The sequence below is a fragment of the Patiria miniata genome, unplaced genomic scaffold, assembly GCF_015706575.1.
Source record: "Patiria miniata isolate m_02_andy unplaced genomic scaffold, ASM1570657v1 HiC_scaffold_24, whole genome shotgun sequence".
Lineage (NCBI taxonomy): Eukaryota > Metazoa > Echinodermata > Asteroidea > Valvatida > Asterinidae > Patiria > Patiria miniata.
This window is the reverse complement of record NW_024037063.1, coordinates 10,474,889-10,581,589: the sequence shown is the minus strand read 5'-3', so window position 1 is coordinate 10,581,589 and position 106,701 is coordinate 10,474,889. Positions and strand designations below refer to the sequence as shown.

Below are 106,701 nucleotides of genomic sequence, written 5' to 3'. Positions count from 1 at the left end.
AATGCACATTAAAGAACCCAGTAACACTCATCACTAAGAGAAGGGGTTTGCCCCGGTATTTCTGGCAGTGGCTGCAATATGCTCCGCAGCACCTTGTAAACCCTTATCAGGTGCTACATAATGGGTCTCATATTTCTTAAAAACCTCATTTACTTGTCTTTAATAATAGACATAACTTCCAGCGCCTTGAGTACCTAATTGTTGGTAGATAACGTACGTGCGCAACTGTATATAAGACTCTGTTATTATATTATTATTAAAACTGACTAATGTAAAACTGAAACCGGCAACTTTTTTTCTGGGAAATGCAAGAGACGACTGATAATAAAACATGACAAACAGACACAGCCATACAGACTCAGTGTTTTTATCTGTTCATTTATTGGGACAACACATTTTTTACAAAACAAAAACAAAAATCAGAACCACCCTCCAGTGATATCTTGTTTTAAAAATGGAATACAACATATGTTAGTAACAGTGGGTTTGGTTTGATACTTTATATATAATGCATCCTCCGGGCTTGATGCTCCCATCCAAAATCTTACGTTTCATCTTGTTAATCAGTGGGAATGATTATAACAAATTACTGTTCCTAATATTTAAACAAGGCTAGCAGTGCCACTTTTTAGTCTGTACAATTTTGGGGCCTCTTTTTTTGTTTAACCAGTTCGCGCCCGATGACGTGTATACACGCACAAGTTTTGCGGTATTCGGAACGGATGACGGGTAAACACGCAGGGAGCGAGGCCGGAAATATCTGTGAGCGACCTGCTTGTAGCGAGCGAGGCCGGAAATATGAGTGTGTTGCCCGAGGGTGATGGCTTCAACCCGCCTGGCTTGAGGTCGAGTGAAAATTAATCCCGCGCCTCGTTTCATTCTTGTCAAAATAATCCCGGCGCGAACTGGTTAAAGCAGCGAATATGGTGATATTGCTGAATGGTAGAAACTAGTGGATAACCAGTCATCAATAAATTGATTGCATAACTTTCTTTAGCCATTAACAAGTCTTTCTTCAAGAACTCTTTACTTTGAGCCAGATCTTAAAACACCAGTTTCAGACTGACGTCCGGGAGTCACAACAAAGAAAATTATTTCCGAAGATAAGAATTGAAGTTCGACATTTTTTTAAACAATTCTGGGCGAGTAAATGTGAAAGACTGACTGCTGAAGTCATTTGAAAAAACACCAGTGTCCGCCAGTGTCCAAAGTTTGCGCGTCTGAAACCGAATTCGATTTGTGGCAACTTAAGTTGCTTTACATACATTTGGGTTTGGCAAGTTGGCGTAACTCTGGAACCCCAGTCTGTAACAGTTGTGCGACTCCCGTTGGCTCAGTGTAACAGATTAATGACAGCACAGTTTGCTTTTCCAATATTAAGAATGGGGGATCATACAAACTGGTCTCTTGAAAATTGGGAGAAAAGGTTGTTTCCATTGCCCTGGAGCTACTGTACAACAGATAATGTTTCAACACTGACGTCAACAAAATCTTTACAGAAGTTAACGGCAGTGAACAATACCATTAGGGTCGACACCGAGTGATACTTAATGTAGGCCACGTCCAAATTACGTGGCTATGACTAGCAGTAACACACGTGGCTATGGATAGACGCTTCCATAGACCCGTGTATAATGGCCAGCCGTGGCCAAGTGATTCGGACACTGCCTTGGTCAAGCACAGTATTGTGGAGCTCCAACCAGACTGCTTATCGTGGCCTATTACAAATATGGCACAAGTTTTTCCTTTTTTTTTACAAACAACACCTGTAAAATCACTGAAGTAATGCCTACTGCTTACTTCCAACATCACATCTCCCCGGGAATGGCATTACATGAATATTCATTAGGTCAGAATTATTAATTTACCTTAAGGAATTATTCTACAGAAAAAAAAAAGACGTTTATATCTGAAGTCACACACTTTTGGCAGTGTGTACAAAAAACAGTCCCGAAAATTAGATCTACAAGTGATTCAGGGATACCATTTAATCAGATCCAGTCATAGTTATTACTTCAAAACCTCGACAAGGAGGTTTGTAAGAACTATAACTGAACAGAGTTCCGCATCTCTGTATTACCATTGTTATCATCTTTAAAATGTTGTCACTACGTCTTCTACGTCACGTTCAATCTCAAATGTTAATTTATCTATGCACATCCAGACTCATTTTTATTCTCTAAAAACAGCTTGTCAAACCACAACTTTGAAATAATACTCTAAAAAAATGTTTTTTTGACACATTTCTTTTTTTTTTCTCTACATCAACTCTGCTAGGACATCACAAAAAGTTTTTTGAAAATCTAAGCCAAGTCAAAAAACGTACACACATGTAAGGGCTTCGCTAGGCATCTACTTGACAAGACAGCGCACAGAGCACATTCACATACAATATTTATAATTACAATTTTTTTTGTTTTTAAAGAATATTAACAACCAGGCTTTATCCGTCTACACACTTCAACTGTGGTCTCAAAAACCTGTTTTTTCTTATTTTCGTTTTTGTTATTTTTTTTTTTCCAAAAAGAATCCAAAACCACGCCTCCGTGATTCACAATAATACAGTTTCTAAAACAGCAAAAGCCTGTATTTTTTTTTTTTTTAAATTACAATACGTCATCAAATATTGTTTTACAAAATTCAGTCAAGGTAGATGATATTTAACGTGCTGTTTGTCTTCACTAAAACAGCATATTATCGTTATTATTTTATTTATTTTTTTACAAATTAAATGACATGATACAACGTGTGGGTGCATCAACCTAGAATCACGCTAAATCTAGAACTTCTTGCATGTGTTTATTGCTCCTCAAACAAAAAATTCCTAAAAAGAGTCAATTTATTTTTTTCACGACTTTTTGAGACCACATCTATTGTTCGAAAGGGAAGAAAGATACTAAGTTCATTAATTTGACACTTCGTTTTCCCTATAGGCATGATAGGCATTGTCTCACGTGCACATACATGTACAAAATCAACTCTGATATGTACATACAATGCACCAAAAACCACAATTTGTACTATAAACCTTTTTAAACAAAAACAACCTAAAAACTTCTCTAGTACCGAACTTTAATTGATAATAACAATACTCTTAAGTTAAAAAAAAAATTGTCTCTTGACTATGTTCTCCAAATAAAAAAAAAATGTTTTTGAGACTGCTACTTATTGCACTTGACATGCTCAATATTTGAATACTGTCAACCAGTGTTGTGGTTCAACATGTACAAATCAAGGCTCCCTTAAAATGCTGGATTCCTAAAAAATTAAACCGTTCGGGGCAAGTCCATATTTTCATTTATTATCAGCATTCTTTTTGGTTAACTCCTCAATCTTTAAACTGAAAGAATTCTCGGCATTCAACTTTACAACGTTGATCCATAATATATATTGCTTCTTTTTTTTGTTTTCATTCAATCTGTTAGCTTCACTAAAACAAAACATATTTGTTTGGTAAAATTACGCTACAACAAAAAATAATACATCTCAAACTTTAAAAATATGAATTTTTTTGGGGGGGGGGATTGAATGATATATTTGCGATTGTGGTAAACGGACCACTGTATTGCATTTTAATTACAGAAAGCAATTCATTTTAGTTTCAAACTTTACTTTTTAATAGCGATCCGCTAAAACCTGCTGCTCCTACCAAACCAAGCACTTAAATAAAAACAGATTTCATACAGTCGTTAAACAGACAACGCATGCAGCACTTGGTAGCAATCGGCAGTGAGGATATTTAACTGTCCATTCTAAAAAAAAAAAATTACATTAGACGTAAATTTGGCATCGATTGTAATCCACACAACACCTGATCACCTGGATCAAAGAAGGTTAAAAACAAAAAACAAAATAATTAAGTAGGTTAAGCCTTTCCATTCATGGTTCAAAATAAACCAATGAAATACACTTCATTCCTGCAAATTAAGCCAAAGTTTCTTCTAATTACAGTGCAACAGCGGAACACTAACTACCCCTGCCCCCCCCCCCCCCCCCCCAAAAGCTAATGAGTACGAAGGGTTGGAACAGACTACCCCATAACTGGTTTGCGCTGTGCAGGCAATGTATTTCATGCAGCTTGTCATCGCTGGTACCCTGAATTTGGTTTTACCATCAGCTATGGTTGGAGTTGAACCAGCAACCCCTGAATAATGAGTTCTACACATCACAATCTGTAATTGATGTCTCTGTGTTTCCAATCTGTTATGGTGCCGTGAATTTGTCCGCATGATCATTTTCTATGTGACAATATACGTGCTAACTCCCATTCGGGACTTCTCTTCGGCAAAACTAAAGGCGAAAGCAAATCGCTGTTACTGTTGATGAGATTCTCCGAAGCAACTCTTACAATTACAATTCCTCATGATTTTCGAAATTTCAGGATAAAGTAACTAACACTACCATAAAAAAAACTACAAACACTTATAACTATACTCATCTTGATATTAAGCATGTTAAGAGGACCTTCATGTCCTAGACACTTTCTGCTGATGTGGTGTTTTGAAAGTGATTAAAAATATTTGGCGTTCAAAAACAGAACAAGTCTAGTCAATTAAAAGTTTGTCCTAATTTCATTGAGCTATTTTGGGTCGTAAGACCTGTACGATCGACACAGGCCTGCAAAATGTGCAGTTGACGCATTTCATACATGTACATACAATTAATCAGTGGATATGATATGGGATTAAGAATTTCAACTCCCATAGGATTTTTGTCACAATACTGAGGAAATATTTCTGAAATAAAAAACTTAGGCAAGATATTGCTGAAATGGTCCCTACCAACAAGAAATTTGCAAGGGGGTACGTTAACTAGAACGGACTTGGGAATTATTGCATGTTCCGACAATCCAAAATCGGGATGACGTTAGAATGCTTTGTAGTATCTACAGCATCCATCGAACAAAAGTCAACCTATTTCAAAGGCCATCTAATTTTTGTTTTCTTTTCAGACAAGCTAAGCATGTTTTTGGCGTATAATAAATACACTGAGGTAGCACTACAAAGAATATCAACTTAATATTTTATGCTACATTTTGTCCAAAAAAAAAATAATATTGATAGGTTTATGATTTGAATTTCGTACAACTTTTCACCGCTGAATCTTAGTTCCACATGATCTGCTGGTATTAAATGAAACCAACTTGCTTAAGTAGTCAATCATTGGTTTTTCAACATCTTTTTAAACCTGCTGGGTTTTTTTTTTCTTTTTTAACACACACATCTCACAAACTGGAAAAAAAAAAGCACAAACTACGAAGCAAATAAGTTAACTATACAAACATAGAAAGCAGCATTTCAGCCGGAGCGTTTGGGGAAGTGAGTTCCAAAATAAAAATATATGAACGGGGTGGGTACCCAAAAAGTTATAACCTAATTTATGGACTTTCAAGCACGGTGGCAATAACTCTCGTGAATTCGGCACCAAACGCTTTGCATACGACAAAAGCAGCAACAAATTTTTAAATTTTAATTTGCGGCATTGGTTACCCTCAGTGGTATTTTGAACAAGGGAGACTTATAAACTTTCTCCAATAAATACAAGTAGATAATGGTTAAAAACAGTTTTCAAATCAGTTACTTGATTTTTCAACACACAAAAGGACAAAAAAATGAATACTTTTTCGAACAACGATTGTAGCGAGCACTGAAATATTAAACTCTTTGTTAAAATCACTTTCTGTGTGCCCTATGTCAGGAAAAGTGCACCCAGACGAGCCTAACAGAAAACTGCTGCACTTGCGTTAGTATTGGAAGAAAACCTCGTAACAATTTCATTAAACTTCAAAAAATTATATACATCTGTTAATTGTGGTAAATATTGCTTTCACTCACTGCAATTAGGGTTAGGATTAAAAGAGTAACAATCTTGGAATGCATGTCCTAAATTTCATTATACACATTCAATTGTGTACAAAATTGAAAAAAAAAAAGAAAAAAAAAATATTTTACAAATTTGGAAGAATTTGTATATCTAGTAAAATTGGACCGTTCTGCATGTAGCTTTTTAAAAAACAGTCAATCCTCCAGAAAGGGGTGTGCATAATCCCATTGGGACATTAAAAAAAACAAAATCATCCAACTAAAAACTGGTTAGTTTCACTCGACATGATGCTGCATCAAATACTCACTTATGAAACGAAACCAAACACAACGAATATTCACCTAATTCTATGTCTTGTGGAAACGTACATCCAATGTGTACGTTCGAGATTCGCTTCGGTTGACATACATGTACATGTATGACCAACAAAATAAAAATGGGTGATGTTTTTTTTTCTTCAAACGTTTACAAGTACTATGAGGAGTGAGTGCAGCATATTACTATACATGATGGCACACAGGAATGGAAGATATGAAGTATCGGACACAGAAGACAATCAAGACAACCCCACAGCTCACAATGGATATTTTTTTTTAAACCTGGAAGGCCAAACCGATACTCAAAATACTTCATTTCCGAAGGAATTGTTAAGTTCTTTTTAAAAACAAAAATCAGTGAAACTTGTACAATTCCACTTCTAAAACTCATCTTAAAAAAGTTATGGTTTAAATTCTTCACGGGATTTTTATATTGCATCTTTTGACAATTTTGAAATTTTCTGACTGAAAATGGCCAAGTATGTTTTTTGGGGGTATATTAGTCATACCTAACTTCCACTATTTAAAAAAGAATAATGCCCTTTGTCGTGGCTAAGATCCAGAATACAGTGGCATGTTTTAAAGTGATGACCACAAACCTGACAGTGTCTCGTACACTCTGCAGACGTCAGTCTTGCTACTGTGAGAAAAACGGAGTCTGTAGGTGAAAGTCTTAACACAAAGACACTGTCTGACCCTGATTATTAACATTCATCTGGGGAATAGGTTTGGGGGGTTTTGGTATCTTGTGGTATGATCCATTGACAGCAATGGGGTTTTGTTTTCGGTACAGGAACAAACAATCACTGAACAACGCTCAACTTCACTGGGAGTTGGTGAAGATGGCAGTGGACAAACGCACAACAGCGCCCCCTATCAAGCAGAGAGCTTGAAAACAGCGCCCTCTGCAGGAAGGGCATGCACCAGATAGGAGTTGGTTTCAGGTGATTTGACACTTGGCACCCAGGGTTTTAGAGAGGTTTGATCAGTGATGGTTGCGCTGTACATTGCTGGGTTATCAGGTATTACCGGCACCGGGATGTTGCTGTTGCTTGGGGGTTGGTTCAGGCTGTTGCGACATCTGTGGATATTGTGGCGGAGGAGGATGCTGCTGCTGCTGTTGCTGCTGTTGTTGCTGCATGTGCTGCTGTGGATACATCGGCTGGGGGTAGGTGTGCGGCGAGGCCCCCCTAGGGTCTGGGTATGAGTGACCGTAATTTGGCATAGCTGGGTCGAGGGGTGCAGGCGGCATTGGGATAGGTCCGTTACCGGATGCGTGGCTGTTGCCCATGGGCTGTTGCTGCTGTTGTTGCTGGGGCGGCAGGTGGTTTCTCATGATCATCGCACCATTTTCCCCCATCGCGATGGTGGGAATCTGGTCCATGAAATAGCCCGGGTGGAACTGATTGTGGGCCGTGGTCGGGGGCGCGCCGGGGACGTAGTGCCTCATCTGAGGATCGGGCATCTCCTGCTTGATGACTGGGTAACCCATGCCCGGCTCCTGTCTAGCGGAAGGCATCGGGGGTGGGGGGTTTGGGTACTGCCCCCCGCAGGTGTTAGGGTAGAAGCTGCCCGGCTCCTGCTTGATCAGCATGGGGCCGCCGTGGGGCGGCAAGGCCGGCAGGGATTGGTGGGGTACGGGGCCCTGTACCGTACCGTGATAAGCCGTGCTGCTGCTGCTGCTGCTGCAGGTTGTCGCACAGTCATTCTGATTCTCCATCTTGACACGGACAGGAGGTGTTTGACCCTGTTGTTGACCAGGACAGTTAGCTGGCTGGCCGGCTTCCTGTTTGACCTTTACCCCTTGCTGCTGCTGCTGCTGCTGCTGTTGCTGTTGATCCTGCTGCTGTGCCGACTGCTGTTTCTGTTGCTGCTGTGTCTGCTGCTGTTGTTGCGGCTGTGGTGGTTGTTGCTGCTGCTGTTGTTCTTGAGTTGTTGAGGGAGGGGGCGGGGGAAGGGCCGTGAGGGGCGTCGCTGGCTTTTTTATGGATTTGAGTTCGTCTCGGAGTTCCTTGAGTGTTGTATAGAAGTTGACTTTATCTGTGGCACGTGGGAATTGGGAGCATCGGGCACTTGATGACGGCATGACATAAATCACCTGGAAAACAATTACAAAATAGGGGGAAAAAATTAAAACCTTGATGTGCACGTACACATGGACTTCGATGTACATACACCAATACTGAAATTTGTATCCTTGTGGAGACATTTCTTTGGTCTCGTGTAGTAAAGTTTTCGAGTTTGAAAGTGTAGTTTCAAAATGCTCTTATTTCAACCCGAATTAATTTCCTGGGCTGAAATTCGGACTGAATATCCTTTTTTTAAAACTCTTCCATTTGCGACGGATCAACCCACCTTGGAAATTCCTAGTTTTTGAGTAAAATCCATATATCTATTTCGTGAAAACCTTGTGGAGATGTATTTATCTATAGGAATTGCCCTGTGGAGACGTATACAATCTTTTGTTCCCTATTGTGTGCATGTCTCCAGAGGGCACGGTATACCAGATCTCCAAACTGCACTTGTACACATTAACTTTTGATGATTTCAATTTCAGAAAAAACAAAGCAGACCAATGTACACCAGACTACTTGGCAAATGGTAACCGAATCTGCAATCAGCAATTGTTCATGCAATGAATTGTTTTGTAAAAGCTTAAAATTATATTTCACACTTAAGTTGTACCATTAGAAATATTGTAAAACAAGTTGTACTCCAAGCAATTTGAACATAACTTGATACAGAAATAAGTTGCGTTTTTGTGTAATATCTCAATGATCCGTGGACAGAACGGATATTACATGTAGTAGACTATAGAATCTTTTAAAAAACAGTTGTCTTCATTCCTCTACAGGTTAACTTAGTAGAAAAAAATCTTGGGGGGGGAAATGGCCCAGGTGCAACATCCCCCCCCCCCCCACTCCCTCAGATCTACCAGTGGGTGGCTTGGGGTCAGTGTTGCAGTTCAAGTCTATCACAAGTCCTTTCACAAGTCCAGTCACAAGTAAGGGGATGAACAATGACAAAGGAATGCCTTTGTAACAGTTCATTTGAATAACTAGTGACTTGACTTGAGACTGAAGGACTTGTGATGGACTTGTGATGGACTTGTGATGGACTTGTGATGGACTTGTGAGGGACTTGTGATGGACTTGTGATGGACTTGTGATGGACTTGTGATGGACTTGTAATGGACTTGTGATGGACTTGTGATGGACTTGTGATGAACTTGTGATGGACTTGTGATGGACTTGTGATGGACTTGTGATGGACTTGTGATGGACTTGTGATGGACTTGTGATAGACTTGTGATGGACTTGTGATGGACTTGTGATGGACTTGTGATGGACTTGTGATGGACTTGTGATGGACTTGTGATGGACTTGTGATGGACTTGTGATAGACTTGTGATAGACTTGTGATGAGCTTGTGATGGACTTGTGATGAGCTTGTGATGAGCTTGTGATGGACTTGTGATGGACTTGTGCTGGACTTGTGAGGGACTTGTGATGGACTTGTGATGGACTTGTGATGGACTTGTGATGGACTTGTGATGAGCTTGTGATGAGCTTGTGATGGACTTGTGATGGACTTGTGATGGACTTGTGATGAGCTTGTGATGGACTTGTGATGAACTTGTGATGGACTTGTGATGGACTTGTGATGGACTTGTGATGGACTTGTGATGGACTTGTGATGGACTTGTGATGGACTTGTAATGGACTTGTGATGGACTTGTGATGGACTTGTGATAGACTTGTGATGGACTTGTGACAGACTTGTGACGGACTTGTGACGGACTTGTGACGGACTTGCAGGGACTTGTGATGGACTCGACTTCAACACTGCTTGGTGTGATACAGACATGACACATGGTACAAGGACTAACAGGTTAATTGACAAGCCAAACTATACCGTTTCTGTGTCGGGCATGGTCTCGGGCTGTCGTCCGATCTCAAAATCTTTCTTGCCGCTGAAGATCTCATAGATACCCTTGCCGTTGAAGCAGGCAATCAGTGGTCTGTACTTCCTCATCTTGTCTGTCAAAATCCGCGCTCCGTCTTTGATTTCTTTCCTATAAAATTCAAGTGAGGAAGACATACATTTAACATGATGGGGACTTCGCAAAAATGACAGCTCCCCGAAATAAATTAATTTTCCTCATTAAACCAGAATTAGAACAATGCCAAATTTATTTTTAGCAAATATACATATCATCTGCAGCGGGCACCATTTTTTTAGCTGATATACAGGTGAGTCAAAAAAGAAGAAACCCAAATGGCGCCCCCTATTTTTCTTGAAAGAAATTCTGCATGTAGCACTTTTCAGATCTAGGATGTGAAAACCAATTAATAAGCTTTCCTTTAGTAAAAGAATCAGTCAAATCATTCTTGTACTTTTCCAGTTACGGAATTTTTGTCCACTGCATCAACCCTAAGGTTCGTGATATTTTAGTAAAATGTTGTATAATGAAAACGATATCAGAATAATCCCATTAGTCTCTGGGTTAGCCAAGTAGAAGGCAGGGCAAGACTATAAACTCTTGACATTGTAAAGCATGTCGTTTTAACACTGGAAGCAAGGTGTTTCAATTAAGGTTATGATAAGAGCCAATTCGTTTGATTATGAGAGTGTTCTGATGTGGGTTTTTTTTTATCTGTGAATTGTTTTTGTTTTGCTGAAATATCACTTACCTTTATTGTTACCCGTGGACAAAATTTTTAAAATGGTTTTTGTGTTTAAAAGTCCATAACAGGAAAACTACATGATTGATATGAATGATTTTTTTACTAAAAGAAATCTTCTTAATTGGGCTTTCATATCCTAGATCTGAAAAGTGCTACATGTAGAACTTCTTAAAAAAAAAAAAAAATAGGGGCATCATTTGAGTTTCCTTTTTTTTTTCACTCACCCTGTATTGGTTAGCTGTATGCTGAGAATAATTAAACCTAACATTTTCTATTTTTGCATAGAAGAAAAGCCGTAAGCAGAAAAAGACAGCTCAGCAAATTTACATGCTTTTACAACTACAGATGGGAACCAGTCACAGTCACACGCAATACAGACTGCATGAAATTGTGGCTGGGCCACTGTTTTTTTTTTCTGATTTACTATTTCCGTGCTTAGCAAAGATCATTTTTAAGCAAATTTGGCAGTTTCATGAAATTTGGTCCCTGTTCCTTAATTTTTGTTTTAATTTCCCCCTAATTACATTGAATTTCCTCCTCCATAGGGAATGGATTTGGATTCTGCTCCAAACATGCAGCCAGTCCAGATCCCCGGTAAGCGTGGTCAAACCACCACGGCTGTAGAGGGCGCCTTCAACAAGCATGAATCAAATCCAATCTTGGGAACTTTGGCACTCAGACCTGCAAAATTCTGAGCTCACCACAGGTGTGCACATTAAGGAGAACTTAATGAGCTATCCAGAATTTCTTGGGTCCCAGCGCCAAAGTTCTCAAACTTGATTGATTCATGTTGTTGACAGTAGCCTCTTCCACTGCTGCAGCTTGGCAGCATCTGTATAAGGGACAAGCTGCATGAGGGGAACAAAAATCCAGATCCAGCCTTGGACAAAGACTAACTTTTGTGGATACCTTGTGAGGTCAGAGCTTCCCCTGGTGGTCCTGGACACGATGTTGGTGAATCCGATGTTGAACTGTAAGAGGCGATGGTCATCCATGCAGGTCATGGGTTCGTCCACCAGACCGGAGAGGTACAGACACTTCCCTGTGGGTGCACAAACATACAAGACTCAGTCAGTCACCCTCTTGCTGTCTGCATGGGTGTCGATCGGCGGGGTACGGGGGGACATGTTCCCCACTCCCCCCTTTTTCAAGTGGGAGGGATATCATATCGTTTGTTCCCCCCCCCCCCCCCCACACACACACACACTTTTTTCGTACTGAATAACAATTATAGACAATAGTTTATTCTATAGCTCAGAATAGTTGATTCAATGACTATGAACTTGAAAATCATTTTTAAATGATCATTTGCTCAAAAAGAAAATGGTTAGAGTGGTCAGAAACTGCCTCAGATCGCACCACAGAGCGTCTCAAATCCAAAATTGTTCGGACCCTTAAGCGGGCCCCGGACCCCACGCCGTTATGGCTTCGCACTTCCACTCGCATTATTTTATGCCCTCCCCCCAACTTTTGAGAAGCGATTGACCCCTTGGCTGTCTGAACAGTCACAGACAGTCACACAGTCGATCCACTTTCCCTGATATACACACTTAACCCCATGAGCTCGGGAATCCTCATTGGAATGCAGTTGCCAGCTGTGGTATGCCGTGGCACGCGGCTAGTGGGTAGTTCCACAGCTGCTGCTTTTGTGCAGTCCCGCTACCACACAAAGGCTGTGCAGTCATGCGGGCCACTTGCTCTATGTGTGGAGGAATGTCCCCATTATAACCCGTGCTTAAGGGGTTAACACACCAGTGTACACAGGCTAGTCACTAACGGTCAGATCACATTTCTGATTTAAGCACTGTGACTAGTCAAATTCAATCAAGAGACAAAAGCAAATAACTGGTATGTACAGCTGGCTTATCAATCACCTACACTCTGCCAGCTATGAACTTGCACCTGTTCCAACAAGGCCCATTGGCCCTCCTTCTTGGAAGGCATAACAAGTGCTAAAGTAACCGTTTCGTACAGGTGTCACTGCACACAACATAGCATGATAGAGAGCAGTGAAGCGTGACAGCATCCACCCACTTGGCATGAGCTCAATCACACGACAGAATTGTGGAGTATTTTGAAGTGTTATCCATACTCCACAGACGGCTTCAATGGGTACTGAAGTATGGTGCTCACTTTTGGCCAGGAGTGTGGAGACAAATGACTGGGTGTGGGAGGGTTGTGGCTTTCCAGTTCTACAAAAAGCTGTCGTTAATCGCCAGCTTATCTTCTGTTGTGTAATGCACACTTCATAAACCCCAACCCCTCGCATGATTTACTGGGAACCTTCCTCACTCTTGCGGGGGAGTGTGTGGCCTAGTGGTTAGGGTTCGTGACTCATGATCAGAGGGTCCCGGGTTCGAATCAAGCCGCTGGTCATATATTGTGTCCTTGGGCAAGGCACTTCACCCCCACTTGCCCCTCTCCACCCAGGAGTATAAATGGGTACCGGCATTAGCTGGGGAGTAACCTGCGATGGACTAGCATCCCATAGTAGAAATATTCTCAGTCGTTTCATGCTACTGAAACCGGAGATAAACACCGGCCTGATGAGCCACATTGGCTCGGGACAGACTTTACTTTTTACTCCTCACTCTTGCAAATTCCAACACCATATGCGATGCGATGTAAATGAGTTGTTTTTCGACCCTGGTCATTTTTTTTTATTTGAAAAGAGCACAATCTCAGCATTTCTGCTGTGAAAACCGCATGATGATACCATCTTTAGTTCAGAAATTATGGAAGTCGGAACACCAAGAGATGTGATGAAGTGATGTGATGAAGTGGCCCTATTTTGGCCTGAATCTCCAAATAAAAATTCCCGACAAACAACTTATTTAGTTTATCGCATCACATATGGTAAACTCTCCACCCAAAATGTTGGACTCTGATTATGGTGGCAGATATATGCCTGACCCCATGTAAAGCATAATCAGTGCAGTACTCACTCCAACAGATTCCAACAAACCCTGGTGTTGGAGTTTGACTGGATGGGGGGGACTGTCCGGGTTAATAATGGTTCAACTACATGTACTTACAGAAGTGGTTTCCTGGTCCTGCGTAGTGGTGGCCCTTGTATGCAGCCATCAACCCAGGATTGATACCAATCTATCCACAACAAAGGCAATAATTACCAATTAGAATAAACATTTGAGGACAAAAATCTTCATAGACACAGTTCAAGCATATCATTTTTTTTCAGTGATAAGTGAAGCTCAAATTGAAATGCTCATTTTGACATTGATCAATGGTACTCTGTAATTTCAAAACTTCTTAAACCCTAATTCCCTAGGTATTTTTGCTAGGAGGCAACCTCAATCCTGCAAAATCCTCCAACTATCTCTGTGTAAAAATTGCATACAGCCTCAATCCTCCAAAATCATCCGTTATTTCTTGAATGTGGTCCTTGGAGGGGTGACCGCTGCCTCAATCTACATCAATGGACTCAATGAACATCAATGGACAACAAGACAGCTGTAGTAATTTGTATGACAATAATCTGTCATAAATGTAACAGTACTGACATTTCTAAATAGCTATTTTCTTCTATATGGGGTGCTTGAGAATAAAGAAAGGAACTTACAATGACAATATCCAGATTAGGTATGAGGATGTCCGGCAGCGTTCTCTTGGCAACCTCCTCCTCCGGGGTACCATGGAAACGATCCACTTTCCTCCTGGGCTTCTTCTCCTTGAAGTTATCCGTGATCTTCTCCTGCTTGATCTTGGACTTCTTGCCCGGCTTGCGCTCCGGTTGCGTCAGCGCCGCGTTGTGCTGGCCTGGGTGCTGCTGCTGCTGCTGCTGCTGCTGCTGCTGTTGCTGCTGCTGCTGCTGCAGCTGGTGATGCTGGGGCGGCAGCTGGGGCAGACTGTGCATCATGGGGTGGGGGTAGTTCGTCATGTGGTACATGTGAGAGTTCATGGTCATGCTGGCCATGTGGTTGTAGTCCAGCATTTGCTGGGGCTCGGTCTTGATGAATTCCAGCTGGCTCATGCCCATCATGTCGTGGGGCTCTCGTTTGATGGCATGTGGGGGCATCATGGCTGCCATCTCTATGGGTTCAGTCTTGACAACAGGCATGGTCAGACTCGGCATACTGTAAGTGGATTTCAAAAAAAAAGGCTTGTTATTTCAAAACCTTCTGAAGTTTTTTCAGGATGCGGAGTCAGAGTCTGTGCTCAACTAATAAGCCTCTGTACTGATGACGTCACACTTTGTTTACATGTGCACTTTCCTATGGAGCCAGTGGGGGCCCACGGTCCACTGAGCACCATGGGAAAGCACACATGTAAACAAAGTGTGACGTCATCAGTACAGAGGCTTATTGAGTTAGGGAAGTGCAACCAATGTGTACCTAATTTGTCAGTTGAGCTGCCAAAGCTCTAGACTTTAAAAGTCATATACAAACATGTATTCTGTGCCAAACTGTCCTTTCAGTCAAAATCAATCAAGTAACTGACATGTGTTCAACAGTTAAGAGTTCCCAGCCTACAATAATGCACGAGTGACTGGCTGTGATTGTTTATGTAGCTTGATACTGCTATGCTTTGACTGTATGTGATTGATAAGCCAGCTGTGCCTACTTTGAAACGCTGAGTTTCCTTGGTTCTTTTCAGCACCTCACAGACTCACAAAAGAGACTTGTCACATGGCAATGCATGGTGCTACCGTAAACCTTTCTTATTAAAATCAATATGGTTTAATAATCCTGAATCTAAAACGAAACACAATGGAACAAAGGGGGACTCATGGTGCTCAAGATAAGAGTTCAAGTACAAACATGACAAAGAAGATGTCTTTGTTTCCTGCATAAAAGATTTTTCATAGAGTAAGCCTGGTGTGCTGCAAAAACGTATACACCGCACTGGTGCATGACATTGACAATACTAGAAGAAATTTATTTCGACAATTTTGCGAGATATAAAAAGTACATACATGTATGCTATTTATCATTATAATATCACATATTGGTTTGCCTGTCATGCCTGTGTGAGAGCACAGTATTATTGGAGAATCTGTCAACAAGCTGTTGATAATGTGATTTGGTGTATGTGGATGAGGTGAATTACACACTGCACTCTCACATCTGGACATAAATACATTGTACTTGTACAGTCGACTCTCCAAATACAAACACTGTATACAAATTCTGTTTCTAGCAAACAAAAAGCCTTGGTCTGACTGTGCATTTACAATGTGCACAATGAAAGGGACTACCAGTAGCACTCCAAGTAATACAAAATTCTGATACATAATAAACATTTTGGCTTGGTATTGGTTGAACGACAGTCGACTGTACATGTAAAAGGCCAAGTTTCAGTGAACCATTCCTAACAATATAGTAATACTACTTGACAATTTTGTCATATGTGACCGGCTCCACAAAAAAGGGTATTACAACAAGTCGCACTGAGCATTATTGTGTAATGGTCCACTCAACGTTGAGAGGGTGAAAATTTTGTCAAAATGTGATTTTCATTTTTTGTCTTGAATGACATCTTTGATACCTACAGTTTCAGGTTTCATTCACAGAAATGTTGATTTTGATGAACAAACTGGAAAAAAAACAACCATTTTGTGTGCATCGTTCACTTGTTCTACACAAAGCCAGCTATTTCAATGCCTGTTTTCTCGATCAGTTGTGTAATTTCAACTCAAAGGAAATAATTAATATGCAAATACCGGTACGTCATATCTCCTGAACGGGAGGGGCTATGGAATATACCAAATGAAAGCTTACATTGTGGGCTTTCCAACCATGTACCAGTATATAACTCAATTTCACTTTTTGCGACATAATACCCTTTTTTGTGGAGCCGGTCACATATGCCTGTTCAGCTACATGTGTCATTGTACATCAAGTGTGTGTACAATGACAGCCTTGACAGATTTGAGATAGGCTACAGTTTTGTACAAAATATACCAGGTACATCATGTACATGTACCAGTCCTTCTGATTTGAAAATCACAGGTGTGTGGAAAAAGCACACCTGGATTTTTCTAGGCGTGTGGTTTCTCTGGGTGTGTGATTTTCTAGGTGTGTGATTTTGTGGTCCAGGAAAACTCAGGCGTGTAATTATTCACACTTCTCGGGGAGCTTTTTTCGGCATGCGATCAGAAGGACTGATGTACCGGTGTATAGCGTGAATATCCGACTCCATGAAATGTGGACTCATTGGTAGTACTGCGCACGCGTGAGTACGACACTATGTTATTTTTAGGATCGTTTCGGGAGAGTGACCTGTCACGTGCAAGGGATCAACCTATAATAGGGAAATAGGGGTCCGATTTTCATAGGAGTCCGATTTTCATGTGGAAGGTAACATACTGTACATGTACATGAAACTAAGGTTCTAATGATATTCCAATTTATAATAAAGTTTCGGGTTTTTTTAAGAAGCAGCAGACAGTAAAAGGGCAAACTTCTTCATCCATTTTTATTAAGCATGAACATGATGAAGGTAATGTTGGTACAAATACATGTACATAAAATTATTGGTAACAACAGTATTACAATGTATCTCTCTATATTTTTTTTTTAATTACTTTAATTAATATGGTTCAGCTTGTTTTTAAAAGCTAACAAAACGTTTTTATTGATTTTTTTTTTTTACCTGAACTAACGAATTTTGCCAAGGTCAGGTCCCTGTTACACAAACCAGCAAAAAAAAATGAGTCATAACGCACCGGTATGTCGTGGTGCGTGTACACGTTCCTTGTTAGCCTGTTGTTTAAATTGAGTGACTGTCTTATGACAGGTATGAGTGTGAGTCACAAAACAAGAAATGATAGAAATTTAGAATACATATTTACTGTGCTTGTATTTTGCATAAACTGAGCATAACTCACTTATTTCCTTAAAAATCTATTGGAGGACTTTTCAGTATTTCTTGTAATATTCACACAAAAATTAATTTCATGGCAGGAAATTCTAAAACCAGAACTGCTCGAAAATTTTTTTATAAATATTAAAATTCTTTTCGTAGTGAGAGCGTTTTTTTTAATTTTTTTATTGTAATTGAAGGATAAATGTGCATTTTTAGGTTAGATACATGTACGGTAATCTCAAATGACATGATCTGAGATGCGGTACAAATATAAAACATGCCCTATTTTTTTATTATTTATTTGTTAAACCCTGACAAATGCATGCGTACTGTCTGGCAATAAAAGTCCCATATTATTTCCTCTTTGAGCCGTGAAACTCACTTTCCAAACAAATACTGTATTGAGTAAGTGATTGGATTTTGTTACACTCAGCTGTACGTGAGCTGTACGTACCGGTAGTGTACATCGATACTTGTACATTACGACAGAAAGCAATTGACCTAAAAGTAACTAACTGTTCTTTATGCATTATTTCAAATGGTGTTTAATTTGTACACATTTTAAGTGACTTTAATAGGAGGTGTAGAATGTACAAAAATTGTACATTGTATTTTTGCCTATGTTTGTGTGTACAGGCCTCCATAGTCCATGTACATGTACGGCTGTTTGCTGAATCAGCAATCATACATTTTTTTTTGTACATGTACATGTACACACGTATGCTATACGTACAGTTTAGACTACACATTTTGCATCTGAAAACAAGATGCCAAAATAACTACCGGTGCCTAAAATCCATAATTTTAGTCCAAACAACATTGTTTTGATAGGGAAAACAATTTATTTCACCACACTCCATCTACCTGGCACACCACTCGAATGAAAGGTCTTCTTGTCCTCTTTAATTTGATACCACATTTGAGGCTGTGATGCCTGTAGTTCTCAAGATACAAAGTGTCCACTTTTCAGCCGTGCCCACTTTTGCGCGAAAGTGCTCCTACATTTGTACCATACATGCTTTAATAAATAATGCCTATAAACATGTACACGTGTACATGTATAACTGCATGCATACCTGCATGCGAAGATTACAAACGAAAATGCGATACATGTATGTTTACTGCAGTGATTTTCCCCACAAAAACTGGAGCTTAATTGTACAGTTTCTTTTATCCTCGGCCATAATTTGCCTGGTTTTTTTTTTTCAAAAACAATAAAACAATGTTGTTTACAAAATTGGTCAGTTGTAGATCAGCATTCAGATCAGAAGGCAGTAGATGATTGTTAGTAGGGTATGAAGTCTGAATTAGCCTAACACACAAATCGGTCAGGTTGGCAAGTTACAACATGTACAAATTGCCTTTACTGTAAACAGAATATTCAGCATATGTACATGTACATGTGTACATGTACGTATACGTGTACATGTAAGATGTACGTGTTCAATCACCACACACCTTACAACAGGTGCAGTGATGTATGTTTACATACATTGTATGTGATACATGTACTGTAATATGCACTGCAGACATGTACAGTGTGTACATGTACATGTACATTGTATTGTGTACTGTATGAAACATGTACAGCACGTACCAGTAGGCCTACTATTCTATTGACCTACACTAGCCATGGTAAACACTCAGTGTAAACAGTGATAATAATTTCCCTTTTTCGGGCACAATGACAAGAATTCCCTCTTCAGAATGTCTCAAACTGAATAGAAACGTAATCCATGATTGGCCACAGTGGTCAGAGCAGATGTCTAGTGTGTGTATATTTCAGGGAGCAAATAATACAAATTGGCAAGGAGATGTTGACATCTGTGAATAATAAACATCACATGTTTTATTTTATCAGCTGTGTCAGAGTATTGATGGTTGCCCCTGGTCTCCATTCATTGTTTCTGTTGTGTCTACATGTAGCTCTTTGTGGTTGAATACAGCATGATGAAGAGTCCAAAAGAATTTAGGCTAATTTTGTGAAGTGTGTTCATTTTGAAATAACCCTTACAGTTTTTGTAATAAACTTCTCAGTTAAAAAAGACAATGTACAATTTACCTTGGCAATAATTGCAAAGAATTGCTGGTCATTTAATTACTACCGGTATGATGGTGATTATCCTTCACGAAACCTTTCAAACAATACCATAATTGGTTTTTAAGTAGTTCACAGATGAAAATTCCCTATTTTACAAACTGTTGTGATGTATCTCTTTTGACTTGAGACCCACATGTGCAATGTATAAAACATTTTCTTGGCATCAGTTATTCGTGATTACAAAACCATCACAACTTACATACTTAGCACTTCCCATAAATAAATCAAAAGGTGTCTTAAAAACAAACAAACAAACATGACAGGGAAACCAATTTAAAAAAATCATATTTTTGTGAGTTAATCTCCTGTTTTCAGGCATGCAACTGGGAATTTAGGAAAAACGAAGAAACTCTGAACCATTAGGACTTGTACAGTGTTTTTCAATTTGTAATGGCATTCATGAGAAGTAAAAACGAGGAAATCAGAGGATCCGTTGCAAAAAGTTGCATGCCTGTGTTTTGTACATAATTTGTTAATATCACTTGATTTTTTTAGCATGCCAAATATTGTTAAATAATATAAACTTCAAATGTGCAAGCCAGTTGATCAGTAGATTTAAATCATTGATTTAAACAAACATAAAAATCAGATATTTAGGCCAAAAAAAAAAAATAGTCGGTCTCCGGTCAGACCGAAGTTCTGGAATTGATGCGGAGACGCGGTTTTTTTTGGGGGGGTGGCTTTTTTTTTTTCAAGCTTGTATTGTACAGACAAGGTGGGTACTATTTTGCTTTTTTGTGTCCTCATTATACATTGGTGTCCGCCATAATTTGCCTTGGTGCCCTTTATCGTTTGCCTTGGTGCAATTTCCCCATTCCTTGGTGCTCCTTGGTACAAACATTTGAGGAGGCCAACAATAGAGGGCGCTGTTGTAGCTTCCGTGTTAATTTGAAGAAGAAAAAAAAGTTGATGCGCATGATAAAAATCGACGCACGCGCTGACCACAGACCGAGTATTTTTTTGGGGGGGGGAAGGGGGCCTTACATATTGTTTTTTTATATAAGTGTGATTTTTAACAACCTTGGTGCAAGCAGTATAATTTAAGGCCAATTTACTTCAATGTACATGTATACCTTTGGTGCACAGGCATGGTCTGAATGTCACTCAAAAAATGTTGTCGCAAAATTCTGTCTATGGACTCGGTGCACAAGTACCCCCTCAACTGTTTTCAAAGGGAGAGTTAGGGGAGACCACTGGGAGAGACAATTGAATGCATTGCTGACGACACCTGACGCTCATGCCAAGACGTTATCGGTTTGTGCAGTTTTAAAACAAACGTCGTGCGAACTTTGCGCGATAGCGTGCGAACCAGTACGTATGTATGTACATGCGATGTGTCCCTCCCATTGGAGCCCTCGACAGTGGTCAGAGCGCCCCCTACTGTTTGCGAACGGAGTCCATATTGTGCTGCTAGGGTATAACAAAAAAGGAAGGGTTGATAGACATACATGTACCTGTTCGACGGCGTACACAGATTCTGCGAGTCCATGTCCAACAATGTTGGCACTTCGTCTGGCTGATCGTACATATACATGGTGATCTGAGCAAAAAACAAAGAATTAGAAATGATCAGATCTACAATTCATTCCATCGTGTTTGCAGTAGCCTACAGGGCAATGTGTGATGAAGTCCTATACACAAATACTTTAAAGAAGAAAAAACAGGCAAATTAACCAACAAAATCAATTTAGCTATGCACAAAATCAGGTTTTAACACTAGGGTCATTCAATAACTTTCGGGTCCAATTTTGTTCGTGTCCCTGTTACATCCGACATAAGATTTTGTAAATTCAGGACACGTTCTTCAATACCTTCTATCTCCGAGAGTGATTATAAATGTAAAGCACAGTACCCGCCAAACAAATAAACAATAGTTTGAAGTAAATTTAATGATACTTGCATGGCAAATTACACGTTAGGTGTAACAGGGACACACAAAAAAGGTCTCACTTTTGGACCCAACATTCATGGAATGGCCCACTGGAAAGTATTTGGAATTTTCTGCATTCAAAACTGCCACTGTACATATTGGCAAAGTCTAGGTAAACATAAAATTCTGTGTAAACATGTCAGCTGAATTTTAGAAATTGTAACCTTTCAACAAACATGTGTAAACACTGTCTCTCCAGCAACCTGCAGGTTGTAAAATACATTACTGTGTCTGTATTGTGTAAACTTTCACTTTGTACTGTCACTGAGATCAACAGGTGCAGATAAATATAATCAATGACGACAACAATGCGAATACGATTGCGCTGTTAGCACAATATATCCAACAGAGTCCAACCGGACTTTCCTGCTCAATCCACTGTGCCTCATTTTCAATTGTCTGCTGAATCCAACAGAGTCCAACAATGCGTTATAATGCGGTTCAGTTGCCTGCTGAATCCAACATTTTGCATGAGGAATGTACACAAGGGGTTAACTGCTCAATCCAACAGGTTCCATCGGGTATGTGACATAGTTGGATCCTGTTGGATTCAGCAGGGTTTGGGTTTTAAAAAAGTATTATTTGGTACAGTAAGTGCCACATGCACAGTATTACAAAATGATTATTGATCAGTCTGTGCTAGTTTTATACTGCATAAAGGCTAACTCCCTAGCATAATTTACTAGGAACCATACCCATCTTGGCAAACTCCAACACCATAAGGGAAACTGTGCACACATATTTCTGACTTAGTTTCTGGAGGTGTGCCAACCCAATGTAAAAGACTGTCAGTTTAGGGGTACTGTACCCATTCAGACAGATTCCAACAATACATGCTGTTGGGGTTTGATGGGTTGAGTTCTGTTAGGGTTAATAGTTGTATCAAGTTGGTACTACTAGTGACGAATACTGATTAAAAAAAGTAGTTGTGTATGTTGGGCGGGATCAGTCGATGTGTGGGATTGGTCGATCGCTTGTGCTATCGGTCAATCGCGCTGCCACCGGTCGAACACCTTTTCTTTCTAATTCACGGCTCTGGAGGATATTTCTAAAAAGGTAAGTAAAGTCCGAGAAATACTACAGACCAACGACCAACCCATCGCGCAACGCGATCGACCGATATCGCAGATCGACTGATCGCGCCCAACATGCATGTATTGTAGCAACCAGAATTCATACCACTTTGGATATATAGGATCAGTCACTATGCTTTTTCCTTTCTTTGCAAAAACAAACAGTTATAACAATGGGCAAAATGGGAATGCAATCCCCCATTCTGAAGAAAAAAAAATATGATGTTGAACTTGAAATTGAATTTTTTAATTTGGTTTTGCCAAATGTTGTTGAATATATTCTCATCAAAATGTGACCGATTTAGCCAATTTAGTCCCCTTTATGATGCACTGCATAATGCTGGTCATATCAGCGTTTCAGAGGCTTACATGGCTTATGCACACTTTCGCATGTTCTGTAACATCATTACACATGATGTACATGTACATGTACTTCTAGAATTAGAAGGCATCTGTGTGCCTTCTACTTTCTAGTACTATCATTTTTTGGGAGGGCAGCACGCTATGGGATTGGGACTGGAGCTTTGATAGACGAATAACTTACAAAAAATAACATCTAGCATTCCACCTTTTCAAACAAAAATCTCCCCAAATAGCTGCCCTGGTTGATCCATAACTATTTAAAATTTGGAACAATGTTTTTTGACCATCGGTCAATTTTTGACAAAAACTGAAAAATTTTAGAAAAATCAGACGTTTTACTCACCACCGTCTGTATTTCAACATCGCGAACGTTGCATACACACTTGTTGCAACAGGATTGCAGCCAATTCGACCGTTTGCCAACTCGACTGTTTACCAAGTCAACCGTCGTACCAACTCAACCGTTGAACCAACTCGTCCCTTGACAAACCCGACTTCACTTTCCAGTCAACTCGACCGTTTGCCAACTCGGCCGTATACATGTACAACTCGACATAAACATTGGGTTGCGTGAATTGATTTTTAGTGTGCATACTAAAAAATAAAAAGATGGAATCTGAAGCTGTGTTTTCAAGTTGAACACACAACGGTCGAGATGGACAAGGGACGAGTTGGTAAACGGTCGAGTTGACTTTTCCAGTTGAACACACAACGGTCGAGTTGGACAACGGACGAGTTGGTAAACAGTCAAGTTGACTTTTCCAGTTGAACGCACAACGGTCGGGTTGGCAAATGGTCGAGTTGGTAAACGGTCGAGTTGGTAAACGGTCGAGTTGGTAAACGGTCGAGTTGGTCCGAGTTGAGTTGGCAAACAGTCGAGTTGACCTGACACCGTTGCAATTAACCATTGCGTGCATGCAGTATCCATTGTTTCGTGGATCATTTCGCTTTATACACAGAGGGGGGAGATTTTTTTCAGAGCGCGCGCAACATTGACTTGGCTGGCGCGCACTGCAAAAAATATCCCCCTTTCTGAAGCGATCCACGAAATGAGGAATACTGCACGAGTGCATGAAGCAATCAGCGACGGTTTACATCAAGTGTGTGTGCAACGTTCGCAATGTTGAAATACAGATGGTGGTTAGTAAAAAGTCTGATTTTTCAAAAAAGATAATTGTTTGCAAGTACTTTGTCTATCAAATCTCCAATCCAAATCCCATAGCGTGCAGCCCTCCCAAAAAACCTGCTAGAAGGTACATGGTACCTTCTTATTCTAGAAGTAATTTACGTACAAATGAACCTACTTCTTTGTACTTCCAGCAAATGTTACGTAAAAATTACTTTAAGTTATTTTTGTTGAACACAAAAGTATTAATTAAACACTAAAAACAGGAAATGATTACAGGGAGGGCAGGACCTACCTAATCATAAAACAAGTTCATTATGTTAAAAAAAAAATTAAATGTAATTCATCATTCAACTTGTTCAAAATTTTCATTTTCACGCTCTCTGACAAGTCTGAGTCTCTCTTCTTGATTTTTAATTTTTCAAATATTCAAAATTCTACTTTCTAGATTCCTGTTTAATTTAAACAACTGACTGATGTAAAATTCATTTTATAACGTATTCTATTTTATCAGATACAAAAAGTCAAAATATAAACATACACCCACGGCAAATCACACATTACACGCTAGTCATCAGGCACCACTGCGCTACCGTTGCGTGCACACTGCGCGCCTGACAGAAGCATGTCAATGAACAGCATATTCCCCGTTGAAGTGAAACAAAGACATGAATGAACGGATTGAAACTTCTTCCCTTCAACACTTTTCCCCCTTACCTCATGCAAATGTTCACGAAACAATTTCAAGATTTCTGGTTCTAGACATCACTGGACTCAAAATATGACGACAAAAATTAATGAATCTCATGAAAAATGATGATTTTCTCCTCCCTTCGGGCAATCTAGCGTCCTTTCATTCAGCCATGTTTAAAGCTCCTTGCATTGTAAATTACAACTGCGACAGCGCTCACTATTGGATAATGTGATAAGAATTTCTAATTATCTCCCAGGCTTGGCCAATCAGCGCTTCCGTTTCATGTGTCCGCATGCGCTTTACTGGAATGAGAAAAGCAAACAAACAAGTCGAGTCGGCAAACGTGAACGCGTTGCGCACAAACCAGACACAAAATGCAATGCGAATGTGCAGCTTGTGGGTGAGGTTAGCCGCGTATTTCAGGCCAAATACGAAACTATTTTTTAAAATTAAGTGTGCCCATAACTTGCTTGAAGGATCTGCTTATCGTGATTGGATCAGATTCGCCAATATGTATCGGTCAAAAGTAAGAAGCTTTCCGTCATTTGTGCCATTTCATTTGTTGATTTGTCATGTTTGTAATTTGTTCTTCACTTTTCTTGAAACTAGTAAAAGTTGAAATCGAAAGTCAACCGACTTATGTACGGTGGGGTGGGCGTGGTGGATGGAGGGGGTGGGCTTGGGAATTAAATGGGAATGAAGGATTATAACACTTTTCACAGCTTTATGGGAGAGAAAATGAAACTAACAGGGATTATTAAATGTTCTGAATTTCCCTCCCATTTTATTTGTAACCATATTTTGAGCTACATTAACAAAGTAACAGAAAAATAAGGAAATTTGAAACTGAATGATCGACCCTTGCCCTGTTGCCATTTAACTTGTCAGGTTTTTGTTCACATGGTCATACTGATCTTAAACATTTAAATTTATTTGTTTATTTATTTGTTTCCTTTTTGTTCAAAATAGAGTTCACATCACGAACAGCAAAATGTTCACAGTTTGGTAGGTTGAATTTAAACCCATTTTATCTGCAAATTAATTCCACCACTTTTCAGCTACATCCAAGATCATTCCTTGCTCTATGATCATGCATACTAACCGAATTGAGCTGCAAAGTTATCCTGCTGTGCCAAAATGACTCGGGGGGGGGGGGGAGTACATGTATCATGATAAAGTATCCTCGAGTCACCATAATCGGCGCAGGTAACGCTTGCAAAGCGCGCGCGTTGCCCGATGCAAATTGAATGCGAGTGCGTCGAAATAGATCCTCGTCATTTTAGGTGCATGACGATACATGAAACTACCGGAACATGCGGAATGGGCTAATTTTGATCATTGGGAATTCTATTGAGAGTCAAAGACCAAAGATATTCATAATGCTGTGGATCTTAAAGTTCAAGCAGTTAACTTACATTTATTCAGTACACAGAATTAGTACTGATAAATTTGATTTTGAATGCAAGTTGATATTTGTTGTAGTAATTGCCCTGCATAATTAACTTGACAATGTTGATGTTACACCCCAAGTATGTCAATGGTCCCAACCAACTAGGTATATTGTGATCGTCCCAACTATTGTTTCGGTCCTAAAGTTGGTATATTGTGCTCTCTCAAAATTTCGATTTTCCTTTCTAAACGAAACTTAAAGGAATATAATGTCCTGTAACAAATAAATTTGCTTGTTTGTTTTTGCAGACCTTTGTACAGTTTTAAAAAGTGGTTTTAAATGGCGCGCACCAATTCAGAAAATGCGCATATTAAATTCAGAACAAATTAGGAGCGTCCCGTTCTTAATTCAAAAGTTGAAATTAATTAATTGATTACTTGTCGTGGGCCAGTTTTTTTTCGTATGATGTCTCATTGACAGGTTATGGCTGCATTGTGCAAATCCTTCCTTGAAATTGAATGACTCATGGTGTTTTTATGTATTAACTATACATGTAGATAGAGCAGTATTAATTACTAAATTGCTAATCCAATTTTGGACCCACCCTAAACACACACATTTTGAATATTGAAATGAAATGGCATAGAATTTTGCATGGTGAGCTCAAAATACAACACAACAGAGAGCCATATCAAAACTACAAGTATACAACTTTTAGAGTTGTTTGCAGGTTGGTAACTAAAAGTTGTATACATGTGCCTAGTCCGAAAATTTGGGACTCTCAATACTGTGTATGAGAGTCCCAAAACTTTAAGGTATTGAAAACATGCAAAACAAGAAAATAGACTGGCACCTAAAACAACCAGTCCAACACAGCTTCAGTACTGCATCAATCAACCATGCCAAAAGATTTTAAGAAACATGTGGCATGAAGCGGGAACTAGTCTCAATTTACTACACATTTCTCCATAGTCAAGCCACCAGTCTATTGACACTGAATTAAGAGGTCAGACTTTTCAAATAGTTGGACCATGATTGGACATGTGCCAGTCTAGTCTTTAGCCCCATTTTGAAATCACTTGACTTCACTCTCATGTGCAAAATATTGAAGAAAAGTCTCCTTTAAAAATTGAATTGAGTCTGCAAACTTGGTTGGTGAAATACTGAGGACATTTTCTTTGCCCCAGTGGAATTTTTGGAGAAAATTGCTGGCTAAACTGTGAGTAAAGTGGGCCTGATTTAGTTTTGCACGTTTCAGAGCACTCCAGAGCCCTGTCTGACATGTGCCTAGCCCCATTCTATGGCCACACACTCCGTGCTACATCACAGAGTTTAGTCCATTGTGCGGCCACATGTAATGGGGCTAGGATATGCCCAGCAGGCTATACAATGTGTACAGCAACTTTGCTCAAGCAGTAATTTCATATAATCTATGGTATTAATCCAAATAATGTATTCCAAACATAAAATTATTCAAACATAAAATTAAAGGTCCGTGGGTCCTTAACATCGGGTTTGATGTCCTGTAATAATATTATTAACAGTTTCTACAAACTATTAGATTGACCTTCCATTCAGGACTCTTTGTAGCAAACAGCAAAGGTGCAAGGGTAGAATTAACAGCTTTATAACTCTAAATTGCCACCTCCTCTGTTGCTTACAATGAAATGTTAAAGATTGACAACACAACAAGATTTTACAAAAAATTTTTACAACACATCCAGTAACAACAGTGTGAATTTTCAGGAATCTACATGTTACGTTGCGGGCATTCTGTTGGTAAATACAACCATTTGCTCCAGGAAACTCCGGAGGACATAAATATGTCCCAAAGACTTCAGAAAAGTTTTGGAAATTATGGAAAGAATGCTGCCCGTTGTGGTCACAAGATATTGGCGCCTACCTGACCTGATCAGAAATCTGTGATCTTGAAACCAAAATGCACACAGAAGTTTTTTGACATGCTGTTCTGTTCCCTCAGTATCCAGATGATCCCGGAATGCACAACACTGGTGCCCAGCAGAGTGGTGACCGGCACACAACCGTCGGCTACAAATCTCAGAGCACGTTGTTGGAGCGTATGTCACAGAGTTTCACCGGAGCCATGCTCGGCATCGGCATGTTTGTTGTGTCTTTCTTCATCCTTTTCCTGAATGAGGTGAGTCTTCAAATGCAAGGTTTTATTTAGCCGGGGGGGGGGGGGGGGGGGGGGTCCTTTCACAAGTCCTTTCACTGTTCACAAGTCCAGTCACAAGTCCCTCACAAGTCCAGTCACAAGTCCATCACAAATTCTTTCACAAGTCCATCACAAGTCCAGTCACAAGTCCAGTCACAAGTCCAGTCACAAGTCCAGTCACAAGTCCAGTCACAAGTCCATCACAAGTCCAGTCATAAGGGGCCGTTCACAATTATCAACATTTTCACGAGCGTACAAACCGTACGCTGGGGGGAGGGGGTTAATGGCCGTCGTACGCTTTTTTTTTTTTTTTTTTTTTTTAATGTCGATATGTTTTCTCGACCGTTAATGCCCGCCTAACGCTTTTTTTTTTTTTTAAATGTCGATCTGTTTTCTCGCCCGTCGCCACAGCCGACAGCCGCAACCGATGCCGATCGAGCACTTGCCGAGCCGGTCTCGCCCCGTGCCAGGCCCCGCATTGCATCCAATGAACGTATTGTGTACAGCATGCGCGGCATTGTCCTACACACGTACATGAAAATGTACTGTATGTACGTATGTACATGTATAGTCCGTATCCACTGCGTGTTTTTAACGGCCGGTGTCACATGTCATGGCCAAAAACTTGATCTACAAAAGTTACAAAAACCCTTTAAATCACATGCAAGTGTCTATATATAGACTTGTGTGAAAAAAAAATCAACATTTTTTTCGTACACTTTTAGGGGGGAGGGGGGGTCTTGAAAAAGTGTACTCTTTGTACACTTGTGAAAATGTTGATAATTGTGAACGGCCCCTAAGTCCAGTCACAAGTCCAGTCACAAGTCCAGTCACAAGTCCAATCACAAGTCCAATCACAAGTCCTGGGGGGGGGCAAGTCCAGTCACAAGTCCATCACAAGTCCAGTCATAAGTCCAATCACAAGTCCATCACAAGTCCAGTCACAAGTCCAGTCACAAGTCCATCACAAGTCCAGTCATAAGTCCAATCACAAGTCCATCACAAGTCCAGTCACAAGTCCATCACAAGTCCATCACAAGTCCAATCACAAGTCCAGTCAAAAGTCCTGTGGGGGGGGGGGGGGGGCAAGTCCAGTCACAAGTCCATCACAAGTCCATCACAAGTCCAATCACAAGTCCTGTGGGGGGGGGGGGGCAAGTCCAGTCACAAGTCCATCACAAGTCCATCACAAGTCTATCACAAGTCCAGTCACAAGTCCAGTCACAAGTCCATCACAAGTCCAGTCATAAGTCCAATCACAAGTCCTGTGGGGGGGGGGGGCAAGTCCAGTCACAAGTCCATCACAAGTCCAATCACAAGTCTATCACAAGTCCATATAGTCATAAGTAACAGGATGAACAATGGCAAAGTAATGCTTTTGTCACAGTTCATTTAAATAGCTAGTGACTTGACTTGAGACTGATGGACTTGTGATGGACTTGTGATGGACTTGTGATGGACTTGTGATGGACTTGTGATGGACTTGTGATGGACTTGTGATGGACTTGTGATGGACCTGTAATGGACCTGTGATGGACTTGTGATGGACTTGTGATGGACTTGTGATGGACTTGTGATGGACTTGTGATGGACTTGTGATGGACTTGTGATGGACTTGTGATGGACTTGTGATGGACTTGTGAGGGACTTGTGAGGGACTTGTGATGGACTTGTGATGGACTTGTGATGGACTTGTGATGGACCTGTAATGGACCTGTGATGGACTTGTGATGGACTTGTGATTGGACTTGTGATGGACTTGTGATGGACTTGTGATGGACTTGTGATGGACTTGTGATGGACTTGTGATGGACTTGTGAGGGACTTGTGAGGGACTTGTGATGGACTTGTAATGGACTTGTGATGGACTTGTGATGGACCTGTAATGGACCTGTGATGGACTTGTGATGGACTTGTGATGGACTTGTGATGGACTTGTGATGGACTTGTGATGGACTTGTGATGGACTTGTGATGGACTTGTGATGGACTTGTGATGGACTTGTGATGGACTTGTGATGGACTTGTGATGGACTTGTGATGGACTTGTGATGGACTTGTGAAGGACTTGTGATGGACTTGTGATGGACTTGTGATGGACTCGACTAGTCACACTGCATGCAGCCAATCATCAGTCCCTCATATGTGGTGAAGCTGTTGCGTTGGTAGAGGGCACTATCGACAAGATGAATCAAATCCAGTCTAGGTAACTTTGGCACTCTAACCCAAGACATTCAGTGAGGCATACTCAGAATTTCTCGGGTCAAGGTGCCAAAGTTCTCAACGTTGGATTTGATTTATCCTGTTAATACATGTAGCATCCTCCACCACCACATCCTGTCCAGGATATGGACTGGCTATATTATTGTGAACAGAGTCCAAATCCAGCCTTGAAACCAAGACCACCTAGAGGTGAGTTTGGACACCCCATTATGTCATTCCAGTGAGTGTGGCACGTAAAATTTCAACAACTTGGACGCACTGATCTTCAATAGGAGGCTTTTAAGACAAACACACCGGTCCTTTTCAATTGTTTACCTCATGTTTAAGCTAAAGTATGCATGCTCAATATAACGCAAACAATGGAAAAGGACCTATGTGTTTGCTGCTATCAACGTCTCAAAAGTCTCTCGTTGATGGAATGTTGGGCAACTAATAGTTAGGCAACCAATTTTCAGACTAAGGCTTAAGAAAGCCTTGCCTTAATTAAATGATTGTTTATTTTGAGAAAAAAAATCATTATGTACGCAAGATTATACAAACTTATTTTGTCTGAAATGTTGTGATATACTACTGAAGACAGGAAATGCTTATATGATTGTTAAAAAACTCATGTAGATAGATTCCCATATTCATCACTGGTATTTTTTCGAAATGAAGAGCAACCCTCATTTTCAATGACAACCAACTCTCCTTGGCACCACAGCACATCCCAGCTATATGGTATATTGAAACGTGTAATAGCATCATCAATCAGCTAAGCGAAGCTTAATGTGGACGTGTGGCTATTCAATTCCAATGTATTGCCCAATGAAGCGGATGTAATAAATGTATTGGTTTCAAGATACTTGCGAGAAAGTGTAAGGTCCTGTATCAGACTGGGACCTGGAGGGTTCTTAAACGTGCAAAACATATCAGGCTAACTTTACTCACTCTTTAGCCAGCAAATTTCTCTAAAAAATCCATTGGGCAAAGAAAAGGTCCTCAGTATTTCACCATCCAAAATTGAAGACTCAATTGAGACATTTCTTCAATATTTTGCACATGATAGGGAAGTCAAGTGATTTCAAAATGAGGCTAAAGACAAGACTGGTACATGTGCAGCCATGGTCCAACTGTTTGAATAGACTGACCTCTTCATTCAATGTCATTTAGTCTGGTGGCTGACTATGGAGAAATGTGTAGTAATAGAGACTAGTTCCGAACTTGCCACATGTTTCTTTTGGCACAGTTGATTGATGCAGTACTGAAGCAGTGCTGGACTGGTTGTTTCATGTGCCAGTCTATTTTTTTGTATTGCATGTTTTCAATACCTTAAGTTTTGGGACTCTCATACACAATTTTGAGAGTCCCAAATTTTCGGACTAGGTCCTGTACGTGGCATGCACTGGCAGATCCATAACCTGTGTAATGTTGATTTTTGATATCAATACAGTAAATGTTTGTGCTTTCTTTCCAGGGCAAAGCAGTACAGACAGCGTACTCTTTAGACGAAGGTCTACGCCTTGTCGTACCCATCACCAACAACAAAGTCATCTTCCAGGAAAACAACTACAAACTTGTGCATTTGACGGGGAATCTGAGAACAGATCAGGTTTGTTTGGATTATAAAGTTGAACAAAGGAAAGTTTCTGGAGCGGGATTTGAACCTGTGACCTCCTGAACACTGGTCCGGTTTTCTTGGAGATTGCAGGTTTAATCCTAGTCCGAAAATTTGGGACTCTCCATACAGTGTATGAGATATAGAGTCCCAAAACTTAAAGTATTGAAAACATGCAATACAAGAAAATAGTTTGGCACCTGAAACAACCAGTCCAACACTGCTTCAGTACAGCATCAATCAACTGTGCCAAAAGAAACATGTGGCATGAACCGGGAACTAATCTCTATTTCTACACATTTCTCCAAAGTCAGCCACCAGACTAATGACACTGAATGAAGAGGTCAGTCTTTTCAAATAGTTGGACCATGGTTGGACATGTACCAGTCTGGTCTTTAGCCTCATTTTGAAATCACTTGACTTCCCTCTCATGTGCAAAATATTGAAGAATTGTCTCCATTAAAAATTTGAATTGAGTCTGCAAACTTGGTTGGTGAAATACTGAGGACTATTTCTTTGCCCAATGGAATTTTTGGAGAAATACGCTGGCTAAAGAGTGAGTAAAAGTTGGCCTGATTTTTTTTTTTGCACGTTTCAGAGCACTCCAGGTCCCAGTCTGGTTTAAACCCTGCTCCAGTCAATTTTTTTGTTCAACTGTATAATTGTTTTATTGTTGATGTACGGTACCCTAATGTGGCGCTGCCCCCAACATGGCGCACTTTGATTTTTCGCCTGTAGCGCCTACCTAGAGCAAAAGTTTTAACTAAAATATCACAGAAAGTAAAATTTCATCAAGTTCTAAACACTCCTGTTCATAAATCACGAGTTTATTTCCCCGTAACAAAGTTAGAAGAAAAAATAATTTTGGCGTGATTTTCCGATTTTATTTTCAAGTGCAAAGTGAACCCTTTGAAAATGCCCCAAGAAATAAGAAAATAATTTTCTGACAAACATCTGGCTGGGTATGTAAGTATAGATAATAATTATTTATCAAAATTTATCAAGTTTACAGAAATTCTTAAATGTTAATTTGGAATTTTCCAAGATTTATTCAAGTGCGTCACGTTAGGGAACACTCCGCCAATTTGTGCCCAATTTCCGGACGCCACCGTTTTTGAATTTCGGATTGAATGTTATGAAACCGAAATTGTTCACAGAGGTTAAATAGCAAGCATTAATAAGGTAAAAGTACTAGTATTTTACTGCATGAATTTGAGGCTTGTCAACAAAGAAGTTTGGCAACACTAGACGAGGAAAGTCGGGTAAGCTTCGAAGTGCGCCACGTTAGGGAACACGACTATATATGCACCTAGTCAGTTTCCCATTGTGGTTTGTGATTTCAGGTTTGTTGTTGCAAATTTGTTAACAGATTGATCATATGTTGGAGTCTGCTTGATTTTATCCAAATATGTTTTGTGTTTTTGATAGCCGCTTGTAGATGTGCTGTTTGATGTGAGTGTGCAGGCTGTCAAGCTGAGACGAGATGTGGCTATGTACCAATGGGTGGAACACCAGAAGAAACGAGAAATCGATGAAGGATCAGAGATAAGGATAGAAACAGATTATATGTACAGTAAGTTTAGTGCTTTTCTTTTTCTTTTCTGAAAATCGCTATCCATTATCAGCAACCAACATCCAAGACAGAGTTTGCTAGAGGTGACGGCTAGAAAAAGAATGTAGAGCAATCTTAATCAATTCAGGCGATTCACAATGCAGTGCGCCACCAAGCGTTTGCCATGGAGAGTTTATATTTTAAGTTTACGGTTGGCAAAATATGGCCCATTTGAATGAGTGTCAGTAGACAACTTGAGCTAATTTGTTACAGATTGGGGCATAGCGTTCTGCCGCCTTACTAAAAAACACCTTTTTTTTTTTTTTTAAAGGGCAAACATATACTCAAATCATACGCTTACGAAACTACTGACCGGAAACGCTAACAATTTCAAATGTTCCGTGCTGCGAATTTGTCAACCATCTCCCACAATGCACTGGGAAAAATTAGCTCTTAGTGGCAAAATCTTGGTGGCGCACTGCATTGTGAATCGCCCGAATTTGACAGGGTTTCCACAGTCAGGAAAACTCATGGAAAGTCCGGGAAAAAAGTTGTTCTGGGAAATTATGGAAAAGTCATGGACATCAAGATCATGTAAGGGTTATTTTTGACGGGGGTTTAAGGATGGCTGTAAGGGGAGGAGGAGGCCATTATTAATTAAAATTTATTTTCAAAAGCTAACAAATGGTTAGCCTAACATCAGCGGTTCATCGGTATCATAATAACAAACGACTTTTCTCTGCAAAATGGCCTTAAATGTCATGGAAATTGTCATATTTTAGTCCTGGAAAGTCCTGGAAAGTCCTGGAAAAGTCATAGAATTTGGTTTCAGATTTCTGTGGGAACCGTGATTTGAATAAGATAAAGATTTACGGTAGCACCATGTGACAAACCTCTTTTGTGAGTTTGCTAGGTTCTGAGAAGAACCGTGGAAAACTGAACATTTTGGACAGTATACTCTGCCCGTCGTCAGGAGACTGATGACGTCTTCTGATGACAGGCAGAGTATACTGTCCAAAATGTTTAGTTTCCCCCCAGTTCTTCTCAGAACCAAGCAAACTCACAAAAGAGATTTGTCACACGGTGCTACCGTAAATCTTGATCTTATTGATATCTTTACCATGTGAACCTTTAAATCTTATCCAAGCAGTTTGAAGTTCATATTATTTTAATCAGATTTCAGGACTCTAATCAAGAATCAGTACTTGGAGAAATCTTCACATCCATTTGAAAAAAAGTGAAGTTAGTAATTTTGGCTTTGGATTTTTGTTACCACTATCACCTTTTGTTTCACCAGTAATTCTTGTAACAAAAAATACAGTTTTGTATGCTGAAAGCTTTTGCAGTTCCAGACAGTAAGAACTGGTGTAAATTCTGCAGCTCTGTGCATTGCAAATTTACCAGTTAAAAAAAAATTAATCGGACATTTTTTTATATGTTGGTTCTAAAATATGATAACATGTATACCAACATTTTAGCTTCACTTTTCTTTTCCTTTTGTGCCCACACAGCCAAAGAATGGAAACCGTACGTTGTAGACGCCAATGGCTTCAACAATCCCGCCCACCATCAGAATCCAAAGTGAGTCCACCAGACACCTCAGCTGACCAAATCACGGACCAACATTTTAAGAGGAAACGTTTGCTAAAGCCCTAGTCACACATTCACGGTTTGTAGCTCGGGATATGCTAGGGTTCTGCTAAGGTTGTACTAAGGTTGTACAAATGTACGAACGCTTTGTTCGAAGGAGAACCTTGGTCATCTGTGGCCCAATCGCAGACTGCCGTGTTGTTAACGTCATTATTCTTAGTAATACCCTCAATATTCTTCACCAATCCATCCATATTCTTGACAAACCGTGGTGTGTTCGTAGAGAAACCGAAGGACAGTCGTGGCTAAGAGTCCTGAAACTGTTGTGCATTCTTAGAAAGTTGATTTCTCCACGAATCTCGATGTTTCATTATTCTTAGTTATACCGTCAATATTCTTCACCAATCCATTCATATTCTTGACAAACCGTGGTGTATTCATAGATAAACCGAAGGACAGTCGTGGCCAAGAGTCCTGAAACTGTAGTGCATTCTTAGAAAGTTGATTTCTCCACGAATCTCGATGTTTCATTGTTCTTAGTTATACCGTCGATATTCTTCACCAATCCTTCCACATTCTTGACAAACCGTGGTGTATTCGTAGAGAAACCGAAGGACAGTCGTGACTAAGAGTCCTGAAACTGTTGTGCATTCTTAGAAAGTTGATTTCTCCACGAATCTCGATGTTTCATTATTCTTAGTTATACCGTCGATATTCTTCACCAATCCATCCATATTTTTGACAAACCGTGGTGTGTTCGTAGAGAAACCGAAGGACAGTCGTGGCTAAGAGTCCTGAAACTGTTGTGCATTCTTAGAAAGTTGATTTCTCCACGAATCTCGATGTTTCATTATTCTTAGTTATACCATCGAAGTTCACCAATACATCCATATTCTTGACAAACTGTGGTGTCTTCGTAGAGAAACCGAAGGACAGTCATGGCTAAGAGTCCTGAAACTGTTGTGCATTCTTAGAAAGTTGATTTCTCCACGAATCTCGATGTTTCATTATTCTTAGTTATACCGTCGATATTCTTCACCAATCCATCCATATTCTTGACAAACCGTGGTGTATTCGTAGAGAAACCGAAGGACAGTCGTGACTAAGAGTCCTGAAACTGTTGTGCATTCTTAGAAAGTTGATTTCTCCACGAATCTCGATGTTTCATTATTCTTAGTTATACCGTCAATATTCGTCACCAATCCATCCATATTCTTGACAAACCGTGGTGTATTCGTAGAGAAACCGAAGGACAGTCGTGGCTAAGAGTCCTGAAACTGTAGTGCATTCTTAGAAAGTTGATTTCTCCACGAATCTCAATGTTTCATTATTCTTAGTTATACCGTCGATATTCTTCACCAATCCATCCATATTCTTGACAAACGGTGGTGTGCTCGTAGAGAAACCGAAGGACAGTCATGGCTAAGAGTCCTGAAACTGTTGTGCATTCTTAGAAAGTTGATTTCTCCACAAATCTCGATGTTTCATTATTCTTAGTTATACCGTCGATATTCTTCACCAATCCATCCATATTTTTGACAAACTGTGATGTATTCGTAGAGAAACCGAAGGACAGTCGTGGCTAAGAGTCCTGAAACTGTTGTGCATTCTTAGAAAGTTGATTTCTCCACGAATCTCGATGTTTCATTATTCTTAGTTGTACCGTCGATATTCTTCACCAATCCATCCATATTTTTGACAAACTGTGATGTATTCGTAGAGAAACCGAAGGACAGTCGTGGCTAAGAGTCCTGAAACTGTTGTGCATTCTTAGAAAGTTGATTTCTCCACGAACCTCGATGTTTCATTATTCTTAGTTATACCGTCGATATTCTTCACCAATCCATCGATATTTTTGACAAACTGTGGTGTATATTTGTAGAGAAACCGAAGGACAGTCGTGGCTAAGACTAGTCCTGAAACTGTAGTGAATTCTTAGAAAGTTGATGTCTCCATGAATCTCGATGTTTCATTATTCTTAGTTATACCATCGATATTCTTCACCAATCCATTCATATTCTTGACAAACTGTGGTGTATTCGTAGAGAAACCGAAGGACAGTCGTGGCTAAGAGTCCTGAAACTGTTGTGCATTCTTAGAAAGTTGATTTCTCCACGAATCTCGATGTTTCATTATTCTTAGTTATACCGTCGATATTCGTCACCAATCCATCTATATTCTTGACAAACTGTGGTGTATTCGTAGAGAAACCGAATGACAGTCGTGGCTAAGAGTCCTGAAACTGTTGTGCATTCTTAGAAAGTTGATTTCTCCGCGAATCTCGATGTTTCATTATTCTTAGTTATACCGTCGATATTCTTCACCAATCCATCCATATTCTTGACAAACCGTGGTGTATTCGTAGAGAAACCAAAGGGCAGTCGTGGCTAAGAGTCCTGAAACTGTTGTGCATTCTTAGAAAGTTGATTTCTCCGCGAATCTCGATGTTTCATTATTCTTAGTTATACCGTCGATATTCTTCACCAATCCATCCATATTCTTGACAAACCGTGGTGTATTCGTAGAGAAACCAAAGGGCAGTCGTGGCTAAGAGTGCTGAAACTGTTGTGCATTCTTAGAAAGTTGATTTCTCCACGAACCTCGATGTTTCATTATTCTTAGTTATTCCGTCGATATTCTTCACCAATCCATCCATATTCTTGACAAACCGTGGTGTATTCGTAGAGAAACCGAAGGACAGTCGTGGCTAAGAGTCCTGAAACTGTAGTGCATTCGTAGAAAGTTGATTTCTCCACGAATCTCGACGTTTCATTATTCTTAGTTATACCGTCGATATTCTTCACCGATCCATCCATAATCTTGACAAACCGTGGTGTATTTGAAGAGAAACCGAAGGACAGTCGTGGCTAAGACTAGTCCTGAAACTGTAGTGAATTCTTAGAAAGTTGATTTCTCCACGAATCTCCACAGTTCATCATGATCAATTGAAATTCTTTGTTAGCTGTGGATATTATTAGTAGCTCCAAACCGTGAATGTGTGACTGGGGCTTAAGCATAAATTATGTGCTAAGCACAGATTGGCTAGGAACTAGTCACAAGCATATTTACAAGCTGGCTGCTTAGAATTTTTGCTAAGAAAAATATCTGTAGCAGGTTAATTTCTGTGCTTAGTAGCTCACAAAGCTCGCATCGTTCATAAATATTTGCTTTTACACAATGCCTGAATAGATCCTCGTCCATTTTCTACACAGAGAAATGCTAGTGCGCCCAATGACCTTTGTAGCCATACATACCTACGTAGGCAACTACATGCTGAAAGACAGTCTAAAGGAGAAAATTGACGCATTCCAGCCCTACGTTCCCAGCACACAGCCAACCAACCCAAATGTCAAGCTCATGGACGGGATATTTTACCAGGCAGAGAATCCTCACCGGCCCAAGGTAATTACTTGAAACTCACCCACTCACTAAGTCGGCCAGAGCCAAGCCCTGGCACGGAGCCTCCATTCGTCACGATTCCTCATGCATGCATCTAGCTCATTTGTCTCTTCCACCCCTTTGTCTCTCTTCAATACAGGGCGAGTAAAAAAAAACAAATGTCGGGACTTCTGTTTTATTGAAGTTCTGCATGTAGGGCGAGTAAAAAAAACCCAAATGTCGGGACTACTGTTTTATTGAAGTTCTGCATATAGCACTTTCAAAATCTAGGATGTAAAAGCCCAATTCATCAGCTTCCTTTTAGTACAAAAATCATTCAAATCACTCATGTACTTTTCAAGTTACGGAATTTTAAACACAACCACCGTTTTAAGGTTCTGTCCACGGATCACTAAAAAGGTGTGCGTTCTTTCAACAAAACGAAAACAAATCACACACATCCCTATGTGATTTCTTTTCGTTTTTTTATGAAAGAACACTGGTCTTTTTTTGGGATCCGTGGACGGAACCTTAAAACGGTGGTTGTGTTTAAAATTCTGTAACTTGAAAAGTACATTAGTGATTTGAATGATTCTTGTACTAAAAGAAAGCTTATGAATTGGGATTTCATATCCTACATTTTGAAAATGCTGCATGCAGAACTTCCCTTAAACAATGGTCCCAACATTTTTTTTTTTTTTTTTTTTTACTCACCCTGTACATTTATGTATGATGCCTTTGGTCTGCCTCTGTGTTTTCTTCCATGTGTCGGCCCCCAGAGTATTAGCTGACTCGTGGGTAGCTCAGCATGACGGTGGCAATGTCTTGCTAATTTCATCCTTCTGAAGGCAATTTTGTCCCCAACCTTAAGAAGCTCCCCATACAGATCAGTGTTAGTAATATGATCTCTCCAGCTGATGTTGAGTACAGCTCTCAGCATATGAGTATACATAGGTGCTGTTACATGTTACATGAGTACACATAACAGTGGAGCTATTTTTCTGCTCCTGTAGTCCATACCAATATTGTGATCAGATTTACTTGAATAGGATTATTAGTGGAAAATCCTGTGTTTTACACCTGAAGAATTAACTTGCAAAAACGGGGATTAGTGCCAGTATTAAACTTTCATGGAACTTTGGGAGATGTTTCCACAGTTTTAGTGCATGATGTAAACAAGGAACAACTACATGTATTGTGTGTCTGTTAGTTAACTGTTTGTTCATTTATTTGTTTGTCTGTAGGTTGGGGACATGAGAGTGACCTTCAGCTATTCCGGGGTGAGCGGCGACAAAGATTCTCCCCTCGGTCCTCCTGATAAAGTAAGTCATGTTTGTTACACCTTATCTTCAACCAAACTTGAATCCTCAATCCTGATTGGTTGATTCATGGCAACTTCAGCGTGATATTATCCTATACGCTAAGGTCTACATGCGACCGTGTGTATTGCAATATTCTCAGATGTCCGCGCTATTCCTACTCCAGGCATGTGAAATGTGATACAAAGTGACCACCGTGCGCGCATGGCATCTTTACTGTGCGTCAAGTTTGCATGCAGATAAAATCATCACCCACTCGCGCTCATGGAACAAAAAAGATGTGCGTCTGTATAGAGTACCGAAGCGAATACATCACGCGCACAAAATGTGTGTAATAGACATTAGCGCATGATTCAGCCCGTGAACCAACACGCGCGCATACTCCATTTGTTTGCAGGACACTTTCTGGTTCTAAATGACGTCACACTTCGGCACTCCATTCCACATACCACTTGGGCTTTCAGGTCAACTCGGTCCGTGACCAACTCGGTCCGAGTCAACTCGGTCCGTGACCGACTCGGTCCGTGACCGACTCGGTCAGTGACCAACCGAGTTGACCGGCACCCCCACTTGGGCTTGTGGCATATGGGACACAGATGCACTACATCTTTGTGAGGTAACTAATATCGTCCCGGCTGTACCTGTTTTCGAGGCATCAAGTTTGCGAGGTTTGACCTTGTAGCGACGCACAGGCACAGATTCATACCGCACATGATTTGTTGTGTGTGCGGTACGTGTTCCACCGCCAGCCCCCAAAATTTGGAAACCGAAGGCTATGTCGGTGTTTTTCTCTTGCTTGAAATAAATCCTTACACCCTCGAAAACCCGTACATCAAGGATATTATATACATATATTAATGAGCAAATGCGCCTCGACCAATCCCTCGTGCCTGCTGATACAGTAAGTTCAGTTTTTTACACCTTATACATATTCATGAGCAATTGCACCTCTTCAATTGTGGCTCTGGGAAGTAAAAGTATAGTGTCTCAGACACCTAGGCGCTCTCTTGTGTAGTACACAGCGCCATCTACAGCCTGTCTCCAAAAAAATGGTACAATCGAAAACAATTTTTTTTTTTCAATATTAAATCTCAACATAAGTAAGTCGTTTTGAGCATCACATTAAAAAAAAAAGACCAGGCTTTCCAATACTTTTTGTTTCATCTCATTTGCTTTTGTCAATCCAGAGATAACTCCAGTTTACTGCGGAGCACAAAAATCGAGTTTGTTTCTTTTGCCAAGTTGCAATCTTTTGTGAGCTTCAAGACAGCATGGCGGAGTACTCGAAGAAACTACTCTGCCCGTGCATAAAAGTGGCACAAAATCGATTTTGGTGTTTCGCACTAAAATTGATTATATCTCTGAATTGACAAAAGCAAATAAGATCAAACAAACACTATTGGAAAGCCCAGTCTTTGTCAAGTAAGAATGACTTATTTTGAAATTTCATATTTAACCAATTTTTTTCGGATTGTACCATTTTTTTTTAGACAGGCTGTATGTACAGTTCATGCGCCGACTCAATATGGCTTTTATATAAATTGGCGAATTCTTGATGTTGATTTTAACCAGGTTAGCATAATAGCCAAGCAGTCTGGGAACCAGCTAACAAAGTACCAGACAGAGGCAGGGGACCCTCTGGAACTAGTTCACTTCGGAGAAAAAACTGCAGAGGTAAAGACCATTTTTGTTTTACAAATTTGCTTAGGGGATCCCATGAAATGATTTCTAAATTGTATTACTTGCTTTTGCTGTATCCAATCAGGATACAGAAAGAAAGTTCCCATCCAGGGGTTACTATATTAGAGGTTGAAATTAAAGTAACCATGGGGACGAGGTTGGGTTTCCAGAGTTATGGCTGTTGTGTCTATTGTCAGCCTGCACCCATGTAGTTTTTATGAGCAAAGACCTTGACAATGGGCCTTATGCACGAGTCCGCCATATTGAAGTGAAAGTGAGGTAAAATCTTAATTTTTGGTACTTGCGAAGAGAAATGAAAGCAAGCTAATTACTAATTAATTCCAGTCTGCTTCAATGAATAATTTAGAATTTGTATTCATAAATACCTCAGACAGTTTAGCCATTTCTATTGGTCGAGAGCCTGTCACGTGGCCGGTCTTAAACGGATGATAAAGACATGGCTAGCTGGTCTTAAACACTTTTCCAGTGTCACATAAAATGTGGACTCCTAAAAATCCAGTGCCTCTTACCGTTTCATTGGTTGAACGTTCACAATCCTCACGTAGGCATGCGCAACACTACCAGTGAGTCAGAATTTTATAGTTCTAAATTCAAAACGCAACGCGCCAGGTGCGTTCTGCGCGACATCGCGCAGAACGTGCTACGCGCGCGTCAATCTCAATAAAAGGGTTGTTTACATCTTACTCGCCAGCTGAACACTCCATTATTTTGATAGAGAGATGTTTCAAAAAGCTGGAGTGAACTTGTTGATCAAAATCGGGATTTTTTGAACGAATTCCTCGATTTTTTTTTACCGAAAAGGTATTTATGAATGGGAATAAATATGTGCTCGGTCGGTATTAATCACTCTGTTTAAGACTGCTTAGAGTCTGGGTGCTGATAATTACCCTCGCCTCCGGCTCGGGTAATTATCAGCACCCAGACTCTAAGCAGTCTTAAACAGAGTGATTAAAACCTCTCGAGCACACATTTATTCCCTTAATTAAACATTCCCTAATGTTTAAAGCAAAGCAAGATTAAAAAAAAAAATGACAGTAAAATAAAGCTGCATTATGCCTGCATAAAAAGTCTGGCGCCATCCCATTCAACTGTTAACAATGAATGAAACACATTCAGGGAACTCGACAAAAATGGCCAACTTGTGCATAAGGCCGCAAAGTTCAAGACAAGAGATTCACATGCGGCCTACTGAAGCTAATCGATTTAGTTTTTCCTGTCCCCTTTTTCCAGGAGATGATTTTAGATGAGTTATATTCTAGCAACGTGCTGACCTGGACATTACGAGCCGGTGGCTGGCTGCTCATGTTCCTGGGTTTGAACTTCATGACCAACATTATATACACCATAGGTGAGTAAGAAGTCATTTTCATCTGACATAATCTATGCATAGACCTTCTCTGATGTACGTGAACTGTGATGTTTTGTGTGAGTGGGTTTTATGTTGCAGCCTTGCATTGCTTTGCAGTTTGTGACTTTTGGGCACAATTTGATATCGATATAGTAAAGTGCACCTTTTGGTGTTAAGGCGCTACATCATTATTGCTCATTGGGCCAATGAAACATTCCAAAGACAATCTCAGCTCCCTGAATCTCAACTTCATGAATGTGCTAAAGCTATTTTTTTTTTTTTTAGCCACAACATCTTCGCGTGAGCGTCAGGCGTCGTTGGTGCTAGAATACGTTCAAATTTAATTTGTGATGGTCTCCCAGACTACCCCCCCCCCATAACTTGGGATCATTCAAAAATACGCTGTGGATGGACCAGGAACCAGTCTAGGCCTCCCCCAACTCTCCTTTTCTGGCCGTTGAAGAAGTACTTGTGCAAGGAGCCCATATACATGTACAGCTCACCGCCTCAATGCTGCCATTTCAGCGCCAAGCAGCTAAAATCAACCACAATAACCATCTCGACCCTCACAGGTACCCAGTTATTCTCCTCTGAGGAATAGCAATGAGTGACAAAGTGCCTTGACCAAGTTTCCCTGCGCCCGTCTCTTTGCGCGTTCATGCGCATTCGATGCACCTTCGATTATCCCGAATGACCCGTGACCCATATCACTGTGTGCATGCGCAGTTGGAATACCGAACTGGCTTATTAGAGGCATTACTGGGAGTGAAACTTTAGGAGAACTTTGCGGTTACATCATGTGAAGTGAGTCACTCTTGAAAGGGAAGTTCTCCTAAGAAGCTACAAACTTGGGGTTCTTCTCACAACCACCCGTTTTTAAGAGATCGTCATTTCACATGGTAAATCCACAAATTTTTCTTGCGACATTATACTGAAAGCTTGACTTTGTTTATCATATCTCCACAGTTGACTGGGTCCCATTGCTCCGCACCTTGGTACGCATCGGCCTGACAGCATTCAACATCTGCGTCTCGCTCTCGCTAACCACCATGACCATTGCCTTGGGATGGCTATGGTATCGCCCTCTATTGTCCCTCGCATTGTTAGCCCTCGGCCTTCTGCCTGTAGCTTACTCGTACATCAAGGGGACAAACGTCAAGCATGATTCCCACGTTTAGTGGATGGAGACTTGTATAATTTAGTTTGAACTATATCTCCTGTACAGCATGAAGGCTGAACCTGATTTCACGAAGCACTGCGTCGCGTCGCAACTCGAGTTACGACGTGTAACACGTCGCAACTCGCGACGCGTCGTATCATCCATTTCACGAAAGTTGCGATGTGTTGAACGCGTCGTAAGTTCCTTGACAACGGCTTAAAACACGTGTTACGACGTGTCTAGTGGTCATCGCAAAATAAGAAGAGTCATTATCTAAGCCAGTTTAATGCCATAAACATTACATTAACGAGATTATAATACCAAGGCAATGTGTGTAAAGTTGTCAATAGAAAATTCATTAAATAATTATGAATTAGACTGGAATATTGCAGTTGAAAATTTCAAAGTAGCTATACAGTCCACTGAGAGCTTGTTTTCCTTCAAAATTGCATCGCACGACCGCCATTTTGTTTTACGTTTTAACAAATTTCGAGCTGAGATCCGACGACTGTTTGTTGAATATCAGACGACTATTTACTGTACGCTGACTAAATACATAAAACAGTCACCGAGTCGTGCTATAAATACACCTACGACGCGTCGCACTTACGACGTGTTTCGTGAAATGGATCGCAGGAAGCGTCGCAGCTGCGACGCATCGTAGGGATGCGATGCGTCGCAGCGATGCGATGCATCGTAAGTTGATGAAATCGGGTGCTGGTCAGTTCACATTTACTCTTTACGTGAGAGTCTTGGTACCAAACACTGACTAGGCTCGTCATGTTTTTCTTTACTAACATATGTAGTAATTAACACGATTGATTGACCAGCAGTTTTTAACTATTTTTCATTTTATTGTGGTAATAAATTTGCAATATTTTCAATAATGTATTGTAATATTATGCTGCAATATCATATTGTAATGCTTTGGTTTTTAAAGCGGTGGAAATGCAAAGCGTTGCTTTCAATGGTTTGCAGTGATGCTGAATTAGGGATAATGTTGCATGTGAACCGGTGTGGTGGGAACCGTCCCTTCTAGACTGGTTCCCCTTTCCTTTTGAAGTCTAGAACATGATGAGGGGACGTGACACCAGCCTACCCTGCTCTCAATGCCAGGAGAAACTTCTATCAATGTCACATTTGCTGCTGAAATGTAAATGAATAACACTTGAGGCACTCTGGCAAATGGGACAGAACTGGGAGGAGGTCGAAATGAGGTTTTCAGTTTTAGGAAAGAGAATCAAAGTCTCCTTACAGTACTGTTTGTTGTACTTCAAACGGACATTCCATGGACAATTTGTGACTGTTTAAAATTCCCACTTATTGACATATCAAGAAAGTAAAAAATCTGGAAAGATTTCCATAGAAGAAGTTTACTAATTTTCCTCTGTATTGACTAACAAGCCCCCAGATAGCAATTTCATGTCATCAAAGTCAATTTGAGCAGTGAGAAAATACAAGCATTTTCTTAGAAAACACTTAGAATTTTTCAGTCCACTCTCATAGGGTTTGTACACAGGGTGTTGAGTGAACTTCTTATATGGAAATCTTTCCAAAAGCCTTTGTGAAAATGAAAGATGCCACATGTTTTTTTTCAAAACAAAAAACAAACTTTTATTCCACAATTTTGTACTATTTCTTTAAAATAACTGTAGTAGACATATCAAAGATTACAAATATTAATATATAGATCAGCAAATGAAACAGAAATCACCACCATTTGGGGTTTTGTTTGCATTTTTCTCCACTACGGCCTGTATGTGCCCAGTTTCGTCTCATTTTGCCCAAACGTCTCACAAGTGTGCATATGGAACAGTATTGGAAGTTGACCGACTAGTTCCCTCTGCTTCGCTTCTTAACTAGTTTGTCAACTTCCAATACCTCGGGGAGCGAAATATCAACTGTCCACCCTCAAACCATGTTATAATTTGTTTTACTATACCTCATACATATTCAGTTGCCGATTTTTCCCGCAGTATGCATCCACAAAAATATCTTCGGAGAAACTTGTCCTGCTCACCAGAAGAATAATATTAGTCAAACTCGGAAAAGTTCAGTTCGTTTGCAATACAGTAACTACGGTTGTAAATACAATTGTTTTTGGACAACTTTTTTTAGTACAGGAGGCATCTTTATTGTCCACAATATTCTCCAATTCGGCATCATTCATGTCATTGAGGGCGGGAAAATGCTTATTATCATTTACGTGTGCAACCATCCTTTCATGTATAGCTATAGGGCGATGTTCGCGCGTGCGATCTTCACAAGTGTGACGATTGCTTCGTAAAGCGCATGCGTAGTAGACAGTCGCACAGGTAACCCATGCGACAGTCTACTATGCATGCGTACTTAGCCTGTGCGTGAATACTCGCGCGTGTTTGGTAAACAGCAAATATAGCATCTGGCATGTGATGGTGAATGGACCACTGAGAATTCGGCTCTTGGTCATGAATATGTATGAGGTATAGTAATGAAATACAGTTGCTGTAATTGTTCACTGGCGTCCATTGGTAGGTTACACAGGGCCCTGTGCATGCGCCCATAGTGTTGAAGTCAAGCTAAATGAAGGATCACGAGTACACCACAAATCCGGTCACAAGTAAATCACAAGTCTACTCACAAGCCAAGTCACAAGTAACAGCTAGGGCACTGAGTTGACTTAGGACGATCTGTGACTGACTTGTGATGGCCTTGTGACTTGTGATTGACTTGTGATCCAGCCCTGAGCATCATAGTACCAACTAGGGGGGCCCACTACCATCAAAAATACAAAATTCCAGGGGCGGATCCAGGATTTTCCAAAAGGGGGGGCGTGAAATTTTTCAAACCTGTGCGGGAAGTTTTATAGTGACACACCAACTCACAACAAAACTTTGAACTTTAGAAGCTCTCGGGTGCATTTTAGAGCAAATCTGGGGGTCTCTGCAGCAGATTTTTCCTCAAAATTCAGAGGAGATTTATAATATTTTTAAACACAAATATTGAATAATCATTTCACAAACGTTACAACTTCCTAAACAGGAAAAGTATATGGGACTAAAAGTAAGTTTTAAGTTGCGAAATAAGTCGGAAGAACATACAAAAATCTGATTCCTATCACATTCCTATCGCGCCATGCAAGTTATCGAGACTATCCATCAAAACTTTTTGATAAGAATTTGCCTTACCTAATAATATATGAAGATTTATTTAAGGTGGGTTATTCTTTAAATGATGGAGAATTCAAACAATGACAATGTTAGTTACCACCAGGCCCCCCCCCCCCCCCCCCCATCTTGGTGACGGCCTGTTGTGATCCATGACAAGGCCTTTACTGCAACACTAGCGTGCACCCTATGTGTCCTCTATGGGCTCAGGGTAGACTAAACACCACCAACTATTCTTTCAACTCAAAGAGTTCGTATAACCTCAGGCAACAAGTTAGTCTTAAATTCATGAAACCTTAGTAGGCTGTATCAGCTCGCATAAGCCTACACCGCTACTGTTTACACATACACAAGTCTAGGAGCTAGCTTTCTGAAATGTTACCCGAGACTGTCACACCTTACTAGGGGTATTGAAACCCAACCGCCGTGACAAAAAGACATTTTGTTTGTACCGGCAATGGGCTTACTGATGGTGTCTGAGTTTCTGCAAAAACCTCACGTACTCAATGTACTCAGTGGTAGAGTAAAATTAAACTGTTGAGCTGTTACTGTAAGCATTTTGGTACCTACAAATCGGGGCTCAATTTCTTGGAGTCGCTATGTAGAAAGTAACGCTTAGCAAATGTTTGTGCTAAGCACAAATGATCCAAGAATTAATACCAAACAGTACAATTATATCGCATGACATTTTCTGCTGTTAACCGCTTTTGGCCAAGTTGGTATTTCCGGTGCTTGACAAATTTGTGTGTTTAGCTGCACCATGAGATTGTCCACAGGTATCTATTAAAGTAGCCAACCATTTTTCATTCATCGTACTATAAAAAAACCTTCATTTTTCCCCATGGCATATGGAATGCTTTATTACTTAACCCTAACCTTCCCAAATCTGCCAAACTCCTCCTTGCAGAAATTGGAGGATTATACAGGATTGAGGATATACAAAAGTGTGTGGCTGATTTTAGAGGATGCACTTTGTCAAGGTCTTGGGCCGAACCTTGTGTTGTTTATGCTCAGCCATTCATAAATTAAGGCCTAGATTATACTTGAAATCCTCCATACTGCTCCAGGATGTCACTGGCTCTGCCTCAACATATTAACAGCGATTACTGGAGGATTTTGCAGGATTGAGGCAGTGGTCACCCCTCCAAGGACCATAGTTAAGCAATAAGTGATGAATTTTTTTTAGGATTGAGGCTGTATGCAATTTTTTCATTGCAGCAGTTGGAGGAGTTTGCAGGATTGAGGCTGCATCCTAGCAAAAAATGTCAAGGGAGTTAGGGTTGAGGAAGTTTTGTCTTTTATCTCAGTTTTGTCTATTTGAGGTTGGATTTATTTAAGGAGGAATTGTTGGTGCGTGTGGTATTGTTTATTTCTGAATCCTGCAAGCCTGAAATGATATACAGTTTTAAAACGGCTGTCTGAAAACTTCTGAAATAACCCCACCCACCATTATAAGAAACAAGGTTGGTATAATATTATGAACAGAACATTTGGGTGCTTTTACCTGTATTTACTAGATTTTCAATAATCATAATCATATTTGTCAAATCTGTACTTTCTCTACAGCAAATATACCATTGACAAGAGTGGTTGCACAGGATTATGAAAAAAAAACAGGATTCAGTAGTTGCTATACGTTATACAGTACTGTCATAAATTATTTTGGTTGATTTGTGTAGATTTTTCTTAGTTTCACATCTTCAAATTTTGCGAAGCAGCTATGGCCATGTTCATAAAAGCGAGCTGTATATTTTTGTACCATTTCATGCGTATGTATATTTTGTTACTGGATGTTTTTTTTATCAGCAATTCAAATCCACATTTTGGTTGCAAAAAAAGTGCTAAGGTGAACTTCATTCCAGTTTTATATTTTTAGTATATGAATTTTGTTCAATTTTGTTGTGTAAATTGTTAGTACTTCTTTGTTTTTAAACATTTTTTTTAGTGAATTAATGTACAATTTTATCAATGTGGCTGTGCTCTGGTATGAGAAATCTGCCTCAGATTAAAGAAATTAAAAAGCTTGATTTCAAAATTGGAGGGTGCAAACCACAAAAAAATTGTAAATTACTGTGCGCTAGCTCAAAAATATTTTGATATTATATGATCCCACAGGTAATTTTCAGGCATGCAACTTTTCCTCGGATCAGCTGATTTCCTCTTTTTTCACTTCCCATGTGTGCCATTGAAAATAGAATAACACTGTACAAAGTCTGGAAAAAATTTGAATTTCCTCTTTTTTTTTGTGATTTCCCAGTTGCATGCCTGAATTTTGATTAAGAGGTCCTTGCGACCTATACTTGGGACGGATTGTAGACATATTTATGGAAATCAAGCATTTTTAATTTGTTGCTTCCAACTCCGGGGATTTCGTTCACAAAAACCCTCAACTTGTGGGTCTATTTCACATACAGGCAGTGGGCTATATTTAGACCTGGGCCCATACATGTAGATTGGCAACCGTTTTAGGGGTGGTTTAGGGGAGAAAATATTATTTTTTAATATGATACAGCTATCTCTTGTAAAATTGAAAAGAAAATTGTCCTAGAGGTCATAATCTTTAATAACCAGTGAAAAACACATTGCCGCCTTGCTCCTGAGCGCCACCAGGCGGCACTTTTTCTTTCTGATTTTGTGGTGTTTTCTATGAGCGCATGTTTGTTGGAGTTGAACCTATGACCATGTATCCAATGTACCGGTACTGCTGTAGATGTACAGATTATCTATGGAGCTACAGTACACCGACCCATTAAGCCCCGCCCCCATGATGATTTGACCAATCATAGCCATGGTTAATGTCTGACAAGTCTGACATGCATGCACTAGTGTAGCACCCAGAGGTTTGATTATGCACATTGGCAAGAACAATGTTTTGTTACCCATGTGAGCGGGGCCTAAGACATGTGAATTGGATAGAACAATGTTTTGGTACGTACTCATGTGTGCAGTGGGAGGGGCCTATATTGTTGAAACGTGCACATTGGAAAGAACAATGTTTTGGTATGTACTCATGTGTGCAGTGGGAGGGGCCTATATTGTTGAAACGTGCACATTGGAAAGAATGTTTTGGTATGTACTCATGTGTGCAGTGGGAGGGGCCTATATGGTTGGAACGCGCACATTACAGAGAGCAATGTTTTGTTACCCATGTGCACAGTGGGCGGGGCCTAAGTTTGGAACATGTACATTGGAGAGAACAATGTTTGGTTACTCCTCTATGGTTACTCATATGTGCAGTGGGCGGGGTCTAATTGGCTGATTTTTTCTTTGTATTAGAAGAAAGAATTTGGAAGTTATAACTTACATCTAGCAATAAAAGATTATCAAGAACACAATCTGTCACTGACGTAACACACATTTTTATTGGCAAAACCACTGCACCCTTCTGTTACAATACTGATAATCTAGGCAAATACCATTTGCTTTAAGTTATGTATCTTATATACAGGCTATATGATAGGTCAAACTGCATACCTAATGTGGATGGAAGTAATGATATAGGTAGGAAAATATTTGTTCTTTAGATTAACCCTCATTAAACTACATTGATCTTTAAAATATGTAACGGACCTTTTTAGCTTTTAATTGGGAACTTGATTTAGTAACAGTTAACAAAAGTTAGGTAAATGTGGCAAATAGTAACATTATTTTTAGTGTACCAATAAATACCAAGCTTCTGACAACGGAGAAATAAATTGAAAACCCCAAACTCGTTAAATGAGGAATAATTTGTAAAATAAATATACCAACTGCAATGTTTTATGAAATCTGTCGATCAACTTCTGTATGATTGCAAGAAATGGGGTATTTTCGGTCTTGCACATTTCCAGCAACCAGGGGTGCGTTTTGGCGGTCATAACCAAGAATTGGTTCGGTTGTTTCTTGTCGGCGAATTTCTTTGGGAATTTTAAATGGATGAGAATTACTCACGACAATGCAATACTCAAACCCCCAAAGCAATTAACCAAAGAGAAACAACAGAACCAGTTTTTGGTTATGACCGCCAAAATGCACCCCAGACTTCAAATGTTGGCATTTTGGTTTTCTTAAAGCAATTGATACACACTGATGAATAATCTTTACAATGTAATAATGATCCTCTCTTGGGAAAACTGGGCCAAAAAAGATCAAATTTCTCATTTTCTAAAATTTTTCATGTTTAAGCACTCTTGCTGATTGACTGTTTGCTAGAGACCTTTTGACTCGGGGCCTTTTGGCAATGAACTGAAAACAATATTTAACAAATATTTAAAAAGCTCAATTGTGTCACTAGATCCACATAGCTTTTGTTTTGTTGGTACTCTAAGAATGTTTAAAGAGCTGAAATAATAGTTAAATAAAAGTGGAGTGTTTTACACTCACGACTTCTTCCTACAGCAATCTCTGCAAATGGTCTTGTGAACTGCACCATCCTTAAATACATGTATCTCAGAAGGTTTTCCCAAAACGAATTGGTTAAACAAAAAAGTAACTCCCATGACAAATGGCAGATCTAAAAAAGCAAATCTGAAATGAATTCACACATGCACACTAATGTCTAATAACCTACAATCCAATGCTGCGTTACTTTCATAGCAAATACTAAATTAGTATCTTCTTAATGATTCTCAATGTTCCTACTGGTAGTTGCAATATTCCATTAAAAAATTGTCAGAGAATATTTGTCTTCCAAGTAGTCAATTATTGTGCTGGTTAAGAAATACCCCCCCCCATAGAAAAAGCTACATTGTAAATTATTTTCCGAACATTGAAAATGTTAAGGATACTAACAAAGGATTAAGTGGACTTTATTTTGTGTAAGAACCAGCTAGTAATGCACATAATAGCAATGGAATAAAGTAGGTCCTTAGAAGAACAAAACACATGACAATAACGCAAATCCCATGTACACGTATATACAACCAATGAATGACTATTTACAGATAAACTACATGCTTGACATGTATACCTGAGGGTAAAAAATAGAACCATGTTCTCAATTCCTGCAACATCTGAAATGTGGGGATATAATCCAATAAAAAATATACAAAAATACAGGGGTCAGTTTATTATAAGCACAATCCCCCCAAAAGTTTGACAATAGTCAACATGAAGTTCTAAGCATTTGTAAACAATAAAATATATGTCAAGTCACAGCAGTTTGCATTGTCACATAAAAGCACATTGGAATGACTGTAAGCATTTTTGCACAATTTGCAACACACAAATAATTCATGCAAATGACTATAGCACTGCACAGTAAAACTGCAAAAAAATACATTTTGTTTTTACGCTGATCACAAAACACTGATTCAGAATCTGTGGGAAATTTGTCCAAACAGATACATGTACAAATTTTACTGATTTTTTGAAGCATTTGAATCACAGTTAAATTTAAAGATACTTTAAATTTTCGTTTTCTGCATGATTGTTCAACATTTTGTTCAGAGCCTATTAATTCGTTTTGTCCGAAAAATATTTTTCATTTCAGTAATTTTTGTTTACTTGCCTAGTCTTCACTGTTCATGAATCAATTGCACCATCAAGTATTTGGAAGAACAATAGGAATTCTTGGAAAATTAATTTACTTCAATTTACTTGGTTATTTGCATGATTTTTTACCACGTCACCACAAGTCAATCACATGTCATTCGAAAGTCAATGATGCGCTTTGAAAACTAAGCATTAATCCTTATCATTGTTCGTCCCCTGTTCCTCATGAACTGACTCGTGATTTAGCTGTGATTTAGTTGTGATGACTTATGATTTACTTTGTGACTGAATTATGATTCAGTTGTGACTGACTTGTGATTGACTTGTGACTGACTTGTGATTGACTTGTGATTGACTTGTGACTGACTTTGCGATTGACTTTGCGATTGACTTTGTGATTGACTTTGTGTTTAACTTGTGATTGACTTGTGATTGACTTTGTGATTTAGTTGTGACTGACTTATGATTTACTTTGTGACTGACTTGTGATTGACTTGTGATTGACTTTGTGATTGACTTGTGATTGACTTGCGATTGACTTGTGACTGACTTGTGGTTGACTTGTGATTGACTTGTGATTGACTTGTGATTGACTTGTGATTGACTTTGTGATTGACTTGTGATTGACTTGTGATTGACTTTGTGATTGACTTGTGATTGACTTGCGATTGACTTGTGACTGACTTGTGGTTGACTTGTGATTGACTTGTGATTGACTTGTGATTGACTTGTGACTGACTTGTGGTTGACTTGTGATTGACTTGTGACTGGTTGACTTTGTGATTGACTTGTGACTGACTTGTGATTGACTTGCGATTGATTTGTGACTGACTTGCAATTGACTGGCGATTGACTTGTGATGACTTTGTGATCCACTTGCGACTAACTTGTGATGGATTGACTTGTGATTGACTTGTTATTGACTTTGCAATTGACTTGTGATCGACTTGCAATTGACTGGTGATTGACTTGTGATGACTTTGTGATCAACTTGCGACTAACTTGTGATGGATTGACTTGTGATTGACTTGCGATTGACTTACGATTCACTTGTGATTGACTGGTGACTGACTAGCTCACAACTTTGGTAATTTGTGGTGGGCACCATGACGTGTTAGCGTAACGTCTGGCTCCAGTTGATGGGGTTATAGCGCAGCAACTCTCCCTCGCTCTGGTTCGTGTGGAGTCGACTCAGCTTCTTTTGTTGTTCTTTTAATTCCATTAACTGTTAAGGGAAAGCAGAAAACAAAACTGTCAGGGTCTGGGGCTTGAAATGCACACGTACTTCTTTGGTTAAATTGACACAGCTTCAGTCTAAAGTTAAAACAAGAAAATTGTTTTATAGGCTTCTTTTGTTTTTATAGAACTGGACTAAGCACAAATGGCAGGGACCAAATTAGCCAACATTCAAATTAGGGTATGATGTTTGAAGCAGTTGGGAGCGACTACATGTACCTTGAAATGTCAACATGTGAAAAAGTTGCGGACATTTGCTCAATCACGTTCATGACGCAGTAAATTCGCAATGAAAACTTTCTACAATTCCAAATTTTCAGTCAGATCATACCATACATTAAAGGGTGCTCAAAATCAAGTCCTTCAATATATACATGTACATTGTATTGCTGTTTATCATACAATCGATAAAAAAAAACTACATTTAAAATACTAGAACAATTTCAGTGCCAATATTTACTTATAAAATCAACATGTGAACTGTTTTGCAATTTTGTTACAATATCGCTGAAGTAACATGGACTACTCCACTCACGTCGTGTTGTACGTACCCATATTGTGTACATAGATTGCGTAATCATTTTTAATAATAATAATACTAATAATTTGGGAGGCTAATCATCCTTACTCTCAGCTGATATGCTGAATTGCGAAGGACGCGGCTACAACGTGGTCGGGCCGCTGGCACGTAAAGGCGCCTATGGCTGCCGGCCACATCGACCCATATATGACCACGGAGCACAGCCTGAGATCGAAAGTGTTTGATTTTTCCGGAGGGAGGAAAACCAGAGGGACCGGAGAAAAACCCTCGTGGCACAGGAGAGAACCAACGCACAACTGTACTCACATGTGATCCACAGCCAGGATTCGAACTGTGGTCACCTTGGTGAGAGGCGAGCGCTTTACGCACAAGCCACCCATGCCACATTGTCCGTTATCCGGTTAAAGTTTTCCATCATGCTTCGGAACCACTCCAGAGTATACTGAATGGAATATCATACGCAAAGTTGGCCTGTCTGTAACAAAAATCTGTACATGCAGTTTGGGTCGACCTGAGTCACTCTTGACGCTAAGGTTCAGCCGGACTTGGAAATACGTACCTGGCCTAAAATTTGTCAGCATAGTCGAAATCTAAAGTTCAGGAACCAGACTTGTACAATGGAAATTTAAACTCACCCTTTTGTTCTCATCTCTGAACTGTTGGAGGAAAGCTGACTTCTTCTGGAATGCTACATGGTCTTCCTCCAGGCACTTCCTATCGTAGCCGATAGCGCGATCGCTTTCCTCCATGCGTTCTAGCAGGTACCGCCTGTATGTTGATTCTCTGTCCGACATTTGACTCTTCAGTATTTCCCTTGTGTTTTTCCTACACAGAGAATACGAGAGAAACAATTCCAACAATGCCTTCAGTGACTCAATCTTTTTATGAGAAATGAATTTACAAGTTTCACCTGTAAAAATTATCACTTTTTAAACTGCTAACTTTTGAGCAACACAAAAATGACACACTTTTGAATGAGACATCGAACGAAGACCATTTAATAAGGGAACAATTTGTGATGCGATGAAGCTACATGAGTTGTTTGTCGGGAATTTTCATTTGGAGATACAGGCCAAAATCGGGCCACCTCATCACATCACCTCATCACATCTCTTGGTGTTCCGATTTCCATAATTTTTGAACTAAAGACGGTATCAGCATGCGGTTTTCACAGCGGTAATGCTGAGATTGTGCTCTCTTCAAATCTGTAATAAAAACATTTTTGAACTGGGTCGACAAACGACTCATTGAGCTTGATCGCATCACATTTCTTGTCAACTGTTTAATTATTTGCAGCCCGACAATAAATCAGTATACACAAGGAAAAACAGGTTAACCCCCCCCCCCAATATTGAGGGTGGCCATATACTGTACAGTCAACTAGCAGTAGCAAGGCAGAGCTGTTTGTGCCCAAAAGCACACTAAAATACAGTAAAAGCTTTTTTTTCAGAGGGTTGCATATGCCCAAAAATACAAAAACTAGTGTTTCTTTGCTCAACTAATGTAGTGTTTTTTATGTAGTGAATACCTATTTCTCCAACACTGTTGTGATACTTTTTAGTCATAGTACGTATGCAAATATCAACTAGATACGGTATACACATGGAGGAATAGGGTACACATGTACTAATGTTTGTCTGCAAATGTGCTCTTCATGTTGCAACTTTGTTGTTTGAAGGACCCTCAGCCATCACCATGACACAGGCTTGAACAGGATGGCAACGGAAGTATGGCAGCATGAGCATAATGGTCACGGATGATAAATGAGGTCTCTTAGGCCAAAAAAAAAAATAGTTCTGCTTCCGATTACATGTCTTTCAAAAATAGGGTCGGTCGGTCGGAATTTTTTTTTTTTTGCCAATTTTTTTTATGCAGATTGAATGGCGTATTCAATTATATGCGAAGTTTTAGCCTGAACTATTTCTATTGCACTACGAAAGCTATACACAAAATGGCCACAAAAAGTGAATAAAACCTACCTTAATTATTGTCAATATATTTAAGTTCGATAATTCGTAAAAAAAAATTGTGGGAAATTCAGGTCGTTCGCACCATAGGCACAACGCTAGTCAAGAACGGGAGCTGGCCAAAACTCCGAAGTGTGTGATGTACATGTGTACATGTGTGGCCCGCGGCCAACGGGTCGAACATTTCAGGAAACACGCTGCATTGTATCACTCCAAATACGAGTAGTGCGATCTCAAAATGAACTCTTGAACACGGAAAATATATACACAGACAAGCTAGATCAAATCTGTGAATTAACTTGCAAAAATGTTCTTTCTCCATCGGTGTTTTCTTGGCATTTTTACGATGTCTTTCTCAGCATTTTTACGATGTCGATTCCGACCAGTTGACAGAGCACGTGCCTGCGCCTGCATAGCCATGCTAGCGCTAACATCGCATAGCCGTGCACAGACTAGTTACCGCATTTTCATAATTGGCTCCTGCGTGGCGCGGCGGGAACCAGTCGTCGCCGCATTGTGCTTATTACGCACGTGATTATGGACATCGAATTGCGAAGTAGTTGAATCGCGCAGCGAATTTGTGAAAATAACGGAGGTTTCTTTTGAAAAAATAGCGAATGTAAGTAAGAAAACAATAAATACAAGCATTTTTTGATGCAAAAGGGTTGTTGAGAGGTATTTTGTGAAGACAGACAAGACATAAGGTTTTTATTTTTATTTATTCAATTTTTTTTTTTTTTTTTTTTTGGAATTGCCGATAAAATTTTTAGGGTCGCAGCCTAAAAATAGGGTCGGTCGGGTAACCGGAAGCAGAACTATTCTTTTTTTTGGCCTTATCACAGACATATATCAGAGTTTATTTGGGTATGTCAGAAATTAACCAGTCTTGATTCAGAGAAAAAGCAAGCAATGATATGTTTTTTTAATGAGTTTGCAAATAATGTGGAGAAGGAATCATAGATGAGTTTATATTCTGTGAACATGCACACACAACATCACGTCTTATATTTCCTTTCTACATGTTCTATGTGTGAAATAAATATTTCACAATTCATGGAAATAAATACACATCACAAAAATATGCTAAGTAGCCACTAAAATATTGTCAGTATTACGAAACTTTGCAAGCGTATATTTTTGGCTATGCAGGTGCATTCACAATGTAGTACGACTCTGAATATTTCAAGCCCTTGTAATTTTTTTTAAAAAGCAAGATTTCAAGAAAGGAAAAAAATCATGCAACAACTTATCATCAAATGATGAAGTACTGCAATTTCTCAATTAAAGGGCCCATGAAATAAATTTTGCACTAAATGTTCCCAATGAGCAAATGGTTAGGCCAAAAAAAATAATAGTTCTGCTTTCGGTTTCCCTACCTTCCCTATACTGACAGCCCCTACCCTAATTTTTTTTCATTGAAAAAATGAGGAAAAATTACCCAAAACCATCAATTTCTACCTTTTGCCCTTGACTACATGCAAACGCCTCCATATGATTGCACACACACAAAAATTGGCAAAAAAAAAAATTCCCCTACCTACCTACCCTATTTTCGAATGCCATGTAATCGGAAGCAGAACGATTCTTTTCTTTGGCCTTATGTTCAAAATTTGAACAGAAAACCCCTAAACTAAAGAGCATACATGTGCTTAAATGACATCACAGCAAGATTGCCGTCAGTTGTCAGAAAAGCATGGAACATTTAAAAAGTTTAAGAAAGTGCACTTTACAAAAATTAAACACAAAAGATGTCTAATACCAGGTAGTTTTCTTACATTTCAGAAGAATGGAAAATTGCACACATTGATGTTTTAGTAAAAATGTATTTCGTGTTCCTCTAAAGCTTTTCCCTTCTCAAAAACCCTTGTCTATGTTATGCACAATCCTATTACTGTTACAGTTTATTCTGGCGTTTACCTTTCAACTGATTGTGTTACTTATCAATAACTGGGTGTGAAAGAGATAATTGGGGCAAACACCTTGCTCTGAATGCCATCACTTGATTGTACAACAATGAGTATTATCTCATAACCAAAGGTATTTGGTGTGATTAACTTTAAGCCATTGGGAAAGACAAACAGACAGCTCTATTTTCTGTGGGTTGCTGGGCCTCTGTTCATGGCTAACATAATAAGTACATGCACCTCCATGTAGACAACACTTTTCAGGGGAAAATTGATGGAGACCTTCAAGAGAACGGTGCATGGGCTCAAAAAAGTGTCTACCACAAAATGCTAACATTTGTTTAAAGCTATAGTCCATCATTTGCAGCTATCCGAAGAGTAACTGGCGTAATTATTGTTGAAAAACATACTTGTTTGAAAGATAGTAAGGGAACTAAACTCCCTGTGAAATTATTCTTTCTGGCAAGCTGTCACTTTGAAGTAATCAACGAAAGAAAGCCTTACCAACGGTGCGACGTACCGTAGGAAAATTTATATCAGTAGTTCGTTTTGTTATTCGGCGCAGCGCGCGCAAGCATTGGCACAACGCATAGGCACGCGCGGTTGCTATAATTCGTCATATCAGTGCGTGACATCGCGTATAGCTACAATTCAAAACGAATTCAAAACATGATTCAGCAACTTTTGATTTGAAATTGAGATCCTAGAATGCTTTTTTTTCTCGGAATATACATGTACAGCTGAAGCTGAGCTGAAACTTCATCAGGTTAGTTGTTCAGTATCCTTCATTAGATTTTGAACGCTGTTGTTGCTTCAAACGAACAAAATGCACAAATTACAAATGATGGACTATATCTTTAAAAGTGGAACACAAACGTGTAATAGGCGGTCATGGACATCTAGGAATTTTTTACATCTAGCTCCTCGACGCATTTTCTTCAAACTCAATGGTTCTTGAGTCTGAGGTGCTAAATGGTAGCACAAAGCAACTGATGAAAACTGGTGTGCAAAATGAATACATGGTAGATTTTTTCACCGGATCGGCCGTATAAATCCCGCCCACGCCTATAGTATTAAAGCGCAAAGGAATTTCATGGTACACAATTTTGGACCTAAACAAAATCAAACCATTGGAGTTTTAGTCATCAATCCAGTATTAAACATGCTTCTTTTATAATGTTCTTCAAATGTATGGATGTGCTCTAGGATCACCATACATATAATTCTGAAGTGAATTGTCACATACATTTTGTGCACCCATTTTGTAAGGTGCCAGTCTTTTGCTGATAATTTGGACCAAACTTCGATGCTTGAAATATGTAGACAAGGCCAAAAAACAGCTACTGGTTCGGATGTTAACCAGGTTTCTCAATGTTTTCTCCGTAAATGTAAGACATTATAATGTGGATTTCCTGTGACACAGCTATACCTTCTAAATAGGGTAGTTACCAATCTTAAGAATGAAATTTTTGCAAAATCTAAATGAATTTGCACCTTTAACAGGACTGTGTAAAAAAACTATTTATGACAATCACAGATGCTCCCCTGTCTTCAATTTAAAATGAAAATAGAAAAATGCATCGAAATCTCATGGCCTCTAAATCAGGAACAATTCCAGACTGGTAGGGGGGGGATTTTTTTCTGAATAACAAATCAGAATTTTTAAATTTTGGAAAAGGTATGGAGTATTTTCAGAACAAAATGTAAACATTTTGCAAACTGAGACAACAGAATCCCTGGTAACATTCTTCAACGCCAAAAAAGACTTACAAGTTTTGCTTCATGTACACGTACATGTACCCTATTGCACAGTTTATCCAATATTCTTAAAGAGGTTGTGGAATGCTCGAAGACATTTCCGTCATTTTTTGGGTATATGTAGCCTAAGGTGTGATGAAATAAAAACGACTATTGTTTCTGTCATGAAATGAGTAGGCCTACAAAAGGTACTTTTGAGAGCTGTTTTTCAGGTCCTGTTTCGACCCGAACATGCAATTTGTGTAAAAGTCATCGTTGCGGGCAGCAAACAAAACACAGTAAATCGTGACGTATAAACAGGACTCGTATATGCTACTCTGCATCAGGAGTCCTGTTTATTACGTCACGATTTACTGCAATAACGACTTTTACACAAATTGCACGTTCGGGTCGAAACAGGCATAACAGGACTTGAAAAACAGCTCTCAAAAGTACCTTTTGTACTCATTTTATGACAGAAACAATAGTCGTTTTTATTTCATCACACCTTGGGCTACATATACCCGAAAAATGACAGAAATGTCTTCGAGCATTCCACAACCTCTTTAAAACCCAGCGCATGTCTTACCTATAGTCTTCTTGTTCCACCTTAGATCCATAGAACGGCTTCATCCACCTGTTATGAGATTTGTGGTATTGTTCTCTCTTCATCACTAGACTCCTCAGGTCATTCTGGTAATGTGTGTCCGTCGTCTCCAGAGTGACCGTCCTTCCCAGCCGCTGGGGCTGCAGGGGGTTGAGTCGGGGCAGAGGCCTGCCGCCGTTGGCCGTCCGGGTCAGCCTCTCGTCCCAAGACTTGGACAAGCCCTTGGGCTGACCGGCGCCCTCGTTGATGAAGGTCTTGGAGCTAGAGCGGCGGACCATAGAGGGCGCTGTTGAGGATGTTGGTATGACACTGACCCCGGTCTCCTGGGTGGTTAACCTGGGCAGGGTGGGCAGGGTGCTCACTGGGGCTGACATTGTGCTGGTAGGCTACTCCTTAAAGGGCACCAGGGCCTACAAAAACAAACAACCCATGGCTATTTGTACATGTCTATTTGGCTATTTGTCAGTTTGTGTGTTTACATGGATCGTAAAATAATAAATGAAATTAAATTGAATGAAATATGTTGTTTTGAACTGAATCAACATACATTAGGGGCCTATCAATCTTGAATCTTCCCTCCCATTTTTACCTCTTTACTAAAGTGTTCTTATTATTAGTATTACAAAATATTTGGCCTTATCTATATAGTGGCTATCTCTATGGGAGCTGTATTGCTGTGAAATGCATTTTTCAACGGCTATGATACAGTTTGCGGAGCCTCCTGGATTCATCTTTGAATGAAATCACAAGGTGAGGTGATCAGTGATTGATGTGTTTGGCGTAGTCCGAGTAACTAGCATGACTAGGAATCTACGAATTGCCTTTTTTAACATTTGGTTTGGAGATGGTCGCCCGTCGCCCGACTATGTTTGGCGGCAGATAAATTAAGGCAGTGTATATTTTGCCGGAGACGGCAAACCTTTAGTAAACGTTAGTTTGCCGGATATGCACTGAACATGCGCAGTTACTGTTTTTTTTTACTTAAACATTTTCCGGTGACAAGTTTAATCTGGCTCCATGCCAAAATTATCGTTGTTACCTCGTATTCACAAGATGGGATTCAGACCATTTTATAATTTCGGACTTTATTTCCCTTTTAAAAAAAATCCTCCAGAGCCACAAATCTGAAAAAGAAAATGTAATACTCTGCAAAAAATGTTTGAGACATGTTAAAATAATAAAAGAAGAATATTCTGATTTATTTGGGGATGAGAAAAAAAAACTTTAAAATGTGGTGCGGTCGGAATCGAACGCGAGTCATTCCGCTTACTAGAGCCTTTGCTTAACCATTACACCAAACGTGCTACACAACTTTTGGTGGGAATTTAATACATCTTATAATTCAGCCCTATTTTAAAGAGTACAGCGCCCTCTGTTGATATGGATTGCCGCCGGCAAACCTTTAGTAATCGTTAGTTTGCCGTCATTACCTCCGGCAAAATATCCACTATCATAAATTAAATACGGAATTCATTCCACCTCAGATTTCCTCAGATCTTGTGGACAGAACTTTAATCTCTAATTATGAGCAAAATTCATTAAAGGCCCTAAACTAGGGCCTTATTACTTTCGAAGTGGCTATCGTTACAGCATTCGTTGTTTAGCGCCCTCAACGACAACGATACTGTTTTGATACGCACGCAGGTATAATTATTTGTTTTCCCATGTTTTGGTGAGCAGTGCGACAGCTCAGTCGATAGTGGGTAGGATTTTGCACCGCGAAGTTGCGGGTTCGCATCTCAGTTTTGCACTCGAATTTTTTTCCTTTTCTAACATGAGCTGAGGCTTTGGAGGATTTTTTTTAAAAGGGAAATAAACTAAAGTCTAAAGTCCGAATTTCACAACGTTCAAATTCACTTTTTTCCTTCTAATTTATATTTTCTTCTCATGTTTTATAAAAGTTGCAGTACTACCGTAACGATAGAAAATGGGAAATGCGTTACGGCTGCCGTAACAATAGCCACTGCGTATTACTTTGAGTATGATGTGTATTGACATAAAATACGTCAATAGACAATGACACTGAAAGTGCACAGCATTTGGCTTTTTGTATACAAAGCTATCTGGGGCGAGTTGGTAATTACTCAGTCAAATTTGGATTCTGTTTTCAAAGACAAACAAACCAGATGACTTACCCGCTTGTCCTGTCTGTAACTCCCTCTTCCCTAGCTTAGGTCTGTGGAACTTTTGAAATTAAATTCGGAAATTTAGAAGTCCAAACTGAAGCTCGATATTTGACAACACGAACTTGCTAGCCGACCGCGGAGACTGCACACGCAATTTTGCTATGAGGGTGTTTCTAATCACGTGACAGCAACGTCGTCTAGACAACACTGTAGCCTCGTTCATCAAGATACCTTTAATACGATTTGAATATCCTATTATTAAAAACAAATTGCGGTAAAGACAAGCAAATCAGTTATATTTACAAACGAAATATTACCAAAAGTAGTCATTATTCTGACTAGTTGACAGCGTCGAAGTTTATTTCCAGACAAGTTGATCACAAAAATTCTTGAACACCCCTATAGCATAATCGATGAGTCCAACCCTTGGCAAAGGCGGGTTTATTTTCATAGCAGGTGTTTGATGTCACAATAAACCCAATCAATGAAATATAATCGTGTCCCACCCCACACGTGCTGTTTAAACAGTGTCTGCAAGTACATGTGTGACAATTTTTTTTGGGGGGGGGGGAGACGACCAGGAAGATAAAAATAATTTAATATATCTGTTAATTATTACCGTTTTACGGAAACAGTTAGGCCTACGTGTCTTGTCCTACATGCAAAGAGCACAATGAGAGCAACCAGCGTCGCGTTCGGGGACTGGGCCGGGCAATATTGGTTACAATTCCCTACAGAAAACAGGTAAAAAGGTGAAATAAATAAGAAAAATGCACTTTAATATTAATATTTTACTTTTATAAAAAAAAAAAAAACAAGTGAAAGATATAATTCGCACTACATCTGTGGGATAATTTTAGCCTGAAAGTATACGGTTGCAGACGCCCAAAATCGAATTTGATTTTAAACAAAACATACAAATTGGAAATTCGTTAGGATAAAATAATCATTTTTTTTAAGAGCACGGGGTATAAATACGAAAAAAAAATATATTTTACTGGGTGGGACTTTTATGTTAGCCATTAAATTAAATTTTGCATTTAAGAATGAAGAATAAGGTTCAGGAAAACAAGAAGAGAAGCAGACCCGTATACACAGGTAAAATAGAGGAATACTGTCCATCATCAAAGACCATCACTTTTTTATTTTCCCAATATTCAGAAACCAGTTTCACTCAGGAAATTACTCATTATACAGCAGTTAGTGTGCAGCAGTGGAATATGACATTGCTGGCTGTAATCGTGTTAGTTGGATTTGTTTTATTTGTTGTTGTTTTTTTACTGAGTTCTCGGATTATAAGCATGTAAGAAAATGGGGATAAATATCTGATAAATCTTTCTGGTAATAAAGTCCAAGCGGGATGCATTGTCCCTTCACTGACCCACAAAGGAAGAAATCCATGCATGATTTACTTACTCATTCAGATTGATGTGAACGATCTTGACAAATTGGACCGCAGCGCAGGGAGTTTGCTGGCCTCGTTAACCCGTGTTTACGGAGCATAAATAACTGGAAATTATGGCAAAGTTGGAGATTTATTCGCTGTGGTAGACGGATATCTTCATCATGTGAGGTTGTTTAAATAAACATTTCCCTCCATAAATCAACGCGAATATTTCTTTTCCAACCAAGGCGTATACTACAGATTTCATTTCGGTCTTGTGTACGTGTCGCAATTATAGCGTCGTGGGGGAGGGGGAGATTGGTGCCAGAAAGGGTGGGGGAACTTCCCCCCTGGTGAGATTTTCTCACCTTTTTTGCAAATAAAAAGCAAGCGAACTCACACAAAACACCATGAGCATTGCTGCATGCTGGCGCGGTTCTAGAGCATATTTTAGGGCGGGGGGGGGCTAGCAGGGGTGAATCTAGCCATTTTTGCAGGAAGGCGTGCTGAAATGTAGACCGTTTTTTTTTCACCGGACACTTAGGCCTCCGAAAATCCATAGGTGGGGTGGGGTGGGGTGGGGGGGGGGGGGCTCGTATCATATTTTGAATGTGGAGCGCTGATAACATCCTACAATCTTGTGCAATATTACCTAGAGTACAAAATAACACCCCCTTCTCACGACTATTTGTAGGGGGAGACCGTTCGCATGTGACGTCACTTTCTAGCATTTGCTACTGCCATTTTTTAGGGGGGGGGGGGCTAGACAAAAGTGAAAGTTAAAGCCTCCCCCCCCCCCCCCACGCCACATTTCCACAACTGTATCTCGACTTCCACTCCAAAAATCTTCGAACGATTTAATTCTGTTTGGTGCTATGTTGTTGTTTTTATATGTACTGATCCACAGAAGAAAAATATGAGACATATGCTTCGTAAGAGAAATTTAGAATTCTTCATGAATTACCGTCTGCCTGCCACACTCTTAACACAATAACAGGGCCCATGACATGAATCTCACTTCGGAACATATTTTGCGCAACTTTCTGCTCCTCTTAATGTATCCGATCTATTTGACACCCTTTTTTTATATACATTTATCGAAAAGTGTACTTTTTTAAACATTTAAAATTGTCCATGCTTTTTCTGACAAATGAGGGCGCTATTGATGTGATGTCATTTTCAGGAAGACATTTTTCTCTTTAGGGGTTTTCTGTTCAAGTTGTGAACCTGCTCATTGACAATATTTGTGAGAAAAGTTTGCTCATTGGCTTACTGCCATGCACCTAAACAACAACGAATCACCAAAGAAAAGAAAATGTACCACAGCATATAAATACTTGAAATTTTTGGTGCTGAAATGGCTATAACATTGAGGTTTCTGCCTGAAATGACATCACAATTTTTCTCATGAATATGTGGACATTTGCATTAGCATATAAACCAAAAAAGCACCAAAATGCCCTTAATGATGGCAAATGAAAATTGAAATTAGGGTTAAATGGGACCCAAATGTGCATCTTCGAGGTTGCATTAAAACGGTTCCAATGAAATGGAATGAATACAAGCGCAAGTTTACAAATGACCGGAATAGCTTATTAACGGTCCAATGAACTGGGGGAACAATTGGTCGGTTTAGGGACGATTGCGTGAATAGTTCGATGCATTGCTGGCACGATATAGATTTATGTACAGATTACTCAGTGGTTGTAAAGTCTATTGACAAATATAGTTTGAAACGAGTTCCTTTCATTTCTGACACCGTCGTTCATGTTGGTACAAGACTCCATTGTCGTGTACCTCGTCTCCCCAATCGGGTCCTCTCGGCTCATCATTGCACATATTGTTTTACCCTTTCGCTTGGTTATAATGTTAATGACCGTGACACGAGTTTTGGTCGTGGGTTGGCCTTGCCTGTTTACCAGCACAGAGCTGGAGACTAGTCCTGCAATACGACGATCGTTGAGGTTCTCGTTATCTACAGTCGTCACAAAAACTGCCGAGCCTGAACTTCCAGGGGAAGCGCGACAGTCAGCCAATAGGAGATTACCTCCCAGCACCACGTCAGAACTTCTGTCCAATGGGCAGCTGGTCTCCCACATCTGGTTCTGCTTGTCGGACGGGAAACCGGCGAATTTGGGGTTGGAGATGACGCTGTTGCCGGGGACGCCAAAGCGCGGGAAGTGTCGGTTTCCCGCCGTTTGGGTGAGCAACGTGACGATTGCGTAATCGTGCACGGCTCGCAAGGCATCGCCGTTGACACGGCGCGTTCTATCCGACTTGATCCAGCCTAACGGAACGTGGATCATGCTGATCCGATGTGAGATAAATCCGTACCAGGCAGGGACTTCCACATACGATCTGTGGGCGTGGCGCCGGAAAGTCACCCCGTTGTGTAGGCAGTGAGCCGCTGTTAGCACGTGTACTGGACTGATCAGGGTACCTGTGCAGCCCAATGACAACCGAACCACGTTTTTATAAGGGGCTTTGCGACGGGTTATGTGGTTGATAACACGCAGTTGGTCAGTTTGCTCTGAAAGTTGAACACTGGAACTGTTCACTGGCTGACCGTCATCGCCCCTCTTATTATTTCCATCCCTGTTGAAGTCCGAAGTGATGTCACCAGTTGTCGTTTGAATTTCGTGTTGCGGTTTGTCAGTAGGAGTTCGCACTTCAGCTGGCGCGATCTGTGTATCATCAGCAGAGAATCTTACGGTCCTTCGCGTTGTCCTCGTCGGCAACTGAACCTGTAACTCCCCAAGCACTTGCGGGGCCAACTGTCGCGTCTCTCTGCGCGCTTGAGTCGTTGATGCAGCCAGGATGTTGCTAAGAGCCCGCTGCATGTTGTGTGCGATAGCAGAAACGAGTTGTACGGCCTCAGACTGTGACTCAACCCCTCCACGCCTCGGATGCAACCCGTCAGAACCTCGGCGGGACTCGCCACCTGCACTGGATCGCTTCTGTTTCCTCTTCTCGCGTTTTCTTCTCCGACTCCGTGCGTCTTTGTTCAGCTTGTCTGCGCTTCGCACTGTTCTCCGAGTATTGTCTAATCTACGTTCCAATGATGAAACGTCACCAGTGCGTAAATATCTATCGGCATGTGTCGGCACCCGTTTCTTCAGCGAGCCATTACCGCTGTCATCCAAACTGAATGATGGAAAGGTCTCGATAAATTCTTGCATTTTGGAATGTAAGACATATGAAAATCTTCCTTTGGTCTTGGGTCTGTTCTCGCCCAAATCCTTCGTGTTGGGCGCTGCCTCTGCAAACCGCACTACGAGAAGAAGACAAACTGTGGTCGAGAAGAGAACTTCGATTTTCCAGTGAGACATTGTGATGCAGACAAGCAATTTGGCATTAATACACAGCAATGTAAACTCGCCTAATAACACGTATGCATACAACTGCACAGTGTGCAGTATTTCCGAGTATAGGCCTACCAATTTTTTTCTTCCAAACAATTCTTCCTAATTCCGTTTGGGCCAGTGACTTATAAGACACACAAGCATGCACTGCACTGACACAGTTGAAAATCACTGCACGGCGTTTTCGCCCCTGATTGGCTGAAAGGTTGCCACGTGACGCCATCCGCAAATCACAATCGTGCTGGTATTGGACACGGTGCGGTGTGCGCCACGCCTCTCCTCGGTTAGTTACTTAATGAACACACTTCGGCGGGTCGCAGAGGGTACGTCTTGCGTGATTGATGCGTTCTATATTACACACTTCGCGTGAAAAATCGTAAATAAAAGAAAACTCGGCAGGTCAGAGCGGTTTTTCTTTTCAGGGAATCAAGTCAAGTTACAGGAACTTGCGCGCATGTGGGTACCACACGTAGACCACGGCTCATTTATCTTCATAAATAAACTTTCAAGATTAACAAATAAATACTCCGATGACTGAAATATGGGCGCGTAGCAAGCCTCACACTCGAGCTTGTAGCCGGTGCAATGACAGTACGAAAATAATCTCTTATTCGACGGAAGTGAACTTGATTACAAAAACAAAATTATGATAGCTTGCGTCGATTATAATCAGCTAAAAGTCCTACAGTTTGCTTACTATTTCATTGGGTTTTTTTATCATTGTGCGTCCGCGACTTTATTTTGCCATTGTGTTTGTTCCTACAAAAATTACTCACTTAATATAACTGGAGGGCATCTACAACGAGAGATTTTGCAGAAAGAAATAGGATAGCCACAAAAATATATGTTGGACATGCAAGAAAATAACGGGCTCTCACTGTGAAGAAAATATTTTTGTTCAAAAATGTTATGCCAAGAAAAACATGGAACACTCATGGTAAACATCCTTTTATCACTTGTTTGAAAAAAATAAGCTACACTGTCATTAGAGGTTATTGCAAGCAACTTGGCTACGCTTTAATTGTTGTGACACACCATGCATGCATAACAAGAGAATGATTTTTGTGTGGTTCACGTCAAGCAGCCGGTCGATGTCATTCAACGTCAAAGCAGATTTCAAGAGGATTTCGTGGAAAACATTATTGGTAAGTGCCCTGACAAAACTGTTTGTTAAAGTTGCCTTTACTCGCTGTTCAGCAACTTCGATTATTATTTTTTCTCTCCGACGGATGTTCAAATGTTATGATTTTTTTTAACGAAAGAATTATTTGTGTTTATGCATTAGCGTCACTCGGCGTGACTTGGCGCGGGTCTCGGTATCGACCAGTGGAAGCCGGCAAAAAGGGTGATTTTTTTATCAATTAATAACTCGTGAAGGAGGCTTTTCTCCACATTTTTAGTGCACACCATAATGGATAGGAACCTAATCAATATTCGTGAGGCTTGAATAGATTGACAGATATTGCAAACGCCATGTGTTACACGTAGACATGCCTATTTTTCCAATTTCAACGCGAAAAGTAATGATCATATCACCACGATTTTAGCACATACTTGGATCATTATAAGGGACATAGACCCTGAAAGTTGCACGGAGATACGGTCTTTCAAACGGGAGAAATAAATTTTCAAAGATTTCGCCTGCCTGTGTGAACATGTCTGTGTGCATGTACTTTCATTCAAAATAAAGTGTTACGTAACATTTAGAAATCGCCCTTTGCAACCACACGTCTGCTTATGTACAGTGATTATTCCAGTGGGCGGATTTCTTTCCTTCGACGTCTTATTCAAAAGTGAAGAACTTTTGTCTTGCTTTGGAAGCAGTTTAGAAAATCCGGGGAGAAACTCCTGCATAAAGCACGGAAGAGCAACTTCGAGAAACTAAAATATACAGGGAGTCTCAAAACCAAATGAAGCAGTCAAACAACTTTTTTTTTCTGAGAAAACAAAATCGCTTTTTGTAAAACAAAATAATTACCAGAGATGATAGAGTGTTTCTTTTGTTCTGAAGCACGATGCCAACCATGGGCGTCGATCGGTAGGGAACGGGGGGGGGGGGGCTGATGTCGTTCTTCAACGTTTTTCGTCCCTGAATAAAAAATACGTCTCCTACATTTGATTTTATAGCTCAGAACAGCTGATTTAATTACTCCAAACTCGAAAAACAGTAAATGATGATCTTGTGCTAAAACTTTGGCAGTCGTAAAAATTGCCTCAGATCGCACCACAGGGCGCCTAGAATCCAATTTTTTCAGGGGCCCTAAAGCGGGCCCCGAACCCCGCGCCGTTTAGGCTTCGCACTCGCACAATTATAGTACTGATCAAGATACACGTGCACCACCCCCACTTTGAGAAGCGAATGACGCCCTTGAGAATTGGTGCCAACAGGCTGTTAGAGCTAGGACCTATACCAGTTTGGCCTGGCTTGATTTGTACAGCCCCCCCCCCCCCCACCCCCGACAAAAGTGTGTTTAAATTTGTTAAATGACACTCATTCAAATGGGCCTTGTTTTGTCGAACGTAATTTAAAAAACTGACTCTCCATTGCAAACTCTTGGTGGCGCACTGCATCATTGCGAATCCCGAATTTTATGATTTTGGTCATCCTCCATCCCCCCCACTCGCCAGCACATATTTACGCCACTGGCCGTCATTGCACTCGCGTGGTCACGATTCTAATTATGCCACAGGCTGACGTTAATGTGACATTGTATTATAATGGCATCATTCCTACTTAGCGTAAGTTAAGTACAAGAAAAGATGAAGTTTCCCCAGCTAGCTAAGGGAGCTGAATTAGAATTAGACAAACGAAATTCCCTCGTAAAAATTTGTAAACGGGTCAGTAGTTTGATATAAATATGATGAGGTGGGGAACTTGCTAGAATGTCTCTCAATCATAGCAACATGCCAGTGCCGGCCGAAAGACGCGTGACGCGAAACAATAATTGATGAGACGAGCTTGGTAAGGTTAATTGCTCGTAGTGACTCTAAATAGTCAACTGCTCCGTACATAAGAATGATTGTAGAAAAGAGTTACGTAACAGCATTCATGTAAATACCACGATGCTGATGCATCTTTCGTGCAGCTATGAAACACAAAGTAACTCTCACACTGCGGGAAATAAGGATTAAGTCTTAAACGCAAAGAGAAAAGCATCTACTGAAACAGCCTAGTTGTTAAGCTGTCTGACAGTGGACCCAGGGTTAGGGGTTCGAACCCGCTCAGGTGTCATTTTTTGGTTTTCGATGCCCGCGGTTCTGTCATTTAAGAGAAGTTAATTTCCCGTCGTCATTTACCAACAGCAGTTAGCTCGGTCGGTCGGTAAGCTGACTCACAAGTTGGGACTGTCTGCGAAGTCCAGGTTGGCATCTGCGTATAGGTACGGGGTTCTTTTGCTGACTCGGCAGCAAGGCCTTTGGGTGCCACCTCGTTTCCTCCCTTTATGGTGCCTGACTTTCGAGTTACATGGATGGACAGGGAAGGAGGTGTGGTGTACCGAGTCCCGGAAGAGTTCTATATGGAAGTCGGTAAGGGGCTCATTGAGTTAGGGTCATAAGTCCGACTCCTGAAGACTTGGCCATCGCCACATAACTTTTTGTTTTATTTTCTTTCTTTTTTTCTATCGGAGGACAATTGCAAGAATGATTAATTTGTTATATTGAGAGCTTGGACTGTAATCGTTCGAAATTAATTTTAAAAATTGCTCGAAAATACAAAATTCAATCCAGATGATGTTTTTAATTCATTGTCGCCAAACTGCATGCACATGCTCAGCACCTTTGCACATACCTTGTTCAGGCCTGTTCCCTGATCCCAGACTGCAGGGGGGGTATTTAAATCCTATAGTTGATTTTTTTATATTTTTACATTTTTTTTTATATGCACAGCTGCAGCTGTCAACTTCCGTAAATGAAGCGACTTCGCGCGGCAGCAATCTTTTGACATGGGGTTTCAGAACCGGATTTTAGCTTCGCGGAGTAAGTTGGGCAGCGGTGTTAATTATTTACATTCTCCACTTTGTTCTTATTCCCTCTTCCTTTCCCCTACATTCTCTATTCTTCGGAACACTGGTGCCTAGGGCCTACGAAACACTTAATCCGGGCCTGCTGGTGGCGCTTCAGGGCCCCTCGAAAAGAATAATTAGGCCTAATGTATAAAAGTCAGAGTTTTTAAAATTAGTTTGGTATATTGGTGTTTAAAAAAAAAAAAAAAATCACCCGCGGAATTTTATGGAAACTGAAAAATCGCATGATGAGAAAGAGAAATATCTTGCAAAAAATGGACCTGTCACTTCCAAAAACTTCCGTGTTGATTCTTGGAACTCGATCACTCGTTTAAGCATGAATATTCGTGGAATAATTTTGTGGCAGACAATTTTTGTTGAACAAGCTTGAAGGATTTATTTTTATTTACTAACAAATCTCAAATGAACGTTGATAAGAACTGTATTAAAACGTGATCCAAAACGAAATCTAGAATCCATCAAATGTAGGTAGGTATTAAAATCTTCGCGTCGTTATCATTTTCGTTCTCACGCAAGTACGCGATGTGAAAACAGACGTGATCGAACAAGGAGACCTACAATCCTGGCCAAATCTCGCTAGGCCCCCAACCCCCCGGCCCCCTGTCAATGTTGTCTCTCATTGCGCGGTGTGTGCTCCATCAGCTGGAGAGAACAACATTGACCGGGGGAGCGGGGGAGTGGGTGACCATGAAAGGCTAAGGTTATATTTCCAAGCGTCCCAACCATTTGGCCGGGATTGTAGGTACGAAAATAGGTCGTAGGTAACCGACCTTTTTACCCATTTCCAACTGATTTCTCATCTATTCTGAGGCAATTTTGTCATTTTTTTTTAATAAACAGATCTTATAACTTCACCCGTTAAAACAGTTGATAAAATTATACACAAATTGATAGGTGTGATTTCTGAATTTCATGATTTATTTCTTCCTGTCCTTTCATCTTTGCCGTATCCCAATAATTTTGGACTCGCCAGCCGGGCTACTTAAGGAATAGTTTGACTAGCCCGCGGCTGTTTTGACTAGCATTTGGCTAGCGGGCTACCGCTAATTTCGAACCCTGAATTTACTACCATTCATCTTCATTTTGTAAACATGGTAACGGCATAAAGGAGAAGACTTCAGTTAAGGGCGCTCCAATTTTTGTTAAGTATCTACAGGCACATTAATATTCAAGGTCTTCTTAATCCAATCACTAATTTGGGTCCGGGACGATAAAGAAATCTCACAAGTACAAAATAAAAGAATCAGAGTTTCCTTTTCTACATGACAGAAGGAACACGAGTCGTTCTCCCCTTTACCAATCTTTACCAAATAAGAATTGACACAGGATTCGATGAACGACTAAACAGTATTACAATGTATTATGACAAATGATACCGGAAAACAAATTGCACTTTTGTATGCGTGCAAGTTGAGTGTGAACATTTCGTCTCTAACGCAATCTTCCAGCAAAAAAAAAATTACAAAATAACTTCAAGTTTTGCTGGTTTTTTTTACCCTTTCCTTTACTAAACCTCGAAGAACATGAAAAGTATGCAGTAAAGGAAAGGTTGAAAGATTTTTAGAAATCAATTTTAAGATTTTTTGTTGTTGGCAGATTGCGTTAGAGACGAAATGTTCACACTCAACTTGCACGTATACAAAAGTGCAACTTTTTCCGGTATCACTTGCCATAAATTGCATAATTTCGTACACATTATCACTGTTTTGGGTCAAATAAAAAGTATGGCTGGGTTGCTAAGGAATTAAGGAATTTCTGTACTGATTAGACGTTATTTGAGCGAGAGGTGCTCAGTAATTTTTGAGTTAGAGACAAAAATATTAGGGGGCTTTTCTGTTTTAGTTGAGTGCATCTTTTGCGTAATTTCTACTCGGAAGAAAAATTCCACATTGAATATAAAAAGTGCCCGTCTGAGGTTCAAACATCGCAAACAATTATTGTACCTCCTCTCTTTTTTTTTTATCGAAACGCCCCACGGGCTTACACGCAGGTAATGCAGGTTTATTTTGACATGAATGCATTTTGTCATCGTTGAATTGGCAGTTTGACTGACTGAAACGGACAGGTTGATGTTGACAGATACCTGCCGCGGGCAACGGGTTCATGGGTGGTTGTGTCGCTCTACATCGAACAAAACCACAGGACAAGAATTTTCTCAAAATAAATCTACAGTTCGTGTTTTTTCCGTGTTTATTTTTTCCACAGGGTCTCAAAAAAATTAATAAATAAATAAATACAAACAAGTTGACACCTTTCTCGGATTATTTGTATTTCACATATAAATTCGCTTGGGCATTTTTATACCCAAATTTCGATAGTTGATTGGTGCTCTGTGGTTTTATGTGCAAGTACGATTTTGTTACTGTTAGGTGAAATTAAGCGTATACATGACCTGTTCCACGTTTTAGCTATAACAGATGACATTTTGGCAGTGACTTCACACATTAGGAAATAGCAATCCATTCACCATCAGGCATAAATAGTCATCCAAAATGATTTAGTCCTCATCCTTTATTTAGATCCTGCTTGCTATAATTAGAAAGAACAACATGGATTCCTGCACTGTTTCTGAATATAGACGCATTCCAGAAATATTTTCCGCGGCTAATTTTTTTCACGAATGTCATGCATGGTTCTTCGAACATCGCTACGTAAAGCGGACCTTTGTGAAACTTCAACTTTTTCCAAAATTTCAAAATATTGCTGAGTACAGACTAACAGAGATAAGCCGATGAAAGGTTGATGAAGTTGGTGATGGAGGCGTGAGGATGGTGATAATAACCAGGGGTGAGTTTCTAACACTCTGAACATTCTCTCGAAACATTTCACCGGTCCCTTTTTTTTTAAATACATGGAGAGACACACAAAACAATCGATTTATATTGCAACCGTATAAGCATTTGTGATCCAAATCTTGAAAAGTTCAAGTCTGACGCACGTTACTGCACAGTGTTCTAGTTTACGGTCTTCCCGAAAAAAAAATCCGCCTAAGCCCTCAATCAGGCAGAACAAACAACAGACCGTTGTCAGATAATCGTTATAATGCTCCTGCCTCGCTCTCAGTCACACTCACACGCGTCCAGAGATACAAAAATAATTCTGAGAAGGAGTTCGATTTATTTTGTTCTTGTCCTATATGCAGTGACCATTTACAAGTCGCAGTTTTGCTTCGTGGTCTATAGTATGACGTCAGTAACGTGCAGTGATGACGTCATGCCAATTTCATCCAATGACGTGCGATGGTGTTTCTTGGGAATAATTTTGCGAGGAATGTCTCACGTCGTGCCAGCCGTAAATGTCGCAGACGATCGAATCAAGCCGTTCTGGCGGGATTGTTCTGTAAGACAGGAATATCCGGTGGTCGGCCACCACCGGCAGGACAATAATTGCCAACTCTAAAACGGGATGGGCCTAGTATTGACACAAACCGTTTTGTATCCTTCAGGTTATTTCAGAACCTCCAGGAATTCGGTGCTTCGTAGTTACCGTCTGTTTTTAATGAGATCACCCGGCCACATTTTAAACAAAGAGAAATGAAACGATATACCACACTGGAATGCTGAAGGTATATTGTTGGTCGGTTCGCACCATACTGGAGCGATATTAAATTAATATAACTCTATGGTAAGGTTCGCACTGACAATTGAACATTGGAATTGTTTGTGTGTGATAGTGGTTCGCCGTGATAACGCCCTCTCGCTGCAGCGGGTTATCGCGTGTCTATAGACCTTTCTGCCGTGCGCTTGGTTGGCAAACTGTACTTTTGCCAACCATGGCCTGCAAAAGTATGGAAGGTCCAACACTGCAAAAATGAAGAAAAGTTATTACAGATCACCAAAATATTATTTGATACTTGAAAATACAACATTTTCAACAAAGCTACAAAATAATTCCTACATATGCCTCTTTACTATGTGTTGATGGCGTTATGAGGACGTTTTTTGGAAAAATATGTTGCTAACCACGGCTTCAATTTATGCGCTTACGGCAGCCCATACAAAATGGCGCCAATGTTTACAAACAAAAGAAAGGCCTATACTTCAACAACGTCTCATGCCAAGCGGCGTAGCTACGGGGGTGGGGGTGGGGGGGGGGGCTAATCATTGCCCCTGCCCCCAGTTGCCTCCTCCCCACATCTGGAAATTTGCCAACCGGAGAAAAACACAGTTCTAAAGTTACCATGATTATAAGTGTCTTTTGTTCTCGTTGTTTGGCTGTTGTTCACGAATTCCTAGTTTTCACGATTGGCTGTTTATTTGAACGTCCTGTGGAAAGCGAATAGCGCCACCACATGTCTCACATTGACCATGATGTTAGTTTTGAACAGCGCCCCAAGATAACATAATATATGCCTACACAAATTTAAAAAAAAAAAAAAAAATTAGTTGAGAGCAATTTTAAAGTGCTCAAAAACTATAAACGCCCCTACTCCTTGTGCCAACCTTCCTACTCTGGGGAAGGCAAAATAGCGGGTGTGGACGGTAATTCTGTCCCCCGTTAAAAGTGTCCGGGGGGGGGGAAGAATTACCTAGGTAAAAGTGTCCTCCCCGGCCCGTTAATTCTGTCCCCCTTCAGGTAATTCTGTCCCCTCCAGGTTTTTTTGTCCCCCTAGTTTTGCAACGCAGAAGGCCAGTTCTATCTGTTGTTTTAATGAATTCACTCTTAGTACAAGGTATACGTTTTTTACTCTTTAGTCTGCCCTTCATGAATATGAACAAAATTAACTTTTTGGTCTCTTTCTTAGATGTGAAATGTGAACACAATGTTTCGATCGACTCGGAGTACGGTGTAGCCCTATTCTACGGTGGACGCCTCATTGATATAACGCCTACTTGGATTGGTCTGCGTTCCCATCGTAGAGCGTAACGAAATTTCCTATTGGATGAATTTCCTTTGTGTAGTGGGACACACATTATGTACACATATGCGATAAACGTTGCCACAAATCTTGCAGCATGTACTTGCGGCGATGCGCGCTCACGAACAAGACTCGTATAGCATGGGTGATACTTGCACGGGGACACATTTACCAGGGGGACACTTTCAACGTTGGGCAGGGGGACATATTTACCAGGGAGGGGGACAGATCTACCTAGGTAAATGTGTCCCCCCGGACAGATTTACCGGGTCACAAACCGGTAAATATGTTCAAGGGGACACATTTACCAGGGGGGACAGAATTACCTGCCACACCGCCAAGAAACACACCCGCACGCCGTAGAATATTTTAAGTTTTGTTCAACAGAGGGCGCGCCACACAAATAGTGGTCTCAACAACGCATCAACACGGATGCTGCACAAAAAGTGAACAAAAAGAACAAACTCGTTTCCGATGAACTACTCAGGAAATACAAAATGGATTAAATTGAAATTTCGTGCAATTAGTTTTCACGATGTGTAGCATAAGTAGTTTGAATGGCGTGAGAAACCGTGGAGCTATGAATACAATATGATCGTAACAATCTAGTGTTTTAAACGTTAAAAATCCATGTTGACTTCCATTAGTATTGTATTTGTTGCAAATAAAATCCTGTATTGTTACGGTCATAATAGCTTGATTAATTGACGTTTTTTTATGAAATGAAATCTGATGATGCCAAACATCATGACAAATGAGTGTGCGAAAATTCATTTTAATGTAAAGTGTATTTCTTGAGTTGTTGGCCCCAAATCGGGTTTGGTGGTGGAGATCGAGACCACAATAATAGAGGGCGCGCCACATAAATAGTGGTCTAAACAACGCATCAATAAGGATGCTGCACAAGTGAAGAAAAAGAACAACCTCGTTCCGATGAACTACTCAAGAAATACAAAATGGATCAAATTGAAATTTCGTGCAATTAGTTTTGATGATGTGTAGCATGAGTAGTTTGAATGGCGTGAGAAACCGTGGAGCTACAAATATAATATGATCGTAACAATCTAGTGTTTTAAACGTTAAAAATCCATGATGACCTCCATTAGGATTGCATTGGTTGCAAATAAAATCCTGTATTGTTACTTTCATAATAGCTTGATTATTTGACGTTTATTCTGAAATTAAATCTTTTGATGCCAAACATCATGACAAATGAGTGTACGACAATTCATTTTAATGTAACGTGTATTTCTTGAGTTGTTGGCCCGAAATCGGGTTTGGTGGTGGAGATCGAGATCACTATAATTGAGGGCGGGCCGCATAAATAGTGGTCTTAACAACGCATCCACACGGATGCTGCACAAGTGAAGAAAAAGAACATCCTCGTTTCCGATGAACTACTCAAGAAATACAAAATGGATTAAATTGAAATTTCGTGCAATTAGTTTTCACGATGTGTAGCATCAGTAGTTTGAATGGCGTGAGAAACCGTGGAGCTATAAATATAATATGATCGTAACAATCTAGTGTTTTAAACGTAAAAATCCATGTTGACTTCCATTAGGATTCTGTCCCCCGGTAAAACTGTCCGGGGGGACAGAATTACCTAGGTAAAAGTGTCCTCCCCGGCCCGTTAATTCTGTCCCCCTCCAGGTAATTCTGTCCCCCAGGGTTTTTTGTCCCCCTCTTTTGAAACCCGGAAGGCCAGTTCTCTTTATTGTTTTTATGAATTCACTCTACAAGGTATACATTTTGGACTTTTAGTCTGTCCTTCATGAAGATCCCTGTTCTAAAATTCTACCATTTTGCGACAGACCAACAGGCTTGGAAATTCCTAGTTTTTGAGTAAAAGCCAGATATCTATTTCATGATAACCTTATGGAGACGTATTCATCTATAGAAATTGCCCTGTGGAGTCGCACAATCTTTTGTTCCCTATTGTGTACATGTCTCCAGAGGGCACGGTGTGTCAGATCACACGTTTACGTTACACACATAGTGTGGACATTCCTTTGTTTTCGTGTAGTTAAGAAAAACCTGTGAAAAAAACTCATTTGCTCACACTGTGAAAACTCTTTCAACCCAATTTGTTTCTATGATTCCCTTTAGTTTTTATTCATTTTGCCACCATTCATAAACCTAACCCATGTTTTCCAGAGAAGGGGAAACACTGTGTGGACGTGGGTAGTCCACACAACGTCGCTGCTACCTGGTTTATGTGGACCTCTTTTGTTCGGAAGTCCACACAGTGAATGTAGTGCTTGTAGACCGTGAAATAATTTCTGCAGTTCTGAGAAACAAACAACCATGGCTGGGAGTTGAGGGACCAAAACCAAGACATTAAGATTGGCTGGGCTCCTTGAGGCTACCAACAGGACCAAGGATGGACTCAAGATGTTATTCTGAACAGGCCGTAGGACACCCGGACTCCGCGGTGTTTCCAAAGATCTTGCTAGGATACAGACAGTCCTCAGTATCCGTGATGTATCCGCGCCCAACTCCCGATACACTGGTACGTTAGACTAAAGTTAAATCTTAAAATTGTATAAAGAAACTGCTCCAGATTAATTGTTTGAGTGTGAGTTTAAGAATTGCTTGAATAATTTTGTGAGAAGATAATTAAGAAGTTGTAGATACCTGTATTTTCTAATTGATCAGCCAAAGAAATCATATTAAGGAATTTAGTTATAAATATTTGTAAATAATTTGATGCGAATAGATTAAGTTCAGAACAAGAGAGATGAACTGGTGTTTCTTTCGTTGTTGGGCTGTAAAGTATATGGTTGTAGACAGAAGGGACACATTATCCTGGGAAATCATTGTTCTAACAATCGGGCTTTTACATCCTAGATCTGGAAAGCGCTATACATGCAGATCTTCTTTACAAAATAGGGGCGTCATTTGGGTTTCCCCTTCGCTCGTACCCCCGCCCTGCAAACAGGACGCTGGGATACTCTGATGAGCTTCACAAAATCTTGTGAAGGAAGTGGCCTATGACCTATGTATAAAGCATCTGGCTGCAGCTGTTTAAGACCGCAGTTAGACAATGTGCGCAAATGCTATCCGAAAACTTCCCATGGAAATACACACGTTCCATGCCGGATGTGATTTCTGTTTCATTGCGGATCATGTGGACAAAATTTTGAGCGTCGCGTAATGCAATCCGACTGTTCGTGACTCGAAATGGAGCCTGAGCAAGTGACGGGAATTGTAAGTTTGCAACACAGATAAGTTTTACAGAATTTCCTAAATTATTACGCTTTCAAAAACCTCTCTAAACTGGAATAAAAGAGTAATGAATCAGTCTTAACGGCCGTTTCAAACCTTGCAGAGTCATGACCGTGATGACGCGCTGGTCACAGGTCTCGCAAAATCCAACCAATCAGAGCGTGAATTCATCAGAGTATCCCAGGCCAGCGTCTTGTTTGCAGGGCGGGGGTACGAGCGAAGGTTCCCCCTTTTTTTTTACTCACCTTGTATAAACCAATAACCCCAATAACAAAAGCTGGAAGAGATTTGTTTTTCTTTTATGTGAAAGCTGAATTTATTGCCGATCACAGAGGGCTTGCCTAGTGTCCTCATTTGTGCCTATCATCTGCTCGGCTGGCCGCGGCTGGCCGGCTCCCCGGCTGTCTGTCTGGCTGTCTGTCTGGCGATCCGTCGTTAATTAATCTAGATCAAAAAACGGGCACTCTCACCTGAGACCGCAATGTAATCACATGTGTCATGTAATAGCGACAGGAATCACGTTCTGGCAAAGATAGAATAGCATTGACTATGCAAGGACTGTGCGATGGGAGCTCGAAAAGTCATCAGGAACTTTCGTGCGAAATTTGCAGAAAACGTGTTCGTGTGGCCTTATGAATTTTTCTGCAGGAGGGTTTACAAGTGATGAATACTTCAAGATGAACCTCATTTCTAAATTAAGGTCATTGACAGTATATATTGGCATAGAGCAGGGAAGTTCCTATAGCTCTGTGGTCAAAAATCCCCCTACTTTGCTCCCACAAACTTTTTGCTTTGAAAAACACCAAGGACACTGATGAGGCCTAATGGCTGTAAAGTCTCTCATATTAATTTAATAGAACAGAAATCGTAAGGGGTAAGACCCAGTATCTTGAGGTCTATGCTTGCCCCCTCTCCCTCCGTCCCCTCGCCGTTCCCCCATCACGAATTTTGGGAAGGCCGTCCAGAGTTGTTCATCAGTTTAAATGTCCAGGAATTAAATTTTACACTGAAGAATATTTGTAGCAAATATCCATTCCTCTGAAATGTATAAAAACTATGAGACACCCTCTCTTTTTTGGTATTTGTTTTTGCAAAGTGCACGTTTTAGCATTTAAAATATTTCGTGCTTTTCCTGACAACAGGGCGCTGTTCTGTGATGTCAAGTAACACACTCTTCAGATTAGGAGTTTTCTCTTCAAATTGTAAACCCAAAATTGTCATTTTTGAAAACATCTGTGCAAAAACATTTGCTTAGCACAAAAAAAAGTCTGGCTTATAAAAGCAGGTTACCAGCCAAAACTCCATGTGATGTATATTGCTCGTGATTAGTATTCAGCTGTTGTTTGCTATAGCATGAAAATCACGTGGAAATTTGACTTGTAAACTGCTTTTATAAGCCAGGCTTTTTTTGTGCTAAGCAATTTTGTTTGCTTCGCAGCGCCTTGAAATTGGGCCCCGATGGGCCAGGGGTTAGTGAAGGAACGCGCACGCGCCCATGGGGTCGAGGCTGGCCATACACTGGAACATGATGAACCACTGAAAACGGCAAAATAACCACAGCAAACTCCTAAAATTCTGGTGACTTTTTATGTTGAAGCAGTTGTGAAAGTGAAGTATACGGTGAATGACGTCACAATTTTGCTCATAATTATGAATATGGAACTTTGCATTAACATAAAAACCAAGGCTATAACTATGAAGATAAAAAATAAAGTGTAATGGAACACAAAGGTACATTTCAAGTATTGCACTGAAAAAAAATAGGCCTATTAATGTTACGTGCATTTTGTTTACAATGGGGGAGAATACTCCGTGCTTACGATTTTCGAACGTTGTAACATAGGTTTTCCTGAAATGTTCATTCACTTCTGAAAATCGGTCATTCGTTTTCGTTTGAAATTGAATGCATGTCTTTAATCCCATTTCAATTCAAACAAAAAAGTTAAATCGTTTTCATTGTATGTGCATTCGGTTTTGAAAAACAGACGGCCAATTATGTTACATGTGCATTCATTTACGCAAGCATAGGCCTACCATTTCGCGCAGAGTTCTGGAATACAATTTCGTGAATGCGCAATCAAAAGTACGTTTTTCTCAGTCAAAATAGCAGATTACATCACAGAACATTAAACAAATAGTGAAATAGAATGGTCAATGTTTGAAATCACCCTGTAAAAGCGAAAAAGAAGCCCTGTAAACAAATCTGAATGAACATAAACGAAAGGTGCTGCTCAATCACTTAATTATTGATTGATCTGAAATGGAATTAAATGCTCTGTTAGCGAAAATATGAACGCGTGTTCAGAGCAATTCTCAAATTCAGACGTAAATGAACGAACATTTTCAGAAGTGAATGAACATTTGAGAAAATTGGCCGGGAAAACCTATATTATCTTCTTTATCAAATTATCTCAACACAGTTTACTTCCAACAAACCTATGCAAACTCTACTCTTTTACGTATTTAATGAACAATCCATACACCATTTCACGCAAATTACAGTATACTGTGCAAATGGTATAACGCAATATCATAGTGCATATTTCACAGATGCACACATTATACTTTTAAATATAACATACATTAAACATTTTGTGTGTATATTATGTAATATAAACCACGAAGTGGGTGTAATATAATTATCGCAATATTCGCTTTTTCTGGTGTACTGTAAAATTGCGACTCTATGAAATAACGTCTCATTGTATGGAGGATTAACACAGTCGAGTCACATGATAATGTTTTAGTCTATATAAGATAGAACAGACCAGATTTCAAAGGAGTCAAAAATTTCGTATGAAACCCCCGACATTGTTTTCCACACACAAAAACAGTGGTTTTAATAACGTTTGTACATTATCCCCGAGCCCCGCCCCCTCCAAGGGCCCACCTTTAATTTACTGAAGGTGAGTAGCCTACGCCACTGCCACTGCACGTACGTCTTGTAAGCATTTTATTGAGAACATTAAATTTTGAACTTCAATGCTCAAATTCAATGCTCAAAATCTACATTCCACACTACCAACAGACCTAAGACCTGATGACGTCACGCTTTGTTTACATGCGCGCTAAGCACGTGACGTGACGTCATCAGGTCTTTAGATTTAGATTTAGATTTAGATTTATTTCCGTGCTTTCTGACACATAGTAGTAAACCAAATAACTAAATATAAATGAAGTAAACAATTCAAAGGAAATAAATGAACTGAAATAATTAAATGAAATCAGGTCTTAGGTCTATTGATACGTGCCAGCGTGGGTGCTTTGATAATAATGCAATTTACTTTTGCCAAACGTTTCTACTTGCCTCGGGCGGATACATTGTTTCAAATTAGCGTCCGGTGACGACAACGAACAGATACAGCGTAACGTCATACAACAATTTCGACAGTTAATAGTTGAGAAAATCAAAACATTTATTTTACTGTTACATATAATTGCATTATGCGTTTGCAAAGTTGTGTTAATAAGAATTAGGGCCTACACCCTTTTGTTAATCCCTGGTTAATGTTTAAAACCACGTAGGATCATTTGTAATTACCCGAAAGGTACCGACTTAATAACAAAGCGAAGATATAACTGGTATCAAATACCCTGTGAAATTATTCCGCCAGAAGCGGCATCGTTTGAAAGAAAGCTAACATTGAAGGTGGTTTCAAAATAGGGTACACTTTTTTGACGAATGTTAGCAACGGAATCTAGTTATTCGAGATCCGAAAAATACTAGTGAATAATACGTTTTCGTTGTTTTCTAAAAATGTATATTAATGTACATTTAGTATCCGCTGAGCCGAATTTCAACATGTTAGTCTGTTGTAATGCACCCTATCGACCAATTTTGTTGCTTCAAAGGAAAAGAAATGTACAAATAGCAAAATGAAATATGTACCTCTATACGCTTGTTTCAAATACGTTTGAGGCAGTCTCTTGATACGTTTAATGTTGAAGGCTTCAACCGGCCTCTTCTATCTATCTAATGTTAAGGGAGTAAATATGACTTTGTGCTTGGTCGCTTGTAAACAAGCACGTTAAAAATCCAGCTTGGGACCTGGACACGGATAACGGCCAAGCACATTTCGGTCAAATAGTCAAAACAAGCCAAAAGTGTTAAATTTCCAACGATTTTGTTTAACAATCTTACTTCCTGCTTTCTGAAACACCCCTCTGGCTGTGTTTATGGTATGTGCCTCTCGCGAACAGTATTAAAAATGTCCTGAAGAGATTGGCGCGCGGTGGCGCAGAACGCGGCGGTGCCGGTGTAGTGTGAATTTAGGACTCTATGAAATACGGCTCATTGGTAGTATTGCGCATGCCTAAGTGAAGATTGTGAACTTCCAACCAATAAAAGGATAAAAGGGACCAGATTTCCTAGGAGTCTAAATTGATGTAACACCGGGGGCGTGTTTAAAACCAGTTGGTATTTTATCAACGGTTTAAAACCACCCACGCGAGGTTCTCTCGACCAATAGGACAACTGCAAGACTGTGGCAGGTAAAGCAAATCAAAGATTATATTGCTTGAGGAAATTGAAGAAATTTCGTGTTGACAACAGGTTTTTAATTCTTTTTTGTAAGTCCCTTATCCAGAGTATTCTTACCTTTTGTTTCGTTTGTAACTTTGGTAACTTGTCAAAAGAAAACATCGAGAAGCTGGAAAGACCCAGGAAGATTGCCCAGCGCATCATCTGCGAAAACCTTCCTTGTATGAGCAGCGTGTTTTGTTGAAAGTTCCCAAAATAATGCAGGACCCCTCACATCCATTCTATAACCTTTTCAAATTCAACATATCAGGTATCCGTCTTTGCGTCCCACTAACTTCACGTTGTTGCACTTGTTTGTTCCAAACGCTATTCACCTGTAAGTATGTCTGTGAATAGGTACCGGTAATCATTGATATTACTGTAAAGAGCCGTCAATTCGTTTTAATATGTCATTTGTATGGAGTTGCCTTTTTTGTGTGTGTGCTATGTTGACTTCAGAATTTTTTGTGTGCAATTTACTGTGGTCCTCTCAATTTAAACTGTATTTTGTTGGTTTATTTTTAAGTGGGTTTTAGCGATCTGTGTATATTGTACTACATATTGGTTTAGTGATTTTGTGTAATGTCATTGTTCAGAAATGCCAGTGGAAGCTGAATCTCTATACTTTTTAGTGTGGATAATACACTTGAAACTTGAATTTGAATTTGAATGTAAAACTGTATAGGTATTTATGAATGATCATCATTATGTCCACAATATTTACCCATTGTAGAAATGAATTTTCATTACAAATTGAAAGGCAGGTGCCGCACAAACGATTGCTAACCAAATGCTTGCCTACTGCAATGGTGTGAATGATCACGAAGAAACCAGACGACCACCGTCAAACGATCCGACCCTATACAGGCTGGTTTAGGTAGTATCTCTACCAGATGGATGGATGGCATTGGGCCTTTGACACCGTCTACAGAAAACCTTGGACAACGCTTCACGAAACGGCTGGATTCGCAAGGAGTAGAGAAGAGGGTTGACGGCGCTGTTCATATACGTCAGGGTGCTCAGAATGACTCGGGTCTGAAATGTGGGGTAGTAGGTCGGGTCGTAGATCTGCCTCAGGAGCATGCATGTGGTCGGTATCCAGGATACTGCGGTCGTACCAAGCACCATGGTGAGCTTCTTGATCACCTTCAACTCCCGCCGGAGCCACTGCTTGCTTCGGCCGACCCCTTCGGCTCCGGCCGGTATCTGGTCAGATTCCGCCCGGAGTTTCTCCCAAACTACCCGGAAGATCTTACCGTACATGACGAACATGAACAGGAAAGGCGCCAGGCCGTTAATGTAGCAGTAAAACTGGAGATGCGCGATGTTGAAGACGTCTTTGAAGTCGAAGCACACGAAGGACGGGTCCTTGATGCCGTTGAGGCCGACAAAAGGCAACACGAACGCGGTGATGAATGTGTAGCTCCAGACGAATGCCAAGATACCACACACCCTGGCTGCGGTCATGTACTGATGCAGGGGGTAGACTATCTTGAGATACCGGTCTAGACTCAGAGCAAGAAGGGAGAACACACTAGCGCTTGATGAGAACATGATGGAGCACCAAAGTAGGAGACAAGCGTACTTGTTACCGGCTCGGGTGGGATTTAGAGTGATATCTACACCTGGTATCATGGCAACAGACAACAGCCCATCTGCAGCTGCCAGGCTCACAATGAACGAGTTCTCCAAAACCTGCAGAGTCTTGAAATAGGCGACCAGGACCAGCACCGTAGCGTTGGTGAAGAATATGACGAAAATCAGCATGAATTGGGTCGTGATGGAGAACTGGAGCCAGCCGGTGATATCCGGATAGGACGGGACCAAACCGGTCGGATCCGCCAAAGTGCAGTTTTCTGCGCCAGTGCTGTCGCTGCAATTGTCAGCCATTTCGCCGGCAGAGAAATTCATCTTTTTGAAGTCGAGCACCAATCTGATACCAGACAATTGGGGAAATCACAAGAAGGTGTATAAATTATTACAGCCTATTACATACCAAACGATGACCATTATTATAGGGAAATAGTTTACGCGTTGTCCATTATATTGGTTTATTCTAGGTTTAAAATGTACATGTATTTATCATAGGTCTTCTGGTCCAATCTACGGAACCCTTAAAGGTACATGTACATTCAAAACAAATCATCTCGCGCGCGAGATGATTTATCTTTTTTTGAATGTCCCTTTAGTGGCGCTGTACCAATGAAATTGGCACTCAAAATCATTCTGGGCATTTTCTTGTTCAAGATGTACTGTCCGTGGTTGACTGCTCTATGTTCCGACACCCCTATGTTCCGAAACCCCTATGGTTGCAGACCAGTAAATAAACTGCCATAGACTCCAATGATAAATGCCCCCACTTTAGGACTATAGAGGATTATTTATTTTTAATGATCGACCGAATAAAATCGACCCATGAAGTAATAATACGTTTTAGTTGTGTTCTAACAATTGTTCGTGGTCCAATTAGTAAAATTACCAAAATTCGTGGGGGTTGGATCAGGTAAAATTGTGTTTTTGTAGCGGTCATTAAAGTTAGAAAAAAATATCTGTGCACAAGCCTGTGTGAATACTTCCCTAGTGACCCATTAAAACAAAAATCTGTGCACAAGCCTTTGGAAATGTCTCCCTATAGTGCCCATTATTGGTATTACTGTTTTCCCTATTATATTGTTCGACAATGCTTTGTTCTGCCTATTACTCAATAACTGCTATTTTCTTCCTGCATGCACTTGTTTGTGCATGCGTATTTGAATAAGATGTACCTAAAAAAAAGTATCCCACAAAATGCAGCAACGCGTCTGTGTGCTCCCGAAGAAATTTGCATGAGAAAATGAAATGCTGATCAGAAATCACTGTGGTGCGAAATTGGTTGAAGCCGCGGCAAATTCGCCAAGACTCAAATAATTTCAAATTTGCTAAAACAAGAATAACAAAAGCTTGAGTCGAATAACGCATTTAAATTTGCTGATATTTGACGAGTTTGACTGGGAAAGTTATACTTTCACAAAGCTACAGCCTTAGGTTGTGAAATAAACAAAAAGCTATGCTTGTCTCACTTGACGACTGATCACTGATAAAAAAAAATGACTGCAATTTCAGCATTCCAAGTTTTCCAAATGTATTGCTCACCCAAATGATGTTTTCTTTACAGAATTTCGTGTGAGTTTGAGAGCATCGTATTTTTATTTTAAACAGTTAATTGGTGCATGCAGCCCGATGTATTATTATCTGCTTTGGTTTTACAAAATAATGCTTTGATTGAAAATTCTCATATCGTTTCAGTTTGTGGTAACACATGTGGTAATAACTACTGCTTAGAAGATATTTAGTTCTGAAAAGAACTTCGACTTTTGCTAAGTAGTTTTAGTTCTGATAAGAACAGTCCTGCTTTAAGTTCTAAAAAAACAAGTTCCTTTAGAACTTGAAGCAGGACTGTTCTTATCAGAGCTAAAACTACTTAGCGAAAGTTGATAATAAGCAGGACACGTTCTTTTCAGAACTGAACATCTTCTTAGCAGTAGTTATTACCACATGGTGTTACCGCAAACCGAAACGATATCGATACTCCACCATGCAAAGCCTCAAATCTTATATTGAAAATTCTCATTATTTTACCAAAAAACCAAACTCTAAATGTAAAAGAGTGACAACTTATACTCGAAAAGTGTTTTTTTCGTCTTGATGCTCTTCCAAAGAGTGGATGTCGCATGCGCTATTTTAAAGTGGTGTTTCGCTATGGATCGTAGCGAAAACCCACTCTAAAAGATGACACCTTCGCTCAAAAAGAGTGAAATTTCCACTTTTTTAAAGAGCATAGGCTATGTGACCCGCTCTGCAGAAATGAGTCTCTTCTGGCAAAACTCACGTTTTGAGTTCACTACATTAATAAAATGGGAATGAAATAAACGTCCATTGGTGTATAATGGACCTCTCCATGACATTGTTGTGCTTGTTTCATTCTGTCCAGTTTTTACAAAGCTGGAAACGTATCATTGGAGAATAATTGGTTTGAAACATGACAAATAATACTGTAGGCCTAACTAAGGCAAAAAAAAGTCTCCGGTTTCTGGTATGCGCGCGCGTCGCCGTAGCCATGCGCGTCGGCAAAATGAAAAAGTTTTTTTTCAATGAAAAATGATGTCTCAAAACCGCCAAACTCGCTGGTTTGACTGGAATCCTGCTGCTGCACAATTTTAACGTGTTTTTAGATGGGGTTATGATCGAGAATAAGCTTTATGTGGCCTATATGGTCTCCCATAATATTTGCACTAAGTTTAGTCGGGCACTATTTGCAGTCATCAGCCGTCATTTGAAGCAAACAAAAAACAGGTAAAAAAAAAGCCGCGTCGCCGCACCACTTTTTGGGCAAGCTCCATACCAGAAACCGGAGACTTTTTTTGGCCTAACCAAGAAAAGCACCAAACAAATCCTAATTTTGCTTTTTCGTACATTATTACAATTTCTTTGCAAGACATTTAAACTAAAACTATCAAACAACCAAAATATAACAAAAACAAAAAACTAAGTCCTTCCTCTACTGAGACAGTGTAACCCTTCTGTTCCACCTCATTGGGCTCACCAAGCTTGCTCTAGGATCTCAGCTACGTGGCATCCACACAGGATGCAACTTCACACTTCACCGATTTAGCTTTTGCTACTTAAGTGTTTTCTTTCTTAGATTTTAGGCACCGTCTTGAAGACGGTCAGAGAATACTGACCGGAACGTCGAGTTTATACCTCTGCTTCTTTACAGAACCATTCTCTTAGTTCAGAAATTATTTGCACATGGTGTTTCCGCAACCATTTCATTATGAAGTATCTCCACCATGCAAAGCCTCAAAGTTACTTAAAAACAGAAGACATTTTTTTTTTGATCAATATCCGTTTCAAAATGGCAAGAGCCTAAATTCAAATTATGCGACATCGGACTCACTTTTGCAGGGCGGGTCACATTATGGCGGACAACTCTTGTGGTTTTTACACTTTTTTAACATTTACACAGAACGGGATTAAGAAAAATTGTATCTTTCTTACCTTCAGTCAGAGCTTCAGCTTGGATGAAGACGGTACAGATTCAATGAGTTTGCTTGGAGTTTGCTTGGAGATGTTTCCCGTTTGCGTGATGCCTGTCAGAATGGCTGCAGCGTAACTTTCTTATCCAATAAAAGGAGTGACAATTGTACACATTTTGTGAGCAAAAGCCGTCTTATCTGATTGGCTGCTCTATACTTTCGGGGCTAGTTTCTGCGCTGATACGGACCAATGGGAATCAGTAATGAGGCTTGCGGTGGTTTTCGACGCCTGGCATAATTGGGTACATTAATTGGGCCTCTGAGATGGTCATCAAGTTGAGATGGTCATCAAACACGTCAATAAAAGGTCGCTGTGCCGGATACTTAGTTGCAATTAGGCTATCATCTCACAAAGGTGAGACACGACTTACGCAAGTGAGTGCGTGAGCACCTTAATGAGACAAATCCCCGCCTGTTGCAAGCCAAATTCAAGAAAATCAAGTCCTCAGTGTAAACCTCTTGCTCATGGCGCCCTCACCAGGGACAAGTACAACGGAAGTACAAAGTGCCCATAGTGCTTATGGGTATCACTGAAAGCAAAGAGCTGCACCCCGATGGGTCTCTATTCGCTCTTTCACACTTATGGGCATACAGAGCCTCGATCTGGCAACTTTACACAATAAATATAGCCGGTTCAGCGTTTCCCGTGTCGGGGTTCAGATCACTGAACCGGCTATTTTTATTGTGTAAAGTTGCCAGATCGAGGCTCTGCATGCCCAATGGCGGTGGGTCAGCCCACCAAAAATTGAAAAGAAAATGAAAGGTGACATGTTGATCATCATTTTTCTGTGCAGCCTGAACACTTGTGAGAGTTCCGAGTATTTTAAAAGGAATTATAAAAGTATGGGGATTTAACTCTGCACTGGTGTGTATGGGAGTGTTTATACTGGGGTGCACCCATCAGGATAACTACAGTCATATACATGTGACGTCCTTTCTCTTAAATGTAGTTCTCCCATTGTACACAGCGCCCTCACCGTGTTCTGGTTTATTTACATCCACAGCGCCCTCACCGAGTTCTGGTTTATTTACATCCAGTGAAAAATGAGACGACAAACGTATGCCCTATACCGTGCGCATCACAGAGGTCCGGAATAAATATTCTATACATTGAGGGCGCTCTATGCGGGGATAGACGAATTTCAAGATGAGACCATTGGTGGAATTTTGATCAGCTTTTGTAACGTGATTTTAAGGATGTGCATAATGATCCAGGCAAAATCCCTCCATGTTTGACTCCTCAAGAAAATTCACTTGATTCGACTGCAACTATAGAGACAAGACGCTCAGAGTAAAATGATTTCATTGGAATTGATCACTTTCTGCTCCAGACGTGCCTTTTTCGAACTCTTTTAATGTAATTATTTTTCACAAAATCATGTGGTCCCTGTAGTCACCTCCAGTAGGTATTTCATCTTTCAAAATATGAATTCAGACGTACATGGCTAGCGTTTCTCCGTTTATTCTTTACTTTTACACTTTTATGCTTTATTCTTAAACTAGACTTGAAATAAACGGTGAAAATAATGTGAAGATTTACAACTAGCAATAGAACAATAAAAAAACCAAGGTTTCCACTAGTTTTTCAACTAGTTTAAAATCAATATTTGCTAAAAAAAAAAAAAAAATCAAACTATCCTGAAATTCTGTTTCTTTGAATTTTTAAAAGACTTATGATCGTCTTAATTAAATTATCGAATTTTGAATATGGTTACACACTAACTTTCATAAACCATACTAATATCAAGTGGAAGTTTTCCAAGTGAAAATTGACGAAAAAGTCAAAAACCTTAGATGTGAAATTTAACTTTTTGTTTAAGTGGGTTTTAGTACACTTATTCTACTGTTAATCTTAAAATCAGTCGTCCAAAGTTTCCAGTTCCTTTCTTGGTTTGCTGACCATTCCATACACATCCTGGGCATATAGACAGCTGCAGATCGTACCTGGAATAAAGAGGAACAACAATATGCATTTAATTGCCATATTCATTACATTGTGAAAGATTTGATTTTCGCCAAGGTGACTTATCTTATGAAATTAAAACAGAAGATATGAATATTGTTTTGTTTGATTCCGTAAGTCTGGATAAACCGAATGGAGGGGAGCCTAGTAAAGCTGGTTCCAGAGTGCAAAAACTGTATTCAATCGATTTCAACAATTTAATGGAAGACTTTCAAGTTTCCTGCATGTGTCCTACACAAGGCAATGGGTCGGCCTTACCCATTTATTGGGGCCACCAGATAACTCGAACCTTTGGGCCTTGGCGAGACTTGAGCAAGTCTCATTCACGAGTCAGTAAGTAAGTCAGTCTGCCAGTCAGGTGAAAAAAGGGATACACAGTCGACTCTCGTTATTACGAGGTTCTCCGGACTTTAATCTCCTCGTATTATCCGGAAGCTCGTCTTATGCAGAAAGTCATTTTACCCACGATCTTGTGCACAAACATGCAACGCAGGTGTTTTCTTGAAATGACCCCTCAGGCACCACCAAAAAACCATCAAGATGGGCTTCGATTTATTTATTTTTGGTTTAAAGTAAACGACGAAGAACAAAATGCAGTATGTAATGCCGTGATCCCTTGGTTCTTTATTTAGTATGATCCTAATAATTAACAAGCCCATGCAGGGGCAGATATGTTGGATAAGTCGTACTTACCAGAGCTATCCGCAGGTAGAGACCTCCCAGAGCAGGACCTCACAAATCTGCAAAGTGGCTTCGTCTTTAGGAATGTGAATAACGATCTCATCTCCTCTAATAGGTGGATCGCAAATGACGAGGTTCATCCCGCCGGGGATATTGGCCGACTCGGCGCTGACGGGGGAGCCGCACCGCTTGCGTCGTTGTATTCCCCCTACAAGCACCTCTGCTCCGGCCAAACGGACATCTACAATGTATGGAAATACAAAGATTAACGTCAGCTATGGAGAAAATAGTGTTTTTAATGACTGGTGTAAATACCCTTCAAGGGAATTTGGGCAACCTCGCAGTCAGATGCCCTGATTAAAAGAGACAAAACTGAATTTACAAAGAGCATTGGTTTTAGCCAGGTCCGTATTTCAAAAAGTTGCATTCATCTGTAAAATCTTACGATTAATCTCCAAGTTTAAACGTCATTAAACCATGGCAAATAATGGGAACGTATAGTGCATGACTCTTTGATAAATTGGCATTTTCATAACAGGCTGCATTATTTCGACCAAACTGGGCCAAGTAAACAAAAATGAGATAGAAATTCTTGAGTGATTAAAAACCCAGCAAATTCAGACAAGCTTTTATAACTTACAGCTACCATCCCGACGGTTCACAATGCCGACTTGCGCAATGCAGCGAGACTCAAGAAGATTCAACCTCCACCACGGGTGCCCTTCGGTTTCTGGAAATAACGGAGAATAACAAAGCCTCGATAAATTAATTGCCTTTGAAACGGGGAGTATTATAAAGCATGCAAGCCTATAGGTTTAGACATTTCATTGAATTTGACTTTTATTTAGATATTTCTATTGTACTGGAATACAGTTCTTAACAAATGTTATGACAATAATATAATTCATATTGTAGTTTTATTTATTTATTTATTTTTCTTTCGTATCATTAAGCCCTTACGATTTTCAAGTGTAACTTGTTCAGTTTTCCCTGTATCTAAATTCTGCGGTGAAATACGTCTAATGATTCCTCACAGTCGCATGAACACTGCATCCACATTAGAAAGTATTAGCTGTGCCGGAGGCCTGGTGGAGAGATCGGTTGAGGACAGTCGAACCAGGACTCAGGTAAAGGACTGAAAACAAGATCCACAAGTCGGCCTGGGTGGGATTCGAACCCGGGTCATGGAGTTGAAAGGCGAAGAAACGTTTCACCAACGTGACTGTGTGAGTGTCAGCTAAGATAAGCGACCGACATACCTGTATGCGCGCAGGTTTCTCCGTTGATCAGGTCCGAGTTGAAATTCCCGTCCACTGCGTTCCCAGAAACGTAATCTACGCCGTTGAAAGTCAGAGTGGAACTCTGCTCTGTTAGAGGGTTGGCGAAGTCTACCAGTGTAACAGGAGAAGCTGCAAGTCATATCGAAGTAAAGAAAGGAGATATCAGAATGTATACAGATCTTTTTTTTTATGAAAACCGATGAGTTCGATTTACAGCATACACATTATGTACGAAAAAAGGTTGTATTAGACACTACGTATTTAGACACTAACAGAGCAGTTAAATTCGTGAACCCCCAAAACATAGCCTTTTGAACGTCGAGTTGCTCAGGAAATATGCTCAGTATGATTGAAATGTTAAATCATAACGAAAGAAGAATTTCTAAACTTCATATCAGTGAAAAAGACGCCGTCATCGATGCCAAAACCACAAAATTGTATACTGGTAAAGCAGACCTTTAAGTCTGAAAGAAATCGTTCGAAATGTCCCTAAATCTATGTATTTATATCAATTTCTAGGAATTTACAAAAAAAATGTTATTTCACGAGTAGTTGAACGCATTATCATCTAAGTATATTCCGAATTTCAGCTTAATATATTGTTGCTAACGCTTGTGTTACAGCGCGAACTATCTGTAAGGAAAATCTGGACGGGATTTGTTTTTCCGGCCGAAACCAAAAAGGGTGATATTTATCAATTAATAACTCGTGAAGGAGGCTTTTATGCAAATTGTTATTGCACACCATATGGATAGGAACCTTATTGATATTTGTGGTGCTTGAAAAACTTGGCAGACATTGCTAACGCCAGTGTTACAGCTTTCAAATTAGCCAGGCCTTCTTTTTCCGAATTCAACGAAAAGTAAAGAACATATCACAACGAGTTTTAGCATATCGCTGCATCCGTTAAAGGGAATAATAGCTTCAAAAAGAGGAAAATTATCCTGGAAACTTCTCCGCTTGAGCTGCCCCCTACTTGTCAGCTGAAGAGCAATGAGACGGGGAAAATGTTGACTGTTCACTTTTTATGTTCACAAAAACATCCTATCGTTTACGATAACGACTGTCATGTAATTTTTCGGGAGAAGTGAAATTTACCTTCAACATTTGCCATTCTCTTCCACGTTACGCATATGCCTTCTGTGGCCGACCTTCGCAAGCAGAACCCGCGCCCAGCAGGGCACTGATACGGCGATCGGTTAGAGGGATCACAGGCTGAGAATAAAGCAATGGTATTCAAATATTAGTTTTACCGCACGATAACACCATGCGGCAATACATTGGAATCGTGAACATTAAAGCTGATTAAATAACCAGAAAATTAAGAAGAAACATTGTATTAATACTCCACGGAAAACTTAGCGATGGGAAACACATTTTCGGGGTGAAACACAAATTAGCACGGGGAATTGATTGTGGTCCGAGGGAAGGATTGTAAATTGCAGCCACCGCTTTCTCCCAAAAATAAAAGACGGACTGAAGTTCAAAGAGAAGAAAAAAAGAAGAAGGACATGTTACCTTTGTTAGTTTTAGCCGCGAAGACAGAGCCCAGGCACACCAGAACGACCAAGCAGATATAAGCCTTCATCTTGACTGCATAAAGATACGTTAACCCAGAATTATAAGAGCGGCAACCACAACAAGAACTAGAGGTTCGCGTTTGTTGAGTTACAAACACAAAGTGGTCGGGCCGGCATCTATTTCATATGTCTTAAACTTTGCCACAATAATCAACTGAAAATCATTTTAAAACATTTTTCAACCTGCCGCTAGAGGCCGTTCTAACATGAAGTCACCGGTATTTTTTGTCTAAAGTACAAACTGGCTGGAGACTAACATCGCTGAAAGCAAATGCACATCTTTTTCCAACTTTTAAATTACAAGGCACTTCCGGTTTGGACCGGAAAGAAGGGTCAAGTAAGTTTGCAAGTCCCATACACAGCAATATCAGATCTCCCCCTAAAGCTATAATAAATTTAATACAGCTCAATGGATCTCTCACAGTTGATTTTCAAATATTAATTACGTGGTCTCAACATATATGCACACCTAAGCTACTGTATTGTAAACTCATCAAGTACAATCGTAAAAAACCCGTATCTCTAAAAGTAAAATTCGCACACCATTGGCGTAATGCAAAGTATTGCTCGCCATACCTATTCACCCCAATATGCACGTTTAAAAAAAACCGCCTAGTTGGGCACCCGTTAAAGTTATGTAGCGCCCTCTAATTCATATGGCATCTAATTCATGTGTTGCGCCCGACCACTCAATGATACTAGTTCCATACCCAACCTCGTCAACAGGGTGTCGAGCAGTACGCGCCCACCTCTGCTCTCTCACCCTGGTATTGGATCATTTGCATGTGCAAGATTATTGAACACATATGCAAATGAGGAATAGCCTGGTGCCTGCATGTGCATTACATAAGCGTTTGATTTTGTATGCGGTATCTGGGGTAAAAACAGCATCAATTCGTCGCGCCGGAATTTGTTTAACTTAAAATGTTACAATCTGGCCCGCCAATATGCAGTATCACATTTTCATATTAATATAAGCAAACTGGAAAGGAAAGGAGTGTTATTGAGAAGGCGTGGACGTTATTATTACAAAGCACCATAAAAACACGTAATGTACGTTGGAAATAACAGCACCAACTACACGATATAAATCCATTATTAGCAAATTGCTTTATCGAATCAGGACGATGGTGGTTCCATACCTGCATCGGGCATCAATGGATTTTCCTGCCATGTTGCCTAAATTGAATTCTGTATCTGCATATGTCTAGATTTGAACTTTCTATTAAAAAACACAATATTCAAGCAACTGTGGCGACTATCTTATCCAACGTAAAGACACTTGTGACTTTATACACGTACACAATGGTAACTAAATCACCAAGTACACAGACTTGATTCAATTGCCTTAAATCGGTATCTTACAAAAATAAGTTTAAACTAGAGGTTCGCGTTTGTAATGTTACAAACGCAGAGTGGTCGGGCAGACAACTATTTCATTAGACACTGCCCAGTTAAGTTTGAATATTTTTATGTCAGAACAAAGGATTACGAACTTCAAAATTTCCAGTACAATCAATCATTTTGTAAAAAAAAATGCATCTTTTAAAGAATATGATAAATTTCAGTATACATTTTAGGTACACGTGCACGTTGTTTCCAGTTTGATGACGTCATCAGTCAAGGGACTACTGATTTAGTTCAAGGAGGATACCTGTTTATCATTAAGTAAAAATAATGCATGGAAATGTGGAAATTACAAGTGTATGTAATAATAACACCCAACTTCCGGTCTGATCCTGTAATGATTATAAAATCCTGCAAATTCATTTGTGGTTGCTCACGGAATATATAGGGACAATTTGGCAGAATTTTGCTTGAGGGCTTTAAAATTTGAAAAAGTTAAACTCGTTTTGATGTTCCGCTGGAGGGTGTCCTTTCGGGGATGACGTCAAAATTATGTTTTTTTGTGTTTGGCATCCCTCACTTAACACTTTCATAATGTACTTGTCTGTTGTAAAATGCTTTTGTTTTAGTTACGATTAATTTAGGTCAAGTGGTTTTGTGCCCGGGAACACCGGAAATGAGTAAGTTGCTCAAGGCACCGTCTAGTAACCTCACGAAAACAATTGAACACGAAGAGATTTTGCTCAAACTATTTTGTCAAATTGTGCCCTGAAATCGCTTGTAATTTGATACCTGATGACGTCTTGATGACAAAAAAAATGTATAACATCATCTTCGTAACATGGTACAAGTTCGTCCCCAACTGGCTCTCATAGGATATAAAGCGCACGTTAGCAACTTGTGTCGTCAATTATGTCTCTGGTCTATACCCTAATGAGCTTGTTCGCATAGCTTCCCCGAGTCAACTCGGATATGGTAATCCTGGTGGAACCAACAAGAACCAGTTGAAACCAACTGACCAAACCAGTATTAACTGATAATCCTTATGCACTGTTATTTTGGTTGTGTAAAAATCAAACGGTTGTGTACTATATGAACCTAGCAACCCGTTGTGTAAACTGTTCTTTACACAACTTGTGTAAAATATTACACAACCTGTTCAATATTTGTACACAACTAGTTGCTAGGTTCATATAGTACACAACCGATATGACAGTGTGGAATCAACAGGAACCGGTCAAAACTAAATGAATAAACCAGTAATGACTGGTAATTCTGATGGGATCAACAGGAACCAGTTGAAACCAACTGAATAAACCAGTAATAACTGGTGATCCTGATGGGACCAATAAGAACCAGTTGAAACCAGTTAAACTTACCAGTAAGAACTGGATACATTGGAATTACAGGGAACAGGAACCAGTTGAAACCATAGCCGAACCAGTTACCTACGGGTAATTCTTACTGGATTCATGAATTCTACGTGACAGGTCTGTAAGACGAGCGTTTGGCATATTTGTACAGATAGGCTAACACAATGTAAACTGCCGCGTCCATATACTCATAAAGTAAGTTACTTACATGAAGTTGACGCTGTTGTGCTCCTGAAGTAGAGATAAGCTTGCTAGTTGACGACAATCGCCGGAATATCTATTTGGAGAAAGGACCAGACCTTTTATACTTTTTGGAGATGTAAATGGACGGTGCAGAGCTTACGAATGTGGTAACGAAGGACCAATAATTGAGAGTGGTATCAGTAGACGTTCCAGATTGGCTGAAAATTATAAGATGTGAGCTCCAGTGAAAGCCCCACCCACGCTTCTTGACCAATCACAGCTGCGATTAAAGACTGACATGCGTGCACTAAAGTGCACCATGCATTTGCGTGCGTTTGACGCACGGGCTGGCACGTGCAGTGGGGCAGCGGATGGTGTCACGTATAGACTTTAGTATAGACTTTCAAAACGTATTGTTACAAACAAACAGATACATGTTATTCATTTTTAGAAATAGTTTTATATCAAGCAGAATGTGTTGATTTGTTGTATTTAGAAATACCTATCAAGGCATACGTACAGTCGTACACCCTTAAAAGAGTTAATTCGTCTATAAGAGACAAAGGACAAACATTCTAATTTAAAGATGACATTGTGCAATGACAAGAAACGTCTTTGCTATCACAAGAGTCGATTAAACGTCATTTCCTACAATTACTCGTATCAGCAAACTGTAATTGATCATAAAACCAGTAACTCGAAATTAATCGTTTCGACGAACATTATTTTTGATATTAAAACAATATTTTACACTACAGATTCAATTGAGACAAAACAAACTTCGTTTTGTATGAATCCTTTTTTGTAACGTATCTGGCAAGTTATTTATCATGTAAACTGGTTTGTTATGGTTGTCAGCCGCTAGAAGCAGACATATCAGGACAAACAACGAAACGCAATACTTGACAAAAGTTACCATCAAAAGCGTTAAAGTGACTGCCTCAATAAGTACGTAACAATTCTGCAATGCTCGCTCTTGAACACTTACATAATCTTATGTTTTATACTCAGTCCAATTTAAAAAAAAAACCTATAATTTTCTCTTACAAAATGTTTGGATTCGAGTAATCACAATATGTCGCAAGAAGAATCAATGAAACAGTATACAACTAACATTCGGAGATGTAACGTATCTTGTGACAAATATAATGGCACGCCTATAAGACATAGGCCTACCTTTTTTTCTTTTCTCATTTAGCCCCCTTTCATAACCTTCTTGGCCTTTTTTTTTAAAGCCTTTTTGCAGTAGGATATCATTTCAAGTTTATTTTACTTAATTGGTCGCCTTGCTCAGAGCTTTTGAACATGACAAGTGACACTAATACGTTACCAAGCTGATCTGATACGTTACTTACCAGGTTGATCAGATACGTTGTCAGGTTGATCAGACTGCTTAATAAACCACCATTTTCCGTGAAAATCATGTGTTCGCGGGCTTATTTTTTTGTAAAGTCGTAGTGCTGTACGGCCTTAAATGTTCTTGCTTTAGATTTATATCTATACTTAACAATTTATAGGTTATGTCCTTTAATGTTAACACAAGTCAATGAAAAAAATAAGTATCTTTTCAACACTCTACTTGACTGTGCGAATGTGAACACTCTCAAAAAGCTGGTAAATTTGGTTGGTAGAAACAGTTGGTTAAAATTTAAACCAATTTTTCCAATGTTGCCCAACGTTGGGTATTTTTTTTTAAACAACTGTTGGGCGGTTCACCTGGTAAACAGCAGTTGGCTAAAATTAGTCATTCTACTAGTACCCAATGCTGGCTAAATTTACCCTTATTCAAGGCAGAATAAAGAGAAACTCTGCGTATTTAGTCTTTTTTTTTTTCATTATTAAATTCGATGGACTAAATTCAATTTTTTGATTGGCTACCACGAAAATCATGGATTTCCCCCCTAACAAATTCGTCAAAAGTCTTAGAATAGAAATGAAATTTAATTTGAGCTGTCACGGTGCTCAGTTTAAGAAGCTGTTTAAGAAAAGCAGGCCTATGGTAGTTAGGTTCTTGGAGAGTCCATGATATATATAGCACTGTATATTCGTTTTGATATCCGTCCCCTTAGTGGCGTAAACCTGTGCCGACGACTGGGGGGGGGGGGAGTGACTCCCCCTAAAATTCTAAAACCATACCTACGTAGCAAAATTCAAAAAGCGGTTAGCGGGAGGGAGGGGGGCTGAACACCATTCGTCACTATACGTAGCACTGCATGAAGACAGATCAGCGACATGAGTGTATGCTACTGCTGTTTATGGGCATTTTACTTCAATTACTGACTTAATGAGTAAAGTTGATATTTTCCTGTCGATTTTTTAAATTGGCTACAATTTCTTTCTGTCTGGGTGTATGTGTGTGGGTGTGTGACTACAAATTCGTATCCTTGTGGAGACACACACACAATAGGGAACAAAACATTGTAAAGGTCTCCACAGGGCAATTTCTATAGATGAATAGGTCTCCACAAGGTTTTCACGAAATAGATATATGGGTTTTACTCAAAACACTTGGGGCGCTGTTCAACTGTAAACGAAGCCGTATACAGAGCACGGATCTGATAGTACATAATATTTTAAGGCACCTTTCCGGTGGTTTTGTCAAAATTTCTGAAAAATTAACAGTTCCAAAATTACTCAGACAATCTTGTTCCCCTACCCCCGGCTCCGCACAAGTGACCCCCCCCCCCCCCTGTTCTTCAATCCTCTTGTCCGCACTGTTACCACCTTTTAGAATGCAAGGAGAAATCCCGAGGTACCGAGGTTGAAAGAGAATCCAATGCAGTAATTAGTTCCCTGATCATTTCAGGGGAGAAACCTGCTGGTACATCACCCAAGACGCTTTGGATCCCTGGGATCTTCACTTGGCGTCGGCTATATCCATGCATGATAATCTACAAAGCCTTGTAATTATTTGACTGCATGGGTAAAATCCTCTTTGTATTTCCTAAGGTAGAATGTGACCCATTCATTAAAAATGTTGATTGAAACAAAACGAATAGGGCGCGAGAGAAGATATTCACGTACAAAATAATGACCGAGTTAAAGAAGTTTGCCCGCGCTCTTGATTTTTTCCCTAACAAACTTTGAATTTGTTTGTTTTAATACTGTGTTCAGGAAAAACAGCTTTGTTTCCAATTTCAGGCGTCTGCAGCCCTCGCAAAAGGACGTTTTTGTTCTGCGTGTAAATGAACCCGCCCTCCAAGAGCCAAGTCATTGTCAAGCCGCAAATAATTCATACTTTGTAAAAAAATAATTCAATAATTTAACTTTGGTGGACTACCATGTCTCATTCAAAAGTGAATAACTTTCATGTCACTATACGTAAAAAGCATGAATATTACATTTTTTCCGGTTTCACACTCGAAATGGATGTTTAACGGCGTTTGGTTGATTTTTTGCCATCGTAATAACATATTTAAACCAGAAAAATATTATTCTAAATAGTTTGTTAATGTAGCAAAAGCCAATCCAACAAGCAATTATGTATACCAAGGGCTTCCCCTGAGGCGTACCTGAAAAATGAGGCTCTTCCACTTGAGCCTTATACCCCCGTCCCGCCTTCTCAGAACTTATGGGACTAAAAAGGAGCAGCCGCAGCGTTGGTATTGTTAAACATTTAGTGCCCTACTTCAGGAACTGAGTCTTTTTAAGCGTACCCTATTTTCGAGTTGCAACCCCCCCCCCCCCAAAAAAAAGCAACGTAAATAAACAACGAATAATATGGATAAGTACATGCGTCGGGTGCGCGGAAGAAAGTCGTTAGGGTGAAAAACAATGGGTCAAAAGGTCAAATTCGGATTTTTTTTCCCCGGGTAATAGATAGAGCATGGAAAAAACTTTCATTTGATTTAGATTTTCTCTCAAAGGGCTACGTAATACTGATGTAATTAACAGTACAGCAAAAGTAGTAAGGATGTTTTTCTCTATTTGTTCCCGACAAACGGTCGTTAGCGTGTAATTGTAATTAATGTAATTGTAATTTCAAGATGGCCGCCAGCTTCTTTTTTTTTAAATGGCCGCCACTTGGACTCAGGAAATGACAGCCCAGCTTTATATGGGCTAGATGCAACAGAGAAAAGGCCAACATGATATAACTCTTTAAAATGTATAATTTTTTAGTTTCTTTTTTCCCCAAAAAAAAATAAAGAAAAAAAGGAGGCGGCCTCCAAAAAAGCAAGCGGGCGGGACGCTAAACATTTTTTTTTATTTGCCTAACCCTATTTTCAACGTTCATATTTCCAATTTAAGGACATTTCGGTGCCTTTTATATTCTCATGCTAATGCAAATTTCCATATTCATTAGCAAAAGTGTGACATGTCAATTTTCAGGCAGAAACCTCAACGGTACAGCTATTTCAGCAGCCACATTTTCTTTGGTGATTCGTTGTTGTTTGAGTTCATGACAGCAAGCTAATGAGCACATTTTTCTCACAAATCGTAGAAACTTCAATGTTACAGGTATTCCAGCAGCAAAATTGTCAATTTTCTTTTGGACATTTTCCGCAGTAAATTTTCTGGTCTTTGGTGGTTCGTTGCTGTCTCAGTACATGACAGTCAGCCAATGAGCAAAGTGTTCTCACAACTGTTTTCAGTCAGCACATTTTTGGGTTCACAATCTGAACAGAAAACACCTAATTTGAACAGTGTCTTTCCGAATTTACATCACAGTTACAGCGCCCTTAAGGGCCAGGAAAAGCATGAGAAATTTTAAATGTTAAAATACAATTGCACTTTTCCAGTCATATGGTTGCTAAGGGCGATTTCAAAAGGTTACGTAACACTTCATTTTCATTTTGAATGAAACTATAATAATTAACATTTCAATCACACTGAGCATATTTCTGAAAAACATAACGTTCAAAAGGCCATGTTTAATCCATTTAAGAGGAGTAGAAAAATGCACAAAATATGTTCACCGGTAACATTCGTTTCATGGGGCCTTTTCAGTAGGCCTGTTATATTGTGGTAGTAATACTTATACCAAAACAATGTAATCATTTGGACATGTATGTAGATCACGGGCTTCGGCGGCAGTGGTGTATTTAAGGGAAAAGTGCACACACGTCCCACTAGAGGCATGTGCCTTTAACGTGCGTTCCTCACCAGCTCAGAATTCAGAGGAGGTTAAGAGAAGGGTGTTTTTTTATTAATTGGCCAAAAAAACCTTGAGTTTCCCACCCAAGAAAATGAGGCTCCAAAGTGTCTCACGCAAATTGGACCCCAGTCACGTCATTGTCATACTTTCTTTTTCAATCCCCCCGTCAAAGTTTTAATTTTTTCTGTTTCTTCATCGGTCACGACCTGAAGCCAGTTCCAGCTGATTTTGCAGCAGCACATTTCTGTTAATCATATTTCTGTTAAAATATAAAATACTTACAATTTTGAAAAGTGCATGGAGAGAGTTTATTTCCAAAGTAAACTCCGAAATTGTAATTAATATAATACAAGCGAGAAAACGGACAAAAAGATAAAGAAAAGTCCATACCCGCACCCCCCCCCCCCCCCCCCCGCCATTTTTAACACCTGAGCAATTCTAGGGAATTTTTTCATCATCTTGTGCTAAAGTATCCGTCGGAACTCTTTGATGCAAGACGCGCATTAGGGTGCGATTCCAATATCACTATCTATACTTAATCTTTCATCGATCATGAACCCGTTATAAGCAAGGCCATTATTGATTACAAGTAGTATTTCAAATTAACATACGTAATCCTTGCCAGTGTTTTTCCTGACATGAAAGCTTATGAAATCCAGTGCCCTTAATGGAAGCCAGTGCCCTTGAACACTTCGGTCGCATACCTGTAATAATTGCTGGCAGGAAGATCAGTAGAAATGTACTCACTACTCCGGTATCCCTGACACTGCCTGGAAGAGACCCAGGGCCGACCTTGCAAACCCTGGATGCACCAGCTAGAGGTTGGCCACAAGACACGAGCGCAACAGCTGTGGCAGTCTGCATCTGATCGCTTGGTACGTCCGGGCGGCCCACAGTCCCCATGATGGATTGGGAAAATGATGATGACGATAACCCGACACAAAAATTGTTAATGTGGATTATTGGTGGGCCTAGAAGGCAAGCATACAGTCCTCTTTGCTGACTGACTGACTGACTGACTCCCCCCCCCCCAACTGACTGACAGACAGACTGACCGCCTGACTCCCTGACTGACTGACTGACTGACTCCCCGACTGCCCCGACTCTCTCCCCCTGACCGACTCTCTCACTCCCCGACTCCTCGTCAACTTGTGATTCGTTGTTGTTTAAGTTCATGACAGTATTAAGCTAATGAGCACATTTTTCTCACAAATCGTAGAAACTTCAACGTTACAGTGGACTTGACTCAAGTTGGAATTGCTTTAAGTCGGTATCTTAAAAAAAAGGAGCAAAAATCACTTGGTTTACGTCTTTCTAGATGCCCGACAAGGTACATTTCAGCGCGGCGTTCCACTTCAGTGCCGTATAACAATGCGCATTACACGTACATGTGTGTGCATGTATTGCAGAGCATGAGCATACATGTGGTGCACTGAAAGTAAGTAATGGGTTGCTGCATCACTTGAAAATAACATGTACATGTACGTTTTTTAACATGATGGTCAGGATTCGACGCATGAGGGCGTGCGTTATGTACTGTAATTTGCGATATGCGCTGTGAGTAGATTTAGTATATAGGCACAGACCGAGCGCAACCCAGACTTGCCCAAGTCTATATGTTACAGCTATTCCAGCACCAAAATTGTCAATTTTCTTTTGGATATTTTCTGCAGTAAATGTTCTTGTCTGTGGTGGTTCGTTGCTATCTCAGTAAATGACACTACGCCAATGAGCAAAAGTTTCTCACAAATGTTTTCAGTGAGCAAAGTGTTGGGTTCCCAATTTGAATAGAAAACCCCTAAATTGAATAGTGTCGTCCTGAATTTAAATCACAGTACAGCGCCCTTACTTGTCAGGAAAAGCATGGGAAATTTGAAATGCTAAAATAAAATTGCACTTCTCAATAAAAAATAAATCCAAAAATGGATGGAAAATAGTTTAATCCATTTAAGAGGAGTAGAAAAATGCACACAATATGTTCCCGGTAACATTTCATGGACCCTTTCAGTAGGCCTATAATTTTTTTGGATAGAAAATACTTATACCAAAACAATGTAATCATTTGGACATGCATGTAGATCACGGGCTTCGGCAGTGGTGTATCTAAGGCAAAAGTGCACACACGTCCCACTAGAGGCATGTGCCTTACGTGCGTTCCTCACCAGCTCAGAAATCAGAGGAGGTTAAGAGAAGGGTGTTCTTTATTAATTGGCAAAAAAAAACTTGAGTTTCCCACTCCAGTAAAGTGTCTCATGCAAATTGGACCCCAGTCACTTCACTGCCATACATTTGTTCAATCCCCCGTCAAAGTTTTAGTTTTTCTGTTTCTTCATCGGTCATGACCCGAAGCCATTTCCAGCTGATTTAGCAGCAACACGCTTCTGTTAATCACATTTCTGTTGGAGTTGCTGGCATACATTAGACCGGCCACGAAAGGCGAAAGAAACCATATTTCCATCATCGTGTATAAGAGTTGGTATCAAGGAGAAAATGTATATTTCTTCAAAGCATTTTGTAAAATCAAAGATGTACTTTACTCTATATCCGACTTTCACCCAGAGAAAACTGATTTTGATCGCTGTTTCCAATCATAGACATTGTTCAGATATTCCATCTTGAAAAAAAAAAAATCGAAGGACGAAATAGGACCATGCTTAGTTATGGAATATACATGTACACTTAACAAATTTCAAACTCTGTCGGCTCGACTGTAATTTAGTTAGTGCAGTGATGACTGTTCTCCGCCCAATTAACCTCCATAGATTTCGGAACGGGGAACCAGTCTGCTGGCAAGGCGGATCTCTTTGCAAGTGCAAACTCCGAACGAGGAACAAAAAGTGATTTTCATTAAAATAGGCCTACATAATACTTACAATTTTGAAAAGTGTATGGAGAGAGTATATTTCCAAAGTAAACTCCGAGATTTTAATCTATATAAAACAAGCGAGAAAACGGACAAAAAGGTATAGAAAAGTCCATACCCGTACCCCCCCCCCCCCCCCCGTCATTTTCAACACCTGCATGCGCATTTCTAGGGAATTTCTTCATCATCCAAGTATCCTTCAGAACTCTTTGATGCAAGACGCGCATTAGGGTGCGATTCCAATATCACTATCTTTACTTAATCTTTCATCGATCATGAACCCGTTATAAGCAAGGTCATTATTGACAAGCATTATTTCAAATTAACACTTGCCAGTGTTTTTCCTGGCATGAAAGCTTATGAAATCCAGTGCCCTTAATGGAAGCCAGTGCCCTTGAACACTTCGGTCGCATACCTGTAATAATTGCTGGCAGGAAGATCAGTAGAAATGTACTCACTACTCCGGTATCCCTGACACTGCCTGGAAGAGACCCAGGGCCGACCTTGCAAACCCTGCATGCACCAGCTAGAGGTTGGCCACAAGACACGAGCGCAACAGCTGTGGCAGTCTGCATCTGATCGCTTGGTCTGGGCGGCTCAACGTCCCCCATCATGGATTATAGCAGAATGATGATGATGATGACGGTAGCCCGACAACAAATATTATTGCTGGGCCTAGGGCCAGCATACAATCATCTCTACTGACTGACTGACTGACTCCCCGACTTACTCCCCGACTGACTCCCCGACTGACTGACTGTCTTCCCTCAAGTTGTG

The 106,701-nt window shown here is 40.1% G+C and overlaps 6 protein-coding genes and 1 long non-coding RNA gene across 12 annotated transcripts; 1 reads left to right on the top strand and 6 right to left on the bottom strand.

Annotated features, from left to right (window-relative positions):
- Positions 1-358: 358 nt before the first annotated feature.
- Positions 359-25,155, bottom strand: LOC119732696 (alpha-protein kinase 1-like). Of its 5 annotated transcripts, none has more exons than XM_038206334.1 (7): positions 24,964-25,155; positions 21,203-21,294; positions 14,409-14,922; positions 13,864-13,933; positions 11,726-11,870; positions 10,056-10,215; positions 359-8,238 (listed from the first exon to the last, which is right to left on the bottom strand). In XM_038206334.1, exons 2-7 carry the CDS (start codon positions 21,286-21,288, stop codon positions 7,159-7,161), a joined length of 2,055 nt encoding a protein of 684 aa, XP_038062262.1. In that variant the 5' UTR covers positions 21,289-21,294; positions 24,964-25,155; the 3' UTR covers positions 359-7,158. The 5 variants fall into 5 exon arrangements, with proteins under 5 accessions (XP_038062262.1, XP_038062265.1, XP_038062264.1 ...); XM_038206337.1 differs by having other exon boundaries at positions 11,738-11,870; positions 24,964-25,154; XM_038206336.1 differs by having other exon boundaries at positions 21,209-21,294; positions 24,964-25,154.
- A 98-nt stretch (positions 25,156-25,253) lies between these two features.
- LOC119732697 (transmembrane protein 43-like) lies at positions 25,254-44,527 on the top strand. Of its 2 annotated transcripts, XM_038206339.1 has the most exons (11): positions 25,254-25,466; positions 25,910-25,945; positions 28,312-28,488; positions 32,185-32,319; positions 33,754-33,898; positions 35,389-35,458; positions 38,680-38,869; positions 40,090-40,167; positions 41,737-41,838; positions 43,096-43,213; positions 44,180-44,527. In XM_038206339.1, the coding sequence occupies exons 1-11, from the start codon at positions 25,320-25,322 to the stop codon at positions 44,389-44,391; spliced, it is 1,410 nt and encodes a 469-aa protein (XP_038062267.1). In that variant the 5' UTR covers positions 25,254-25,319; the 3' UTR covers positions 44,392-44,527. The 2 variants fall into 2 exon arrangements, with proteins under 2 accessions (XP_038062267.1, XP_038062268.1); XM_038206340.1 differs by lacking the exon at positions 25,910-25,945 and having other exon boundaries at positions 25,255-25,466; positions 44,180-44,526.
- Positions 44,528-53,990: 9,463 nt separating this feature from the next.
- LOC119732507 lies at positions 53,991-63,289 on the bottom strand. Its single transcript, XM_038206050.1, has 4 exons — positions 63,118-63,289; positions 60,965-61,392; positions 55,403-55,592; positions 53,991-54,215 (listed from the first exon to the last, which is right to left on the bottom strand). The coding sequence occupies exons 2-4, from the start codon at positions 61,354-61,356 to the stop codon at positions 54,105-54,107; spliced, it is 693 nt and encodes a 230-aa protein (XP_038061978.1). The 5' UTR covers positions 61,357-61,392; positions 63,118-63,289; the 3' UTR covers positions 53,991-54,104.
- Positions 63,290-65,908: 2,619 nt separating this feature from the next.
- Positions 65,909-67,934, bottom strand: LOC119731619. The gene has a single exon (XM_038204822.1). It carries the CDS (start codon positions 67,819-67,821, stop codon positions 66,190-66,192), a length of 1,632 nt encoding a protein of 543 aa, XP_038060750.1. The 5' UTR covers positions 67,822-67,934; the 3' UTR covers positions 65,909-66,189.
- A 16,478-nt stretch (positions 67,935-84,412) lies between these two features.
- LOC119731628 (adenosine receptor A2b-like) lies at positions 84,413-89,608 on the bottom strand. The gene is made up of 2 exons (XM_038204827.1): positions 89,522-89,608; positions 84,413-86,417 (listed from the first exon to the last, which is right to left on the bottom strand). The coding sequence occupies exon 2, from the start codon at positions 86,393-86,395 to the stop codon at positions 85,358-85,360; it is 1,038 nt and encodes a 345-aa protein (XP_038060755.1). The 5' UTR covers positions 86,396-86,417; positions 89,522-89,608; the 3' UTR covers positions 84,413-85,357.
- Positions 89,609-91,367: 1,759 nt separating this feature from the next.
- On the bottom strand, positions 91,368-94,612 carry LOC119731560 (fucolectin-1-like). Its single transcript, XM_038204740.1, has 5 exons — positions 94,582-94,612; positions 93,463-93,612; positions 92,844-92,933; positions 92,216-92,444; positions 91,368-91,503 (listed from the first exon to the last, which is right to left on the bottom strand). Exons 1-4 carry the CDS (start codon positions 94,595-94,597, stop codon positions 92,221-92,223), a joined length of 480 nt encoding a protein of 159 aa, XP_038060668.1. The 5' UTR covers positions 94,598-94,612; the 3' UTR covers positions 91,368-91,503; positions 92,216-92,220.
- Positions 94,613-95,015: 403 nt separating this feature from the next.
- LOC119731614 lies at positions 95,016-98,094 on the bottom strand. Its single transcript, XR_005271473.1, has 2 exons — positions 97,992-98,094; positions 95,016-95,076 (listed from the first exon to the last, which is right to left on the bottom strand). It is a non-coding gene; the product is annotated as an uncharacterized LOC119731614 (long non-coding RNA).
- Positions 98,095-106,701: the final 8,607 nt, after the last annotated feature.

Bases quoted from the DNA above. Each gene is read 5' to 3' on its own strand.
- LOC119732696 (XM_038206334.1), bottom strand. From the start codon at position 21,288: ATGTATATGTACGATCAGCCAGACGAAGTGCCAACATTGTTGGACATG. The intron at 13,934-14,408 runs GTAAGTTCCTTT...TGTTGTGGATAG, and splicing joins CTAATCTGGATATTGTCATT to ATTGGTATCAATCCTGGGTT. The intron at 8,239-10,055 runs GTATAGTTTGGC...ATTGTTTTCCAG, and splicing joins CCATGCCCGACACAGAAACG to GTGATTTATGTCATGCCGTC.
- LOC119732697 (XM_038206339.1), top strand. From the start codon at position 25,320: ATGCGAATGTGCAGCTTGTGGGTGAGGTTAGCCGCGTATTTCAGGCCA. The intron at 33,899-35,388 runs GTAAGTTTAGTG...GTGCCCACACAG, and splicing joins AGAAACAGATTATATGTACA to CCAAAGAATGGAAACCGTAC. The intron at 35,459-38,679 runs GTGAGTCCACCA...TTTTCTACACAG, and splicing joins GCCCACCATCAGAATCCAAA to AGAAATGCTAGTGCGCCCAA.
- LOC119732507 (XM_038206050.1), bottom strand. From the start codon at position 61,356: ATGTCAGCCCCAGTGAGCACCCTGCCCACCCTGCCCAGGTTAACCACC. The intron at 55,593-60,964 runs GTAAGACATGCG...TTCTCTGTGTAG, and splicing joins GTGGAACAAGAAGACTATAG to GAAAAACACAAGGGAAATAC. The intron at 54,216-55,402 runs GTGAGTTTAAAT...TTCCCTTAACAG, and splicing joins TCAGAGATGAGAACAAAAGG to TTAATGGAATTAAAAGAACA.
- LOC119731619 (XM_038204822.1), bottom strand. From the start codon at position 67,821: ATGTCTCACTGGAAAATCGAAGTTCTCTTCTCGACCACAGTTTGTCTT.
- LOC119731628 (XM_038204827.1), bottom strand. From the start codon at position 86,395: ATGAATTTCTCTGCCGGCGAAATGGCTGACAATTGCAGCGACAGCACT.
- LOC119731560 (XM_038204740.1), bottom strand. The intron at 92,934-93,462 runs GTATGTCGGTCG...CGTTATTTCCAG, and splicing joins AGAAACCTGCGCGCATACAG to AAACCGAAGGGCACCCGTGG. The intron at 92,445-92,843 runs GTAAGTTATAAA...CATACATTGTAG, and splicing joins GAACCGTCGGGATGGTAGCT to ATGTCCGTTTGGCCGGAGCA.